This window comes from Pholis gunnellus (assembly GCF_910591455.1).
Source record: "Pholis gunnellus genome assembly, chromosome: 6".
In the NCBI taxonomy this organism is placed as follows: Eukaryota; Metazoa; Chordata; class Actinopteri; order Perciformes; family Pholidae; genus Pholis; species Pholis gunnellus.
In genome coordinates, this window is record NC_136532.1 from 24976023 (window position 1) to 25120201 (window position 144179).

General features: G+C 42.9%; 1 protein-coding gene across 1 annotated transcript; it reads right to left on the reverse strand.

Moving 5' to 3' along the window:
* Positions 1–36242: 36242 nt before the first annotated feature.
* On the reverse strand, positions 36243–111971 carry antxr2a (ANTXR cell adhesion molecule 2a). The gene is made up of 17 exons (XM_079162103.1): positions 111691–111971; positions 108287–108358; positions 104744–104815; positions 104030–104111; positions 103826–103930; positions 103380–103448; positions 101569–101649; positions 97954–98014; positions 97165–97260; positions 94701–94770; positions 85142–85220; positions 84178–84273; positions 78201–78251; positions 77124–77213; positions 74743–74913; positions 73847–73927; positions 36243–38979 (listed from the first exon to the last, which is right to left on the reverse strand). Exons 1-17 carry the CDS (start codon positions 111861–111863, stop codon positions 38941–38943), a joined length of 1488 nt encoding a protein of 495 aa, XP_079018229.1. The 5' UTR covers positions 111864–111971; the 3' UTR covers positions 36243–38940.
* Positions 111972–144179: the final 32208 nt, after the last annotated feature.

Consider the following 144179-nt stretch of genomic DNA (forward strand, 5'->3'; position numbering starts at 1 on the left):
CTGGGACTTCCTCTAGAATAAAAACAGTTCTGCAGATTTGAAAAAGGTCTAAGGGTTAAATATGTAAAGCAAGAGAATTGTGCAAAGGGAATTTGATTTTGCATTGGTAAATCAAAGTCTAAACACATATGATTAGATTAGATAGAGTCTTCATGCATGGGGCTTTTCTGTGAAAGGTGAGCTGATTTAATAGTTGGAACTAAAACAGTCTCATTAATTTACAAGCTGAACTTGTCACCATCTAAATGTGATGAAAATGTGCTGGGGTGAAAGTAAAAGCTCTTTGTTTGAGGTGATAAGGCGCTTTAGATAAAAGCCGATACCCCTCAGAGATGACGGGGTATCTGACTCTCACTTGTAGCAGCCCCCACTGTCATGCAGATTACGCTTTGTCCTACAACAGAAAGCTCTTTCTCTTACACTCCAACACATCATGGGGATTAGTATAAAAAAAGGTAGCCCACCTTCATTTCTGCTATTGTTCGTCGGGCAGCTGCATGTGGATTTAGCTCAACTTTAACTATGTGTGGATCAGATCTGCCTGATCCATTAGATGGATTATGATTATTGCCGCGTTCCAATATCACTTCAGTTGTCACACCCCAATACCTTGGGTTACATATGGATGCTTGATTTATGTAATGGGCAGACAGACTGATATAATGTGCAGGACAGATGTGGCCAGTTTAGGCATCCCGCACTTGTACTGCATTCTGCATTACTGACATAAAAATAGAGGGTCACTCCACTAATTCTACACATTAGGTTCAAGTTACTAAGTTACTAAGTCTGGTGTGGCTCTGGAGGGAGATTTATAAAGTCTGAAATAATAATAGTACCCCTAATGATGTCATCAGGGTTAACTTTGCTTGGATTTTCTAAGCAGGCGGCAAACTCCAGTTCAGAAAAGTTAAGTCAATGCTGAAGTATCTTAAAGCTGCATTCTCTCTAATGTCCACCAGGGGGCGACTCCTCTGGTCGTATAGAAGTCTATGAGAAAATGACTCTACTTCTCTCTTGATTTATTACCTCAGTAAACATTGTAAACATGAGTTTATGGTCTCAATCTCTAGTTTCAAGTCTTCTTCAATACAGCATGATGTTCATTTATTAAATGATGGTCCATTTAGAGTCACACAGACCATAAAGCAGGGGATGCTTTAGGGCGGGGCTTACTGTGATTGACAGGTCACTGCCAGAGCGTTGTCCGGTCCGGGAGTGGTGGTGCCCAGAGTTGAATCCAAATGTAGTGAAATGGTTTTCAGCTATTATGCTGCTCACTGCTTGGAACTAAAATATGCCCCAACTGTAGTCATTTTAAAAACTAAACTAAAAAACTAAACTAAAGATAGTTTTCTTCTCCACAGCTTTTAATTCGTCAGTTTCATGGGATTTTAATTCCTTTTATTCATTTAATTTTAAAATTCTCTGTACTATTGTTCATCTTATTTTTGCGTCTTTGCCTGTTGAGCACTTTGAATGACGTCTTTGTCTTAGCTCCACCCTCTCGTTTCACTTTTGGATCCAAACAAAACAAGATGGCGACGGCCAAAGTCTCAAACTGAAGGCTTCAAAACATCAGTCCACAAACCACTGGGTGACGTCACGGTGACTTCATCCACTGCTTATATACAGTCTGTGAAACAGTGAAAAATGCAGCAAATCAACAAAGGTCATGAAGTATCGAGATGGAGGAGCCATATTTTACTACTCTAGGTCAAATCAAACTCTTTAAAAAAAAAGATTTTAACACAACTTTAACTGAAAACAGAACGAGAGAATCTTTCTCCAACTATCAGTCCCCAAAAGTAGTTATTCAACAGAATATAGCCCTCAAATGATGGTTGGTTACCTTCTGTGGCACAACTCACATCCCCCCTGTAGTTAAAACCCCAAAGGCTGAGAGGCACGAATCAGAAAGACAAAAAGAAGCTCCCGTTGTTGTGAATGTGACACGGCTCCCTTCACAGGAAATGCTCTGCAGCTTCTGCCTCTCTGATCACTGGTCTGATTAATAGGAGGCTGAATTGGAAATTTAATTGGATGTGGTTACAATTACAAAGCCGTGCTCTCCCCGGAGCGTCGACTCTTGACTGTCGGACGGCGCCAACGTGGGGGGGGGACACAAGATATCAGCTGGGAACATTGTTCCAATAGAGAGGGACGTGAGGTGTGTCAGAATCAGTGTCGCCCACAGAGGAGCTGTTAAAACACACCGACTGCTCCCACGGTGGCAGCCGTTGACCTCTGCGATGGTCTCCTCCTGAACGCCCCAATTTATTTATTGGTGACCTTTTGTGGTGGAAATTTGCAGAAAAAACAAATAGTGCAGTTTAAACACATCACACCTGGGAGCTTCATAGTACAACATAGGAGTTTAATAGCGACGCAGCCGAGCGGTTACGTCGCTGTGCTCACCGGTGACCAATATGCTAAGCGGGGCTTGTGCATGTTCTCTCCCTCTCTGCATCATTTTTCTCTCCCTCAACACTATATTTGATCCATCCACTCAAATTTTCCGACCGATAAACCCTCTCAGAAAATCACCCTCTCACATGCTCCCTCTCTCTGCGGTTGCAACCCCCCCCCCCCCCTCCCTTAAGGCCTCCAGAGGTTGAGAGAGCCCTCTTTTGGTGGGAGTCAGTATTACACCACCACAGTCAAACCTCATCAGTGAAGAATGGAGAGGGCTCGGTCACAACCCAGGAATCATTCCACGCCACAACGCGTGCTGTTAGTCCAGCGTACGTAATAATCACTGAGATATCTCAGATCCATGTCACGCTTTTTATTCTCCACAAGCTAAAACAACTTAAAAAAGATCAATTTGAAGCTTCCCGTGCCTATGAGATGCGTTTAGGAGTCTGCAGCAGCCACTGACAAATGAAAATGGAGCAATTATTGTGCTCCATTGTCCATGTTGGGGTGGATTTGCAATACACTCTAGAATACAGAAAATAGATCAAAGTTGTTGTTATGACAAATTCTTAATCCTGAGAATGATCTTCTGTAATCCAGGATGTTATTTAAAGAGATTCTTATCTTAACAATTAACCCTTTTTGTTTTGATAAGAAACTTATTTTCAAAGTGTAAAGTAAGAAAGATCGAAAGGGTAAAACAGCTTAAGCTCTTTGGTGGTTGCAAATATATCAACTTTTTTTTTTAGTACTCAATAAATTGTTTAGTATCTGTGAATAACAACTAATAACTTTTTTTGTCTGTAGAATAATTAAAGAAACCAATCTATAACCTTGAATATCAGTCATCACAACATGAGGCTGAAGCAACAGTGTGACTGCTGCACATTTGTGCACAGTGAGCGTGCACGTGCATCATCAAGTGGCTTTTCTGACCGGGCCCCTGTCTAGTTAAATATGTGTGTTGATCCCCCCACTCCCTCTCTCTCTACATCCCCCTCTGTACTCTCTCTCCTCTGTCCTAAATGAACGTCTCTGTCTCACCCCCCCCCCCCCCCCCCCCCCCCCCGACTCTCTCTTGACATGCAAAGCTTCATTCAGTGTTCCATTTCATGCCCCGGCGTCGGCGGCCATGACTGCTCTGCATGAGCGGGTCGTTTTGCTCAGAGCGCCACGACAAGTGAGGAAGATCCTCGAAGCAGCCGGAGCTGCAACGTTTAAAATGAAGAAACAAATAGGCCGAATACCAAACAAAAGGGAGAGGGAGAGAGACAGATAGAGAGAGAGAGAGAGACAGGGAGAGCAGGAACCAGACATATGTGCGCGTTGGAAAGTCATGTCCTATTTAAGTGACTATTATTAGAGTGGGGTCACCATCTGCAAGTCTAGATAAAGCAAAGGGGGATGGGGGGGGGGGGGGGGGGGGGGGGGGGGGGGGTTTGGTGACTGCAGACGATTATGCTCCAAAACAAACAAACAAACATATTAGCACATGCTAATGCTAGCATGTTAGCAGACAAGCAGAAACCCAACACATGTCCAATACAATGGCCTCTCAGAGGGGCTCTTTTGTGCATTTGTATCGCGTATATTCACGACTGTAGATATTTTTCTTGGATATTAAGCTTTTATTGAGTTGTTTGGTATCCCTCAGATTTGAATTGTAATCCATTTGGTGTTCTCTCTCTGCTTGGTAAACTTCCACGACTCTCAAACTTTTAGCTTTTTTAAAAAAAAAACGTTAACTCTGTGCTTCTATGACTGGATCAGTGGAGCAAAAGCTTTATTATATGATATCATTTTGCCGTCTATGTCCGCTCTAACATGTTCATGGAGGCAGCTCTATGCTGCTTCTATGCTATTCCCTAAAGATATTAATATAATTGAGTAAATGTTCGTCTGTCTGTCTATTTTCCATTCCAGAGTATTGAAGACAACATTTACTTTTTACTGTTGGGCGGCAGCCCAGAATATTATGGCATGGATTTAAAATGTAGCAGATTTGTGAGCGAAACATTCATTCTGTGAACTCTACTCCAGCATAAAATGACAAAAATAGGGTTTAAAGATTGCTATTTTTGTAAAAATAAAATAGACAGAGACAGAGTTTTGCCTATTTTTAGGCGGCAGGAGCGAAAACAACACATGGTTCACAGAACAAAATAGGTAATAACTATCATATTTTTCCCAAAGGGTGTACAGATTTAATCATTCTACTATCAAACAGTGCATATAGCTGAAAAATGAATCCCCTGTGTGAGTAGGCCCCCGGACCCTCCAGGTTTTGGGCTGAGCCCCGAATGTTTCCAACGTGTATAAAACAGTGAACTGGTACTTTAAAGCATCCAGCGAAGAGGGAAACAAGAGGGAAAATGTTAACGTTAAAGTGCCAATAAACATAGTTTTTGCTTTAACTTATCATTATGAAGTAAAAGCTGATTGCACAATGTAAACGCTACAGATTAATGACACCATCTGTGTTTACACGGGTTCCCTATGAGCTTCGCCTTCTCTATTCCACTGGTTAGGAAGAAGGCAGCGCTTCAGTTGCTCCTACAACATGAAGGTAGTGTGATAACAACACAGAGGCTCCTCCCTCTGAACCAAGAACTGTGTAAGGAAAAGTTCAGGATTTTTTCTTATTGAGCTTTAGATCGGAATCAATACAAAACAAATGAGTCTGACTTCTGATACGAGAATGACTTAATTCCTGAATATTTTGCAAAACGCATCAAGAAAACTCAAATCCTCAAACAGCATCTCTGATGGCGTCAGAGTGCAGCAGCAGGCGGAGCAACGCTGCATCCGAGAGTCAGACCTCTGCAGTCGCTCCAGTGTTCAGCTGATCGGCGTGGCTGTGTTGTTCTCAGAGCTAATGTCACCTTGCTACGAAGGCACATATTGCGCAGTGTGAGAGCAACTGCTTTTCAGCCCACACAAACAAAACAGATGTTGCGGGTGTCAGGGGTCGCTGTGCAAGCTGCACGGGCCTTAATCAACTATTTAAACAGCTGAGAGCTAATGACGTCATTACAAACACAGATTTACAGGCACTTCCAGCTCCCTCTGGTGCGACCGGACACATTTTCATTTTAATTCATCTCATTATTTTTTTGTATTGTGCCCACAGTGTGTTTACTTGTTCTAGTGGCCAGTGTATGTTTATGTCGTTGTCAAAGCTGCTGTGTGAGTCTTTGTTATAATATCTTTGTTCATATTCACATTCCAGAATTACTAAAACATAAAAACAGAATAGCAAGCTAAAGTAACATAACGGCAAGAAAACAATCAAGTTGTGGGGTGCCTTGAATAATGCATCCATTAAGTTACTGCCAGAACTTTTAACTGGTTATGAACCAGTCTCAGTTTAGTCCTGATCCTCTATCAGACCTCCATCAGTAAAGAGACCATCAGAGAGAAGATGGTCTGTTTCTATAGAGTTATTCTTAATGCTCGTCATCGGAGCCACCGGGTCGGATTCTGGTGAAATCAGATGACGTCATGCAGGTTCACCAGAAACTCCTTCAGCTCAGACTCCAGCAGAGACCGGTCCACCGTGGATAGACCCAGATCCGGCTTCACCTGCAGCCTTGGACCTGCAGTCGGAGCTCCGGATGGAGGAGGAGAGCTCAGCTCGCGGCAGCAGCAGCAGCATCAGCAGCGTCTCCTCCTCCTCCAGCAGCAGCGTCTCCTCCTCTTCCTTTCTGGCCTTTTGAACCAAAAAGACCAGAAAGCCAAAACAACGAGCTAAAAGATGCTAGAACACTCGGGGGTCAGTTTGTTGGACACTCCGAAGTTACAGCCATCCTGGTGGGTCTTTACGAAGCAAATGTGATTGAATTTGAAGTGGATCCAGAGAGACAGGCTCTGTTAAAACTCATCACTCTCAGGATGCTCGTAACCCCGGCGATCTGTATGCTGCTCCTCCTCCTCCTCCTCCTCCTCCTCCTGCCTACAACTCTTACTGTAATTGCGCCCTCTTCTCCTTTAAAGTGCTCAGATCCAGACTGATAAGTGCTTAAACAGCACCCATGTACACTGAGCAGGTTGTGTTTCCCCAAGAATCCTTCAACCTCAAGACAATTAAAGAACAGATCGAGGAGACGGACGGACAGACAGACACACAGCCTCTTATTGGCCGCTGCTACAACAGCGATGGCGGCGGCTTCCCGTCTCATTAAATGACAGAACAGCGGGGCGTCGGCGGAGGAGATATCGGAGACGGACAGATAGAGAGGGAGGGAAAAAGAGCCTGGGGGGGTGTTGCAGTCAGTTTGTCAGAGAAACTTAACGGCCACCAGAGCTCCAACCTGCGTCACTTTGAATTCCTGGTCTCGCCACATGATATCTCACCCCCCCCCCCCCCCACCCACCCACCCCCACCCCCCAATCTACCAAACCGTCCTGTCGGCCTGGAGATGGAAGATGCATGCCCTGGCTGCATAGTAAGGCCGGCTGTAACAACATGCAGGCAGCGACAAATGATTGATTCCCTCCTAATTCTCTCAAATAGGATGTATGAGGATGAGGAGGGGAATGGGGGGGGGGGGGCCGAGGACACTTGAGCGGTGGTGGATTGGATGGGCGAGGTTGCAGAAGAAGAAAAAGGGGGACGAGAGGCAATAAGTAGGCCACCCTGTGTCAGGTAAACTTTGGGTGTCGGCTAACCGGAGGTGTCAGGGCGGCTAAATGTTGAGCTGTCTCCGTGAAACAATGGGGTTAAAGATGTGGCCTAAAAATCTTATGTTAGCGCCACATAGAGAGAGACATGAGGAGGGAGGGGGAGACGGGGGTGTGGGTGTGTGTGTGTGTGGGTGTGGGGGGGGGGGGGGGATCGGGGACAATCTAGAGTCATGTACAGAATTCATATGCACGGGTTATTGGTTTTTTTAACCTACTTTTTAAACATTAAAAAAATGTCAATATCCACTGAAGAGGGATCCTGAAAATCGGACTGATTTTGTTTCCACGTCATCATTTACTTTCACTTTGTGTTCAAAGTCTTTTCCTGCGGGGGGAAACGTAGCATGTTGTTGAGAGTAGCTAACAAAAATGTTTCTCTTGTTGATTGTAGAAACATGTTCATTCAGCAGTTGCTGTTTCTGTAACTCTATACCTACAATATGAACCCTTTAAAGTCTGTGTGGGACGCAGCAGGGGGAAGAATGCTGCTGTCTGTGTCCCATGATAAACCAAGTCAATGTTGACTTATTGTACTGTAGTAAAAACTAAATGTCATAAGCCTAACCAAGTAGTTTTGTCATTTAAGTAAACTTAAAAACTAAGTAAACCTATTGGAGTTTATTTTGAATTTTCTTTTGTTTTTCAATGCGGAATCGCAGTAATGACAACAAATTAGACAATTCACATGCAGTTTAGTGAGACCCCACAGTAGAATAAAATCCGATCGATATCAACAGACCAAGTGCTGAAAGTGTTAGGTGTGTCTCATCCAACAGCTCGATCAATCCTGCATACAAAGCTCTGATTGGCTGAGCACAACCACTGAGGGAACCTGGGGTGTGGGCAGCGATTCAGGCTACACGGGAAATAATGGACTCCTGAGAAAACTACTAAAGTGTTGGAATCATAAAATTAATTCAAAAGGAAATATAAAAAAGAGATTATTCTGAAAACAGCTGGCAAACAGCTTTGTTAGCTACATAACAGACCTGCATGATAATGTAGCTCAAACAGCACACACATGGTCTCACGTGGCTGCAGCATATAGATCATCAACAAAGGTGACCACATGACTTTCTTATCCTACTGTTGTTCTCCAGAGGTGCATTATCTATTTTCAATTCAATTAGATTCAATGAGGCCTTAATTGGCATGAAAGTTTGGAAAAACAATGTTGCCAAAGCATCAATATATATATATATATATATATATATATATAAATATATATATATAACTACACAATAATATTAATATGAATATTAACAAAACATTAACGTACCATTCTGACTGTTGTATAATAGTATATATACAGTAATGCAATTATAACAACAGTGTGTGTGTGTGTGTGTGTGTGTGTGTGTGTGTGTGTGTGTGTGTGTGTGTGTGTGTGTGTGTGTGTGTGTGTGTGTCTGGGTCATTCAGGTTGGATCATGTTGATACATATTTGGCAGCAGGATCGGCCTCGTCTTCTTCTCCTTGGAGTATTTGTTTTTGTACTTTCAGAGAGCTCATTAGGATCTTTGTAATCTGAGATTACAGAGTTTAATTTGTCAAAATAAGCGTTCCTTATTTCACTGAATGTTTTATATTTTAATTTCACCGATCAACGTGGAACCACCGAGGGATAAAAACAAGAAGAGCCGACCTACTGCAAAGAAATGCTGTTTTCTTTAAGAATTCAGTCGATACAATTTGGAATTTGTGAAATATTCTCATAGGAAATGATTCAAAGTACACGGATACAAAACAGAGAAAAATCTGCAAATCCTTTTATGTGAGAGGTGGTAATCTTTGACATTTTTTATTAATAAATGATTTACAGAATAATCTATAAATCGCTTCTTTTAAATCCTTTGACTAGGACGATGTTTCTCTGTTCCTCTTCCTTGCAGTCAGCGGTCCCTCGCTGCTCTAATAAGTCATGCAAACGTACGGGATAAACAACAGCGCTCCGGCGCTCCTCTACAGAGACCGGGCATCTGCCTTCGTTAATCAACGGCCCCCTCCCCCACCTCCCTGAGCAAGAATCGGAATAATGAGTCAATTAATGTGCTAAAACGTCAATGAGAGATAGCAGAGAGAGAGAGAGAGAGAGAGAGAGAGAGAGAGAGAGAGAGAGAGAGAGAGAGAGAGAGAAGGGAGGGGAACTGGAAAAGACTGACAAGAGAGAGAGAGGGTGAGACAGTAGAAGAAATAGTGTTGTGCCATTTCATTGATAATTGACTGTCTGTGTGTGTGTGTGTGTGTGTGTGTGTGTGTGTGTGTGTGTGTGTGTGTGTGTGTGTGTGTGTGTGTGTGTGTTTGTTTGTGTGTGTGGCAGCCAGCAGTTGTTTGCAGTGTATTTTTGGAGAAAGTCATCACATCCACAGAGCCACACCGCGGCGTCCGTGCATGACTGATGGTCTCGGCTGACACCCGCCTCCCCTGGACTGTCTGTCTTAAGTGAGGAACCCCCGGGTTTAATTGCAAAGGGCACATTGGAAATGAATCATCAGAGAAATGAGAAAGAGAGAGAGAGAGAGGAAGAGTGTGTGTGTGTGTGTGTGTGTGTGTGTGTGTGTGTGTGTGGTAGACAGAGAGGGTAAAGTGGTTTCACTTTCGGTTAAGCAGCTCTGCAGTGTTTATTCTGGCACATCCTGCAGAAACCTCTCTTTCTATGTGATTGTGGCGTCTCAAAAGACTCAAATGTTTATGTTTGATTGATGAATCTATCGTAAAAATGTGATTATTTTATTCTTAACGCATCAGACTGCATTAGCACTTCGTGGCCTTCGTTTGGATTTTGTCCTGCACCACTTCAGTCGGTTGAACAATGTCGGACTGGCGTTGCAGAGCTACGGTGGCCTTTAGGTAACGTAAAAACACGAGCGTCTCTCTAGAGCCGGTGTTTGTCTCGCTCTACTGCAGAAACATGATGGACTCTAGATATGAAGGGCTTTTTATAAGCTTACAAAAACACCACAACTCTTAGTTTAAAGGGGATTTTACACACATCAAAACATAGTTATGAATATTATATTACATTTCTGCAAATAAATCCCCCGGAAATGCTACAAACTGGACCTTGAATTCATCATTGTGCTACAGTACACACACACACACACACACACACACACACACACACACACACACACACACACACACACACACACATAAGTGGTGTATCTACAACCAAAATACTTCTGACTAGTAGTCACATTTCCCTGCAATCTCCATTAATCAGCTTCTCAGCAGTGACACCTTCTGAGGAGGCTCTCCTGATTCAGTTCATCGTTTGATGACACCACTGTGGCGAGAGGAAATGAGGTACTAATTGGTAATTTCTGACACATTTAAACAAGGTGACCGGTCAATATGGAAATATAACTGATGGGTCGAAGCAGGAAGTGGGGAGAAATTATCCGTTTCGCTTCAATACTCCTCACTTTGGTGCAAAGCGTCTCCTCCTTTCTGTGCCTCGCTCTGCGTCTTTCAAACCCATCACCGGCAGTTTGAAACAAAGCCTTCCTGTTAATGATGATGACATCATCGGTGATATTTTGTCAGACGTGACTAATCTAGAGCTCCTCGTGATGAGTAAACCTTGAGGTGTGACGGCCTTTACACACCGAGGGTTTGACAAATAAACGATACAAAAATGCAAAATATCAGCTTTTGAATATTATACAGTATATCTAGGGCTTTTATTGTGAAAGGTAAGGTTGAAAGGATAAATAAAGTGTATCGCCTTGGGTCGAGCTATGGGTTCTCCGTATTGTTTTATTAATACAGGAGCAACTCAACCCCGGCCCAAACGACGTGAATGGTTGATGTCTTTATTTGCGGTGCAAAGAAAAACAAAAATCCAAGTTTTTTATCACTGCTCAATATTCTTGTTCCGTGTACAAATATTTATCATCCAACAGAAAACAACAGTTAAAAAAAATGTGTTGACCTGTGAACTAATAGCACAAAAATGAAGACTTTAGACATAAGGACAGGAGGGAGATAACGAGGGGCAGGTGACAGCAGGTGGACAGGTGAGACGAAGGCAGAAGTAAAACAAGATACAAAGAGAAGATTTTCAAACTAAAACAGGAAACACACTATAACAAAAGACCACGACAGTAAAGGTATCGAGAGTGTAGAAAGCAGAGCAATAACAAAACCAATAGTATTAGAAATGTAACAACCACTCTGGAAAACAACTGCTTCCATCAAAGTTAAACCCACCAACGTGTTAACTTATTCACATTTACACTATTTACACACAGAAACTGCTCAGTTAAACTACATTATCCTGCTGTTAACCATTGCATGGCTGTTAATCTGTATTTCCTCAGTGCAGAGTCATCACCGCGGCTCCTTTCAACCTGGAAATAAAATAATCTATTGAGGCCGTGATACACGTCGTGCATTAAGAAACGCTGGTATTACAAATTGGCTGTAAGTGTAATTACCCCTGTTGCTAATTGTCCCCCGTGAACGTGGCACTGCCCAGGCCATCACAATCTGCAGACACTTCAACCTTCGCTGATCCATTATTTCCACTCTTGAATAATTAATAACTGCTTAATTGTCCACGTTGCTGGCAAAGAGTCAGGGCCCTTCATTTACATCGTCTGTGGCTGCGGCTCTGCAGGAGGATTCTTTATTCATGTTCTTGTTGAGCACCATGTTTCTGTGAGAGACGTTGTTTCGCTTTACAGATAAACACACACAGGCGGAGATCGGAGAGAGTGTTCACATGCTTTATAATCCACAGCCGCGGTGACCCGACCGATCAATTATTCAAAGCCACTTGCCTTTGAATCAGTCTCTGACACACCGCACCGACGACAGGAGCTTGAACGGATACTAGGAGAACACCGGGGGGGGGTCCGGGGGGCCCCCCAGCGGAGCTTCGGGTTCAGTCGCATGCACACTTACTCTCAACCTGTCACTAGGAGTCACCGACGACCTTTAATGCCCCCGCCCCTCCCGAAGCTAAAGTAAATTAGCATGCGTCCCCGAGGAGCTCCTTTACAAGGCGAGGGTCTTTTAGGAGACAGCGTGTCGCACCGACGTGTGATTGTAAAATGGAAGCAGAGTCGCTGTAGCGTTCAGAGTGGAACAGGAAGAACAGGCGGGCGAGAGGCGATAGCATTCAAAGCAATGCATGGGGGGGGGGGGGGGGGGGGGGGGGGGGGGGCTGTGTTTAGGAAGTAGTTGTCATGACGCCTTTTAGTTTGTTGTTTTAGCCATCGCCATCTTGTTTTCTTTGCAACCAGTATTGACAGAAGAGAGAAGAGCTGAGTACAACAAAACGATGAGCTGACAGAAAAGTTATAATTAACTTTCATGAAGTGAAAAAATGCCCTAAAGCATCCCCTGCTTTATGGTCTGTTTGACTCTAAATGGACCATCATTTACTAAATGAACATCATGCTGTATTGAAGAAGACTTGAAACTAGAGATTGAGATCATAAACTCATTTTTACAATGTTTACTGAGGTAATAAATCAAGAGAGAAGTAGAGTCATTTTCTCATAGACTTCTATACAACCAGAGGAGTCGCCCCCTGGTGGTCAGCAGAGAGAACAATGAACCAGGAAGTATAAAGACAGCAAAAAGGTCACACTGGACAGGAAGGAGGGGAGGTGGATGGATCAAACACACGCCGGTATCTGTTATGTATCTTCCGTTCTTCAGCAACGCCACATTCGTAGTTATTTTAACCCAAACCAAGATCTTTTCCTAAACTTAACAAACTAGTTATGTTTTCTAAACCTAACTAAGTTATTTCCCGTGAAGGCGAATGTTTGTTTTGAAAGGACTGTATGCATATAAAGAGAGGAAATTGACACGTGTTGCTGCACAAAGAATGAAGAATAACTTTTGGTGAGCACCACAAGTCGAGTAACATCTAGTTCTGTTATATTGGAGAGAAGACACACATCTCTACGCCAATATCTCCAACACTCAGCAACTCACACCAAAACAATCTACATTGACATACAGCACAGATAGGAGGACAAATATGTATTTTTGATTTCCTTTAAGTAACAACAGTTATGCAACAAGAACAGTTATTTTCCAGTCACAAACCTACTTATTTTAACCCCAACCACAATGTTTTCCTATGCCTTTCCTGTATGACTTTTAGAAGTCGTAGAATACATTTATTACTGATTGGGTTCTTTTAAATTGGATTTGTTAATAAAATAACAGCAAACAGTATATTTTTGCCTCTTTTCTTCCCACTAGTTTACTGTTTAAACGTTCAGCACACAACACATCACTGTCCGGACCCTTTCTGCCTTTATTTGCGCCTTAAATAACGCTTTATGTGTCATTTCCTTGATTGCATTCAAACACACACACACACACACAAACTACCAAACAGCGAGACAGAGAGGCCTTGAAAGCACTTTTCCTTCGTCCAGATGTTGGTGACATCTCCCAGCCCGTTCCCGCCTCACACAGACACGCTAAGTCGCCCAGAGACGGCGGTCCAAAGGGAAATTACATGAGGAATAAGAGCCAGTTTGTGTGCTTTTTTCTTTTCCATGCAGGCTTGAGGGAACAGTGGGGCGGGCGCTTTAATAGACAGTGCGAGAGGTGGTGCGATGGCACTGGATCCATGGCAGCTGTTTCCTTCAATGTTTCATGCTCATAGCCACAGCTGCTCTCCAAATGAGAGTTAATATTGCAGGGGGGCCGTCCACCCTGGGTCGAGCCTTGTCGCATGGTCTGAATGTCAAACTCCGCCCAGCAGGGTGACACCGGCTCAAAGGACACGCTGTGTGTGTTTTTCCCCCTCTCTCTCTCTCTCTCTCTCTCTCTCTCTCTCTATCCTCACTGTTGACGTGTCTTTCTGCCTCATTGGATCTTTTTCCCCCCGAAGTAGACAAGGGTGAAATCTGTATTTTTCATGGGCACACCAATGTGGTGGCTTCAGCTTTAAATGAAAAATAAATGAGGAAATAAAAGATGGTTGTCTGGTTGTAGCCGGGGTGTTGGCGTTGGGATTCGACTGGTGTGCGTCTGTGAAGGCCATCACACACATACTGATAGAGAAGCCAAAATACTAAGTTTTATTGATCTTATGCAAAGATTCAGTGTTTTATAGATACACTTGGGCAACTGGGAAAAATCTTACGTTAACTGCTTTACAGTGACAAAGGACTTTCACTACGGTGAATAAACGCTGACTTCACACTTGTTACTTAACGTCACTTAAGGAAGTCAGCTACGGGCAGTTCTTATTTATTTGGTTACATCGTTATAGTTGTTACATTGTAGTTTTAACAGAAACCATGATGTTTTTTATTAACCTTAACCAACTAGTTTGTTGCCTAAACCCGAGCTAATCATTTCCCAATGTTAGCCGTACAGCAAAGTGTTGATGGGAGAATACCGGTCTTCGGAAGGGATGCTAATATACACCTACGCTCAAAGAGAAACTCACATTACTACTGTAAATTATAATAACGCAATTTAGGTATTTTGTCGATTGATGCTCTGGAAAATGTAAACTATCTCTGTCATGGTTTTCCTTTTTTTTTTTTTATAATAAATGATATGCTTACTCTAAATAAACTGTAAAAACTGAATATTCTATAGATAGGCGGCTGGGGCTGAGAAGTAAAGAGGGTCGTCATGAGCAGATGTGCGATGATGATAACCGGGTAATATGTAAGTTGATGTTGTCCAGTGTTTTTAATCGATATGCTGATGATGATGATGATGATGATGATGATCACTTGGGAGTGAAATAATATCTTGTACAGGTTGTAAAGCCTTCTGAGCTAAATTTGTAATATTGAACTGTATTAATAAAACTTAATTGAATCGAATGAAAAGTGAATAATAGCGTAACGACCTCACTACACTGACAAAATGTATTTGTGCAACATATTGTGTCGACATTCAACATATCCCGTGGTTTGCAAAAATGCCAAAAAGAAATTCTGGAGACTTGCGTTGGCAAGCGAATATAAATAATCTTTAAACTGAAAGTAAACCAAAGGAGAGAAAATAACATCTTTTCAACAGGTTATGACATGTTTTATCCCACATGTCTGTCGGAATGGGCCAAATTATTCCCACTGAGGTGGTTTCATGAGGCGGTTTTGATGCGACGTAGCTTCTATTCCAGATACATTTGGAATAAAAGCATCCATGTCCACACAGCCAGTGCCCACGCTCTCCCGACACACATAGCGGACCCGTGTTTTCCTCTGTGCTGATAATATATCCGAGGTGATAGATGTAGGGTGCCCCTCGACTCTCTGTTGTGTCTCACTGCAAACGTCGGGCACCAGATCCCTTTGGACTGCCACGCACACGCACCGTGGTGGCCGCGATGAGCATGATTTGAAGTGTCCTGTCTGCGGCGGTGCAGCTGCATAAAGGAAACAGCTGCTGAAATATCACAGGCTGGGCCCCCCCCTCGTGTCTCCTGGTATCCATCACACACACACAGTGGCCAGCTCAGCCCAGAGAGAGAGAGAGACAGGACACAACAAAGACATCTGCAAGATGGCCTCGGACACACACAGCCACGACTGATGTGTGTGCACCGCTGTGATGTCGTCTTCGCTGGGTGGATGACAACCAGCCGCTGTGATGTGCTCTTCTCCGGGCTTCGTTCCACTCCTGCTGCTTTCTATTTGTGTTGCGTGTTGAAGGGCTGACACGCAAACAGAGAACAAACGATGTTCAGAGTCTTTGTTTGTGGCACGAGGAGCGATTTCTGATGCTGCGTCTTTGTTCCGGTTGACGGATCGTCCGGGCCTTTCGACGTTCTCTCTGATTCCTGATTGTCACCTCTGATCGTTCTACAGACCTCCTGATGTCACTGCAGCTCATGCTTGTTTTCGTCTCAAGTCTAAATGAAACCTTGTAAAAATCCTTGCTGCTAATCTGTACCGTATGGTGTACAGCAAAAAAGCAGATGGTCAAGTTGTGAGACAAATGGCGTCCACCTCATACAGAAAGGGAACACAGGAGTAATTGATATGAAATCAATTCAGAGTGTTCCTCAAAAATAGGAAACTGTGTGTCGAATCCAGGCGCCAACAATCTGGTTCTAAAGAGTGGAGCCGATGCGGAAGTGTCTTCAAGCTGCATTCTCTCTAGTGTCCACCAGGGGGCGACTCCTCTGGTTGTATAGAAGTCTATGAGAAAATGACTCTACTTCTCTCTTGATTTATTACCTCAGTAAACATTGTAAACATGAGTTTATGGTCTCAATCTCTAGTTTCAAGTCTTCTTCAATACAGCATGATGTTCATTTAGTAAATGATGGTCTATTTAGAGTCAACATTTCTGAAGTTTAAGCTGAATTAAAGTGCCAGGAAACAGGAGTGACCTCAGTGCTCTTCCTGTTGACTACTTTGAGAAGGGTCAACACAATATGTCAAAGACATTCAGCGTGACATATATTAGTTAGCTGTAGGGTGTTGGCGAACGTTTGTCGAGGTCATCTTACACTTTTTACTCAGCACAATATGTAGAATTCAAATACTTTGCACTAAGATGTCAAGATTAGGAGCTGAATCCATCGACAACATCACTAAATAGCCACATTAACACAGCTGAAAAAACAGTGGTTTGAGGGTTTAGTTATTCTGTAATGATACTCTGCTTATATCTGGTTGATTGATTTATGACCCCTAGAGGGATGACAATGAAAAACAACAATATATCACCAAACATCTGGTTCCTGTCAGTTCATCATTCATGTCCCATCACACTGTATCACAGACCAGATGTAATAACGGTTATGTTTCTCATCAGCTGTTTAATTCTCAGGGGGAGTTTTAGGTTCCTGGAGTCTTTCAGCTTTCACAATACCATCTCATCACACTTTGAAGGGAAACAGAAAGCTCCGCCAAGTTATTTCCCATACTCGCCCCCACACCTGTTGCGTTACAGCTCCTTGGGGGATGTGCCACACTGCTGACGGTGAAAAAAAAAGGAAAGTCAATGGCATATGGATCCCATTCGAGCAGCTCTGGTGGAGTTGAGCTCGACCAGATGTTTTGGCAATCCCACATGCTGAAAGGTGGAGTGTGTTGTTTGACAGATGACCCCCACGGTCCATTCAAGCCAGCGACTTGTTAATGTTTCACTCACTTCTAGCAGGAGCTGTAGCTTTTCCTACAGGTCTGTTCATGCTGCCATCCATGCATTTACATCAAAGCCTCTGTTAAGCATTTAAAAAAGGGTTCTTTACTTTAACAGACCTCATTTCAAATCTCGAATGTATCAAACGTACAATACCAGAAGCAAAGGTGCTGCACATTTGAGTCCTCTCTAGGGTTTAAAGAGTTTCTTCACTCGGTAAAAGCGTCTCCAGCTCCATGAGCTCAATTACTCTTTCTCTGGCAGCCGCATTAATGGAGGTCTCAGGTCCGTGGCAACATGGCTGTGCTTTGTCCAAACGTAGTGCTCAATGGAAACACTCCTTAAGGTGCAACACGCTACAAGGTAAGGAAGCTAGCAAGGTAAGGAAGCTAGCAAGGTTTGCAAACCCGCATCCTCCTTAAAATCAATGTCTTGAAAAGCATATATATTTATATATACATATATATATACACAGGTCGCCACCAGAGACGTATACGGCGTCTCTAAGTTACTCCTCCTCAGTCGAAAATATGGTCACTTCATGTTCACTGATTGCAAAAAAGCCAAGATAGCGACGGCCGTAATCCAAGATGGCGACGGCCAAAACGCCTTTGTTCTGATCCGACTGCAAAACTTCCTGGAAGGTTTTAAAACAAATATTTTGACACCATATCAATCCATGTGTGTTCATTGTGTGTATAATGTGCTTGTGCAGTAACCTATAAAGTGCCCAGGATATCAGAGATCAATGAGACCCGTGTGTCCGTGTCCCAGAGGCCCATTCGTCTCCCGTCTGGTAATCTCGCCGTGCTGCCTCTCACATACGGCCTTCTTCTAAGAACCAGATCTCCGTTGGAGCCGTTTTTTCTCATCTGGCAAAGTCACACCGGGCCTCTCAGAGCAGAGCTCGCAAGGGTGACGCTGAGCTACATCAACAGTGACAAAAGTCTATTGAATAATTATCTTTGGAATTAATACATTAGCCCGAACTTAAGTAAATGTCAGCGGATCGGGATATCGGCGAATGAGAGGGCGAGCGGAGGAGGAATGTGAGGGACGCTGCGCTTCATTAATCCCGTCCTCCAAGTAATGTAGGCAGATGAAATGATTCTTACAGAGAGCTGTCATTACAATCACACTGCGACGGCGAATTAGATATCTGAAATGACCAATCTTCTTAACTAGATGGGGGGGCAGACAATTAACTCATTCAGTGCCGATTACCTCCGGGAAGGATTTCTATCCTGTTGACACGCAGGCATACGAGGAATCTCACTCTCTGTACAGAAATAGACAGAACAGCTAAGAAGAAGGATATCAAAGCTGGACAATTAAAGCTTGAAGATAGGTATATGTATGAATATTATACATCAGTCACTTTAATAGGAACACCTTGCTCGTACCAGGCTTTAAGTGCAAATGACTGAACAAAGGCACACGATCCGTCTCGATGATTCTCAACCGTGAAAACGCTTCACGCGCTGCTTCTTCGTTCAGCCATCGCATCTTGGTCGGACACATAAGTCGACGCTTTTCGGTTGTTTCAATGCACGCAACACGACAACAGCGTTGAGAAGAGTACAACAGTTCTACTCTTTGATGAAATACAAATGTGTGTAGAAGAGAGAGACTGACGCTGGAATCGATCTTCAAAATGAGACGTGGGGAATTTTGTAGTATTGATGTTTTCCAATCGATCAACCCGCCTTCCTTTTGGCCAAACAGGATCTATCTATCAATCCTCTATCACCTGGCTACATCCACCTATCTATCTAACTAGTTCAATATCTACGCAGCATCTGGATACATCACGGCTGCCAGAGCAACTCGTTCTCACTCCCAACTCGTCAAATACCGTCGCACGAGGAAACCTTTATGGTCCTTCACCCAATGTGAGTCCATCCGCGCCATTATTAGACTGTCAGAACAATTGAGGACGTATAAAGAGGGAGAAAGTCCACATAGGGAGGGTGGTAGCAGAGGAAGGATGGGTCAAACAAACACAGGACTTTCACCCAGGAGACCGTTGGTCCTGTCCCACGTAATACCAAGTTGAGTTATTTTACCGTAGTAGTCAGAACAATTGAGAACGTATAAAGAGGGAGAAAGTCAGGGTGGTAGCAGATGATGGACGGTGAGAAGATTTAACTTGAATAGCTAAAAAGGGAATTGTCTGCATCGGTACAATCACGCAGAGTAAACCCCACAGTGCAACGTGATTGATATTCCCTGTGACACGAACATCAGCTTGTCGTGAGCTGAACTGAGTCGCACACACATCCAGAACCAGACCCTGAAAAAAAAAAGTGTGTTTACATTATTCACTGGGATGAATAAATCAAACTCCCAACTCCTGATTGTGCAGCATATGTGAGGCCTAAGTTGTGTTCATCTGCCATTCCAAACATCTGTTTAGCCACGGCCTCAGCAGTGACCGAGCCTGAGCTGCTGGGACTCGAGGATGAAATATAGATGACAAGTATGGAAAAGAAAAACACAGAAGTGAGTTCAGGGCGGTGGGTTATTGATGATCCCCCATCCGGTCTCTGGAGCTGCTCTCCCTCTTACTTTGTTTCACAGAACTTCTTCATATTACATGACGGTTACAAGGTCAGAGGCGCTGTCTTACGTCTCTCATTAGACTTTAGCATTAGTTGCACGCAATGCTGCTAATTTATAATATAGGTTCTTATTGTTGAATGCATTGTACATGATGCTGAATACAAACTCTTTGTAAAACAAAGATTATCTTAAATGTCACTAAAAACTACAGAAACATGGATCTACATGAAGATGCTCTATAACAAAAGATGACGATGAAACGGCATACACTTCCTGTCTTCTAGAGTTTAGTTTGTACTCGGCGTAGTGAAGCCGGGGTGAGGCCAGCGGGCAATAAAAAGTAACTTGATGCCACGCGATCACGTGACTCATAAATATCTAATCTTTTCTAATCTTTTGCAGCCATGTCAAAGAGTTTACAGGGTATTCAACCTTTGTTTCTGCACAATGCACGTAATACTTGAATTGTTTCTTTACAGGGTTTGTACAGAGGCAACAAAGTAGTCAAATAATATGAGATATAAGTTTACAAACGATGATGACGTATACGGCAAAGTGCAACAGCTTATCAAGCTATGAAGAACATGAACTTTCAAAGATGGAGAATTCAACTTAAACGCATATGACTCTCCAGATGTGTGTGCTGTCAGCGAGTAGAAGACATCAGCTAGTGGTCCAGTATTCAGAGTCCAGATATAAACATGCATCTGTGTAACGTTCCACCAGAGAGACATTAGCAGCTACAAGTCACGAGATGATCAACTCTGTTCTCTGAGTTCATGAATAGAACGTCAGACACATGAAGACACTCAGAGGTTTCACTTGGTTCAGGTTTAAGCCATAGACGCTGCTGGTGTTGCAGTTTAAAGGGTGACCGTGTTAACTGGTGACTCAGCAGAATGAGTCGTGGTTACTCGCAGTGTTGAAAACAATCAACATAATACATACTCATCTGTGTTTATTATCTATTCTACGCTAACCATTTACGTGACGAGCAACCACGGACGCATTCGGGCTGAGAGTCACCAGTTAAAACGGTCACATATTAAACTGAAACACCTGTTGCTCTGAAGAGTTCTGATCCGGTCTGAATCCTGTAGAACTTGAGTCCGTTGTTGGAATATCGACTCTGACAACCGAACATGAAACAAGCAGACATTCTGATGCCGTTAACTGTTTTAATTTATTGTTTAAAGCTCGATAACTCGTCTGGATGACTGGAGCAAAACGACACGTGCAGGTATATTTATGATGATGTCGGCTGTAAAAGGGTCTGTAGACTCAGGACCTGCCGCTAGTCTCCTTAAGGGGCTTTGTGGATCGTCTCTGGCCGAACCAGTTGTTGCAATAGAGAAGAAGATGGTTCATTTTGGTAATCCTCATTATTTCAATCCCCCCCCAAAAATACCATTTAAAACCCATTGAAATGATCCAAAGGCCAAAAGGCCGCTGAAAAAAATATGTTATGCAGAATTACCCTTGACTAACATAAAGGACAAAAATAAACAAAACCCTCTATTCTTCTAGAATGTTCCAGGAGGGGCAAGAAACAACGTGGACCCGATCCCGTAAAATGAAACTCACATGAGAGGAGGGAGACGTCCTCCCGGCTCAGCCTGCAGCGTTAATCTATCTAGATTAAGTTGTCTTGATCCTGTTCAAAGTGTGACCCTCCTCCATGCAGCAGCAGGTGCTGAGGCGAGTGAAATGGCCCCGGATGATTGATGCCTTTTCAATTAGTCACAATGTGAGACCTTCACATGTCACTCTCCCTTCCTTATTAATGACATGCCGCGTTAATACTGGGTGTGTTATGAGCCCTCTGAGTGAGGTTTCTAATTAATGTGCACGGCCTTAAAGACATAAGACGACTGAGGAGCGACTGATAGGAGCGTGAGGTGTTTCATTTTTACATGTACTTCATTACCTACATGTGCTGGCCTCATACATGCACGCGGCACACGCACAAAGATTTCTGTTTCCACAGAAGCCATCGTTGCCATGTTCTTCTCATAATTTATTAATTATATTAGTTTAAATGAAATGAACCCTCTCAGTTGTGACATTTGATTAAAGGAGAAAAAGTTCAATTTGATCTCTCCCTGAGGCGTCATGTAATTGTGAGACATTTCTCTGATGCACCAACATTAAGACTTGATTTTAATGCCCATTACTTTATCACATGTTTAAGCCAGCAGCATTAATATAATATATATTCTCTGTAATTTGATTTTGTGTCATAATTAAAGGATACATTGTTGCTATGTCCATCAATGAACGTATCTGCTAACGTGTATTGTGTGTGTGACATAAAGATGAACTATTAAAAACACATCACTGTTCCTTCATTATGAACATGGTCATCAGTGCTTGAAGTGGAACAAAAATAAATGCCGGTTCTCCCCTTATTCACATGTTGGCGTGTAAAAGCAGGCCGTTCTCAGTGTGTGTTGCTACACAAAGCAACGCACTGGAAGTCGTAGATATTCCAGGAAAGCAAATTGAATGTAATCCACGTGATCGTTAACGATGTAGCATAAAGTCTGCAGAACGAACAGAAGAGTGAGGGCAGGAAGTGAGGTAGATGGGTCAAACAAACACTTTCTGCTGTTCGTGCACAATGTGAAGCAAGAAGTCAACGGTGAGTTATTTGTCACGTAACGTCCGTTCTATACTTAACGGTGCTTTGGTAGTTATTTGAATCCAAACCACGATCTTTTCCTAAACTTAACTAAGTTGTTTCCCGGGAAAACGGAAGTTTATTTTGAAAAGATTGAGTGCATGCAAGGAGGGGGAAGATGACACATATTGCTGGACTTTCGTAGGTAAACTTTGTTACATAACATGTTTTATAAGAATACGTTGAACTAATGCAGCCTAACACAACAGCCCCGCAATAAAGTATACTTTCATAAAGTTATAACCAGTTTTGTGTTTAAATTGTGTTAGAAAGCAGTGATTCAACTTCATTTTAGAGGCTGAAGTTTGTGGTGCTGTTGAATTGTATTAAATTATACCAACACGTATTTCTACTTATTAATATAAACTATGATGTAGTTAATATACGTAATCATATAAGAACTAAAAAAACAAATAAATTGGCATCCGTCTATTAACAGAAGCAGCAGGACGAGTCGCTCTTCTCCGGTTCCGTGTAGAACGTTCTGCTTATTTTAATCTCGTCAGATTTCCGATACAAGAAGACATTTCATGTATGTTTTCTGTGCATTACAGTATTAAGAATACACGAGCGACCGGATGAGCTGCAGAGTCGCCCTCGCGGGACTTCCGATCGCCTCTCGCTGCCGTCACAACTAAAGCTGTGCGGCAGATTTTCATTTGACCTGATAGCCACCGATCCTCCAGTGTGAGTTTGGAGGTCACGTTAAGTTTGGTCACGCTATCGGAGATTAGAACAACATCTTTAGACAAGTAAAACACAGAGGATTATAAAGCACATACACTACAAATGAGAATGCATATGTGTTCTCAGTGCACAACACATGCTGCTGTTAGATAAAACCCACAGAGACACTTCTGACCTCTCTGCAGCACCGGATGAACCCTCTGAGGGAGCAGACTACGTAATGCAATCAAGACCTCAATATTTGCATTGATCCCATTGGCTTTAAATCCTCTCAGGCAGAATGTGTGTGTTACTCATAAATTCAGTAAACACGGAACCAAACATGTTATATACATGACAAGGGTAGGGATGCCCTCCGAAGCCTGGTTATTCACAGGAACCGGTGCTGAATATATTGATGCGGTCCGGAGTTAACGGTTCTTTAGAAGTTCTGGAGTGAGACGTCCTCATCTCAAACGTCCTCTCTCTCTCTCTCTCTCTCTCTCTCTCTCGCTCTCTCTCTCTCTCTGTCTCTTTGTCTCTCTGTCTCTTTGTCTCCTCTCAGTACAGCGTGAGACTCACATCATGATCAGAGAGAAGAACACCTTGTAGAACTCTGGTCGTCTCAAACACAATAAAACCCTCACAGGTAAGTTCATCACAACATGTGACCAACAAGCAGAACAGAACGTCTGTTTGTGGAGCAGCCGTCAGGTAACGGTAGTGATGTCATACGGTAGTGATGTCATGCGGAGGCGCAACTTTACCCGTTCTGCACAATGTGATTGGTTGATGCCTTTATTTTCGGGACAATAGCTCCAAAGAAATCAGCATTTTTCCAAAAAATAATGACATCACTTTTGCGCCAAGTTCTGTGCAATAGTATGCATGAAAAAAAATAACAGTTACAAAAAATTCATTGGCGTGCGAATTAATGGCATGAAAAAAAACAATGGGAAAAATGCGGTCCAGGAATACCCAAAATCTGCTAGTTGTCATGCAAATTTTTGCAAATGTTTTGCATGACAACTATTATGTACAATGGGTCCGGTGCAAATTATCCGCATTGCGCATTTCCATTTTCGTGAAACGTAACAGCGGTTTGATATTCCTCTGTTCAGAGCCTGGCGAGCTGTTCACCTGTTTAGTCTACGGGCTAAGCTAGCTCATCAGCTGTTAAAATGATCCAGAATGAGGTTCAATGGGTTTCTTCCTAAATAGAGTACATGTCCACTTCACACAACAAAAATCTATCCAATACAAGAAAACCAAAGCAGACCATTACATTAGAGGACTCTGAGTCTTATCTCATAATAAATAATTAAATGTTATTTTCCTGGTGCAAAGGGGCTTAACAACTAATCCAAATGTTTGGGCAACTGAGTAAATTGTTGCATGTTTGAGCTGGATTCAGAAGCACCGGTACGTCAGTGATGTCTTGAAAATGAGCTCCAGTAAGACATCCAGTGTTGATGTCTTTATTCTTTTATTCAGCCATGTTAGAGGCATGATTCTAGATCGCTATTCTGACCAGCAGCACGGTTGTGATCAGAGCAGTGGAGCTGTAATTAATACAGTTTGTCATGATTTTACAGTTCTGAGACGTAACGCAACGAAGCAGTTGTACAATAAATACACACGGTATAAAATGCAGAATAGAGGATCGACTGTATGGTGATGGTCCTAGTTTATGAGGATTTTTGAAATGTTTCACATGGCACCTGATAACGCTAAACAAGTGCCATTTCTACCGGACGTCTGGCTGCTTGTGGGTTGCAAACAAAGAGGAAACATTCAGTCGTGATGTGATGTAGCGAAGGCTTCATATCAGTGACTGTGTTTCTCTGCAGCAGAGACGAGGGACTGAAGGTCTGTTCGGGGAGCGAGTGGCGAACGGAGGGTCGTGTGCATGAGGTCAACCTGCAACCTGAGACGACGTCTAGGGGATGTAGAGCAGGAGACTTTGCCTTCGTGTCATTCTCTGTCATCCGTCCGAGCAGGTGAGATGATTGAGGTCTGTCCCGGCCAATTGTCCAAAAAGGATTTGATAGAAAGGCGAGTCAATGAGGAGGAGAGATGTACTGTAATATACACGCAGAGGAAGATATTCTCTGGGGTTGTGACAGTCGGATGGTAGCTGGTTGTAGACTAGAGGTATAGCTGTTGCCTATTGACACAGTAAAATGACGAGATACCTGTTGATTGTTTCTAATCTTGCTTCTCAACAAAACCTCAAAATGTAGAAAGCTCCTTGTATATTAAAGTAATAGTTCAACATTTTAGGAAATACAATTATGACTTTTCTTTTTCAGAGTGAGATGAACATTTTGTTTGGTGCGTTAAAGGTGCAGTGTGTAGGATTCAGCGACATCTAGTGGTGAAGTTTCAGATTGCAACCAACTGAAACTTGGTGCGCTCCTCCTTGTGTACCAAGCGTGTCGGAGAACTCGTTGTATGAGGATACGTTGTCAGGTGGTCACAGTGTGATGTCTTCAGTGTGATGTTCAGGAAGAGAAGAGGGGAGGAAGTAGGACAGGTGGGGCCATGTGGGTGGATGAATTACATCCCTGGGGAACAGAGCGTCTTCATTGTTTTGTCTATATTTGTATTTTAGTCATCTGATAAATGTCTGCTTGTGTCGCTCTGTTGAAAAAACATGGTTTTGGTATTTATTTTAGATCATAAGTGGTGTCCAAAAGCTGAATTCTCTGAAAAATCCCCTTTTTTTAACATATTCACCTATGTTTACAGCCATAACTAAGTCCTCTGTAACTATTTCCTCATAATCTGCTGGTCTGCAGAGCTCGTCTGCAAAACAGGATAATCGAGAGGATAATCTCAATTATTAATAGGATGGTACGAATATGATTCACTGACCGATTGTTTGGACACACGACAGAGCTGGAGCAAAACAAAGGCAGGCCGGCAGCGGGGTTAGAGAGGGACTCATCTCGTATGTGTTGTACATGATCAATCTGGGATCAACTGTGTAATTTGTTTTGGGCATTTCTTGGCTCCGGAAACACGCGCTCGCTCTATTGGCCGATTGTTATTGTTGTTGATCTGGAAATTTTGACCTTGTTTGATTTCAAGGAGGATTTAAAGGATCAGCAAAATGTTGATTTAAAATGTGAAATTGAATTGATCCTTCCTAAACACATACTGCAGAACAGCATCGGCACCCTTCACCACACACTTCAGATGGTGGCACCCGACATCCTGCCAGCCTCATGAATAAATTACTCCACTTCCTCGCTGCCAAACTGCGCTACAATGGGCTAGACTGTATTTTTGCCATTTAAATTTCTGAGCCCATTTTCATGCAAATGGGAAATTTATTGTCACAAACCATGTAACGCTGGCAGTAACACCTTATCTTAATGAATATCAAGTGCGGCTGTATCTCCCTGCTGCAATAGCTCACTAATCAACTTTCAGTTGGAATGTGATTCATAAAGAGACGATTCACGGCCTCTCGACTTGCACTCAAGTATCCGCCGCCTAAAAGACTGCGTTATAAGGATTGATGAAGTCGTACATCAGATTGATCGCCAGCATTCTACCAAATGAAAATGATTATCGAATTACTGCGGCCGAGCCGTTAAAGGACCCCACCGACTCGTAAAACTCTGAAGTTAGAGCTTCTCTGAACCCACTCAATTAAAAAGTACGAGGTAATCGCTTATACATGCTGTTAGTCTGAGTTATGGTGGTTAGCACAGTCTCTCCTCAGCGGTGCTCCCGAGTCTATTGTGCAATTACTTAAGAAATTATACATTAAACCTTTAAAAAGTATCAGCGGTTTAAGTTCAGGTGACCTTTAGAAAGTGCAGTAAAGTTAAATAAAAAGTTGGACCGTGGGGTTTTTTTCTATTAAAACGGCTGAGCTGCTGATGTGAAACATAATCCTTAAGCCTCCCTCCGCTGTCACAAGCGTGACATGAATTCTTAGTCCATAAGCCAAATATTGATATTAATCAAAATGAATTAAGCCTCTTTACTTGTTTATCGATATTTGTTTTTGCCCTTTCACACCGGGATGAGTATCCAGAGTTAACAGTGGGCATATTGTTTCCTACTGGCCTCCTCGAGATCTGCACTTAATGTAAATACTGAATATATGAATGTTCACTTTTTCATATTGTGAGAGGAATTGCGTCCCCGCGGCTATCATACATGTCGGCGGGCTAGCAGCTAACAGCGCAAGGAGTGCAAATAACGGCAACCGCGCTGACAGAGCTAACGTGTTTACCTGATGGGGAACCCGGAGGGTGGGCGCTATACGCTTCCCCCGACGCCACCGTAGGTGAAGAACGCCGTATGAGAGCAGTGCAGAGTGGCGGCGATTAGCTAGCTAGCGGGGCAAGCTAACATGTCAACAAAGCACAGAGAAGCTCGGATAAAAACAAACACGGTGGAGAGTGACTTCATTCTCTGCTCAGATCGACATCACATTAGCTGTTTGATATCACTCATATATCACTTTGCCACTCACAGCACAGTTTGACATCACATTAGCTGTTATATATCATGCTAACAGCATTAATATCATGCTGTTAGCATGATATTAATGCTCTGAATGTTGTATTGTAGTACTTTAAAGCCAGAGAAAGATTGTTTCTAAGGTACAAAATGAAACTATATGAGTAAAGAATATCCACCAGCCCGACCTCCACACTTACTCTATACTTTAAGGAAATGTAAGACTCAAATAACAACTCAACCTGTCGTAACTCCAGAATTGGTTGACAGGCCTGCTAACAGACACGCTAACACTAAGACAATAACAAAAACTACATTTTTTACATTTTCAAATGCTGTGAAAGGTTTTGCTTTTCATCATTAAAGTTTGCTAACGCAGCAGTAAAACATATTTCTTTCCCCCAACAACCTGCTCAGTATATTCACGTATGAAGTACAAACGCAAACCTAGATTTTCAACTAAACCATTCAAAGTTTGAGTCTTTATAAATCACCATACTTTAAACAGGAAATCTGGTGTTTTGGTTCAGTTTTGGTGGTAATTTGGATTTGTTGGTTAAAATGATTAAAACAATAAGTTGAAACAATACAACTTGTTGGTTCCATCTTGTTTAGGTCAACACATACAGCACGTAACAGAAAAATACACATTTTCAAGCCTTGAGTTTGGCATTCGAAGTTACAAGAAATCAAGTATCACCGAGATTAGAATACAACAACTCATTTTCTATATTATAAAAGCCTTCAATCATAACAAATACTATCGCAGTATAAAGGAACCACCACAAGTTGAATGCAGATACCTTTGAGAAAGATTTCAGGTATTGTGTGATGAAAGAAAAACATTCACTCTCACTAATGCAAACTAAGCTCTTAATTCCTGTTTTTTGGTTAACAATCAAAAACCTGCATCGAGGCGTTCCTCACCTCAATAAACACGCTGCTCTATCTGAAATAAGAGCTTTGGCGCCAACACGCATGTAATGCTCTCGATTTCAGAGAGGAGAACGACAACAACAGTAATTCCCTGAGGGGCTTTTGTCCCTTTTTGTTTTTGACAGCTACTTCAATTACCACCATACGACGCCGGGGACAAGGTGACAAACATGTTGTCGTCTTTGTGCGCGCAGGAATTGTTTGTTTGCTTTCACGAAGCAGCAGGTTGAGCTAATACCTCGCAGGCCTGGGTGGATTTGGGAGGTGTCAATCAGCAGCCTACCTTTCCCCACAACCGCTGACCCGTCGACCAATAGGAAAGCGGAGGAGAGGGCATCGCCCTATGACTCTCTCCCCCCACTTTCACTCTCTGCCTGCCCTTCACTCCCTTCATTCACTGAGGATCAAGCCTCCATAATCCCAGGATTTTATATCCTCCAAAACAGCTTGGGCCCATCAGCAAATTGCGATGGCATATGGTATAGGTTTATGATTCATCTGGCACATGCATAGCAATGAGAGCCTCATCATCCGTGGGCAAACACCGGCAAAATATTGTAATGTTAAACGATGCCAGCCACGGAGAGAGAGAAGTGGCATCGGCCGTGTGGGAGGGCTGTGTTTTGTTTCGCCCCAGCGAGCGCAGCAGCTGAGGTTGTATACAGGCCTTTTTTTTCCTTTCTTTTTTTTCGGGGATCTGCGGTTCCGGGCTGGATCAGGGGGACCGACCGGGAACTGTGGCCGCTCCACAAAGAGTCTCCAGAGGGAGGAGACGATGGAGAGACAGGCAGGGCAACAGGCCTGAAATATGCTTCAAACATAAAATCCATAACACACCAGTGTGAACGGAATGTGAACATTTTAGCTAAATTAACCTCAAAACTAATTCAAAATTAAATGGAACTGGGGTTAATAGAGTCGTTGATTGCCTTGAGTTCATCATTCTGGCCGTCGAACAGAAGTGACCATATTTAGACGACGGAGGAGTGACGTTTAAACTCCATACGTCTCTGGTACACACCTGCCAATCACTGTGTAGCCCCGCCCCTAAAGCATCCCCTGCTTTATGGTCTGTTTGACTCTAAATGGACCATCATTTACTAAATGAACATCATGCTGTATTGAAGAAGACTTGAAACTAGAGATTGAGACCATAAACTCATGTTTACAATGTTTACTGAGGTAATAAATCAAGAGAGAAGTAGAGTCATTTTCTCATAGACTTCTATACAACCAGAGGAGTCGCCCCCTGGTGGACACTAGAGAGAATGCAGGTCCACTTGGCAGAACCGGAGGAGACGACTCAAACGTGAGGCTTCATACTCACTACACACTTTGTAAGTACATGAACTACTGGATAATGCAAACCGAAATTAGCACCATTAGTATAATTTTATGGCGCTCACGATGCGAGCTGTAGCGTTAGCATGTTAGCTTGTAGCGTACTGCAGTGTGGACCAACAGTACACATAAACATGTGTGAAACACATAAAACACATGTTTCATAAAACATGTGTTTTATGTATTTCATGTTAAAGGCACATTTCAGCCAGAAATAACTCGTTGAGTTCCTCGCCGCGCGTTCACCCACAGACTCGTTCCCACAGCGTTAGCACCATTTCCAAACATCTGCTGGAGAAGTCAGAAGCGATCTGCCGACCTCCTCTCGCAAAAAAAATGTGACATGATTTCACACAAAACACCTCCAGCCAAAGTTTCCCTCTGCCTTCATTAAAGCGCGACGCAGAGCGCTGCTGGCAAGGTGACTCGACCCCCGGCTCTGCCAGGGCTCCCCCACCCCCAAACCTGGGACGGCGCTGGTTTCACACAGCCCCACGCCATTGGCTCAGAGGGCCTTCAGTCGATCTGCCGCCTCGGAGAAAAAAAGGCCCCCGCCGTGAGCTGACAGTCAGTATGTTGGAGGGTTTATCATTAGCGGGCTCCAGACGGCCCCCGACGACCCCTCCGGCCGGACAGGTGATCTCGCTCGGCCCGTCTGACTCAACATATGCCCCCGCGGAGCTTCGGCACACATATTGTGCCATCATTATTTCATACCTAGCAGGAGCACGGATTCAGGTGCAAAAGCAGGTTGCTGTGAGAGGAATTATTTATTTGTTTGTGTAGGTGGGAGAGGGAGAATGTAATCTGCAACCTTTTGCATTTGCTGACCATCTGTTTTCGTTCGAGAACGCGTTCACTTAATATTTGTATTTTAAATTTAAGGAGATTATTTTTATATATTTACTTGCTGGCTTTGCTCCGCAGAGCCTCTCTGACCTGCTTATAAAATATGCTCATGATATGAAACATGACTTCGCTCAGACGGCCAAATCTAAATCTGTTGCTGGAATACTGCACCAGACTGCATTCAGAGAATATTTGTTCTTCTCTTGCACATTGGATGTTTCTCTTGTGTTTGTGTTGGATGCATGTGTATCAGCACTAAAGCGCTCTACTCTTAAGTGTACAGTATAGATTTAAAGTAGCAATACCACAATGTACAATAATTGTACAGTATGTTTGGTAAAGTATTATCAGCATAATGTACTTAAATTACAAGTATATTGTATATTGTTTATATTATTTAATATTTATTACACATTTTTGTGTGTACCGAAATATTGTTGTTAATTCTTCATTCTTTATTTTATATGTAAAATACAGAGTGTGTAGTTCTTCATTTTCTGTTCTTCTTTATCCCTTAAAGGGACAGTGTGTATGATTTGGTCTCTAACTCCTCCTCTCACTTCTCCCTTTACTGTTATTTTCCGTTCTCCGTTTATGTGAATGAGAGCCGGTTAAAGATCTGGGGAATTTTATCTGGATTTTAAGACACAGCGATGAAAACATAGACTGTATGTAATAAGTGGACGTAGTGATCGTGACGTCACCCATTGGTATTCGGACTGACCTCGAGTTTGGCAATTTCGCCGTCGCCATCTTGGATTACGGCCGTATAGCCATGTTGTTTTTTTCAACCAATGAACAGAAGTGACCATATTTGTAATGCGGAGGATTGACGTAGCCCCGCCCTAAAGCATCCCCTGCTTTATGGTCTGTTTGACTCTAAATGGACCATCATTTACTAAATGAACATCATGCTGTATTGAAGACTTGAAACTAGAGATTGAGACCATAAACTCATGTTTACAATGTTTACTGAGGTAATAAATCAAGAGAGAAGTAGAGTCATTTTCTCATAGACTTCTATACAACCAGAGGAGTCGCCCCCTGGTGGACATGAGAGAGAATGCAGCTTTAAGACACTTCCGCATCGGCTTTATTTTGGCAGAACTGGAGGTTGCCGCCTGGAACAAGTACAATATTTGAGTAATAGCACTTAGTTGACTTAAGTAGTTTTAAAGCTTTATGTTTCATGGTTCATTATGATTACGTTTTCTTTTCCAACCGCCCCAATCTCGTGTAATACGACTGGACTTATAGCACACATACATAAGTGGGGTTTCCGCTTTCCTTTGCTGCTCCGTTGAAATAACTGTTCAACCATCACATGGCATACAGTCTAATCATCTTACAGGAGTCCTAAATCTTTATCAGCACATATAGTATATTGGGCTTTAAAATTCACAGGGAGCTCACGGAGAAAAGAGCATCAAGATAAAGCTCCGAAATCCCGAACCGCCAAGCTCTCCTAACCCCCCCCCCCCCACCCCCACAACCACCACCTGCATTTTGCACAGCCGTCGCTGTCGGCTTCTCAGCCCTCTGTATTGCCTGAGAAGGGGATTTAGTTTGTAAAGCTCTCAGAAACACAATGCATTAAAATCAAGTGTCAACTCTAACAAGCTGTTCTTAGAGCGGATGTGCTGCCCTCTGGATGGGACGGGGGTCCGGGCTCAGGCTTTGAGAGGCTGGAGAGAGTACTTGAGTACTTGATCCCCTACAGTTACCCACATCTCAGAGACAACTGTGCAAATGGGGATAACCTGGGAAGCCAGACGGGGGTTTCGGGGGGTGGGAGGGGGGGGGCAACAGCTGCTTAAGTCCGTCCGCTGCCTGCCAGAGAAAACTTTTATCAGGGGAAGTGGAGGTTGAAATTTTACGGCGGCTAAGCCCCCCTCCATCAAATTGCGAAAACAGAACCTTGTGGCACAGCTCAGGGTGGATTTAAGAGTTTGCTCGGTGTTTTCTTGGCTGCGAGTCGCTAATATAAAAATAGAAGAATGCAAAGACGCTTTCATTCCAATCTACGGATCAAACAGATACAAAAGTGAATTATCTTTCTTCTCAAAGTCACTGAAACTCCCGTTTCAACCCATGAAGTGCTGCTCTGATGCGCGACGGGATGTGAATTTAATCAACTTTACTCATAAAAACCTCCAAAATTAATTTTCTTTTCTACAAAATGATCACCATGTATCTCTTCTGTTTCATATTCGTGATTTGAGAATATTTGCAGCGTCTGAGCTTCTTTAAACACACGACATCTTTTGGTTAATTCAGCTGCTTTATTTATATTTTCAGATGTCTTTTTCATCTCCAAACTATTGTTTGTTTTAGCGTGGCGGTGTGTTACTGAGCACTGAGCCCGTTTACATTACACACCATGTATAAGCTTGAATGGCAGCATGGTATATATGAGCAGCCTCCAGTGAGACAGAATGGCGCTTCATTAAAAAGAACTAAATAAAAAGATGTCACTGTGTTTGGAGACTCGGGGGGGAAAAATTACATTTTGGTTATTTGCATTGAAAGTTTGTGAACATTTTAAGGTTTAGGAGTTATTCTTTGATGATGATCTTTGAGGAGGATTGGGTCGATTCCTTTTGACTTATTTGTAGTTTTTAACCTTCTTTTAGTTGTTACGTTGTTGTGCAACAAAATTCATCTTTTGTGTGTCAGATATTATTTTTCTATAGGTAGGTAGGGGCGACAAGTGATCTACGACTGCCTCAGATTGACTCTTGTTTCCACTACAGATTGTGTATTGTTCCTCTTTTGATTTTTCTTTAGACAAATACATGTATTCCTATGAATGAGTGTATGTATGTGTGCTATCGCTAACTATAAGCTTAGCCAATGCCAAACTGCACCGAGCGCGTCTTCTTATGTGGTCAGGATGTTGATCTAGTTAGCCGTTAGCAGCCCGCTGGGCAGCAGAGTCCTGTGGTGCGTTTGGCTAACGGGCCAATGGGGGCTAATACGGCTACCAGAGCTAACGGCTAACGGAACTAAACACACAGCAGGACTGTTACGCAGTGAACTGCAGTTTAGCTGTGCTATTTAATAAAAAATGAGAGAGGGGAAATCGTGGTTTGTATTTATTGAATCTATCATTACAGCAGTGGTCTTTGCAGACGCACCTGGTGGAGATCTGCTCTCCACTGAGTGCACTTTTCTAGTTAACGTATTTATTCATTTGTTTAACTGAAATATTTGAACGCTTCAGAGAAAAGTCATCACTTGGACGTTAAAGTATTCAGTGTTCAGGGAATAAATGTGTGCAGTGTTACGGCCAAAATCATAGAGATGAACTTCTACCATTCACAAACTTAAAACTAATCGTGTTGAGAGTAACATACAAAGAGAACAATCAAACTGTGGAGGGAAAGTAAACAGTAAACACACTAGATCCGCAGATGTTTTAATGACGCAGTTTATAAAACTCTGATTTTTAAACATTTAAAGTGTTGGTGTTGTGCAGGCTGTGTGAACGGGTCAGCTGAGAGCAGTGATCGGCTTTATGGGGATGATTTCGTTATGGAGTCATACAGACGATGTATTTAGTCCACTTCATACGGAATCAGCAGACAAAAGCTTTGAGGAAGTAAAAAGAATGACTCACTGGGTTTAAAAAGGTTGTTTTTGTTGGTTCCATGCAGCTGTTTTTCAGTGAAATGTTCGTAATCAAGACTTGAGAGAAGTAACAGACAGGAAACAATGAGCTGATGACTCGTTAATTGTCATCAGTACAGCTGGTATATTAGTGTCCGTAGTAAAGCTGCAACAATGCTTTTATTTATAATCGTTTAATATACGTTTGTAGTGTTTTCATTCTTTGATTGTTTAGTCTATGAAATGACAGAAAATAATGACGGATGACTATTAAAAGTTTGCAGAAGTCACTTGTTTCGTCTGAACACCTGTGTGTCTCTGCAGGGGATCGATCGCGTTTATCTTATTTTAAAAACTCAACAGGATTCTGTTTATGACGGTCGATAGAAATCCTCATTTATGAGAGGCAGGAACTAAATAAATTTGAACATTTTAAGTTTATTTGAAAATGTACAATAATGTATTTGAGACGTTATTTTGTCAAATGATAAAATGTGTGAACAGATGAACATCAGATCAATATTAGAGGTGTGACAGATTAAGGAAAGATTATTTTGATGTATTAGTATTGTGGATGTGAATAAATACATTAATAAGGAACTCATCTACATTTGAACAAATGAAGAATCAATTTCACTTCCTCAAATGATATTAAATTCTTATTTTTGTGAAATTAGACGTTATTACTAGTTTTCTTTAACTCTGCACTGATGATGACCAGGCGTGGAATACAACGAAGTACATTTAGTTACAAAAGGTACTTGTACTTCACTTGAGTATTCCTATTTCATGCATCTTCTTACTTTTACTATTTGACTGACTTCTACAGTTTCTAGTTACAAAGCTCATAAACATAAACATTTATTATAAATTAAACTACGGTGCCGTATTTAAAGTAGTTACATATTTACATCTTAATGCATCAAGAATAACGACCCAATAATATCATATTTAGAATATAACACACTTTGCATCATGAGAACACCACAATATTAAGTTGCTTCAACCTAATTAAGCTTTTAGAAGTCAAAGCTAATTCTGTTGGTTGAACTAAACTTATTGAGTTTGTCGGATTATAAAAGTGCTGGATGAAGTTAGAGGTGGAACTTCTTAAAAAGATGCATATTATAACCTTCATGTTTCTAAAGATAAGCCAGTGTATGAAGAGTGACTCATACTCTTGATATTATAACGACTTTATTTTAAAACATAATTGTGTTTCTGGACAACAGAAGATGATTTCTTGCAACTTTTAGTGTCAGAAAGTAGATCAGGACCTACATTTTGTGAAACGACCTCCATGAGAGGAGAGTTAACGCTACGACAAAGTGAGATTTTTATGACCTCGAACAAGGAGACATCCCTCTCTCACTTCCAACATGGAGGAGGGGTTATAGCATGAACACACACACACACACACACACACACACACACACACACACACACACACACACACACACACACACACACACACACACACACACACACACACACACACAAACACGCATCTCAGCTGGCATCTTGTCACAGCATGCAAACGTGGATAAAGCAGAAGGTGTACGAGCGCATATTTTTACTAAATGCAAGACCTCATTTTTGGGGCGTTGAAGACCTTGGAGGGATTTTGAATGTGTGCGTGTGTGTGTGTGTCTGTGTGTGTGTGTGTGTGTGGTGCCTCCGGTGACTGACTTCACAGGGGGAGAGGCTGCACACTGTCCACTCTTCTGTCCACACAAACACAAACACACACACACACACACACACACACACACACACTGTATAATCACGTTCCCTGTCGGGCCCTATAAATCTGTAAGGGCCCAATTAAAGATGGCCTTTAGCATGTCCACCCCTACCAGCACACACGTGTTAAAAAGAAAGGAAAAGAAAAGACAAGAAAACAACGTTCGCTTTTCATCGAATGTATATTTGACACAACAGACTGCAGTGTAAAACAAGAACAAAATAAAAAACAGTGTAAAACTCGTAAAAAAAAAAAAAAAGAAGCTTTGTGAACAAGACGTCTTTGGTTTTTCTCTCACACACGAATGTGCAGCTCGTGTGAGTTGAACCTGGACTTAAAGGTGCTACGCGAGTATAAAAAAAGCAGCATGAAAGACAAAAACTGTACAATTTTAAAGATAATACAATGATAATTTACAATTTTTGCACCTTAAATGATAATAATAATAATAATAATAATGTACAAAGCAGAAAGAAGTGCATGCAAATCAAATTCAATCCAAAATGTGAAAGAAACACAAATTAAAAATGAAGACACATATCAACAATTGTGACTTTTTTTAGTTGAAGTTACATTGATAAACTTGGCAGATGTGAATAAATTGTTCAAAAACAAAAACAACAAAAATTATGTGTTTAAATGAAATTAAAACGATCTCATTTAACAAGTGCAGAAATACAAGAAATACTTTTTTTTCTCATCAAAGGCATCAGTTAAAAAAAAAATAAAAAGGCACAAAGACATTCAACAAAGATCTTTTAATAAATCTGCAACAATAGGAGCTGAAATGAGCGCGATGTACTGACGTGAGGACGCGGAGCTTCATGTGACGTGTTATTAGCAGGGCGACTCCTGTTGTGACTGCTATGTTAATATCTCATTAGCTCGGGTTAATAACATTCCTGTGCTCGTGGTTGTAACATAAAAAAAAAAAGACAAGCTCTGAAGTGCTTAAAATGTTTCCTCGTGCAGCGTCCAGAAAGAGGCTGATGAGCCTATTAAATGTCAGCCCGCCCAAATGATGCAAGAGGCTAAACGCGTTTATACGTCGCACACGCAAACACCGGCCCACCCCGAGGATTTACATTTTGGTTTTATTTATGTCGCTGCGATCGGGACGAAGAGGAAACAAAGGAATAATTAGACCGGTCGACGTCGCCCAATGTGAGCCGCTCACCCGTTTTCTCCCCCCTCAAACTTGACGGTTGTTGAACTTATTTTTAGTGTCATTTGATAAGCTCCCCTGCTTGCACAGAGACATCCCACTGACCCAGCCACTGGTCATTGTCTATACCGCTTCCCGTCAAAGCCGGCGCGCTTTGTCAGGTCTCGACTCGAATATCCATTTCGCATCTGAAGTACGGTATCCGAAGTGACTGGATCATTCGAGCCTTTTTCTTCAGCTGCTGCCCCCTTTTTTCCTCCCCCACAGTGGTTTTTATTCCGCCCGCACTGACATCATTTGGGATTGGCGTCATGACAGCGCGCTTGAGAAATCCACAATATATATATATATGTATACACCCTGCTTATTTTGGGGGGGGGGGGGGGGGGGGGGGGGAGGGAGTGGGGGGGTGGAGGAGGGTGGACATAATTTCTGGAAATGAACAATACTTATCCGTCCATCGCATCCGTTACTTTGGGTTTGCGTTTTGGACGTTGGCGCACCGTCAACGTGGCACCGTGTCCTCCTTTTTTTTTTTTTTTTTTGTGTGAATAACGCAATAATAGGTCATTCAATGTCAAAAAGGCATAAAAAAAAGCGACAGACAAGTCTTCACAGGCTGCTGCTTGCTGTTGCCTTTAATTATTTTAATTAAACTTTGATATTGGGCGGCGCCGAGTGAACTAGTGAGTTGTGACGCGGGCCGGTGGGAGAACAAAAAAAAAGCCCCTCGGAGGGATTGAGACGGCGTCGAGGGCAGCAGCTGTATCTGTATCTTAAAAAAAGTCTTAACTGATGGGCCTGTTTATGGGCGGTGATGTGCTACGCCTTGCTGAGCAGAGAGCAGACTGCGCTGGAAACAAAAAAAAAACACCAAGCGCCATGTCAAGGTCTTGCAGGCATCAATCCCTCAAACCTAGCTGGAGCTCGTCCTGGTCCTGCGGTCGAATAACGCTCTATTAATTTTCTCGTCCCGGGCGCGTAATGAAAGGAAGGTGTCTTAGGAGAAAACAACGGAAAAACTACAGGGCAAAGTCTTTCCGATACCTCGGGGGCGTTCCTGTCTACAATTTGTCAAGCGTGTGCACTTCTCAGTGTTAAAATGACAAGATGAGCCGGTCAAAGGGGGCCGGCCCGCCGGGCAATCCAGCGCCGCTGAAGTCGGGAGAGGATCCGTGATGAGACAATCGCCAAAAGGCGACGGACTTCTGCACTTGTGAGGCCCCACTGGGATTATTCAGACTTCCACGCCAAAGGCTAAACAGCCCCCTTTCCCTCCAGTTTGTTTTTGTCTTTCTTTCTTTAGATAGCTTCCGTCTGTGTCCATGAAATTAGGCTTTTTTTTCCCCCCACAGAAGGCACAATATGGTCAGAATATGTTAGAGCCTTTGGTGCGCACGAGAAAGCTAACCGAGTCGGAGCGCTGAGTTCTGGGGCGTTCTGCTCCACTTTTCAACATTTCTTTTAAAATGTATTTGGGATAAAGAAATGTCTTTGTAAAAAAACTTAATGAATGAGAGTTAATACCAGCGTTTCACCCGGTGGTGCTGCTGAGAGCAGGAAGCCAGAAGAGGAAACGTTGTGCACAGAGTGGAGCGGATAGGCGAACACATAGTGGTTTGAACTGCAGGACTGAAACTACAAACAACCTGAAATCCTTCTGTTGATCACAGCGATCAGCACGTGTTGCTCTTCAGCACAGCGGGCCGTCTGCTACTGATGCTGCACACGGTTGAAGTTAATACAGCGACCCTGAAAGCACACAGAGAGAGAAAGTATTCACTTTTAGAATCAACAAACTGCCTCATACATTAAAAAAACGTGTTTATGTGTGCTAATATTGCCTAATTAGCATATCTAAATATTTTCCAATAAATTAAATTTACATAAAAAGTTTAGTCATCATGATTTCATAGTCGACTCTTTATTTCTACTAAAATAATCAAAATAAAATGATGCAACAATAAGAAAATATAAAAATAAATATTGATGTGTATGTATTACATGTGTTTAGTGAATATATATATATACACACACACACACACACACACACACATATATACACAGATACCAGATTAATGACTTCATAATTTCAGGAGAAATAAAGTAAAACAATCAGCAGAAATCATATTTAAATCAAATCAAATGAAGCATCGACTGGTGAACAAACACCTCACTTCTTTTCTAAGAATACTGGCGTCTCACTTTCGTCTCCCTGTGCACAGTCTCACGCAACGTGTGTGTGTGTGTGTGTGTGTGTGTGTATGTGTGTGTGTGTAGGCAGCTGTCTGAGCCTCTCGGTGCAGCAGTCTGCTCACCAACAGTAGGCCGACTGGCACCAAGAGGGAGCTCTCACACAGCGAATCCATACCAGCCAGCAGGCCTCCAACACACACACACACACACACACACACACACACACACACACACACACACACACACAACTCTTCACCACTCTGCGTCTCTGTCAGTGTGTTTACATGTGCTCACTGTAACCTGGTCACAACATCACAGAGGTAAACGTGTCCTCGTGCGTCCTCTGACGAGCTGTAAATATGTTGGAGGCCGTGAGCAGCATCATATCTGAGGACGGCGGTATATTCATGGAGGATAAATTCACCCAAACCAAGAAGTCACATCTATCCAAGCAGGCGAGCAATGCAGTAAGTGATGATGGGATTTTGTTCTGAAAAATGACTGAACAGCAACATGAATGAAAGAAGTTCCTGAACAGTTTAAAATCCGAAGTGATGAGTGAGATGGTGTTTTCTAGTAATTCTAGTAGGAAAGCTACACCATCATGGGCACAAACGCCAAAATAAAAGCCCCCGAGTGGCTTTGAACTCAGGTAAAAGCATCGGGGACGGCAGGGTCACTGAGCCACATGCTGCTGGTTGTCTTGGTCCATGCAGACACAGAAGTGAATCTCCACTCGTGATGGGAATCAGGAACAGCTTCCAAATTGTCTGATCCATTTGATTTGTACGCCTCAGAGATTATCGATGCTCTTTATCAATGCTGGCACGTTTTTCTGACGCATTGCAAAAACTCTGCATCACAACTTCAAACTCTGTCTCACGACACAAACTTTGCGTCACAATGTCGAACATTAAACAATCAAAAACATCCCTTTTTTCCCCCTCTCTGTTTAACAAATCATATCTGCAGGTGCATGACTCCCGTTGAGGGACATTTGCTCCGGAGCTGCAGAGTGAACGCAGGAGTCAAGCAGCCGGTTCGGCGTCTTACAGTATCTGCACTACAGTCTGGCTCGGGAGCAGAAGTGTGCGCGGACCGACTGTGACGAGGGCTTTAGACAAGCTGGAGAATCTTCCATTCCTCATTATTTGGCAGGGGCTGGTGGGTGTTTGACGGAGGAGGGGGGGTGGGGGCTTCGCTCCATCTCTGCATGGTAAGCCCCTCGACGTGTACCCTCTGCAGCTAATCTCGCACAGTCAACAAATAAGGCACATCAGATGCTGTTTTGGCCACGGCCGTCAGAGCGGCTAAGTTCAGTGGATTTTATGGGGTTTTGCGGCGCACGGGGGGAAGGGGGGGGGGGAAGGGGCGCTCTCTGCGGCGGCAGGATGGCAGGCGAAGCGAGGGGGGGGGGGGGATCTGATTGCGAGGGCGAAGCAGGTGCGGCGCAATACGGTCAAACCCATTCCAGCCCCCCCCCACCCTCGGATGAGCGGGGCCCTGACTTGGCAGCGAGCGCCGCCTTTGTAACTGGGCCATGTTGGAGAGAGACGGAGGCCCACCTGTGCCACCCGGAGCGGCAGAACAATAGTCTGAACGTGTCAGCAGGGAGTGTCAGAGAGATCTCATCAGACGGACGGGAGCGTGACTGCAGAGAGAGACGGGTGGATGAGTCAGGTGGAGAGACGGAGAGGTGAAGAGACAAGAGGAGGAGGGGGGGGGGGGGGGGGGGGGGGGGGGGGGGGGGGCGTCCAAATGAGGACTGTGATTAATAAGGTTCATTACAGACACTCCACTGGCTTTTGTATTAAAACAAATGGAAATATATTGAACCTTGATGTCAAACTCAACTGATTAGAACGACTAGAATTGTCCCAACACAAAAAAAAAGCAGAGAGTTTGCTGCAGAGGTGCTAAAATCATTACATTGTGTCCCCGTAATCTTCATTATCCATCAATATATTATTGTTTAGTCTGAAAATGGCAGAAAATAGTAATATTCACTGTAAAACAAATATGATACGAGGAGGACAAAAAGCTGCAAATGATCACACTAAAGATGCCGGAGCATACTGTAGAAATTGGTGAATTACTACAATAATATTCCTTTTAAGAGCATTTTTAAAAAGAACTCAACACAGCCGGGAGCTAAAACAACGGCTGGACTCTTGCACTGATTGATCCGTGTCCTGTGAAAGTGTTACATCTTGTGTAGTTAATAACCTCAGCGTTTGAAGCGACGCCCGTCCCGACTCATGCACATGTTGTGGAATACTTCCCCATCACTACGCTGAGGGCTCGTTGGCGGGGCCCCCTCGCTGCAGAGAGGCCCTCGTTGTGCCCCGGTCCCCTTGTAACCGGAGGCGGAGCTCCAGGAGTGAAGAGGAGATCCGTGTGTACCGTGTTTTGATTTTCATTCTCATCTCTCGCCAGCGTTCGCCCCGAGCAGCTCGAGTCCCGTAGAGCTGCGACTCTCTGAGGACAGACGGCTCAGACCCAACGCTGGGCCACTTCATCCAGATATTAAATATCGTTGTTTGGGAAAGCATCGCGACGTCACGGAGGAATATCTTTTCTTTCTAGTCGTTGAAGATTTGGGTCAATCACGCATTCTAGTCGAACTACAAAAAATTGGTTGCCACACGTTCCGTCACGTCATTACAGAGTTTTTATTTTCTTACATTCTGCGTTACATTTTTGGCAAAATGACAATGTTGGGCATGATTTATCATTAAATCCACGATAGCATTTCCTGACCGCAACGTTGGATTAGAGTCCATCAAAGGCTGTTGTGTCAAATTGTGCCGTTTAAAAGTTCATATCGTATCACATGTACAGACGGGGAACATTAGTGCCAATAAAACAAGCATATTGTTTCCATGTCTCCCGCCCACGTTAATAGAAACTCTGATGTAACCGTGTCACACAGCAACACGTTCATTATTTATAAGATGAGGAACTTAGACCGCTACGATGAAATGTCTCGAGTCATTACGACGATTCCGTTCTTCATCTTCTAAAAACGTTTAAGATCAATTACTTAACAAAGTATAAAAGCTGTCAAGCTGAGATCAAACGCTATTAGAATAGTGTTTCATTTTCAAGAGGTTTTAACAAGATTCTAATTGAATGTGTTTCAGTTTATCACGAGGAAACAGGTCAAAGGTTTAGAATAAAAATAGTTCTTCTGGGATCTAAGAGTACAAACGGCAGCGAGCACGTTTGATCTGTGTTGGGGTTACGAGGGGCTCAACAGACGCCAGACAACAACAGGAAGTGCTGGCTAGCTTCATGGTTGTCATGTTGTGTGTGTGTGTGTGTGTGTGTGTACGCTACAGTCACGTCCAAACTACCCTGCGTCTCAGTGATCCAAGCCATTCTCTAAAGGGACCCAATGTCTCCCTTAGTGACGTGGAAACAGTTGTAGATGAAACTTAAAAAAAGAGTTTGAAGAGTTTGTTCTGACGGTTTTCAGAGCGCATGAGGAGCTTTTAGTGAGCGGGGCTCAGCTCGTCCTCCAACTCACCAACGGAATAGAAAGCGAACATCGGTCATGTTTATAATCACCGTTGAATGATGGCAGAAAACCTTAAAACCACAACACACTTTAAAAACGTGTCGGTCGTTTTGTAGTTTAGTTGGATTCAATCCAGATGTCAGCGGACATTTTTCTCAACTTTCCTCCTAGAATAAAATAATAATCTAGAAATCCTCCACAATCTATGAGTTCAACAACACTGCAGCTGAAAAATGAAGTCATGTGTTCGTCTCCTCGTTTGAAAGAAGTCTCCACATCCATGTTTTCGGGAGACGATTAAAAAGGAAACGGAACACAGCTGATGGAGTTAGCGCGCTTCCAAGTGTTTGTGTTGGCTTGTCTCGTATTAATTGACTGTATAGTTTGTCACATTTACAATATAAAACAAGAAGAAGATGCAGGAAAGAAGGCATCCATTTAGGTTACAGAACGAATCTCCCATCTGGACTGGAGTGTGAAAACACTTGCAAGCATGAGAGTTGTAATCCAGTTGCAAGATGCTTATTTTGCAGTGATAAGCTGCAGGCTTTGAAAGATTTTATTACCAGAACAGAGATTCTTTCTCTCCCCCCCCCCCCCCCCACATTAGAGCTTTGCAGCCTATACAGTATCTTAGTTAATCTAGGGCTTACTTAATCCAACAGCAACAGGACGACGGCAACTCTCGTCACACTATTCCAACACGTGTTTGTTGTTCTGACAAAATGTTAATGAGCTGAACAACAAATCCAAACTGCATCATGTAGCCGTTGTAAAGTTTCCTTCCTGCATGAACTACCGACAGTACGGACTGCTGCTGCACTCCCCCCGACACAGGCTGGAATCACAAGGAATCATTGCGCCGTGTGTGCGGTAACACTAGCCACGTCACGTCTTCACCAGGTGGAGACGCTGGAGATGTTTTTAGGTCTGTAAACAAAGACCAAGAAGCGATCAGACTGGTAACCAAAGCGCCTCGTGCATCACTAGATCTGTTAGAGTGTCACGGGTTTGCATTAAATAAAGTACAAATGAACATTAAAGGGAATCATAAAAGCCGATTCACACCAAACACAGATTTCGTGAACGCTTACACACTCAACCGGATTTCCACCTGCAGAAATATCTGCCTGACCGGTTATAATCCAGCCGGTGTCATACCTGCAAGTACAGCTGCAGGTAACGTGCTGCTAAATGTGGGAAACATCTTATTAATTTAGGTTCTCAACACTTAATAATGTCATAAAAACATTAACAAGCAAATAAAGGACCAATATCTGGCTTGAGATCGGCCAGTAGCTGAGATACCATGAAGATGGTAAAGTAGCTGATAAGCACCTGTTATAATGAATCCCACTGCATAGCTATTTGAGGCAGAGACGATTGGTTGAGTTTAGATATTGACCTCATAGGGTCAGGGGAGCCTACTGGTCATATTGGGAGAGGACTCCACCAATCAGGTTACCGGTACCTCAGCGAGCACGGACGCCTTGGCCAATCCGAGCGTTAGAATGCTGCACAAGAAGAGCAGTGGGATCACGGGACGGGGCTAGCCATAGCAGCTAGCGTTAGCATCACATTTGGGGTATGATTAAGTTCATGCATTGTGTAGCTAATGATAGCCCATAAAACATCCACTGTCTGGAGTGTTTTGAGTTGTGTGGAGTGGAGAAGGACAACAGTTATTTACTTTATTGAGGAAAATGAAAGTTTAAAGGTGAGCATATTTGGATTTTCCGTAGTTTTGCAGCACATTTCCACATCAAACTGATGAGAAACTGTTTTAAGAAAGGTACTCGACTTCCCCAAGGTAAAGCAGGAATCCAAAACAAGTGTGAACTGTCCCTTTATGGCATTCACAGCAGCAGACTTCTACAAGTTACAGTATTAGCTCCGCTCAGTGTCGTCCTCGCGGCCCGTCGAGAGCCTCGGCCACCAGACATGTGTTCTCTTTTACTCCGTGTCCTCTGCCACATATTGAACAAATTAAAAAGTTCAAGTTGGAGGGAGAAGCACAGCTGCACGGAGGACAGAGCAGAGAGCCAGGGTGTGAGCAATCCTCCCTCCACGAGGCTGCTGGCCCTCTTCTCACAGCCCCTCGTCCACACACACACACACACACACACACACACACACACACACACACACACACACACACACACACACACAGACACACACACGCTGCCCACACAGCGCTGCCATCTGGCCTGCTGGGAAATCAGAGCCACCTGAGACTCGGCCAAATACATGATGCTCGCTGACAACTCGGGCAGTTTCCTCCTCATTGTAAAGAGATGAATAAAGATTATACAAGCACATAAGGTACATGGGAGGACAACATTTTTTTTTCACTACTGTGAAGTTTAGCAGATCTGTTGGAAGACATTTTTTTTTCTTCTTCTTCTTCCTGCTCCAAAACAGGAAACAGTCTCTGCTTAGTATGCATGTTATAAATGCCTCCGTGTTTAAATGTAGTGCTGCAGGAACCGGTATGTACTATGTAGACTCCTAAACAATACACACATACGTGATCCTGTTCTTCCAAAATAATGTCCGTCAACATGCTGCTGCAACAGCCTCCACTCTTCTGGTTTCAAGCTTTTCACCGTGTTTTATAACCTGGCTGCAGAAATTGGCTCCCAATCAGCCGAAAATGCATCAGTGAGGTCGACTACGTTTACATGCAGCAAATATTCATTGTTTTTGCCCTTATCTGGATAATTATTTTGAATGAGATGTTTTTATATGAAAATGAATAATCCACAAATATTCCCGTCAACGCCATTCTCCGCTGCGTTTTGATGGGTCGATGTCCTAACACGTCGTTCATTGAGGGAGCCGCTTGTGCCGTTTTGCGTCAAAATATATTTATTTTTTCAAAGTTATCCACCGGGGTTGGACTGGTTGACCCGTGTGAACACATCCTCTCCTGTTCATTCCTTTAACCACCTTCTTGAAAAGGTCCGGCGTGGAGATATTTGCAGCATATCCAAAAAACCTGTTGATATGCAAATCCTTTACAATGTTTAAAAGTAGGTGTGTTTCTCCTTCTGACCGGAAATGTGGGCTTTTCTTTTGGGCACGCATCTCTACAGTTTTGCAGACTATTGGTTAGTTAGTTTGTTTTCAACCAGGCGGCAACTTCCTGTTCTGCAGAGTGAAGCCAACGAAGGCGTGTCTTAAAACCTGCATTCTCTCTAATGACCATCAGGGGGCGACTCCTCTGGTTGTAGAGAAAATGACTCTCTCTCGATTTATACTGTGTGTTTATCGGAAACAAAAAAAAAAGAGGTTTAATTATGAATATCCAAACAAAATAAGATGTTCCGACGATGTTCCCAAAGGATGCTGGATGGGGTCGAGGGTCAAGACTCAGTACAGACCAGTCAAGTTCTTCCACCACAAACAAACTGGGGGCAACCATTCCTTTATGGAGCCGGGTTTTGGAACAGGACAGAGAGAAACTTGATCACAATAGATCAGAGTTCCAGTTTCAAACCTCTTGACATCATATTTACGTCTCAGGCCTTCGTAAACACCAACACTGCCTCCAATAGGGAGCCTCGGTGTGAATGAATCCGGCTCTGGTGGCTACTTCACTGACCCAGGGAGCAGAGAGGGAGTGAGTGACAGCTTGCAGTAAAAAAAAAAAAGTTATGCTAGCAGGCAGCAGCATATGGTCCGCAGACTGTCGGAGCATCGCTGGCTCCCGTTTCCTGCAGACAGGAGAATGTTTTACTGAGTGGAGAGAAGAAGAGACGCTGATGGCGAGGTCGGGTTCTTTGGTCCGAACCATCATGTGAACCGTGTTAGTTTTTCTGTTTGTTGAGGTTTCCACTGCCGTGATTAGATGATTAGATGAACTGTATGGTGCAGTTTGGTTAGAAGTTGGCGCTGTAGGCTACACATGACTGTAATCTGCCAGTAATCAGAGAAGAAGAAGAAGAAGTAGAAGTAGAGGTCGTTAAAGCGGATACAAAACAAGTCGCCTTGGCCGTCTAAGACGTCTTCAGGAATTGAATTGTTCAAGTTGTACGTCAGCTTGTATTGGCCATGTTTCATGCTGTCCGGAGGTGAAGACAATAGAAATATACCGTATATTCCTCAGAATTCATTGGGCGAAGGCTAGAACCACCAAAAAATTATTTGCACAATTGGTGAAAATTCTATGAGATTTTGCCGTTTTCATACAGCTTTCCTAAAAGGCAATAGTTTGAAATGTGCATAAAAAGATGTGAGTGGAAACACGGTTCACCACTTTGAGACGCCCAATACTTCCTGCAGAACAGCATCAGCTGAAAGTCTAAAATCAAATCCCCCCCCGAAAATATGTAAAAGCTGATCTGATCGTCCAGCCTGTTTCCCAATTGTTGCCGGAGGAGAGGAGGAACCTGTTAAAGGGTTAACCTCACGGCCGAGTCACAATGGCGGCGTATTGTTGTTGACGTCACGTCGTCTGCTGGTGGAAGATTAGGCTGCTCGCTTGATTTCAGAGCAGAACCGTTTACACCCCCCCGATGCATTGCAGGTTTTATTCTATTTCCTGTTTCCCGCTGTTCCCTCCATGCGGTCATCATCGTGCATTAATGTCTAAAATGACACAGCTCCTGACTCTTGTACCAGCCGTCTGTTGTTGCAGGGATAAGTGGAACCTCCTGAAGCCTGAACGTGGACGCTGCAGTACTGTAGGTGCAGCTGTTTCCTGCAGGGCCCTCCTGCTTTCTCCCCTCAACCCACACCCCCTCTCTGGGTTTTTTTTTTCAGAGTAAGTGCACATCATTGGCAGCTAAAAGCTCTGGGCACCGTCCCTCTGGTTGTTCCAGAGAAATGCCAATCGTTTTGGCGTCGACGGGGGCCTCACAGACGGCGCAGGAAGGCACAGATGGCACTAATGGACGAGCAGAATCCAACCGAGGGACCGGGACAGAGCCACACCGGAGCGCCGTCCAAATAACTGTAGTGTGAATGTACTGTATGGCCAAGCGCCGCCCGCTCTGCTCTAGCGGGGAGAAGCGGTGCCACGGCGATGCGGCATGAAGTATTTAAAATGATGAAATAATCATAAGAGAGGGAGATGGTGGGAGGATCGGCGTGGAGCCGTGCCAGGTGGGATCAGACAGAGGAGAGATTGTTCTTTGGGATGATACGTGCTGAAGCGAGCTCGTCAGCCCGATGCAGACAGACAGCTCCAGCTAATGGACCCTGTCTGTCAATGAAGAGCCAGTTCATAGACCGCACCGTCTCCCGATACAATGCTTCTTTTGTGCTAACGCGTGAGCCGGGCCTGGGTTTTTTTTAATTTTTTTTTAATACGACCTGTGACGGCGATAGACTTGCATCTCGCATAAATCTTCTCCCTTCGTTTCCCACGTTGATGCCCACATGCTGCACATTTGAACATTTGCTGTGCAAAGCATTCACAAAAAAAACAAAACATCCCTGTGTTTTAGCTAGTAGTGCTGAGCAGATGCTTGTAGGAAGAACTAGTCACAGCTTTCGATGGTGCTAAGTGGCCACCGAGAAAAGAAGAAAAAAAAGTCCAGTCTGGAGCTCCGTGTTCTTTTTATAAAAAGTTGAAATACTTCTGAAGGGTCACGATACCTTAAGTTTGAGCCGTTTTCAGCCTTCTGCGTGATTCTTCTAAAAATGCAAGCGGGCTCTCGGAGCCGAGAGGAGAAAGCGGTTAGGTGGGCAGGTTTGGCCTTTTAAAACTCTGCAGAACAACACAGTACGCAGAAAAAGTTTCTCGGGTGCTAGTTGACAATAGAAAGATGACATAAGTGAGACACTTAAGTTGCAGCGTGCTTTGGATGAAACATGCAAACTGCAGCAACACCCGAATTCCACCCCAAACCCCCCCCACGAAAAACCAGAAGCCAGTTGTTGGTTTGGACCCGCAGCTGTTCGGTGTCCCAGAAGCTCAGCTCTGCAGTGCAACATGCTCAGACAACATGTGCGAGCCTTCTGAACGGGGACGCCAAAAACACAAACCCAAAATAAAGAGGTGGTGGGGGAGCATTTGTTAATTTTTTTTCTCTTCCGGGTGCCACAGTGTATCAGCGTCCACGCGGAGCCACTGGGCTCATCTGTACTTTTAAATCACGCCACATCTGTCCTCCCAGAGCGGGCCAGCAGAGACTAAACACTCACAACTGCACTGAAAACATAAGCTCGCGTCCCGTCAACCAAACGGCTCTCGTGTTCGGTTGGATTAAAAGTACATTTGCCCGTTTTTATTTTTTTTACGCTAAATGGAGCGAACCTCCATCGCTGTTTGCTTCAACCTCGGGGTTTTTTACAGATGCTCACAAACACCACTGATGATGAAATATGTATTTACAGCAGCAATGATTCCCTAAAGCAAAGTCTGTCTGCAGACAAAGAGGTGCAGATGAAGATGGAGCCCAACGTCCTGTTTTCTGATCACGTGCACGTTCTCCACGTCTTAGACTGACATGCAGTGAAGACGTTTCTCTGTGACTCCCTGAGTTTTTAGATATGTTCTAAATGTTCTAAATAAATATATGAACATACTGTTGCACACTGACAATAAAGTAGCACCTTTTTTTTTATTCCTAAAGTCTAACTAAACAGCAACAAAGGACATATTAGAGGAGAAAATATGTCAAATAAATGTATATTTCTAAATATGTGACACAGCGATCAAACGCTGGTACGGATCTAAAAGTTGGATTCTTTACAAATGATGTTTATATAATTCCCTCACAGTAGTCCGGTAGTGTTCATCATATACATGATAAACATCTGGGGAAATTGTACTATATATATATATATATTTGTTTACTTTACTCTCATGATACTGTGCCAACCTGCAGCCAGCTGGAGGCCTGAGAAGAAGAAGATCGACTCTGAATGAAAGCTGAGCACCAAGCCGACGAGCTGCAGCAGAGGAACCTGGTGAGAAACCGTCACGGCTGCTGGTGATGGAGACTAAAGCACCACCTGTGTTTTAAAACAGTCAATACAATTCAGTCTATGGCGAAGATGTTCGTTTTATTACTTTGTATTCATGTAATAAATATAGAAAAGGTCAACGAGACAGAAATATGTATCAGAAATGAAGAAACGGTTTCCACTGTATCAGGAAGTGTTGTTGGTGCTTCCATGTGACGGAATAAGTGTTGAAGTATTATTCATTTATTATAACATATAATATATATAATATATATGATATATGGCTGCTGTGTTGGTACTTTGGTTGTGCAGAGTAGCGTTGGGTTGTAGTTATTTGTGAGTTTGTATTTACGTTAGTGCGCAGTCCTTTTTCATATTTATTACTTGATTATATTGTTCATTAAAAATTCTATACGAGGATTTTACTGTTCATTTTATTCATTTTGTGTTTTTATTTGTTAAATGTACGAAATAATTAAATACAATATAGTAAAATAATGTATCGTTATAATATTAAAACTCCAGCGTTGTTTCATTGACTTTAATTCATTTAACTGCCTTCTAATTACTGTAAATGTGTTTTAATAAATAACCATCAACAGCAGCATCTTCAACGAGCCTTTAATATCAACCACTAAAAAAATAACTGTTTCTCTCCAAAAATAAATACGCTGAATATCGGTTTGGTCTAAACTTTGCTGCTCTAAAGTCATCTGTCAATATTTAAAAACTAGAAACACAGATGATTCCCTCTTTAAATAAAAAGCCTGTCTGAGTAACCAAAGGTTTTAGGACGACTCATGAGCAGCGACGTGCTTCACTTTGATGCCGGTCCTGCTTCTCTTTGTCGGACTGAAGCAGACACACGTTCAAGTGATCGGCCTCAATTAGTTTTTTGCTTCCTATTCGATGTGTGTAAATGTACGTGTGTGTGTGTGTGTGTGTGTGTTACTATACTCTGGTTCCCCCTCTTGCTCCCCCCCCCTCCTCCACCAGCGGCATGCTGGACGGGGTCACATGTGATCTGCTCTTAGCGGAGATGCAGGCCATGCGACAGCGAGGGCCAGTAATTGGGAGTGAGCTGTCAAGACGGGGCGGTGTGTGTGTGTGTGTGTGTGTGTGTGTGTGTGTGTTGTGCACGTGCCAGGGAGGCTGCCCTCCTACAGGGTGGCACACATTAAGGTCCCTGATGAGACTAATGCAGGAGGAAACGGGTCTGGCGTGGCGCCCGGTCGAGAGGTGAAAAGGGAAGGCCGGTCTGGGTCGAACCCTGACCTGAAGTGAATCTGGAGCAAGTGCAGGAAAAAAAAGAAAAAGGGTTGATTTGTATGTTTTCTCTCTCTCGTGTGTGTAAATAGTTTTTTTAATTTATTCCTCTGGATTTTAATTGAAAATGAATATTCATATTTTTTCCCCCCAAGTGATTCTTTAAAAATGTTTCCCAAATCTAAAGAAAGCAGCGTCTCATCTTTGAGTCGTTACTGAACCGTCGCTCCGTCACAGCTTCTCTCTCAAGAGTCAATCAACGAATGAAAGACGCAGATTTAGACGCTAACGACGCGCTAAAAACGCTTTCCTGCAGTTGACATGATTAACTGCAATTACAGGAAGAAGAAAAAAAAGAAGGTGAAAACAAAAAAGACTGAATGTGAAATTGTGTCTAATCAAAGACACAAATGGAGATAATTGCGTTCCGGGTTGATGAATTAATTATTATTAGTTTTGGTTTATTTGATGTTTGCCAGAACATGAACATCTGTAGCTGCCTCGTTAGTGTTCGACAGAGAAGGGACTTCTTTTTCTGATTGTTAAATCAACAGTATCAGTGTATATACGGTTTCCTTTACATCATTTTGTCTTTTGATAATTATGATAATTATGATTTTTCTTCGCAGACGTGTGGATGTGAAGAGCGGCGTTAACAAATACTCGATTTCAATCCTCTTTTAGTATCAGTTAAAGTTGATATTATCTGAGATTAAATTACCCAAAAATGAGATTTACATCATTTTAAAATGATGAATGAATAAAAGTTAAAGAAGCACAAAGTTCAAAGCCAAACACACCTAATATACATTTAACAGATCTTTTTTTTTTTTATGGCATTTTGAATATTAACTCCGTGTTGTCGTGCTGCAGATCCCCAAAGGTGTTCTGCTTATTTAGCAGAGCTCGTAGTTGATTTACACTAAAGGGTTCTGGGTTCATAACTCACAACCAAAATATGTCTCCATGTTCAAAGTTAAATCTGATTTTACAGCAAAAAAACAACTCCAGCTTTAAATCTCAACAGGAGAAAAGTTGTTATTTACGAGGCAGTAAACTATAAAGAGGTGGAAATACGAGCGGCGGCGGCGTCCTGCTACGGCGGCTGGAGAAGCTCGGTGATAAAGCATCTTGTTAGCTCTACTGAGGAAAATATGCTTATCAAGCCGCATGTTAATACAAGCAGTAAATAATGTGATCATCGGCCAGCGATGCTGGAAATATAACAGCGTGAAGGAGCCTGAAGCCACGCTGACAACAGGGAGGTGTTGTGTGTGTGTGTGTGTGTGTGTTTTAAAACATGGGCTACAAACTGTGAGAACTGGGTTAATGTGACCTGAGCAGTGAAGACATGAGCAGCAACACACACACGCTCACAAACCCTCCAACAAACCGAGTAACGGCATCGTTAAAAAATCTGTGTAACGTGATGAATCGACGCACAACACAGAGTAGAAACCGGGGGTTAAATCTGGAGTTTCAGGGAAGAAGTTGAAGATGCAAAGCGAGCAAAAGATCGATAAACTAATGTGCACATTGGTGAATTCTCAAACTGAATTATCTTCAAGCAATTAGTGTATGTGGTTAAAGCATAATGTTGGTGTTGTGTGTTTCTTTCTTTTTCTCCTGTGCATTCAGTCAGAGCAACGTAGTACGAGCGGCGTGTCGTAGTATATAGAGCAACCGATATTAAAAGTTACAAAAAAAATCTGGCAACTGGGAAGTGAAAATGCCTGCAAACCTCACATGTAAAAGAAAGTGTTTTTGACCTTGTCATTTGACCTTTTTTGGTCTTTTGTTCCTGATCTTTATGGTTATTCTGGTGCTGAAGTTGCAAAAATAATGTGCAAAACAGTCTCCAGCGGCTGCTTAACTCTGAGTTTGGTTCTTGGGGCTCATGAAAAAAGGGCCCACGACGCTCCCTGATGTTGTATTTATTGAATAGTGACCCAATAGTCTCTCCACATCCCAGCTCACCGTTGATGCTGTAATGAGTTATGCTCTGTGAGAAGAGTGCATCTCTTAAGAAGGCCCCACACTTAGCGGAGGTCTTGGAGCGTTCTACATCTAAATCAAATAAAAACAACACATCTGCTTTTCTTCTCTTAAGCCGCTCTGCGTTCTCACGACTGTCCTTCGTCAGCAGCTCTTGACTGTGAACTTGAGTCAACTCGGGTTGACCTGGGAGTTGGTGGAAGAAGGAGGTTGTGTGTGTGTGTGTGTGTGTGTGTGTGTGTGTGTGAGTGTGTGTGAGTGTGTGGGTGGGGGGGGGGGGGGGGGGCTTGATTTGCAGGATGATGAACTGTCGCCCGGCGCGCTCAAACCTTCCCCGAGGCCCGAGCGGTGAAACTAACTAGTTTGGCAGGCCGACGCCACCTCTCTCAGGCCGGGGCAGCGCCGGCGTTGCTCGGCGCTGCCTCTTTGTCTCAGCGGAGACGGATCTTGGGCGGACTTGTTTGTTTGGGGAAAGGGGGTGTGAACGAGGCGCACGAGTCCATCAAATCAATTAGAGTCTTGCGCGGAGACGGCCTGGCTTGGCCGGGGCTGAAGGAGCTCGGGCCAGATCTTTTGTGAGGGGGTTATGTGAGTCAGAGTGTTGGCCACGGCCAACAGTCATGACTCGTGTACTCACAACACCAGTATCAGTGCAGGGGAGGAGGGGTGAAAAGCTTGCATATGGCCAGAGCCAGTGTGTCACATTTGGGCTACAGTTCACATTGGGCTCAGACGCTCACACCAATGAACTCGTGAGGATTGTCGGGGGGGGAGGCGGTCGTGTTTGAGGGTGAGATTTAACCAGCTTAGAGGCGACGGGTAGAAAACCGTACTGCATGTACGCCGACATCCAACTGGCAAGTCCGCCTGCACGAAGCCTCTCCTTCACTACTTCCTGCGGTCGAACCTCACGTTGTGAAGAAGGAAAATGAAACACCTTGTGAAGAGGCTGTTCAGCAGAACTGGAACAAATACTATCGTGAAGTATTTTATGCAGGATGATTGTGAGTAAATACGTTGTCTTGAGTGCATTTCAAGAGAATCAACATGGTTTTAAGGGGAGCAGAGGAAGGAATGGAGCGAGCTGCGGACGTGACAGCATCTGCAAAATGATCCGAGGTTTAGATTTTGTGTGTGCAGAAAAAACAAAGAAGAATAACTGGGATGAAGATCTTTGAGTGGTTCTAATGTCACATTTATGTGTGAACCTGCTCCATGGAGAGGGTTTTGTGGCACTAATAATAATAATACTACTGGTCCAGCTATCTAGATCACACAGCTACTAGATCTGAGTCCGGTAGAGAGACTGGACACCAGAGAAAAATATGAGTCAACGCAACTTTTGTTCTGCCAACAATCGTCCAACACGGAAACATCTATAAAAGCCAACATCTGTCTGATAAATCAGCTGGTCAGCGACTCACAACCTCTGAATGTCGACTTCCACGCAGGAAAGAAGGGAGTTTCCGTCGCTGCTCTTTTCCTGCTTTAAAGCCCCGCAGTCACACTGATTGCACTGTTTAATTAAGCAGGTTTTTCCAGCTCTGCAGTGGGTCAACACTCGTCTCAACTTCTGCTGCCGCCATGAGCACGAATCAAGAGTGCGATCTGCGATTATGTTAATTTATTTGCATATGTTGGGGGAAACTACAGACATTCACAGTTGCCTGGAGCCTCATCTGAAAACGCTCAGCATTAAGTGTAATTATTCGACTTGTGTGGAGCGGCTCCGTTCTCCGGCGCGCAGCATTAAAAAGGCTAATAGAACTGCTGCTTTCCTAATGGCGAGGTTGGCGGCCATGTAATTCATGACAATGTGCACAAAGTCCGGGAGGAAGTTTTCTTCCCCTCACATACGACGTTACACTCACTGCCCCCCGAGAGCGGCTCGTTTGCAAGTTTCCAAGTTTTTTTTCGGGGAGTCAAGCTGTACTGTTAGTGGCGACATGCATGCTAATCAGCAACGCCTCATCCTCCCGTCCTTTATTATGCGCCGTGTCAAGATTATTTGGTTTGAAGGAGAAGAAAAAAAACAAAAAACGCCAGCTGTCATGTTTTATGCATTCGCTTTTCAGCTCAATTTTCTCGTTCGCGTTCGCTGTTGGAAAGATGCAGCTTGACTTGTGCTTCGGCTTTTCGTGTTTTACGGCATAAAAAGGATTCGTACATCGGCGGCAGATGTTTAGGCCTCGATCGGATGTGTGGACCCCAAACAGCAGCGATGGGACGGGACACCGACGCAACTTGGAAAAGATAATTCACAGATTTTCCAGGTGTGTCTTTCTGCCTGAACACCAGATACTCATCACTCATCAGATCTATAGATATTATTGTAATGAAACTCCTGCAGAGCTTCAGGACGGATGATACAAATCTTTACAAGTGATATTGAGAAAAACACCGATGAAGAGCGCTGGGTAATTAATATTAAAATCAATATAAAGTGACAATACAACACCTGCATGTCAGTGCCGATAGCAACTCTCTTTCTAACTGTTTTCTAAGGCTGGAAGCTAAATACAATAAAATATTGAAGCATGATGCAGCGTGAGCTGTCGCCATGTTTTCTCAGGTCTTCTGTATACAAGTGTTGATTCTTGTTTCAGTGCTTGTGTAGAAAAAGACAAGAGTTATAAGAAGATGAAGATCGTCTTTGAGTGGTCTCTAAAGAGAAGGTTTTGTGGCACTAATAGCTCTCTTCACAATCAGACTGTTTCTCAATACACTGTTCGTCACAATATGTACACAGATGATAATTAAGTGTTTGGACATGAAGGCTGTTTGTGGCCCAGAGGGACGTTTCTGCATCGCCTCGTTCTCCTGAACCGTCTCACACGAGGAGGCCCAAAGAAATGATGCTTTATTTAAAACTTGAGAAGATTAAGTTTACATTTAGAGGGGTTAAGGAGTTTGAGAGAACATGGAAGCCTTTTCTTAAACACGAAGATCGAGTAAAACAAAGCTCACAGCGTGTCACCTGGTTTTAACAGTTTTTTTACTTCAAAATTGTCTTTTTAAACTGTTTGTAAAATCCCAACAAATACAAATAAGCTCTCCACATACACACTCTGGTGTTCTTTGACAAATCCACTTGGAATCATGAATCCACTGAAAGTCTACGATTGTTAACATGAATATTGTAGAACATGAATGAACCGTCAGCCGTGAGGATGATGTAACCTCATAAGAGCAGTCGACAGCACGCTGATGAGGAAGCCGACTTTAATCGGTCTCAGTGCAGAGCGGCGACCCTCACGTACTCGATCTGTCTAATTGACTCAAATATCCTGCCCTGAAATCCCAGAAGGCCTCTGGAGCAAATCCTGCACGCACACGCACACACACACACACACACACACACACACACACACACACACACACACACACACACACACACACACACACACACACACACACACACACACACACACACACACACACACACACACACACACAGAGAGGCCCCCCCTGTCCCCCTTCGCTTCCTCCTCCACGGCCCCGGCTTCATTAGCGGCGGTTTGCATCATCCCCGGTGAAAACGTCACATGTCATCAGCGACTCCATTCTTTATCACTTCCTGCGGTACAGACAGTGTAACCTTCAGAAACCTGCTGCCCGCAGTTTTACGTCTTAATTAGGGAGCGGTGTCAGCGCCGTCCCGCGCGCCCGCTCGTTTCCCCCCGATGCGAGCGGACAGAGAGGGACGGGGACGCGTGGACAAAGTCAGACGCCAAGGCGGCAGACAAAGGAGAGGAGGAGGAGGAGGAGGAGGAGGAAGAAGGAGGAGGAAGAGGAAGAGGAGGAGGGTGAGGAGACTGGAAGTTGTGACAGTGGGCAATAAAAGGAGACGAGAGAGAGTTTTGTGTGAAGCCAAGTTTCATCACGCAAAACAAATGATAAAGCTCAGGATGCTGTGATTAAAAGAGCATCTTGTGATGCAGAAAGAAAGTCTTAAATAAAACATATTATATATATATATATATATATATATATATATATATATTGTGACATCTAAACATTAACAAAAAGAAATAGCTTCAAATGCAGTTCAGGACCCTTAAAGTGCTCTTTCATTTTGTTAAAGTGGGCGATGAAACTATTATTGTTCTGGCACAGAGAGCCTGGAAGACCAGAAGTAACATTAAAATGAGAAACAAAGCATCACATCTGGAGCTCCTTTAGTCAGAGAGAGAGAGAGAGAGAGAGAGAGAGAGAGAGAGAGAGAGAGAGACAGAAAGAGAGAGAGAAACAGAGAGAGAGAGAGAGACAGAGAGACAGAAAGAGAGAGAGAAACAGAGAGAGAGAGACAGACAGAGAGACAGAAAGAGAGACAGACAGAGCCAGACAGAGACAGACAGAGAGAGAGAGAGAGAGAGAGAGAGAGAGAGAGAGAGAGAGAGAAAAGGAGGAGGAGGAGGAAGCTGGAAGAAGAAGTCATGTTGGCTTCTCGCTCGGCGAGAAAAGAGTGAAAATCCGGCTTAGCGGTGAAAGAGAAGCAGCACTGGAGAGTGTCCTGGTGGTATTGGGGGACAGCTGACGGGTTAACACTATTAAGACTGCGGAGAACGCGGGACTGAACGTGCATCTGTGCTCCAAACAGTGGGATTGAACGGGCGCTTTGGAGGCATTCGCTCAGACACGAATAAACAGACAGACGGGCAGAGAAGAAGAAGAAGAGGAAGAGGAAGAGGAAGAGACGACTCGGGAACACAGATACTTTTTGTTACCACACTTCCACTGCACCCCGTCTGAGCAGCAGCACCACTGATGCTCTGCTTTCATTCCACTAATCTAAAGAGACGCCACAATGTTTAACTAATGGATCTCACCGTGAAACAGACATTAAGATATTAGTTTAGTGCAGTACACGTTTTCTGGATGTGTTTATTTGAATATGCAAATGAGGCATTATGTTATAAAATACAACAGAAATGTGAACATAAAGCCTGGCTGTTTCATTTTGTTCACATATTAGAGTCAAATGTTTTTCCAGAGGCCATTTTGGATCTCTCTTTGTACCATTGCATGAATCAGAATTTAAAAGATAATAACTTTTGCTATGTTTTTAGTAAATACATGTTGTATAAATCAGGCTTTAGAGTTTGGTGTATGTAAGAGCTACGGATCAGAGTCTAATAGACTCACAGATATCACCATGAAACGTTCCCTCTTAACTAAATACTTTAAGATTCATACATTTATATTACAATTTTTCTGAAATGTTATGCAAATGAGGCATTATCTAATGGCATCTTTTGGTGAATTTAGATGAAATCCACAGACACGGCAGTAAAATAAACCCCTAAATGTGTATTTTGAATGCTTCTTTTCCCACTACTCTGATATAAGACGCGTTATAGAAGCTAAATGGACCGAAATGTTGTGAATTGACCAGAGCATGAAGAGCAATGACGGGTGAATATCTGCTCCCGTGGTCCAAACAAACAAACCCTTTGAGCGGCTGCACCGGTGAGCTGCCGTACGGACGTGAAGTAAGAGAAGCCGTGGCAGCACTTAAGCATTAATTAAATCTGCATCACCATCGCTCAGGATAATTGGAGGTGAGGCAACCTATCAATTGTAAAAGATCACACTGTCATTAAGGTTAATAAGCTGTTTTATAAACTATCATCATTACCACGGGATACATCTATTATGATGATAAATGACATATTGGTAAAATAGGCGTCTTCTTCAAAGACGTGAGACAAATGAGACGAGCGAGTCAAAGTCTCACCGAGATGAATTCTGCACTTAAAACCTAAAAACGCAACAACGGGACGTTTCACGAGGTGGGACACGAACGACAACTACATCTGGAAGCTCTTCAACAATGTTTTCCATTTGCCGCCGGGACGGCTTGCCAGCGATTGTCACATCTGCATCTTTTCTCTCAATCAATTATGAAACACTGTCACTTATTCATGCCACACTCGGGCTCCGGTCTGTGAGAGAATGTGGGAAGGATTCGACCGCCCGGCTTCCAGCAGCATGTGTTTACATCACCAAGACCCCGATCCTTTCCAAGTGAATAAAACCTCCGTTAACCTTCTGCAAAAGACGTGTTTTTGTGGTTGAGAGAAAATAGTTCCTCCAGGAATCTGCTTTCATCTTGAAAAGACATTGCATTGCAGACATATAGTTCCATTATGTTGGAGGTGAAGGCAGACATCTCTACAGCCAATATCTCCTAAACTAAATAGCAAGTAAGAGGAACAATATGTACTTTTGATTTTTGAGTGAAATGTCCCTTTAAAGGCTGTTTTTTCTCAGACTCTGATCCAGAAATCAACACTTCAGCAGCTCTTACATCCACCAAACCTTCCACGTTCCTTCCTCTCTGTACTCTGAAGGTTTCTACAGAGAGGTGTGTTTTATATATCATTCATAGCCTGATTTACACAACATGTTATTACTACGAACATGGAGAAAACGTATTCATTTACGGCTGTCGGCAGTGTAAGAAAACTTGTAATACAAAAAAGAATCGTCTTAAAGTAGGTAATCAACCGGGGACGTTTCCTGATGAGATCTATGAGTTAACGGGACATCTGAAGAGAATAAGTCGCTGCTTTTTTTTTATTCCTTTTGTACAACATGCATATAACTGGAAAGGCCTTTTTCTTCTCAGCTGAGGTCACTTAACACACAATTAATCAGTGTCAAACAGGAACTAAAACGTCTTTAAATAGCTGTTGAGCCTACAGTTTAGGATGAAAGAGCTTGGTCCATTTGCATGCTGAAGTTCATTAGCATAATTAAGCTCATGTAAAAAAAAAAAAAAAAAGAAATGACAAAAGGCCCGGCGTTGAAGGAGTTAACGAGGTGGAGCCGGTAATTGGACGAGGAGTGACCCTCTCCGAGCCGCTGACGGGGACGCCGCTAATTCACTTAAATGGTCACTGGAGGCCGATACCAACCCGTCCGACGGGACTCTCAGGGGGAGGAAATAAAGAAGTACAAAATAATTAACCACGAAAAATATGTCAACTCAGCGTCATCGAGACAGATGTCAAAAAAACGTCTTTTTGTTTGCTCGTCTGAACCGTGACGAGTCATTTCTGGTTACGTGAGTCCAACAACTGTAGAAATAGAACTCAAGAACAAAAGGTCTCTAAAATGTGACTTCTCAAAGTCAAAAGGTTTAAAGATTGTAAAGGTTACAGACGAACAAATGTCATAAAACGACGCTTTGAAGAACAAAAGAGTGAGAGACATAAAGATCAGTTCAAAACTAGCATCAATATTCAACTTATTCTCTGCTGATTGTGTGTCTTGTACCAAATGTAACTCTAAAGGGAAAAGCTTTTAAGGATTCCCAAACTGTAACATCATCACATTTGAGTTGATCTCAGATACTTTGGAAACTGTATTGCTTAGTAGTGACTTAGAACATGACGCTGTGTTTCCCACCGTGTCTTATAACATAGTCGGACTCCACCGGCATCACGTAAACTAACAAAATATCATGAAGAAGAAGGAGAAAGGAGCATAAGGCGCTTATTTAATGCTGCAGATAAATAAGTAATGGTCGTGGTTATTGTTTAGACCGTTATCTACCAACTAAATGGATCACAAGACGAGATGCATAAAGATCACATCATGATCAGAGAGAAGAACACTTTTTACGTGGTTACACGCAAATGTACTCTTCATTATTCGAAGATTCCCCCGGTGGAGAAAAACAGTTTGTTTAATTAGTTTAGTTTAATTAGTTTAACAAGTTTAATTAATTCAGGACGCATTTTTCACAGAATCGTTGGAAAGAAGACTCATGAGTTTGAATAAAGTGTGTTTTTAGAACGACTCGGCCTCTCTAATACATCTATCAGCTAAAACAACTTATTTTATAACTTAACCGTTCCAAAACTTCCAAAATCATTAAAGACACTAAAGAAAAATGATGTACGGGTGAACTCGGCCTGGGTGATGTTGGATATGGCTCTGTGGGGATCATCCTACCTCTTTGTATTTTGCATATTGTGTATTTAGTGCATAACTTGTGGAGACCTGCAGCACTGATTGCATTACTTTGATTATTGTCTGTTTCATTTGGTTTTCATTTGCAGCACAGTGACGTCTCAATATGGGCTGAAAGTATCCAAACTGTATTGTGATACAGAGAGTCAGACACGTCGACCAGAGTGACCTGTAGGAGTTTGATCCTTTAGAGGAGCAACAGGACGACAGCAGAGAGCGAAGAGGAGGAGGAGGAGGAGGAGGAGGAGGAGGAGGAGGAGGAGGAGGAGGAGGAGGAGGAGGAGGAGGAGGAGGGGGCTCAGGCCTGCAAAAATCAGTGAATAGAGGCACATTAGAGACACTTCACTGCTCTATTCAGGACGGAGGAGAGAGGCTCTGCGGGGGGGGGGGGGGGGGGGCATCGAGGGTGTTTTCTGACCAAAACAATGATATTCATAATGAGCCTGCATGACGAGTGAAGAGACAAAGAGAACTAAAGAGACTTATTGACAAGTTCATGCGTTATCGGATGAAAGTAGAGAAAAGTAGACTGTATGTTGTGCGTTCAGCGCGAGCCTCTCTGACATGTTGACATGTTTATTCATGGCGTCTGGTATCAAACATACGAGAGCGGATCGGATTACATGGAGCTGCGTGCGAGGGCCCTTCACTACGTATTAGCCGCCGCCGCTACATTTATGTATACAAAAGAGGAGCGGGCTAATTGAATATTCACTGTGAACATATTCCCTGCATAACAGGACTCCCCGCTTCCATCTTTTTAAAAATTCAAATCGATGGGAGGAGATGGAAGGTGGGGGGGGGGGGGGGGGGGCTTTAGAATACATTACTGCATGTATGTGTGACCCCCCCCCCCTCTTCCTCCTCCTGTCAGGAGGTGAGGAGGAGGAGGAGGAGGAGGAGGAGGAGGAGGGCAAAGTGCACGCGACAGAGCCGGCCTCGGCAAAGCTGACGTTAACAATAATGTAATTTAATTAAAGCCAAGATTCCCAGCGGTCCTCACGCAAACGACGGGGCTTTGATTTTAATAGGTGATGAAGAAAAGGCTCGGCACACGGCGACGCCCGCCCGCCCAGTCTGAGGGGTTCTGGGAAAAAAGGCACCGGCAGGACATCAGTTCAGATCGTATCAGGGCAGAGAGGGGAGGTGCAGGTACCAGCCCCGGCCACCCAGATACAACAACACCGATCAGCTAATGGAGAGGAAGAGGAGAGGCCTCCAACAAGGGGGGGGCTCCACAAAACAACACCAGAAGATACTCTATAGAATCGCAAAACACTTCTGAAGCGGCGTGTAATTCGCCGTGTTCAGAGCGGATTTCACCGCAGAACGAGATTTAGAAGGAAGAGAAAAAACAACGAGCTAATCCAGAAAAGTGAGCCGGAGATCAGAGTCAAGAGTCGTCACATGCGGATAAATCTAATTAAAGCTCGAAGGATATTAAAATATATGCAACAAACAGATTTTTTTCTTTTCTTCATTTTATTGGGGTGACATGTTGCTTGAGAAAATTTGTTGTTGCATTAAATCCAATTCTGTAATAAAAATAGGAATAAAAACAACAGTGTTGTCTTGTTTGTCTCCATTTAATGACCTGACAAACTCTTACATGTGTGTGTGTGTGTGTGTGTGTGTGTGTGTGTGTTAAAAACACAAATGTTGCCACAGCAAAAAGATAGAAAAGTACACAATAATACTTCTATGAATAAAGTATTATTCAACGTATATATATATATATATATATATATATACATAAAGGAATGAATTACACACGTTTGACAAATGTTACAATGAGCTTTTGTTAGTAAAGATCCGGCTGCTTTTTAAAAACAATTATAACCACAATGAAGTGTTCATATTTAAAGTTACATTCACTTGAATGCATCCTGAAATTTGTGTCTGTTAAATGATTTCTTTTTACGTGACTTCTGAGGACGTTGTGAAGAAACTGGAGGGGATTCGGTCCTGATGTCTCACTGATCTTTTTCTCATTAAAGCTCTTTTTCCCACATTAGCGTACTTTTCACTTTACTCCTCCAACCAACAACAATTAGCTTCCTGGTCTCACACACACACACACACACACACACACACACACACACACACACACACACACACACACACACACACACACACACACACACACACACACACACACACACACACACACACACACACACACACACACACACACACACACACGCACACGCACGCACACGCACACAGAGGGTCCCCTCGCTGGTAATCCTGTTACCAGCCAGGTCCCAGTCTGGACTTGCCGTGGGAGGGGGGGGGGGGGGGCATGGATGAGGAAGAGGAGGAGGGGGGGGGGGATTAACATGGTGGTCATTATCAAATTTACAACCAGTCATACAGACATCTGGCCTACTTTTCCTCGGTTAATGTAAAAAGAACTAATCTGGTTAAGAGAGCGCCGGGCGCGGCTCGTAAATCGTGGGCGCTCTGCGTCCGGAGTTGAAGCTGTCACTTCTCTTGTGGGGGAGCGGCGGCTGAATGGAGCTGTCAGCCGGCTACTTGTTCGGGCTAACAAGGCCGTCCACCGATAGCACTAATGAGGCCCAGGGCTCGCTGCCGCACCACCACACCACCGCACCACCACACCACCACCACACCACCACACCACCACCGCACCGCCGCCGCTTTATGTGCTACACGATGTATGAAGAGCGGCAAAGGTGCGAGAAAGACAAGCACATCAATCGTTATTATTATTAATATTAGTCTCATGTTGAAGGTATAAAAAAATAAAAATAAAAAACATAAAGCAGATCGCTGCACTTCATGCTGCATCATCGGTTTAAATAAAAAAAGGTTGATAATCTGGTTATGAGTTAGGACAATTAATGTTGCTGCAGTGCACAATTTATATTTCATAATTACACATTAAAATGTGCTTCAAAGTCCTGAAATGGCACAAAAACATTCCGGAATCTCTTGACCTCCTATTGCTGTAAAGAAACATGTTTTTAGTGAAAACATTCTTCAATGAGGTGATCATAAATCATAAGAATGAAAAAAGGAGCACAATTGATAATTCCGGTATTTTTTTAGCCAGACAGCTTTTTCAAAGTCACTCATGAGGATTTTCATCGTTATTCAAATGGTGGAAATGTAACACTTGTGATGCACAATAAACACGACTTTAAACAGCTTTCTTGAGCACTAAATACTCTGATTTGCAATGAAAAGTTGCTGATTTACCAGTTTTTCATATTGTTGTAGCCTGGGTAGAGGTTCAATTTAGGAATTTTCTTCTTTTTCTTGAAAAGAAAATCTGTTTTATTTCACATTTCTACACCGAAGTGATCTGAAAATGCCTCAACGTGGAAGGTTTTACAGCATATTATTGGTTCTAAATACCCAGAATTGATGAATGTTATTAGCAGGTTTGGGATTTGTTTGGAGAGATAGAAGAACCGTAATGTTTGAATATTTAACTGAAAAGGATCACTCTCTGCTAAAGACAGACCCTTATTGTTAGATTTGTACCGCGGCGGTCAGCTATTAACCCAAACAACACACATCCGTAGAGCCGCAAAGAAGCAGCAAACAAGAAAAACATGAAATAAATTCCTCCCCCCTTCAGCACGGAGAGATACATGTGACCACGGTGGTCGGGGGGGGGGGTTAGATGTCAAGCATGAGTAACGTCTGATTGTTATTTTGAGCTTTATTTCTTCAGAGTCGACTCTCTCCTCTCCCAACGCTTCATTATTAGCGACGCTCTGGTTTAATTCCAATTACCCCCGTTAATTAGCAAATCTCACGCTCTCTGATCTAGAGCTTCGTTTCAACTTAACGTCGTTTGCCGGGTTGTTTACTCTCCATTAAAAGCCTTTTATATTGAAATGAAGTGTTAACGTTTGTTCCAGCGAGGTATCAATGCGTGTGACGGTAAACACCCTGACTGATGTCAACACGCAGACGTCCTCCCGCAGCGTGTTTACTCTGCATTAGTGCCGCTGTCGACTCTTTCTTTAGTGCCACTGTAGCATATTGTCTTATCAGACGTTTAGGTACCAAATTATTCCTCTCAACGGCTGCGGCGAGAGCAAAACGTGGGCCCTTCTTTCAGCGACAACCTTCAAAGATGTGTCATCTTTTGGCTCTTTTTTTTTAATTCTAACACCGAACAATACAGTTTTGACGGCTTTTATTAGTTTCAAGAAAGATGTTCTCACCATATTCAGCGTGGCATTGTGATGCGACGAGATAAAAGCAACAAACGGGGAAGCGTGAAAGGATGAGTCTGTGTGCATCTGTTTGGTTGTTGTTTTTTTTTACAATACCGAGCAAATGTTTGCCCCGCTTTACATACTCAGATCAAGTGACAAAAGATGCAAAGAAAGAAGCTGCTAAATACATCCTTTATGTATGAGACTGAATAAACAGTCTGCTGAATGGATCTCACTGCTGAGCACAGTGCACATGTTCATCCACTCCCACCGTCTATACACCACATTTAGAACCGCTAGATGTCGACGCTTCACAACCAAAACTTGCGACGCGGTACGTACACCAGGCGAACAAGCGGGTGATGCACGTTGTGCTCAGTATTTTAGTGGCATTAGTAACGTGTTTGCTCGGTGAGGAGCCATTTCTTTTCGATCCGTCAACCTAAATCCATGTGACGTAATCATTAGCTTGCTAGCTACCCTGCTAACGCTAGCTACTTAAAACATTGATTTTGCCGTCGCCATCTTGGATTACGGCCGTCGCCATGTTGTTTTTTTCAACCGATGAACAGGAAGTTACCATATTTAGAATGTGGAGGAGTGACGTAGAGACGCCGTATACGTCTCTGGTAGAGACCTGTCAATCACTGTGTAGCCCCGCCCTAAAGCATCCCCTGCTTTATGGTCTGTTTGACTCTAAATGGACCATCATTTACTAAATGAACATCATGCTGTATTGAAGAAGACTTGAAACTAGAGATTGAGACCATAAACTCATGTTTACAATGTTTACTGAGGTAATAAATCAAGAGAGAAGTAGAGTCATTTTCTCATAGACTTCTATACAATCAGAGGAGTCGCCCCCTGGTGGACATTAGAGAGAATGCAGCTTTAAGACACTTCCACATTGGCTTCACTCGGCAGAACCGAACGTTGCCACCTGTGTAAATCTCAACAAATGCCCATTTAGGCCGCCCGTAATCCCCTGCGTTTTGGTTCACTGTCCTAACAGGGTTAGACGATGTTCTCACTGCTATCGATCCTCTAAAGGGTTTTCGCTTGAACCGGTTGTTTTCGGTCTGCACCAGAGTACGATTACTGCGTTTACAATCGCGCCAGCGTGATTAAAATGAACTAAATGTTAGCTCGTGAAAGCACCCTTAAGACGTCCAGTACATTTCTTTTAAAGAACCTTCAGCTGAATGCTTCAAACTGCACTTGTACAATGCCGTGAGGGAGGTCACTCTCTATTCAATGAAGAGCAAACAGTTTGAAAAGGAAGAGGACTGACATGCACTAACATGCACACAAGGCCGGCTCTATACCACCAGAACAAAGACGAGAGAAGCTCGGATTATAACACAAACAGAAGAATGAGCGACTGAGTTCTCTGCTCAGGATGCCAATACTAAACTACATAGCAAATAGCTGGTTGCTGCTGTATTGATGTTCAAAATCTCATAGAACGCAACTTTAAGATTCCATCACAGCTACTTCCCCTCTCGTACCATCTAAATGGGTCATTGTGTATCTCAATAAGCAGCAGCCATTTCCTCTCTTGGACGGTTTCCATGTGACCAGCCTGCTCACACCGACACACCAGTGCAGCCAGTTTACTGCTGATCCTATAGCGTGGCTGTGGTCCAATGTTTAAGTCGGGTTTAACTAGTTTACTTCTGGTGATATTAGTCATCCCTTATGTTTGTGCAGTATGTGTACAGACCAGCGACACTTTGCTCTTCAAATGGCGACGACATGTTGCCTTCATACAACCCAGAAATTGAGGAGTTCATATCATCTTTTTTTAGTATTTTACATGGCTTCTGTAGTTCTTTGTGTGATTCTGTCACTACATGGCAGATGACACGATGTTCATCGTGTTCCAAGTAACTATTCAGTGCATTCATTGAAACAATTACTACAGATTGTGTACTTTACATTACTACGTATGATCTTCAAAAGCATACCTTCCATTTCGTACTAACCTCCTATCTTTAACTTTTGTCACTGATTTTAGTTAAAGGGATAGTCTGGATGTATCTGAAGAGGAGTTGCATGAGGTTCTCATCCAGTAAATGGCGGTCTGCAGGCCGGAGTACCAGCACTGAAGACGTTATCGATGCTCTCTTCCACGCAACCAGACTTCTTTGACAAAAACGGTGATTTTACCAGAACACCGGAGTTTGTGGTCTACCGCTGCCTCCGTCAGTTTTTAATTACATTTTTGATTTGTCATGTTTGCTTTAAACCGTTTTGCTGCTGGTTGGTGTTCACACAGATGTTGGAACATCAAACTTTTTCCGATTAGCTCCCATAAAAAGCTGCTGAAATGTAAACCAAAAAGACCGATGATAATCGACTATCACGGCCGTAGTGGACACTGTAAATGTTCGGCGGATGACTCTGAAATCTAAGTTGTCTGATTGTACTTGAACACATCACAGGAAGAAGAATTTCAAAACGGTCTGATGTTGCAGAAATCTCCTCGTGTAGAGAAACCCATGAAAGCAACGTTTTGTTTCGTGAATCCTCCTGTAGATATTTAACATATAGGAGTTTATTACTCAAAACGTATGTGGTAATTACTGATGTCAAAAAGCTACACGCAAGCACCTTCATACCAGTCAAATATTTAAACTGGAAACGCAAATATATGCTTCGTGTTTCTTTTGGCTCTACTTCAGTGTAAACGATCACCTCGCAGCATCCTAATTGAGCCCTGAGCTGCTGAGGAGAGAAGAGACCCAAAGCATGTATCGCTGTGACCTCCAAGGACGGCTCGGCCGCGGCGTGCCAGCAAAGCAGACTGTCACCTCTACCCTCGGCTTATGCCGGCCTTGTCTTTTTCCCCTCTTTAACATCCACCCTTCCTCTCTCTCTCCTCCCTTCCTCCATCCGACGGGAGTCCTCCAGAGTCCCTCCGCTCACAGTCACTTCATTAAACGCTCCCACAGCACCGTCGACGACGTGACCGACGGCTGTTAAATTAAGACGCCGTCGCGGCCTCAAAGGGGTCACCGAGCACATGGCCGGGTGAAGGGAAGAAGAAAACCAGCTGAGGAGGAAGAGGAGGAGGAAGGAGAGACACGGAGAGGTGGGGAGCTCTTTTACTTCACGTGTTCTTCTTGTACAGGTTGTTAGAGGCTCGTAGATTTCCTCCTGCTTCCCTAACTCTGGCTTTAAAAACATTAAGTTCTTCCCGTCATTCCCCACCTCTCACTTCCTGTTCTACAACTTATATAATACTTGTATTGACGGGGTAATACTTTGTCGGCTCTAATGTTAGAGTAAAGGCCTTTTCACAACAAGGTGAAGAATAAAAAAGGTCAAGAAAATGCGGAATACTCGCCTGCAAATATTTTGCATCAGACGTATTCATACGGGCAGCGATGTCGTTTTGAATAGATTCACACAGGCAGAGGACAAACTACCGGGATCCTATCGTCAGCCTGTGTGAGGTTAACTGTTGCGTCGCCTTTAAGCTACTGTAAGATCATTTATTGAGTCTCCTTTAAGGGAAAAGCTCCGAGAGAATTTGAGTTCCTTCTGGTAAAACAGTTACGCAATGAATCGGTGCAGAGCTTTTATTGTGAAAGGTAAGAATGAACGGAGTAATAAAGTTTGATTTCTTGGTTCAGACGACGGAGCCTCTGTGTCGTTGTTCACTATAGTGCACGTTTTGAATTAGCTCAGAGAAATCTCCGTCCGTATTAATATTTAAGTTCTTTGTGAGTCGTAGTCATAACAAAAACAATAGTTCAAAAAAATACTAATGTTCAAATTATTCGTACAAAAACAGAAATGCCCCGAGTGTGTCAGTGTGTAAGTGGATTATTGTCGTTGTTGATTGAGTTCTTGTTTTGAGCGACTCCTCACATTTGTGAAGCTGCAAACAAGAACGACTCTAAAGATTATCAAGTATAAAAATACATTTTTCAATTGATCCACTAATCAATAAATCCACTGCATTATTCCAGCTCTATATAATAATAATAATAATATTAAGAGTGCTGCAGCTTTAAATCTCTCCTGCTGGTTGTAGGATTTACATTCTTTGTGCTGCTGCGCTCACTCGTGAGTTTACACGAGAGGATTATGAACATGTAAATATGCTCTCCATGAATGTCAAACATTTTTTCCAGTTAGTTGACTCTAACAAATACCATGATGTCACATGTTTATCTGCATTTAAGACTGCATAAATAACGCACAAAGCAAGAAACTATTTACTTCCTGGCAACATGAAAAAAGCATGTTCCCAGACAGAGAGGAGGTCATCACCTTAAGAGCAACATTTCATCTAAAAACAATGTAGTTGCAGCACAATGAGCGAGTGTTTATTCAAGACTTTTACTTCTGCCTACTTTCCTTTTTCTCAAAATGTATTCATGTATTTAGTTTATACGTGGACGTAAATGCTTATTGTTCATTTTATTGCGTATTCTTATCATGTTTTCTTATCATTTATTACATATTTGAAATAAGTCTATTGACTCTAATCTAAAAAACAAGTGACCGAGAGCGACCGGGACGTGAGGAGCGGTCGAACGCCTGCAGAGGTCGTACGAAGACGCCGTTTTGAGATCTTGAGCATCATCCAAGATGCTTCTTTTAACCCCGAAGGATCAGAAACTATCACCTCATTAGTGCTTTAAAGATACACCAAGGAACAGCCCCCCCACATGGAAACAAAAAGCCTTTTAGAAACTCTCCCAAACACATGAAGGTCCGTCAGATAATAGTATTAACCTCCACACGCAGCAGCGTTCTCAGCCCACACGGCTCCCCGGTGAGGAACAGATGAGAGCCAAGAGGAACAAATGGAAACCCACACGGACCCACGAAGACGCCGGCTTTTCTTTTTGGCTTCGCCCGCTATTCTGTCTCCTTCTGTAGGAGGGCTTAATGTATGCGGGTGCATCATGCATCGCACACCTTGTTTGGACAGCTGCTTTTAGAAAACAATACCTTGAGTATGAAGGTGGGGAGAGATACAAAACGCTCATGCATGCACAACGCCGCTTCAAAAAAAAAGAGCCTGATTGAGCACCAGAATAAGGCCAACCTCTCTCTCTCTCCCCCTCCCTCCCTCCCTCCCTCCCTCCCTCTCTGCCACCTTCCTCTACCTGCTGTCCCCAGTCGATCCCCGGCAAAACTTGGCGGCAGATGTTGCCGTGCGAAGTCGGCTCTGAAGTGCCTCCCTGGCTCCCCCGGTCTCACCGACAACACAGTCAAACCGCATTAGATCTCTTTATTTGTGCCTGGGGGCGAGTTCGGCACTGCAGCTGTGTCCACCCCCGCTCTACCTTTGGTGTTGGAGGCCCTCGGGCGCTAAAATGTGAGACCAGAAAAAAAAAAGAAAAAGAAATTGTCTCTCTTCTGCATCTGCTGACAATCCAGCAGTCTGGCTCCGGGCAGCAGCACTGAGGGAGGGAAGAGGGGTGAGGATGGTTGCTTGGCAAGGAGAAGGGGGAGGGCTGGGGTGTGTGTGTGTGTGGGGGGGGGGGTAGCATGGACACCCGGGTCCCCGTGCTGAACAGATGTCTGTGACAACCTGCTTCCTTACACCTGTACGAGTCCTTGTAACCCCTCGGATGCGGCTCGCTGAAAAATTCATGACCCTGGAGGTTTCCTGTCCGCCATCAAAGACCGCTGCCCTCCCTCCCTTCCTCCCTCGCTCCCTCTACTCTACTCTCCCTTCTCCGCGTCGCCGCTGCCCGCTCTGACATCTACACCTAACCTCCCACCGGACCGCTCAGACTCCTCTCTCGCTTTGATCAAGTCCAAGTTTAGCTGCTCAGTTCAACACCGCACGCGTGCCTCGTCCCGACCCGGTGTGGAAGTTACCGACTCAACGTCAACGGTTCGTGAAGAATGATGACGTACGAAGGTGTGCTCACGCATTCTGGCAACGGAAGTAGGAACGGAGTGCAACAGCCTGTCAAGCTATGAAAGAACGTTAACCACCAAAGATGGTGAAGGTAACCAAACCAAAGTGACTCTCCAGATCGGTGTGCGTAGAAATCATCAGCTAGTGGAGCAGTATTTAGATATTAACATGTATCTGGTGGAGTAACGTTCCACCGCAGAGACATTACGAGCCACACATCACATCAGGATCAGTGTTCATGTTCAGAACGTCAAACACCGTGTCCACACTATTACTTTCTGTCATTATAAGATGACGCAGACACCGCGTTCACTACTTCTACTTCTTAGAAGTCCCGACGTGTCCCTGCCCGGTTCGTCACGCCCCGATCACGTGACCACCGATCGACTACGGGGTTCATTTAACACGGACAGCTGATCACAGAGGTTGCCGACCTCGTGGTCTTTAACAGCAGCTGTTGTGCAGTTAAATTCTGCATTTTATAATTCTACTACTGCCGACATGCGGAGGAAGCAGCTGTTACTGGAGCGATTAGCGAGCGGCGTTATCAGCCGTACGGAGCGGACGTTTGAGGCTTTGAGGAGGACGATGGACACAAAACAGAAGACTTTCCGTTTCTTATTGGTGCTTATTTATCTAACTACCGTAAAGTCCACACAGAAACTGTCAAGGAACAAGCGTATCAGTGTGGATGTACTGTACTCACTTTTAAAATGGACGCTACGAACAGTCCAGCGGTAGTCGACACATTTAATAGCTTGCAGCCGTCGACGGCGCCGGTGTTTCGGTTTAACCAGCGACCGTGTTAACTGGTGACTCTCAGCCGTATGCGTGAGGCCAGCTGTTGAAAACACCAACAGAGCACGTACACGTCCTCGTAAGAGCCTTCAATCGGTTCTAAATACAAACTCATCTGTGATTATTATCATAAACAACATTTACGTGACGAGATTCACGAGATAACACGGTCACGTGTAAAACGGTTAAATTCTGTAACCTGCTGTTGTAATATTGATTCTGACAACCGAGCGTGAAACAACCAGACATTCTGATGCTGCTAACAGTTTTAAATCAATGTTTAATACTCGATAACTCTAGCTGGGGCCACACAATGCTTATTTTTTGATGACATTGGCCGTAAAAGGGTGTAAAGAACGGAGGATGCAACAGGAGGCGGGAAAATGTCAGTAACTTAACAGAACGTTGGAACAGTGGGACACGAATGTTGTAAATCCATTAAATAAAAAGTCCAGTGAGAAACTGGTTCCAAGGAGCGAGAGCAGTGAACCGTGACCAACGAGAGTCTAATATCAGGTGTATGACATCATGAGAAGATGGAAACTGTGTGAAAAGCCTTCAGCCACGACACAAGAATCAGTCTCATGAGGCGACGACACGTCATCGGACGGATCTGATTCATAAAGAACGTTTGGACAGAGGAACTACAGATCTGCGTCAGTCGTCTCGGTTTGATTACTGACGCCAAGTTTCCATCTTCACTTTGATCGAGACGGATTTAAATCGGATGTAAAAGTCATCAGTTAATGTTGAATTAAAAATGTACAACTAGGTAAATACATTAATGTCGATAAAAAGTTACTATTACAACCAAATCTGTGTTTACCGTGATATCTGAGCATCTTTTTAACTATAAATGACAGGTCAAGAGATGACGATGTTTATTTTTTATGATGCCTCCTTCTGGTATTCTGTTATCCTAAAGAGCACCCAAACTCCCTGAGCAGTGACTGGCAGGCTCACAAGCTGGCCCACCGGTTCATTTGCAGTCCGACACTAAAGAAAACTCTTCTGGCTCCTGTTCTCAGAGCTCTGCTGAGTGGAAGACGATCAGAAGGGACCACCACACAAACTAAATGCGTGTTCAGATGACTCACTATTTCCTGCACAGCTTCAGCAATACTTCACATTATATCACCGTGCAATGGTTGGAAGAAGAGGAGGCCAAAGACAATCTGTTTCTGGGCCTCAAGAAATAAAACCTGTGGTTTGTTGGATAAACCGCTGCATTAGAAAGCTCACGACATATCAAAACATCTGGTTTACGGCGTGGTGTCGGGTTTCAGTGCAGCCGATATTCTTCCTCTCCTCTGACGGAGGTTGAGGAAAGTCACGGTTTGACCGTATGAAGTCGTCCCTCAGCGAGCCGCTCACATCGGCCCAGTTAGGTAACAAGACGACACGATGCTAAACTGCAGCCAGCAGCTTCCTCCGCTGACAGATCACTGTAACCTCCACAGCTGTAACTCAACACTGCAATAAAATAACCAGCTCTGAACTGTAACTGTGGGTGACTCAAAAGATTTGGAAGGATTAAAAATAAATACCATCATACTGAGGACGAGGGCTTTTATAGAAGAGTTACAACAACGATAAATAGTTCCAAAACAAGAACGCTGAAATGTCTTCTTTATGTCCGTGAATGCAACAAGCTGCCCTGATGAGACTTTGACTCGCTCCCTTCAGGCTGCAGATCCCACACACACTACAGTAAAACACACACACACACACACACACGCACACACACACACACACACACACACGTCCCTGTTTATTCAATCCTGCGTGCCTCTGCATAGTTTGTGTGGCTTGTGTTTCAGGCCTCCCTGCAGATAAATCGTTCCACTTCTTTTTGTGACTTACCTGGTCTGCGTCTGAGGGTCTCATGAGGGAAACCCGGTCGTACTGCCGCCCCAGCAGAGCCCACACAGCGTCAAGACGACCCTGACGGGAACCAAACAAGAGGATTTCAGTTCAGCAAAGTTAGAACGTGAAACTTTGACGACTTAAGGTCATTTTTAACCTTTGTAACTAAATAATAAAAGCTGGAAGGACCACTTACTAACTTTTGGTTGCTTTTTTTCTTAGAAAAGTCACCAACAATACACCGTTTATCATTTCCAGAAGAAACAGACATTACCATCGGATTTCCAACTTTACGACGATCCTTGAACACATCATGTGTGATGAACACCGCCGTCAGAAAAAGCAGCCAAATCAAAGCTCTGCAATTGTTATATTTCGTCAACAACACTTTATTCTACATGCCTCATTTAAAATATGGCCCAAAATAAACCGTTTGAACCAACCAGATCCTGTGAAAGAAATGAAACGCTGTGCTCCATGAATGACTCTGCTGCGACCGACGCGCATTCAACAAGAACATCTGTGAAGATTCAACTGAACTTCAATCTGTTTACATGGAAACTGTTTTCCAATTTTTGTAAAAGAAATTGTAAAAGAAATGCAACTCTTTTTTAAAACAAATCCAAAAAATAAAACAAATGAAATTGAACAAATGAAATATTATTAAAAAAACTAAAAACCTAAAAAACCTTTAGATGAAAAAAAGAGCTTTCCGTGTCTCCCATCGAAAATGAAAGTTAAATGAAATGAAACTATTCTACTCGTGAGCAGGACTGTGTAGAAACGTTACAGAGTCTGTTAAAAGCTTTAAAGAGCATCATTTAGTAACATAATAAATTAAAAGACATTCTTCATTAAAGAGAACTGACAAGGACAAAACAAACGTGGCTCACCTTGATGGGGGTGTACCACTTGTTCTGGGTCTGATGGTAGGTGGGGGCGGGCTTGGGGGTGGGACGTCTGATCATGGGCTCCTCACAGTCCTCCGGTAGGGACACCACGGCGTTCTTGGCTTTCTCCAGCCGGGCCCCCTCCTCCGTAGAGCCCTTCTCGCCCCAGCGCACCTGGACCAGTAGAACCACACACACACACACAGCAAACGTTTGAGAGAAGAGCTCATTCTGCTCCTGTTACATTCATTAATTGCAGAATATGAACATTACATCAGTGCTGAACTTATTAGTGGAGAAATGTGAGTAGTTAATTGTAGGGCTGGGCAGATAATCGTCAAGAAAAAAAGAGAGTCAAAAACAATTTATCAAGAACAAATTGCAGGTTGTGATTTGCTGTTTTGCTGCTTTTCTCTGTTTGATAAGAGTGGAAACATGATTCCTGTTTTGGACGGCTGAATGGTGCATCCAGTGTTTCCTATGCTAAAGGAGCTAATAAAGGAAGCAGTGGAGCACCTTTCCTTAGCATTTAGTTATTAATATCATATTTCTGCTACTGGATCCATCTAAACACAACACGCTGGCCCTTTAAGAAGGGAACCAAACTGCTTTTATCACTACATTATCCATAAGAATATGAAATGGCCTTGAAAACCTGTTTTTGCTTTTACTAATAAGCTCATTTACATGTGGTACAATGTGTCATTGTGTGAGCGTGTGAATGCAGGCCTGTGTGTTCGTTAAGCTGTCCTGCTTTTTAATTGAATCCATCACATCTGTTGCAAAGAAACACACAACACCGTCACATGAACGGGGAAGAGGTGATTAATTAGCGACACAGTTTTCAAGCTGTAGGTTAAGCCGTGACAATATAGAACAGCTTTCCAGACTCATCTCTGGGACGCGTTCTCCGGTCCGCAGCATCCAGTAAAGAGGAGGCCGCCATGAATAAAAGATACGTCGTCGCAACAGCCGGCTCGATGCACGTTTGAAATATTGGCAGCGGCAAAGCGGTGGAGGTGGAGGTGGCGTTCGCAGCATGGCGTCTTACAAAGTGGATGCAAGAGGGGGGAGAGGGGGGGGGGGGGCGAGCACCTCGCTCTCCATCCGCAGGAGAGGTGGGGGGGAGGCTTCAGAAGTGGAGACGGGGCCTGTCGACAGGAATCAACCTGCTGCAGGAAAGAAGAGAGCGACGGGATCGCTGCAACACTCGTGGGGGAAAACAAACGTAAAGAGAGCTCCCCGAGGATGCTGGGAAAGCCCTGCAACGCCACCGACTTCCTCGGGGCTGAGAAGAGGTAGGGGGGGGGAAACAGCGAGGGGGGCGAGGAGGGAGGAGGAGGAGGAGGAGGGGAGCTCGCCTTTTAAACCTGGACTCCCTTCGGAGGAGGCGCATTACAAAGAGGCTGCCAAGGTTTGGGAGTTGAGATGGGGGGGGGCGGATACGTCAAGCTGACAGCGGCACTCAATCCTTCATCCGCGGCAACGACTTGATCCAATCAGGATCGGACGGCCAAGGACGAGATGGCAGCGCCTGTCATGTCGGAGGCATCGGTGGACTGACGAGGACAAGCGGGCCGGCCGGTCTGTCGGTCAGCCGGTCCCTCCTCCTCCTCCTCCTCCTCCTCCTCCTCGACTGCGTGACTCCGCAAACTTGTAGCTTCAGAGAGAGGACTGACTTGTCAGCAGTTTCCATGATAACAGGGTCACTTCCTGTTGTCTGGGATCTGATCTTTGTAGGATTTCTGTTTGTTTCTTTGCTGGTTGGATTTGATACGAAAAGATGCCAGAATGTTTGTATTTGAAAGGCATGTTTTCTTTCCTTTTTTAAACATTTATTACAGCCAGAAACCGTAAAAAGAGGACTTATCATTGGATTTTCAAGTTTCCTGCGTTCCTTGAATGGATCATGTGTGTATTAGTAACACTTGTGTCTAATTGGAAAAATATTGTATATAAAGATTCTAATGTTTTCCCATTTTTGTAAAATGAATTATCAAAGAAATTCAGCCTGTGTTTTTTCTTTTCTTCTGATTTACGGCATCATAACTGCTATTCTGCACAAAAGACACATTTGAGTTCTCTCTACTTTTAGCCATGATTGTGCCGTTTCCATAGACGTGCAGGACTTTTGTTTTGTAGTGAAAAAACGATTAAAATGTGACATCAGCAAAACCTAAAACATCTTGGGGCTCAGAGGGTTAAAATCATTTCACACAGAGACCTCTTCAAAGAGACTCGTGAGTCAAACGTGACGTTAGAGACGTGACGTTAGAGACGTGACGTTAGAGACGTGACGTTAGAGACGCGACTCTGTGACTGCGATGAAAGTGTTTGATGCTCCTGAAAGTAATATGTCGGGGGGACGAGGTTTAGGCTCTGACCTCCATGCGGCTGATCCCTCCGGCTCCTCTTCCTCCGTAGTAGGACGCGTCCACGGTCGGCCACTTCATCTTGTTCAGCGGCTCCGGCTCCTTCAAAAGAAAAGAAAGGCAAGTCGGTCACTCGTGCACAGAACCACATGCAAACCGTACATAATCAACTCTACCACGTGGACAAACGTGGAGGCGGTGCAGGACTGCGCTTGCTATTGTTCTATTTTCTTTCAATCCCATTTATCAATATCTGAATGCACTTCCTCTCAACAGGAAATACATTGATGTCATTTCCTCAGGAAGGAAGAGACACTCACGCCCTTCGTGTCCTCAATTCTTACTTCGTGGTCCGAGGATGTCATCACCTACGTAATTAGTTTACTCAAAGTATTTCCCTCAGTATCTGTAATCCAGTCTGTCAGATCGAGTGCTTATTAGAGACCAAAACCTGAGATATGAGTCAGATGTTTATCATAACATTATATATTTTTCCTTGAAGGACAAATGGCTTATTCAACTTAAACTAGGTGATAAAAACAACATACAGCTGAATATCTCAGTTTAATGCCAACTGAAACTTTTTAAAGAACACTCTTTAAAGAAACAGTTGAACATTTTGGCTCTTTTCTTCTTCACTTTCTTTCAGAGATTGATAAGAAAAGATCTCCAACACTGTCAGGTCTGTGCATTATGTTCAGAGCCCGGGCCCGTAGGGGATTAGCCTAGCTTAGCATAAGGACAGAAAGCACAAGAAACATCTAACCTGTCTCTGTCCAAAGTATAAAAAAAAAAATCCTCCTGCCAGTACATGTAACACTCACTAATTAACACATGAAATATTGTTTATTTAATCTGTACACAAATGTAAAAGTGACACATTGTGAGTCAGTCTTTATGCTAAGCTAGGCTAATCTCTTCCTGGCTATAGCTACATGCATCATAAACACAAAAACACAAGAGTGGGACCAATCTTCTGACAAAGAAATATTCCTTTTTATCTTGTTCTATCTATTATTTTCAATGTGGTATAATGAAGTGCAGTATTTGTTTTCATCAATTGTGGCAACACCGTAGCGTGGTACTCACAGGTGGTGGAGGACGGGAAGGTGGAGGAGGCGGCGGCGGGTCTTTGATGACCTGGATAAACAGAAAGGGAAAAAAAAAGCAAAAGAGCGTCAGCACAATGTCCATCAGGGGACGTGTATACACACACACACACACACACACACACACACACACACACACACACACACACACACACACACACACACACACACACACACACACACACACACACACACACACACACACACACACACACACACACACACACACACACTTGTCAGGGCGAGCCCAGACGAGGCTGACGGAGGTGATTCGTGACAGGTGACTGAGTCAAACAGAGACGTCCCTGAGCTCGTCACACGGTCGGAGACGCTGCTGCTGCTGCTCTGCAACAGCAACCGCTGACTACTGATTACAAGAGGCTCTGCTTGTAAACCAACATCACCCCCCCCAAGTGCAAAATAAAGAAAAGCTGAAAACCAACTTGTTGACAAGAGGGGGTTGTGTGTGTGTGTGTGTGGGGGGGGGGGGGGGCAGGGGGGGGGTCTTTGGGGCGAGCGCCGCGCCGCCCGCTTAGCTCTTAATTAATTGGACGGGGTTCAGCGCTCCCGAGCAATTCCCCCCAATCATAAAGTCCTAAGGAGTTAATTAGCTCCGATGAGATGCAGAGGAGGAGGCCCGGGCTCCGCTCCAAGCCCCCCCCCCCCCCCCCCCCCTCCCCCCCTCCCCCCTGCATGGAGAGATGAGTGAAAACACACACACACAGGAGGGTAAAGAACCAATAGAATACATAAGTGCACACCTCTTCAGCAGAGTGAGCAGCCCAGCGGCGCATTGTTGGTGACACCGGCGGATGACACGGCACCTGAGGAGCAGGTTGTCCACAATGTGATTCCACTCAAGGACAAGATGCCTCCACCGGGTCTGTACAGATGTGCACCGCGAAGCAAAGAGCAGCCCGACGGCGACACTTGTCAGGTGTCAGTCAAGACGCTTCACATACTGATGTCCAACTTTATTTTTTTATTTATTTCACTGGGCCGGGATTGCTGAGAGGGATCGTCTGTGAGAGGGATCGCGATGGGAGGACAAAAAAAAGAATAAAATAAAGATGGAGTCTCTTCTTCTGTGGTGTTTTCAGGTCACTTACAGAGAGCAGAGGTGCCGTCAATGATACAAAACAATGCAGATGATCAAGTAATCATCAACAAAAAAAATTCTGTATTTTCGTATATTAATTAAGTTTTTTATACACCAGAATTGTTTCTATTATCATCAACTTGCATTTATTACTTATATTATATAAGTAATAAGTAAAATATAATTATTATATATATTATATTGTTCTTTTTTTAATGTTTTAACGCCTTGTGTGCCGTTTTTATTAACGGAGTTATTGATTTGTTTCTGTTGTGAAGCACTTTGAGCTGCACTTGGAAGTATAAAAGCTGCTACATTAATAACGTTTATTACAGGATAATTTTTATTATCTGGTTCTGACTCCATGACTGTGAGGTTTTGCTCCTTCGTTCCCCGTTTGATCACGTTTTAAACTAAGTGTCTTTGGGTTGTGAACTCTTTTTGGACAATGGAAACTGAGTAGATACTAGAAACTGAAGAAAAAGAGTTTCCTGTTTCCCGGTGTTGCTCTTGTTCCCCTCTTACAGGTCACACTAGCCGGCCTATAAATATAAATACATGCTGCACGTAGTATAATTACAGCGAGGACATTTCTTTTTCAACTTGAAGGCAGAGCCTTCGTCCGTTAGTCACCAAAGACAGACGCTCCGCCGTCGTCTCCGCTGGTTGCATTTGCTAAATTGGTTTTGGAGGAAAGAAAGGAGCGCTGTAATAACGGGCATATCATAGATCCTAACAGCTGTTTCACTCCCTGTGAAAGCGCCGGCGATACCATCACACTGTTGTCATTAGAATAATGAAAAATAATCAATTAGGGTTAATTAATCGCTCTCTGACACAAAACTGGCTGTAAGCAAATCCAGCGAAGGTCCACCGGTCGCCTCTCCATACGCTGATTAACGTGGTTCCAGCCACACCTTACGCTGACGGGATTAGCTCTTTTTATTTAGTAATTATGCAGCAGATTTCCGGGACATATTGTGGGATAAATGAAGCATTATACAAATGACTGACGGGGCTGTGCTGCTCTCTACTGCAGGCTACCTGATGGACAGATGTGAGGAGGGGCGGGCGAAGTTAAAAACTGAACCGCGGGACACTTAGCCGTCTGACACCGGAGGCCGGCGGCTCGCCACCGCTGTCACGGTGGGGGTGGGGGGGGGGGGGGGGGGGGAGGACCAATCAGAGGCGCTGGTGGGCGTCGCCCCCATATGGCCGTCTCTGAAAAACTGGACTTGATAATCCGTTCGGTCCCAACCTCCAGCACGTCAAGCTGTTTCAGGAGGATTACTGTGACGGATCAGTGGCAGGTAGCATATTTGGAAAATTAACAAATTAACAAATTTATCCGTTGTAGAAAATCATTTTAGTTTCTATTAGGCACTGGTGTTCTTACACGCTTTAGATTTTGTATTCAATCTTCGACTTTTTCTTTTGAAGTTGAATTTTTGACTTTATTTATTTACTCTTGTTGCTATTCTGTTTTATTGTGCAACAGTGTCAGCATTGCTTCTTTTACACCTAATAATTGTTATTCTATTGTTCATATAAGTTTGTATTCTATTGTTTTTCGTTATTATTCTGTCGTAATCTTTGACCAAATTTCCTTCAGGATTAATAAACTTTTATTTTATCTCATAAATACGACAGCAACAGAAAGAAAAGAAGATAAAAGGTTCAGCGTCGGAGAGCCACGCTAACAACGTCAAACATGAAACAACATGAAGCAATCAGAGATTATCAACATATTAAGCACCGACTGAGTTCATAATGTGTCCCAAAGTGCATCCAATTTAGCAGCGATTGCGGGTTTTTTTTTTTTTTTGCGATTTGGATGATCGACTCAAAAAACCTCGTGAATCGAGGCGACGACGTTCCGAGTTTAATTTCCTAAAACAAATCATAAACAAAGAAATTACCACTCCACAGCTTGCGTGACCTCTCTCTTGGCTTCGCTCCATGTGGGGAGAGAGAGAGAGACACACAGCGAGAGAGAGGGATTGTGGGAAAGAGGTTGGGCATGTGCGTGTGTGTGTGTGTGTGTGTGTGCGGCCTCATCCCGACTGCAGAAACCTGGCAGACTGGGGGTTTAAATATTAACAAGCCACACATGGCCCTCCTCTTCTGCCGCGTCCCTCGATGGAAGACAACAGCAGCTCCCTCCACCAAGACAAACACGTCCGCGGCCAGACATGCTGCAGGGGGTTTACATTTTAATGCCTTTGTTGGTTTTCCAAAATATGCTTCCATCTCATCCTGGAAGGGCTCCCTTCAGGTCCACAAAGCCAGGTGACGTCTATCATTTAAGGGGCGGTGGTGGCGGATGGGGGGGGGGGGGGTGAGTCTGCCTTTATCAGATCCCAGAAGATAAAATAAAAAAGAGGCACAGAAACAGACCAGGGTGCACCATCTGTAGCCCCTCTCTCATAGCCCCAAACGGTAATCTGCTGTGGATCTCTGTAAACGGTTAAGTGGGTGAGGCTGGGGATGATGAGAGCGGTTCTCATGAATACCCAAAGAAAAAAAAACAACGGATTGAAGAAAGAAAAATACCTTCCATCGAGTTGTTGAAAGGGGACGCGATGAAGGTTCGAGGTTCGGTAGTTCCACACCTGTTCATGTGGAATGAATGAATAACCTTCTGACCTCCACATTCAGACAACACATTTGTACCGACTAATGAATTTCCCTTTCATCACCACAGCTCTGAACTTGAGTCAATATTCTGTTCTTTCTTCATTTATTTGTACTCAATATGAACAACCGTTAGATCTGTCACGAGCAGGGACGGGCACCGCTAAGACTTCATCAACACCGGTTCATGTATTCATTCTGCTCTGCAGAGCGTTGTCCACTAGAACCACCGGTAATAGAATGTAAACTATGCAACGTATACTCGTGCAACGGTTCATATGATATCTTGTTAAAAATGACTCCTCATTTTTCCTACGAAAGTCAGTTTCTTTTCAAAATAAACTTCCGTCGTCACAGGAAACTCAGTTAGGTTTAGGAAAAGATTGTGTTTTTTTTGGTTGAAATAACCGTGACTACATCACGCAAGTTACGTGACAAATGAATCGAAGTTGGCTTCTCGTTTCACAGCGGCCTCCTGGGTAAAACGATCGCAAACGTTGCTAACATATAAAATGTTTTCGTTGGGATATCTACGAAATAATAAACGACGCATTGTTTTTCGTAGGTATCGCTACGAATGCTGGACGAGACCAGCCTGAACCGTGACATGGTCACGTGTCACTAATTAGTGCATCGTTAGCGGGATGCAAAGAATACAGAAAAGAAAACGTGCAAACTGAGAATGTTGTTGGTTTACTGATGGCAGCTCTGACTGTCCGGTCTGTCATCGTTATTAAAGTTCAGAGTAATTCAAAACTGGTCACTTTAAAACACCAAGTCTGTACTTCAATTACGTTTACACTGCAAAACTTTCGTCCGTCATTAAACTTTTTCAGAATAGGTTAAATTTTCTATTTTTCTCAAAAGGTTTTTAGAGTTGTTTGACCACTCAGAGCCACCGTACGTGCGTCACGACACGTCATCATCCACGAATCAGCTTCTTATGAAAACTGCCAAAGTTATAAACAGCTGACGTGAGATGTTTTGCTCCGTGCTTCTCTCACTGGGTTTGAAGTTCGCAGGAAAAACACGATGTCACGTCCCTGCGTGCAGCAATCTGGGTTTCATTCTATACTGTAAATGTTATGACGGCCGGTTGGTTGTTTGCTTATGTTTCCGGCACCAAGAATGTGATCAAACCCACACGGTCCTGAAGCGATGATGCAGCATTTGTGGTCAGGAATACTTCAGCTTAAAGAGATCTTTAACTACGTTTATTCATCGTTTCTGTCACTTTGGCTGGTTGGTGTAGTTTAAAGCAACATAATAATTAGAATATTTATCTGGCAATATACGTCCTTATTGTAATAGAAAGAGCTTTGTTGACAGTTGGAATATATATTCGGTGCCAGAGCTGCTTCAAAAGGACTGAAACGTCAATCAGAGCTTTGTTGAAATATTTTGCCCGCTCTACTTTTGTTCGACCCTGATTTAGCAAAATCAAAAACACACATTCTGCTTTTTCCCTCTCCAGATGTTAGACACTGCCTCCATTCCTGATGAACAGAGGAAGTTTGTAATCGCCAAAGAAAAATAATAACAATAGAAACAAAACACAGCTCTGGATTAGTAAAGAAAAAAGAATTCTGTGTTTACCAAAACAGAGGAAGCATTTTAAGCTGGAGCGTCGTCATGAAAGAATGTGACTAAACCGTAAATAATCTCTGTGATTATTATTAATCACTTCGGTCCCCAGGTAGGTCCACCGTTAGTCTGAGCAAACATCAGACGCTGTTTAACGTTCACGCAATCTGCCAATCTGTCACATTCCTCTCCCGTCGTTTTTAAACTCAGCCTGTGGCTGCATCTCTTCTCTGAACGCACACTGATGTGCAGGATGTGGGTTCCCTCACTTCCTGTTTTGAGTGGTTTCTTCCTCTGTGGTTGTTGCTAAGCCACCGTGGAGGTTCGACACCACTTCCCCTCAGCTGCACAGCGCCGAGCCCTCTGCGGTACCACTGGTTTATGGGTGCAGCTTTGGGCTTTCTCGGTGGGCATAACCGGCACACCCAACTACAGTTTCATTTCATAAATCAGTTTTCAGTTGAAACGATTTCATATGACGAGCTGCGTTTGCAGCAAAAGGATGTTCGTCCTCATCATAGCTAGAGAAGGTAGCAGTGAGGATTTCTATTTTTCTTTTGCAGGCCAAAATAAAGAGGGTAACGTCAGAGTTGTTACCAGCTCTGGTTGAATGTGTAATGAGCAGAGTTGCGACGCTCACCAGTGTGCAGCAAAGAGGCCAGAACCACCACATGAGGGCCAGAGCCACGAGGAGCAGCAGCACCAGGAAGACGATGGCCACCACCAGACCGTCCGACTGCAAAGAGGAAACAGAGGTCAGCGGTTCACTTCATCCTGAAGATGAACTTTGTGGTCTTATATCCAAGAACAACATGGTGAAATGAGTCACTAGTTTCTGGCCAGTAAACAAAAAGCAGATGAAGACGGACGTTTACGAGCTTTTATTAAAAGAACTAAACCCACAATCGTTTGGTTTTACACGACTGGTTCAGACACATAAAGACAACGAAATGGCAAGAAGGTTATTATATTCACAAGGTTTAATTATTATCATGTTATATAGAAATAATGATTTAGACACTTTCACATAAACAGACCTTGCGTGGTTGACTGTCGCCCCTGTTTATGCTGAAGTGTTATATAATATATAATAGATAATAGATAAGTAGGTTTCAGCGCAGCAGCAAGTACACAACGACGTGGATCACACTTCACTGAGCTGTGTGAGTTTGTGAAACAGATGTTTTGATATAGTTGCTGTTAGACGCGGATCCTAAGACTTTTTCTGCTTTGAGGTAAACTCATTTTGTGGGTGAAGTATTCCTTTAAGGAGTGAATTCAACATATATTGTATTATTTCACCTTTTTATTAACAATTTCATTTTGTTCAATTCAAAGAAAAAGGTTTCAATGCTTCCGTTTTGTTTGCATGACGATACAAAAACAAAGTAAGATACTCTGACGTCTTGATAAACACGGAGGAGTTCTGCTCATAGAGAACAGTAACCGTCACAAACTCAAACCACAATATGAGCAACATGAATTAAGGATGTGACAGATTATGAAGAGATAGCTGTGATAGCGGGTATACAACACGTACAGGTGAGTCAGAGAGATCAGAATCTTTCATCTGGTTTCAGATGTTCAGGCTAACTCAGACTCACACATGTGGAGGCGGTGATGGTGAAGGCGCTGGAGATGAAGGACTTGCCGTGGTTCAGGCTGATGAGAACGTCCATCGACCTGCAAAGAAGAACAACGTGTTAAATGAACGACATGTGATACTGACGAGGTGAACTAAAGGGACGATGGTTGTTAAAGTCTCCGAACTGAACACAAAACATTGGCTGTTTATACCAGCAGGTGTAGAAAGAACAGAAATGTTTATTCTGTGCTGCATTTTTACGTGTTTTTGAGGCAATTTTGCAAAATAAAGGGACGACTGAGTGAAAAAGGAAGAGCTCCTCCCGTCCACGGATCAATGCGGTCGTTTCACATTTAAGATAGTTTGCTGTATTTAATCTACATTAACTATTTGTGATGATTTCATTTCCAGCTGACTGTGTTTGAATGTCCGGTCATAGTTTTGCCGTCTTACTCTGATGGTATTGTTAACGTTTAACTGTAAATATCGTGCATCAGTTGATGTCGTACATTTTGGTTCCATCGGTGGACGCAGAGGTAGAGACAACAGTGATTAAAACAACTTTAGTCTGTTATGTCTTCATGGATTAAAAGAAAAGGTCATTTGTAAGGAGCACAGACAGTCAGTAGATATATTTGTTACAACTTTTTAAGAACTGAAATTTGAGGGATAATTAATATCAACACTAACTTCTGAACCAGACATCAGCTTGTTGCCGTTTTTAGTAACCTTATCGTCATTGTGAGCAATAAAAAGATACTTCGCCTCCTCAGACTTTTTTCCTTTTTGTTCATTTGGTTCTTTGTCCGTTAAATCGATTTGCACACTCGTTCGTTTCAGTCAAACAACTAAATTTGCTTCGGCATCGTCTCTTAAACGGACGCCTGTGCGCTTGTAAGTAAATGCAACAAATATGAAAAATAAATATTTCTTTTGGAGTGCCAATTTAGCTGTTCAACAAAGTGCTTTCCACTGGTGCAAACCAAAGCAGAGAAGTGTTCCCCGCCTGAGGCCTGAAAACTGCAAGTGTTGAAGTAAATAAGGAACATCGGCTTACGTATCATCATGTGTTACATTGACTTTTTTTCCAATATCAGTAATTTCTCAAAGCTCAAACATCCGTGGGTGTTCTACCAAACATCTCTTATGACTTCCTGCGACAGAATAAAAGAGCTGAATTGTATTATTTCACGAGTGAATCCAGTTGAAAGATGATTAAGAAGCCGCGGCGCTCAGTAAAGAAACACAACGGGGTTCAAGCTCCGACGGGAGGAAGTCCGCTCATTATCACAGCCGTCAGCCTGTGGATGAAGCAACCTGACCGGCGGTATAACGAGGCATCGTGAACCTCCCATGACTTATTTAGATGGGAGGAAAAAAAAATGGGGACGCCAAAAAACGGGCACAATTAAGAAACCCTAATGATGAACGGCACCGCAATTTCCATATGTCCATTACGCCCGATCCAATTACCGCGGGTTTAATGAGAAGTCAGGATATGGAACGGCTAAAAATCTAACAGAGAAAAGAGGAGAGAAAAGGAGTACGCGAGCTGGTATTCTGTGTGTGTGTGTGTGTGTGTGTGTGTGTGTGTGTGTGTGTGTGTGTGTGTGTGTGTGTGTGTGTGTGTGTGTGTGTGTAAGAAGGGCCAGCAGCTGTGAGTGTGTGCGGTGGCGTTCAGGGGAGGCCAGCATGAAAAACCCGGTGCTGCGGAATAATAACAAGAGAGCTCTTTTGCTTTGCTCTGGATTCGGCCCGAGGCAGCGCCTTGGGCCACAGAACTCTCCTGTGGTTCAGAACAGATGAGCAGCCTGGACCGCGTGTCCATTACTATGCAGCGGAGGCTCAATATTCTCCTTTTGCACCTTTTCTGCTTATTTTTTATTATTTACCCAACGATAAATATTTAAAATACAGTTCATGGAACTTTTAAAAAACGGGATCAACTTTGACACTCAACTTGTCGATGTCTGCACTTATCGTTTCCCTCTTTTTCTATTTGTTCATTCAATTATGCCGTCATCACTTTACACACCGGGCAGGACAACATTTCACATCTACACTGTTCATACAACAGCGACCGGCAGTCTGTCCGAGCTAGATTAAGGTCGGACTGTAAAGACTGTCGTAAACAGAACTCCTCGTCTTCAACTGAACTTATCAGCAGTTCCTCGTCCATTACGGCGCTTTCAAAGCGAGAGACAAAAAACAAAAGGTTCCCCTTAAATAGGCATGCAATGAAACCGATGTTGAAAACTCTTAATCTTTTGTGTGAGAACCAGTTTGCTTCCATCACCCCTTTGTGTCCGACGTGGATCCAACTGATGTTTGTCCAGTTAGGACACCGTGTCGGGTGACGAAAACACACCAGTTCCTATTTTCAGGAGATTATACACTAAAGAAAACATACATATTAATATTATATTCCACTATTTCCAATGGATCGCTCTAAATGCTGAACACTAAATAAAAGAGTGCAAATCTATTTGGCCAAACAATTGGAATAAAGTGGGCTTTTCCCCGGTCCTGGTAGTGTCCCAGGTCAGGGTTATACGTCCCGGCCTTAGACTCTGGTCTTCAATCGTGGATCCGTAGAACAGCAACCAAACAGATTTCGTCGCTAAACCTCGCTAGGGTCGCGTCCAGGTAGGACTAATCTATTTGGCGACCCTAATAAAAGCTCCTGGGTCCCACCTGCGGTCTGCGACCCGGTCTTTGGCAACGACGGCGGCTCTAAAAGATTCTGTTTGTCAAAATCCAGACCAAACATCCTTTTTTGTGGATCCGTGAAAACGCTGCACGCCTCTGCAGCCTCGGCGAAAGCCGTTCCCGGTCCTCTGCATGTTAACTAAGTGCTTTGTGCTGAATGGGTGAGGGGAGAGGCTAATTTAGCTGACACCCTCAATCCGTGATAATGGTGGGCAGGTTGTTAATCAAGCTGGAGGTGTGGACCTCGGCGTGTGAAGGAGGAAGGCTCCCAAGCGAGTTACACTGACGAACGCCCGACCCCCCCCCCCCCCACACACACACACACACACACACACACACACACTCGTCTGACACGGCTGGACATCTTTAACGCACCGCAACCCAACCGGAGCTTCTTTTTCCCTCCTCCCCGAGACACCCGACTGCTAATTTAGCGAGTTACTGTTGAGTAGGCAGAATGTGCTCCAGCACAGAGGCATACGTCATATATGCTCTTCTCTTTCCCCGCTTACATCTCCAGGAAGATTAACAGAAGAACGATTAGTAGTCTATGTAACGGTGCTTATTCTGTGCGGCTGTGTGTCCGTCGCTCGACGAGGCATTTTGTTAAATCACCAAATTGTTGAAATAATTTGTCAAGAAAATAAATGACAAAAATTCAATGTTTCCAGCTTCTCAGATGTGAATATTTGCTGATTTTCTCTGTTTTATGTCGCCGTAAATTAAAAAAAATAGATTTTGGACTGTTATATATATATTTCATGGACAAAATGACTTCTTGCTTAATTAGAAATAAACCTTTCAGACCACTTAAAAGCGTTTTACACAACATGTCATCATTCACTCACACTCGTACACCAATGGAAGAGACTTCAGGTGCAATTTGGACACATTGACATGCGGACCGATGGAGCCGGGGATCGAACCGCCGATCTGCCGACCGGAATACGACCGACTCCACCTCTGAGATCAATGATAATGTTCTTTAGAAGTTAACAGAGAGACGTCATTTGAGAACTCTGGTCGTCTCAAACACAATAAAACCCTCAGGTGATGTCATACGGTAGTGATGTCATACGGTAGTGAAGTCATACGGTAGTGATGTCATACGGTAGTGAAGTCATACGGTAGTGATGTCATACGGTAGTGATGTCATACGGTAGTGAAGTCATACGGTAGTGATGTCATACGGTAGTGAAGTCATACGGTAGTGAAGTCATACGGTAGTGAAGTCATACGGTAGTGATGTCATACGGTAGTGATGTCATACGGTAGTGATGTCATACGGTAGTGAAGTCATACGGTAGTGATGTCATACGGTAGTGATGTCATACGGTAGTGAAGTCATACGGCAGTGATGTCATACGGAGTTTGATCAGAACAATAAGCTTATAAATGTTTTGAAATCACTTTAAGTGAGAATGTATTTTAAAGATTTTGGAACTTCTTGTATTTTCTGCCGAACTGACAATTTGTTTAACATACAAGAATAATAAAGAAATTCTTTTCTTGAGTTTCTTTCTCACAAAATACTCAATAATAACCGATAAGAGTAACAATACCCATTCCTACTGAATGCATAGAAACAATCCTGTGCATATCTGACGGTCCACCAAAAATATTTATGCTCCAAATTCAGCTTTTGTTTTTGCAAAAACCACAGAGAAGGCCATTACTGAGCACAACCAGGAAATAAAGAAGACGCTAAAACAAAGAAATAAAGCAACAGAGAGACGTTAAAACAATGAAATAAAGCAACAGAGAGACGTTAAAACAATGAAATAAAGCAACAGAGAGACGTTAAAACAAAGCCGGATGAATAATTTACACCAGCGCTCGCTGTCGTTGAACTCAGAGAGTGAGTGACGGTGAGGAGAGAGCGCTGCAGCTGCTTGGTGGGTCGCTGGTCTATGTTTGAATAAATGGGAGATGAGAGGGCGGATTGTCACGGGGGGGCCGAGGGGATCAGTCAAACTTTGGGGTAGAAAAGCGAACGCGGGCTCCCAGGGACACCGGTTGAACGTCTGGCTCTGGCGTCGGAGCTCTACTTCGTCCCCGGGCTCGCTATAATCTGTCACAAAGTTGCCCCCCCCCCCCCCCCCCCCGCGACGCTAAGCCTGGGTGATGCGATACAGCTGGAGCCGGCTGACGACGCCGGCGCTAATGGCTTTCAAAACTTCCCTTAAAAGATGAGAAGATTGAGGAGGCTGAATAATTGACGGGCGGAGCATATGCGAGGGCCTGTCGCTCGGCATCCGGGAGTCATCACTCTGTGGTCAGAAGTTCTGACGGAGGGCCCCGGAGAAGCCTGGGGGAGAGCCGGAGCCGAGGAGTTCCAGAGTGAGACGTCCGCCACTTGGGAAGAGTGACAAGCACTGGAACAGACGGACTGATTAAAAATACAGAGACGTGTTTCTGGTGCGGCAGCTGGAAACTTAAAGGACAATACCAGCGCGGTTTGCACGATGCAACTCCTGAACCACAAATCTTTTCCAACAGTTTTTATTTCCTTCGTCTATTTTTCTTACAAATCCAGCTCTCCATTAGTTCCTTTTCAATTATCTGTCAAATACTAAGTCTTAATTATCTTTGTCAATGTAAGCTATTCTGTGATCATTCTGTCAGAAGCAGATTGATCTGAAAAGCCTGTTCTGGATCAACTTCAATCCATAATGTTATGACAGAAATTGCTGAAGATACATTTTCAGATCGTACCGAAATGAATAAAAACACAGCTGCGTGATTTCCAGACTGATTATCTGTGATGTGAAGGTTTGTTTCAAAAGGTCTTAAGATGAAACACAAAATAATTAAACGAGGTGAGAAAGAGAAAACTAAATCCTGCTGATTTTTCAGACTTACCGGGTACTTTGAGGCCTTTAAAACCCTTCAAAATAAAAGACTTTTATCTTCTCTAGAGGGATAAACTGTCTGATTAGGATACTCTTCAATTCAAATGGATTCTTAGAATAACTTCTTCAGTTGATCTCCAGAAAACGTTGAATTTCCTGAAGGAAACGTCGCTATATTTGCCAAAATCGTTTAAAACACTTCCGCTACAACCGTCACCTACTTGAGCAGACTGTGTTTTAAATGGAACATGTTAGTGAAGTAGTGAGCATAAGAGACGTGGATTGTACTGCAGGAGTTGTGTGAGAGTTTATAAAGGGACGTGTTGGTATAGTTTTACTGTTATTGAGTAATTGATGTATAGATGATACATTTTGTGGGTGAAGTATTCCTTTAGGAAAGTTCGTCATGTATGTTCACGAAGTGCAAGTTGCACATTTTCTGTAGAATTCAGTTCATTGCTTGTTTTCGTTTTGCAGCACCAAAAGCAGCTCGAATCATCGGATATTTGAGATCTTCAATCAAAGATCGCTGGTTCCAATTTCACCGCCGTGGCAATCAATGCACATCCAACATGTCTGTCCCACAACACGGAGGACGATTTAAAACAACAGGACGTCTTCATTCCCCCACCGGAGCAGATGCGGGGCGACGCCTCCGCTAGCAGCAGTTTAATCATTGACGAGCATTAGCGTTAGCTACTGTACCTGCGTTGTAAAGCAGGTGTCGACTAACCCCCCCCCTTCAGTTATTTATTTTGCCCTCCACCGTTATTGTGAAAACACCAGGTGAGGACATGCTGCTGTGAGAGCGCAGCCACTTAACCTCTCCATCGGAGCCCCAGCAGGGGATTCTGGGTTCTCCTAATGGGGGTACACAGAGGGGATGGGGGGGGGGGGGGGGGGGGGGAGGAAGGAAGGGCGTCAGCAGATGCCAGTGTTTTCAGGCCTGATGCCGCAGCTGTCAGCGCAGATGATGCCTCCGCCGTGAGTGCTCGTACACGGCTCGATGGCCGACGGAGGACGCTGCGATTCCAGGACATGGAGTCTGAATGTGGAGCCCCGCTGGGACAGGAAGCTGCAGCTGAGCGCCGCATCCGGAATATGTTCCCCGGCAAAAAAACAAAAAAACAACCCATGTTGACGAGGTCGAGACTCGAGCAGCACCGAGGAGAAGGCCTCTTGCGTGCAACAAAACACGGGTTGTAAAAACAAATTTAAATACAGGAGGGGAAGGAATGTGAGGCGCAAAAAAAGCCGATTCTTCTCCGGCTGAGTAGAGCCGTGTTAACGCCGGCGCCCTGTGCGCTCGCCGGTCGCGGCGATGGGAGCAGAGGCAGACAGATGGACGGAGACGGGACGTTTTCCGGGGCTCCGCTGTTCCATGCAGGTGGTCCCGGGCGCGGGGATTGTCAGAGCGCGGTGAATTATTTAAATGGCGAGCGTGGAAAAAAGGGAACGGCTGCATCTGTCGCACATCCTTTTAGAGCCCCTCCAGCAGATGTGTTTACTCACCGCCCCGTACCAGCTAACTACTTAATGGGTCACCGTCGGCAGCCAAGAGTTAATTAAGCGGGGCCTTCTTTTTTTTTCTTTTTTCAAAATGGCGGGGCACGTAGCGCCAGCACCAGCTCAGGTCGTAGCGGGCGCTGTAGGCCCGTGGTTTACAGATGCAACTTTTATGTTTTTATCTCTTTTTTTATTCGTTTTGCTCTAATGATTTCTGGAAAAAAAAAAAGCAGGAAGTAGCTGCCACTGTAACACCAAAGTTAAAATGTCTCCGCGTCGATAAGTGAGGAGAATCAGGTGATTGCAATCCCACCGCCAGCTGGAGAAAGTGTCAAACATAGTATCGCTAGCAGCTGCAGGAAGAGAAGCAGCGAGCTGCTGTGAGAAAAGAAAAGAACGTGTTATTTCACGAGCAGGAAAATTATTAGAAGCGACCGACAATTATAGGAAACGTGTAAGTTCCTTTTTGTGTGTGTGTGCAGTATTTTATAAGATAATCGCAAAATTGCAAGTCTGAGCAGACAGTTGTACACATTTAGAGCGGCAGACAACCATTATTTTCATTCTCGAATAATTTGTCGATTGATCGATTCGTTTTTTTTTGGTCGTTAAAACGGCAGAAAATGGTGAAAAGAAAAATGACGACGTCCTTTAAACGTCTGCTTTTGTCCGCAACTCAAAGACGTGAAGTTTACTGTCACAGCGAAGGAGACAAACCAGAAACATTCACATTTAAGAAGCTGGAATCAGAGACTTTTGACTTCTTTTCTTAAAGGAATGACTCAAACCAATTATTCAAATATCAAAAAGATTTATGGATTAATCGATGTATTGCTCAGGGCTCTGCGTCAGTGTCGAGTCTGACAAGATTTTCAAATTTAGTTTAAATTTTAGTGACTAACTGAAAGTTGTAGCTGGTTTAAAGTCACATTTTAGTCGTTTTAGTCAGTCGAACTCTTAATTTTGGTCATTTTCTCAGACAGTTGTGTTGTGTGTACGTACACGTATACGTCTTTGTGCATGAAGGGGATCAGTGCAAAACTTAATCAGCGTTCAAACGTTTGCTGAAAACACGTCGGACTTCACGTTTTATATCCCTTTAAAAAAAAACTCCGTCGGTCAGCATCTGGCAGGAAAACATGTTGTGAGCAGTTTGGACGTTGGAAGTGAGAGGATTATCTGAGGTGAGGTTCAAGTTGATTTGGAGCCGTTTCAGCTCCGCCGCCGTCATACGATACATAATCTGTTTTAGAGCTGAAGGACCTCCAGGAGCCAGCGGCACTCATAATCATACATTTTTGATTGGATTGGAGTCAGCGAGGACATTAAAATCTGTTGTTCCGCCTAGAACGCCTTAGCGATCATCTGTTATGGTTTGGGATTATAAGAGATGACGTTAAAAATCAAACAATAGCTGTGCAGCCAGGAATAAATGCATATTTGCACTTAAATCTTTGTGGGTTTGTATGTATGGTTTTTTTCTTCTTCTTTTTTTTTCGACAATGTTTACTGCGTCTTTACGCTACAGCACACTCCTCATCCCCGCGTCTACTGTTTTAACATACAGCTAATCTATAGATTTAGGAGTTGTTTGTCTGCACAACAGAAAAAACTGTGCATGTAAGAACAAGAAGGAAGCAAACGGATCGAAGCGTCTTATCTAAATATCAGAGACGCGCCGGAATTAAACAAGCTAACGACTCGAAGGCTGAACGCAAAAGGAGAGCAGCACAAAGACGACAACATGCCTGAAGAACAGGGAAATAAGTGTGTGTGTGTGTGTGTGTGTGTGTGTGTGTGTGTGTGTGTGTGTGTGTGTGTGTGTGTGTGTGTGTGTGTGTGTGTGTGTGTGAGTGTGTGTGTGTGTGTGAGTGTGTGTGGTTTTACAGAAGAAGAAAGACGTGATGATGAGATTCTTGATTTCTCGATGCAGTTGAAAAAACAAACACCAAATCCAGACATTTCACACGTTACTCATTTTCTATTCTTCACTCATCTTTCACAACATAACACTAAATAGGAGAACATACTATTGTGATTTGTGTCATTTATCGGATGTATGAAATAAACTTGACAGGTCACCATTTTTAAAAGAGGCTTCGTCTCTATTGGTTTTGTCTGGTTAAAAATAATATGAATATATTCAATCTATTTTATGGTCCCGTCGTTAACATTTCACACGTTTCCTGTTGTCCACGAGCCAAGATTTAAACTTAAATACATCTACAGAAACACCATCACATAACCTGCATATCAGCTATTCATGAGAATATTGCTATATGTTCCTCATGTACTTTGCATATTTCCAGCCGTAAATCTGAAATCTGAAAAACAACTAAAATTGCATTTTATTTTGAGTTTTTTTTCTTTTCTGTATCTGTAGTTATGAACAAACGTGCACCACATCAGCAGCTGGTCACAAGAATGTCTTGACAGTCACAAACTAATATTAAATGAAACATAAACATGCTCAGCACTTCCCCTCCAACAGGAATCCCACCGGCTACTTACTGTCCCACTTCATAGAGCTTCGGAGCCGGACACAGCAGGTAATCCTCACGCACAACAGTCGGCTTACGAGCTGTAAAAACCACAAAAGAAGACAGTGTTTCATAATACTTCATACTGCTGGTCACTCACTGACATTTGTCTTTGCATGGATCATAAAGTGTTATAATTCCCATAGTTTGAGTACATTATAATCCTTTCATAATGCATCGTGTCATTGTTTGTGTACATGTTTGTGTGTGTGTGTGTGTGTTCATCAGCACAGGGTGACTGAGGCCCGAATCATCTCCAGCCACGCAGGTCGCTCAGATTATTGATATATGTGTTCTTATTCTGCTCGTCTTGCTTCAGGAGCTCCGACCGGTTTCAGTGATGGAGAAGCATGAAGCATCTGCTCCACATATGCGGCTTGTGTTCCATAGTCGCCATGATGCCTGTCCATAATTATAAGGTGCCCCACTGTTAGAAAGGTCTGGGCTGAACACATGCAGAAGCCAGTAAGGGAATAAATAGCCCCAAGTGGGCGAATGTGAGACGGACTAAACTGAGAAAAGGACTAACAGGAAGACATCTGCTAACGTTCACTTCCTGATTGAGTTCTTTTTTTTTATACTAGTATAAAAAAAAATAAAAAAAATATGCTAGAGTGATTTTTAGTCAAGTTGAAATGTTTAAAAATCAAAAAATAACTTGTCTAGGAGGGAAGTGTGTTGTCATTGGCAGACGTCGATCCCACGGATCCCACGGCCAAATGAGAGCTTGAAGAGATCGGCTCTCGGTGCCAAATCTAGTTCTGCTTCCTGAAAAGAGGATTTTCTCGACAGAACAGACTGCGAGCTCAAAATAAGGAGCACGGTGACCTACATAGGCATAGCCCCCCCCCCCCCCCCCCCTTTATTCTGCTCTGATCATATAGATAAGGAGCCGCTCAGAGACAACAGACATGTCGGGACGGGGGTCCGCTCAGCCTCATCCTTCCCTGTGGACACCATCGAACTCACACCACAGCAAGTTCACTAAGAAGAGAGACGGACTTGTGATCTTGTTTTCATGTAGTACCGGGGAACGAGAGAGCCAGAGCACTCGTAGGAGATGTCGGTTAACACCCAAAACCCCACAGTAATACTTCCACAAGCAGCAAGAACCCGTTTAGCTGTTAGCTTTAGCCGTTAGCCGAGCGGCGTCATCAACGCCGAGGCACTCGGTTCATTCACTGACACAGCACGAACACATGACTGTGATGTAATTGCTGTAAACGGATAAAAAGAATGACGAAATAACAACATAACGATGCGTGTTTGTAAAAAGTCTGAATTCGTGCTTCGTCAGGTCGAACTGCGAGTTTGGATCGATCAATGCTAGGCTATGCTAACTATGTAGCTAATGTAAAGGCTTTGAAGATTGATGAAGTTTTTCGATGTCCACTGAACAGCTGTGCTCCCGTTATAGCACAAACAGAACTAAAGTACTAAATGTAATGTTTTATGAATACATCTGTGTCATATAGTCTCTATAGTTTCTCTGCTTTCACGTGTTTTTATGTAGCAGCTGAAATCCTTCACGTTTCTGTATACATTTCCGGCTTTCACGATTCCACCGGTAACCCCGTGTTTGACGTCACACGGCTATGAATTGTGGGTAATTCCGTCAAGCAAAGTCTGAAGAAAAGCAGACTCATGGAAAGTGTTGAGAAAGGGCTTCAAAATGGAGTGTGGAGATCGGGTTTGGGCCTTTAGCTCTGAACCCTCGGGCGCTTTAACTGACATCACACGACCAGCATAGCTGAGCCAGAAAGGATGCAGTGGCTCCAAATACATTTTCATCTCTATTTCTAACATGTAATGCTGGTAATCCCCTTCAGTTGTGACAAACAAATCCTTCCTCTTCAGTTACTGTAGACGCGACGGCTGCAGGAGGACCGTTGGGCTCTGTGTGACGATCAGCTGTGTGGCTAACGTGAGTCCTTATTGGTGAAAAAAGATGAAGCTTTATGGACACAAAACATCTTCTGAAGAGTTTAACTTCAGGCCTGAATTCAGCTCAAACTCTCATCTCGAACTGACTTCAGTGTTCAACAGAGATTTTGTATTAAATACATATTATTGTTTTAACAAACCTCCTGCTCTTTCACAAACACGTTGGGTTCATTTTATCTCCATAAATACCAAGAAGTTGGCTTTTATTCTTTCTTTGCTTTACTGGCTTGTTGTCCTCCGTGCTCACGCTAACCTAACCTGATGCAAGATTTAGGATTCAGTTATTGTCAAAACTACACCCACAATTTCCAGTCTGACTATTCTAATTCGTGCTTTGAGAAACCGATATACAGAGCGAGTGAGGGCCACACAGGAATCGCTCTGCAGCTCTACATGTGCCGTTCACAGCGATGAGAGAATACGAGAGGCCGATCTCAGAGACTGAATGCAGCGTGTGCTTCGGTCACTTCTAGTGGTTTCCCAACACTTACTGAAGGTTTCCTGGTCGACGATGAAGCTGCAGACGACGGCTTCGTTGCTGCGGCCGGAAGGGAATCCGTTCCCTCTGAGGACGATGTCGAAGGACTCTGAGGACGATGTCAACAAAGAGAGGAGACTGTGAGGACGAACATACGAGTACAGTGAAGAGTCTTTATCTGGCATCTTCTGCTGATATGATGGCCCTGATCACATTCACTCAGTTACACACATTCACACCAGGAAGCTGTCCAGTGAAACCAGTGAGCAGCTCCACTGGAGCAGTTGGGGTTCAGGGTACCTCACTGGTGTGTAAGGAGGGAAGCTGCTTCTTTACCTTTCCCACCCACATTTATCCTGCCAGGACCGGGGATTGAACCTACGACCTCCCGGTCAAAAGCTCGCTTTCTCAAACCTTTGGGCCACCGCTGCTTTAGAAGTTATAAATGAAACCGTCTGAGAAGGACAACATGCTTTGAGCGTGTAATAAAGTGTAATAAAGGGTCAAAAGTAGACGTTGCTTCATTTAGGAGCCAAAAGTGTTGATTCAGGTGGATGACTGTGCTTTAAAAAGGGCTAAAAAGCGGCTAAATGTGACTAATTAATATTGTCTGAGAGTCCTTTGATGCCCCTAAGTGATTGATTCACTCCTCGTCTCCAAGCAGACTCGCTCCCTCACCCACTGCTTGAAACTGGCACATTTTCCCCCCAAAGATGTCATGAGCTCAGTGAGCGAGCAGCCCTGCAGAGAGGGATCTGTGCGGAGCTCCAGGGAAGCGGCTGTAGCAGCAGGATGCACTCACCGTTCACGCACACACTGGAGGGCTCCACACTCAGGATCACTGTGCACGATCGCTTTAATATCTGCAGGACGACAAGGAGAAAAAAAAGAAATGAAATGGGTACATTATAGCTGGAGGGCCAAGAATAAATACATCAAGTCCTGGCCCGTTATCGGCTCTGTCAAGTTTAGAAAACAGATTAGAGTGCAACACCTGAGAAATGTCTCACTCCTGATCGCGGCCTGGCGGCTAAAAGGAAAGGGCGCCGAATATCAGCGGCGAGGAGGACAGAGAGGGGAGGAAACGGCAGCTGTGTCAGCCTTTATGGGAAAATTATGCAAGACTATTACATTCCTCAGTTCTATTAAAAAACCTCCGGGATCGGGCATTATCATATAAAGAGGCCCGCGTGAGCCCACTGTCATGGAGCGCCGCTATCCGCCGCCATTCAATAAATCAACAAAAGGACAAACTATGCAAATCCCAGAACACAGTCGGTAAAAAGGAGCATATTAACTGCGATACAGGACACTTGAACCTTTCATTCGATGTTGGGTGAAACTTTAATCTGAGGAGAGGAGTGTTTACAGCGGCCTTATTAAATGTGATGGTTTGATATGGAATCGTTAAAAGGGGGGAAGAGGGTTGCAGATGACAGCTGGGAGGAAAAAGGATCTGCTGCTGTTCCTCTGTGCCACTATTTTCCCCGTCTAATTACTTCCTTGGCAGTGCTTTGAAAAGAAAAAAAAGATAAATTGACTGTTTGCCTGCCTAAGCTTGAGAAGATGGGAGGACAATGACATTGTTTTCCCATTAAGTGTAAAAGTTCTGCTCCAAAACGAGAAATTTTGTCATTTGAAAAAAAAACAAGTACCTCACTTTTAAATATAACAAAATTCATCAGGACTGGAAGTCTGGAGGTATTGAAATATAAGCTTTGAATGCTGAGATTAGAGGCCTCAGTTTGGCTGAACTCAAACAGCAGCTATTCATTTCAATGGGATCTAGTGGCAAACATTATTTACAGGCTGCAGGGAGGGAAAAGAAAAAAGGGGAGGCAGTAGTCCAAATACCTAAAGTCATCGGAATATCTCAGCCGGCGTTGTAACTGGTGGGCTTTCTGGAAGGATGAGGCTGGTTTACTCATTTTGTGGATATAATTGGGGCGGAAAGGTTCATTCTGTCGTGCATTATTTAAAAAGGAATGCGTCACGACATCCGGCGAGACCGTTCACTACAGGTGGCTACGCTCAGCTCAACGATAATGACGTGGCTACTTTGCAATTTGGGGGTTTTCCCCAAAAGGCCCGAAGCTCAGACAACAAAAGTCCAGTGTGGCACAGATTGGAACAATAGAAAGGCCTAATGGGGACGCAGAAACACAACTTTGCAGAGCTTTTTTTTTCCTTCTGCGAGTTTTGTCGGGGTGGATCCTGCAGAGAAAAGGCTGCACAGATGATCTCAAATCAGAGGAGCGAGGAGGCCAACTGGTCTGGAATCCAGTATTACTAATCAGAGAGGAATGCTTTCGGATGCTGTGCTCAGAGCCTCTTCTTCTTGTGGTCAGCGTGTTCTTGTTTGCAGGCTATAAAACATTTAGCAAGAATAAGAAAATGATAAAATGACTTTAACGGGACGGACCGCCTGGTGACGAAGACCGTGAGCGCATGCTTTTAAAATGAAAATAAATAAATGAAAGATGGTCTTAGCTCAGCACAAGCATATTTTCTTCTAATTATAAATAATCAAATCCACCTTTTTAGAGGCTTTAAACACATTTTATGATCATTATTACAAGCTGGATTCTCAAGCTCCTTAGAGATGACGATATCGTAGGTTAGAAATAGTGTGGCATTGTTTTCCTGTTGCCTTTTTTACTGTCATGGTTACTCAATATTTATGAATTAACTGTTGCACCGGTTTTTAAATCATTTTGCTGAAAAATGTATGAAAGATGTATCTTTTAGACTCACTTAAGAGCCCCCTAGATGACATGCAAATGTTGGCATTTTACAAAATATATACACATTTGACATAATCATATAATATATATCATATCATTTGTTAAAAATCCTGCGAGGAGAGGAGATTTGAAGCGCATATTCTGCACCCGGCCAGCGTCGGGACGACAGAGCCTCTTTCTCTCGACGGTCGTGTGAGAAGCAACACAATCAATCATAGTTGTTGTACTTTGGATCTCACAACAGAACGGAGATCCCGCCCTTTGGCTCCGCGTCGCTCCAGCTGCATGGCTGACAGCTTCGTGGAGCTCTGCTCTCTTCTTTCCCAAAACACTGCCGGCCTTGTCGGCTCCGACACAGATGCAGGTCCAGCCCGGGTCAGCGTTCTCCGCAGGGCTCCGGGCTCAGATTCATGTAGAAAAACGTTGCCATACAAGCCCCCGCCTTGGCCGACAGCGTCAAGGCTAAAAGCTGCAGCAAATGGAAAGTATCACTAATTGGCTGGCAGCAGGACGAGGAGGCCGCACCGGGAAACTTCATATAAACACGGTTTAAGGGACTCTGACAGCTTCTCACTGATCACAGAGCGACACGGACAAGATGATGGAGGACGGAACAGAGGAAGGCCGGCGGTACCGGTGACCCAACCACCACCACCAAATTGGGATTTTTTTTTACCACCAAATGTTGAATAACATGAACCGAGACGAGCCTCGCGTTCACGATGCCATTTTGTTTGCAACCCGGCAGGATCCTGGTGCAACGCAGGTTAGCTAGCATAGCTAGCGCGCTAGCTTAGCTACGTTGAATGACAGCTCATAGTAGTGAAGCAGAAATGAATTCACTTTTTAAAAGAGAGGAATTTAATAATAATAACACAAAAATTACACAAAAAAATGTATTTAAAATAAATAAAATCTATTTAAAAACGTAATAAATAAAGGGAAAATTAAATAGAAGAGTAGACAATAGAATAATAAATAAATGGGAAAATTAAATACTGAAGCTAATTATATGTTAATATATAGTCATATTTAAAGCCTACATTCATTCTAAATCTGATTTTTGGTACATGTAATGTCAATCAATTATTTCTTCAGGTCATTTATTTATTTCATTTACTTTGACAGGTTCTGTCCTCCATACGAGATGTGTTTGATGCATTTATTCTGAATTTTTTAATGAAAAGCATTTAATTGTATCGCCGCTGCTGCTGCTTCACTGAGCGTTCTGACACTCGAACACAATAAAAACACTGTGAACAGGACGTCATACAGACAGTGACTAACTGTCAAGCTGCTCACAGTCCAGCGTCTTCGTTTGCTACGGAGTGGTGAGGACATTCACTTCTCCCGTCCACAAACACGGGACACAGCGAGCAGTTATTTCCATGCAGCTCAGCAGGAAGTTCACTGAGGTCTTTGCTTTAATTTGTGACAAACTTCAATTTATTTCCCCATCCAACCTGAAGCAGCAATCTGCTGTTTCTACCTTCAGTTATTTCTAAAATAAAGGAAAAGAACTTTAAAAATTACCAGTTTTGTGCATGTTTTAAACTCTCATACATCAACCACAAACCTGAGCTGACACACACTCACACTCACACACACACACACACACACACACACACACACACACACACACACACACACCAACAGAAAGTAGGCGAACTTACAGAATTGATGATGCCTTTGAGCGCGTGGAAGCCATCTTTGACAGGAAACACTTGGTCCTTGTTGTCCGCAATTTCGGCGAGCTGTGTGTGCGATCAAAGAGAGGAGTAAACGGAGAAGTTCTGCGGATTTAAACGCCGCTTTCTGTTTCTTTTTCCTCTTTATGACTGAGCACCGTCTTTGCTTTCATATCATGGGCAGGAGGAGACGTAGCAGATGGCATGACTGTGGCAAACACTTTGCTCAACCATAAAAAAAAAAAAATTATCACAGCAACACAAACTGGGAGCAATATTGCCTTTTGTTTTTGACTTAATACGAGCTCATCACAGGATGGTTACCAATGGTTACAAGGGACAGGCCACCATGTTGGAAGAGAGACAGAGAAACTACGGACATCAGAGACACTAAAGGAAAGACTCGGACTCTGGTCCAGCTGACGACAAATGATATTAGATTAAATGAGTTGATTCCTAAACAGTGAGAACAGACTGACGGGACAATAAGTGACACAAATAATGTCTTTAATCCACAGTTTCTTCTTCTACCCAACAAAGAAACTACACTCTCAATAGTGTGACTTCACCAAGAAACATCTGATTCAAGGCATGTTCACACTTTAAACAATAATACTTAAAGTCTTGCTGAGAACGTTGTTGGCCCGTCACCGTCTTTACAGAGCTTCCACAAAGCAGAGCGCAACTAGAAGAGCGAAGCCACGAACCAAGGCCACGTCTAGAAGTGGAAGATAATGCGCCCGGTGATTCAGATGCAAAACGCAACGGGTTCTCTCTTGGCCAATGCTTCACCCGTCCACCAAACGTCATGAGAATGGAGCCAGTAGTGATATAAAAAAAACAATTCACACCAGAAACATGGCCTCCGTGGAGGAGGCAAAATATTTATTTTCGTTTATTTTTTGTTCAGTTTATGAGACTTGTTATTTGTTACTTATTGTGTGTTGGAACAATCACTGGTTATCATTTGTTTTTAAGCTTATTGATGCAATTTCGTACTTTAGTCTTCCATCTATTATTGTCTCATGAGCTGATCCTTTTTCTTTTTCACGGTGTGGAAGATTAGCAAACGGTGACAGCGCTCTGAACTATCAATCCGATCTATGGAGTGCTGCAGGGATGATGGTTTCCAGTTGAACACCACTTTTATGATTTTTTTGTAAGCGTGAATACAATCCAGAGAAATAAAAAGCTAACGCTAGGCTATAGAGGAGCTCCACCACGGTCACGTGACCTCACGTCTCCACCACTAAGCTGAAGGAGGACTCGTGTTGTCGTCTCACTTACATTCCTCTCAGCACATTATTTTAAAGTCACGTAAAAAGGTTCAAAATTCACAAGTGAGAAGCTGAATCATTTCCAGGTTTTAGGACTCATTCCTGCAGCACTTAACCAATAAAAAAGGGCAAAACAAATATAAAAACTAAACAAATAAAAGCAACTTCTGATCACTTTAGCTAATAAACAAACTAAAACTTAGATTTGATCCTAAAGTACACAGACACTGCTGTCCTGGGAGCTCCGGATCTCCGCTTCTTTCGGCGAAGCGAAGACTATTTGTATCAAACTGAGACGTGCCGATGAACATCTGAGAAGTGGATCATGCTGCTTTAGTGACATCACTTTAAGACGCGGATCTTCCACACAGGTAATGGCGCTCACATTACACGTGTTTACCTTTCTTGACACTCTTCCAACACAGCAAACGCGTCTCTCACGCTGTCAAACGTAATCGCTCGGCACACACTGAGCGACAGACTTCCCCTGCTGCAGATTTAAGACGGCAGCTTTCTTACCTGCTGCTCATCGAAGTCCTTGATCCCCACGCAGTAAACACGGCCGCCGAAGTTCCTCGCCTCTTCGGCCTGCAGATCAAACAAACGTGTGGATGATGTGCAACACGTCAGGTGTAAAGAACGTTTTAATGAAGAAAACTGGAGACACGCAGGATGTCTACGCACCAAAAAAAGATCATTAATATGTCATTAATCAAATAAATAAAAGTAAGAAACAAATAGGATATTTTTTCCTGCTATGCTCTCAAAATGAATGAACTGAAATAAAATAATTTTAAAAGCTGAGAAATAATTGAATTTGTATTTGCAGTTAAATTGAAGTCAAATAAAGCGTCAAGTCACAAGTGCGACCTCAGCTTTGTGGGGACATCATTTCTGTTGCGACACTATTTTCGACACTTTGAACGCGATAACTTGTGCAACTGTTTGTGCGATCTGAATCTCACCTCTTTCACTGCGAGCTGGTGAATATAAGCGCCGAGCTTCCCGTCTGTCAGACCCAGGATGATGCTGGAGGACTTGGTGGTCTGCGCCTTTATCTGAGTCAAGGCCTGCAGGTTCAAACCACACCACACAGCTCAAGCCTTTATGCATATTTGTAAAGAGCCACTGAGCTGTAAATTGTGATTTATTTACGAGTGTAAACTGACCGCTTTTAGTCCCTCGTGCATGAATGTTTCTCCAGCTGGTTTTACTTGCTGTAAAAGCTTCAGACCCTCCTCGATCTCGGATCTTAAACACACACACACAATAAATGTTGACATGTTGGCCCACGAGTTAAGACGGTTGTTCCTCCCTGTGGGTGGAGCGCTCTGTATCATTTGTACTGAGGCTGCATGATGTGGTGAAGACCTGTGGTTATGGTCACGCTGGAAAGGAGACTTCAACAAGTTGTTCTAGTAATTAAAGATGGAAGCTGTTTATCCAGTTTGATATTTAGAGGCCCAGCGGGATTTGAACCTCTAACCTCAACCTAATGTCACTACGCAAACATTTCACTGTGGTGGCCTGCAAGAAGAGGCCGAGGTCAGCAAATCAACAAAACACTTCCTCAGAATGTTAAACACAGAAGTTACAATATGAATACAATCACAAATAGTCTAATAATAATAATAATAATAATACATGGTTATATTATGACAGCTTTGGAAAGTGTTAGTTTCATAGAAGCCCTTTCTGTGACGCCAATGTCTGTGAAAACAGCATGAAACAGCACTGAACATTACTACAGCATCGTGAAGTCATTCATCAGTTCATCAGTTCATCAGTTCATCAGTTCAGTAGTTCAGTAGTTCATTAGTTAGTTCAGGAGTTCAGTAGTTCATCAGTTCATCAGTTCATTAGTTCATTAGTTAGTTCAGTACCTGTCTCCAGTCAGCGGCAGCAGCACTTTGGCTTGAGACGAGAATACGATGATGGAGACTCTCATCCTGGGGCTGAAGAGGAAAACAAAAATGTAAAAGTCAGAATCCTAAAAGCGGTCTTTGATTTTATTGTAGTTGTAATTGTAGAGTTGAACTTGTTTGATTTCCATTCTTCTTTACTCATTTGCTTCTCTCTCACCAAATCTCTTTATTTATATGCAACATTTTATAATATATATATATATATATATATATATATATATATACACACGCACACACACACACACACACACATATACATAAATATTATTTTTTTCATCAGAGTCAAAAAAGAAGTGTTAAAAGTGTTTTTCTTTGCTTTTAGTTTTCGATGTGCAGGCGGTGAGGAAATGGCGGCAGCCGCTAAATATCTTCGTTCAGCAGTATCTTAGTCCCGTACAGTAAAGCATCATCAGTGTGTGTTTGTATACCGGGGCTCCACACTAACTCTGGATGATGAAACTGAACACATAGTTGCCATTTGTAGTCCCCACAGATGCCTGTGTGCACGCCAGTAAACGCACCAGAGCACATGCAGCGCTATCTGGACTTTAACAGCAATAATTAAAAATCACTAATGCAAATGTACGTGCAGGTCTTTTTATGTCATTTTTCATGTTAAAAAGAAGATGCCACCTATTTCTCACAATGGTTGCCAATGGCCCATTCCTTCCATCCCAGAGTTAGTATTCCTTCATGTCGACATGACCTCTGACCACCAACTTGTAATCTTGTGTCAGGTTGATGCTCAGACGGACAGAACATGGTGACCGCTCGTTAGATTATTTATTCTAAACACCACGGTCTCTTCAGTTTCTTTGCATTCAACACGGATAACACAATGCACCATAACGTTGTGGTATTTATTCATATAAATCATCACTTCCGTCCTCTTCATCCTCCCGCCCACACAACAGCGCAACATGAAACGTGCTCCGGGTGGCTGTTAACCGTCAGCGTGACTGACGCTTCTTATAAAAAGCTGGTTCTCGGGTTGAGTTCAGGAGAACGAGGGAGAGAATGGAGGATCAAGCAAACAGACGGGGCTCCTTGAATGTCAACTAATATTAGCGTTTGACTTCAAGCAGCTTCTGTGGAACTCAAGGAAGTGATTAATCAAGTCACAGACAGGAAACATGTTGAGCGGATGAGTCACACATAAACACACACACACACACACACACACACACACACATAAACTTTGTACCTGTGACTGTTTCAGGGTGTGAACGGATGTGACAACGGTTTACATTCGTGTCACCATAAAACGTTCTATGTCCAGCTATCGAGATGAAGTTCAATGTTCAACTCGCGCTGCACAGATGTGCTAAACTGCACCAGCTTGTGTTGAGATATTGTGCAAAAGTAAAAAATACTCCAATACTAGGTCATGGTGATAAAAGTTAACAGTCAGTGTGCTACAACAATTTAAATATCCCAAACTGGACATGATGATGGATGAAGTTTTTCATTTGAGTATCGCCCATAGTGAGCGGAGGCTGAACGGTGCCAACAGAATACATGACTTTATGTTATCAATATCAAAACAAGACTTTATCCCGGGGCCATATGGAGAAAATCAAATCTCACATTATTGATGCTTTTACTAAATATTTAAACGAGCCTTTGGTTTGAGAAAATACAAAAGTTCTTCTCAACAAAAGCATTTTTTAATATAACAAAACAAACTTCTCAGTTGTACCAAAACTGAAAACTGAAATAAGCAAAATGATAATTTAAATAAAGTTCAATACTTTGTGTTCGTGACACATTTCCATCTATACTCAGATCGTCACCCCGTTCCTCCATATTATAATTCTACACTTCATCTAATTCATTTGACTCATTTTAGCTTTTCGATGCACGTATGATGAACTGTTGGATTATATGATCCTCCACTAAACAACTTATCTCACACTGAATATACAATCAGGAGCTGGTGCTGGTATAGAGATATAATGGGTCCAGTATCACACCACTGTGAGCAATAATACACAGAAATACTTTTTATTAATCGCTGTAAGAAATGAAAAAGTAACGCTATTTAAAAACCCAATAAAGCAACAATATAATTAACATCTAACAAGCATAAAAAGACTGTTAGCTGCATAGTTAGTTTCATCTTCTACACAGCGTACGGACTTTAAATTTAAATAGAATTGGTACAAGGTGAGAAAAAGTAGCATCTTTATTTAAAATCTTAAACGTCAGCAGTAACTGCAGCTATTACATGAACGCCGGAGAGAAAAACATTACAATCTCCTCTAAACATATAGTGTAGAAAACGTAGCGCAGTCTCCCAAAACGGACCCACCTAAATAAAAACCAGAACAGCGAAGGTACCGAGTCAAACTTCAGCTAGTTCAGCGCACTAGAGTGTTTCTTTCTCCCTTCAGAGATCCGAAGCCGTCGTCGGAGCATAAGGAGAGGTGCTGATAATCCTCACCCACGTGACACATGGCCCAGTCGCCATTCCTCCCCCGCCAAACATCGCACAATCTTCAAAAAGCCACACGGCACAGACTTGGCCGGTCCGTGTACGTCCGCATATCCTGTCTGCGAGTTTCGGAGTCATATGTGGAGTAAGAGAACTAACCCGAGTCACAGATGAGAACGCGTGGGCGGTGACTTTTTTAACGGCGAACCAAGAGAGGGCTCCCGGCGGAGCTTGTGAGCTTGTGATTGTATACGATGCTGCTGAACTAGTATAGGAAGACGGCGGCGATGCCAAGGACATATCGGAGGGTGGTGGTGGTGGGATTTCTTTCTCTTTGGGAGGGGGGGGGGGGGGGGTGATGGAGGAGTCCAGTTCGCTCCACATGGCGCGACAGAAGAGCTCTTGGTGAGCGAGCATTGTTTAGCAGATTGTCCTCGTCTCCTTCCAGTGTTCTTTTGCTTTACTGTACATTGCCCCCCCCCCCCCCTCCTGTCAGCAAGGGATGGAGTGTGGAAGCCGGACCCCCCCTACACACCCCCCCGGTGCAAATGGCCATTCTCACAGCCCAGAAGACTGCTCCTCTCTGCCACCCACTCCCACCTGGTGCCTTTGCTATTTTCCCTTCAAACCGAACCACTTCGTTCTGGCTCTGGGTCGCCGCCGTCTGTACTGTGCTGGCAGGCGCCGCTTTTTCACTCCAACGTTATGCAAGCTGAACGTTTCAAGACGGAGGGGTTTTTTTTTAACGAATTATGTGCAACAAAAAAAACGTCATGGATTTTTGCTATTTGATAGTTTGTAAAAAAAAAAAGCAGGTGTGGGCTGCGTGTCGTAGGATCTTTAATTATAGACGTTTGTCGGATAAAGAAACCAAAACTGACTATTTTGCTCCTTCAACCAATCAGCTCATTTCACTTGACCCGTCATATTTAAGAGATGCATGCAGATGAATATCCTTTCTTATCATTTCTGTTTGAATCAGTGCTCGACTTCGCTGCAGGTCTTATTTCAAAACGTGAGAATGATGAAACCCTGAAAACGTTTGTTTTTGGCCACTCTGGACTCACCTCACAAATCTGTCGGTGAGGTTCCTCACAAACGAGTAAATCTCGACCCAGTTATCGGAGACGCTCCCGGACCTGCAACGATAAAACACAACAAGAAGAAGTCAGTTAGCAGCTCGTCGGTTAGCAGCAGATTGTGTGTGCCGGGGAGTCGGATACTGTACAGTTTGTGCTTCGTACCGCGGCCGCAGTTGATATTAACACCAGCCACATGCTGGATGATTGTGCCGATGAGTCTGTGTTCTATGGCAGCTGGTAGAACACGGGCGCTTTGCCTTTCTGAAGATCTACTTGGCTGGTAGAGTTAGACTTTATTTCCCAAAAACAAAAAGGTAGAAAAATCACCAAAGTCTCGGCCGACATTAGCAATGAGGCCCAACTCTTAACGCTTACGTACCACAAGACTGTGAAAAGACTAATGTCTGACACTCTCGCACGTCTTAAAGGCAATGGAGCTCATGCACGAAGTACGAACAGGTTTGTTCTTAAGTCACATGTACGAGCGCTTTTAGGGTTTTAAGGTTCTGAGCTCCAGGAAAAGAGGATTATAAAGACCAACAGGAAATGTGCAACATAAAAACACACAGGTGCAATACATCAGATTGAAATATGTCCGCCACTAATGTGCTGAATCTAAAGTCTATGTAGCGTGATTCCAACGGGGTAAGTCCAGTAGAATGGATTCAATAAGTGCTGCCATTGTGAGATTTATTTAGAGAAATGAAAAAATGATTGCATGTCTTTCCTGGTTTCATTTCTGCTCTTCCCTTTGACCCTTATTCTGAAACTTTTTCCTCCTTCCTTCTATGTGCTCTTCCATCCATCCTTCTTTCCTTCCTTTCCTTCCTCAGCTCGTATGAAATAATGAAAACTGGAAACAGGAGGTTTTCCTTTAAGGTATCTCTATTTGAGTCTTTTGTCTCATTAAGACTAATTAAGACCAACCAAGTTCAACCCCGTGTCAGCTGAACCGCTCACCTCGATAAGTCCATCTGACCACGAATCATGTGCCCTCGATGTGACGACAACGAGGGAATTAACGCAATAATTACAACGCAATGTATGCTGGGAGGACGTGAAACAGAAGTTAGGAGGCTCGTCTTTTCATGCCACCTCTCGTTCCTCCCCGACACCCAAAGACGAGGGCAACACAGAGACGACAGTGAGGGCATTTGTTTTAACATTTCACATGACAAGACAGAAGCTTTTATTGTGACGTTATTATCCCTGGACTGGCAGGATAAATCTGTGTGTAAAAAAGTGCAAGAGCAGCGCTCTCCGTTCCCTCATTGCCGTCTCTGAGGGGCCTTTGAGCAGCTCAGTCACCAGCAGCACATCGGACTGGGACTCAACTGGTCCGCTTACAGGTGCGACTGAAGAAAGGGAGCTTGGCTCTCAGTAACACTTCCCTGAATAAGTCAAGTTCACCTCACAGGACGTTTTTCCTTGGAAAGAAAAAAAAGCAACCAAACAGTGAAGCTTTCATGAACCGGCCTAACGCTGAAGTAACGCTGCAGATTTCTACAAATCCTGCAGCACAACTTGCTGACATTAGGATGTTAGTCTTATCAGAACCATCAGGAAGTCTGAGAGTGGAGATACGTTATCCTGCAGGCACAAAGTAAAGCTTCAAAGAGACGAGCTGCTCTTCCACACTGACGGAGCTTCTTCTGCAGAATAGGTTTTTTTACATCACAAACATAAACATGCATTGCATTTGTAAATCAAACGGATCCCGAATTCACAAACGTATGCATGCTCTCGGGTCTAACTTGAGCCAATAATCTCGGTCATCATCCGGCAATTTAGCAATTTAGACGAGGGTGGGGTCGTTTTTTAACAAAATGGGTCAGAGGAGCAGCGCTTCAACTCAACGACCCGGAGCAACGGCAGGGCTCCAGAACCGGGGGAGGACAGGATTAGAAACAGTCGCTGTCAAGGCTGAAACGCCTCCTAATATATTAGGACGCTTTTTTTTTTATTTTGCATGACACTACTGCAAAGTGTTGCTGAACTGGCTGAATGCGGCTCTGCAGTGTGTGTGTGTGTGTGTGTGTGTGTGTGTGTGTGATGCCTTCAGCAGACACAGGAAGTTTACAGACGGTGATGCAACTCTTTCTTGCTAGTTTGCATGATTAACAAACCAACGTTGGAGGACTTCTCGGTGCGTTTAAGGTCTGACTTGTGTTGATATTGAAGGACTCAGATGGCCGTGTGTTAAGGTAGAAATAATGTTATTTTATGGGACAGAGAAGATTAAAAGAGTGGGGTGCAACTTCTCTTTAAATTGACAAAGAATAGACATTTTTATAACTCTTTAAATGATGCAACCTTAACAAAACATGGGTGAAGTATTTTCAAGTAGTACTCTTTGTTATGGTGAGGAAGGAAGACGTGACAAACACTTCTCGATATCGTCAGTATGGTTACGTGTCGGTTAACACGTGGATGAAGCTCGTTGGTTAGTGTGAGGGAGAGGTGGTGGTCACGGTTAGACCCGTGTGCCTCCATGAGGTTACTCAGAGTCCTCTCTTCCTCCCATGTGGCCGCTGAGCATCACACGACTCCAGCCAATCAGGGACAAGCATCACTTATCCATTAGATCTGATCAGGACGACGTCCATTGATGGTAGGATAAGTGACAAATGTTAGGTCGTGTCTATAGAGTGTTAGATGAGGGTGAGGTCAGGACTCCACTTCTTCCACACCAACTGTAGTGTACTAACTTTCCTATCTACGAGGATGTACTCTTTAGTAAAATGACTTCCATTTATGTTGACTTATTTTGGCTAAAACTTGAGCTGTGCTTCAGAAAATAAACTATTTTTAGCAGATTTTATTTGCCAGGCCTGGGAGGGAAGGCAGGCTATTTTAGTTTAAGACCAAGCGGTGAAGTAACCTGTAATTTAGTGATTAAAATAAACATAATGAAATGCGTGTCCGCTGCAGCTGTGTTTTGGTGTCTTATAGACCAATGATTGTTGGGCACATGGATTACATGCATGACACAGTAATAAAGATATAATCGATCCATCTATGGATGTGGCTGTGAGCAGTTGGATGTTGTCATGATGAAACAGGAAGGGGCCTTTCTCAAACCATTGCCATCTGTGATTTTGGCATATTGTACCATTCAGACTTCCCCTTTTATTAGATATATGTTGACACTCTTGTCCGCATGGTTTCCTTGTGAGAGGAGTGTCCACATCATTGTGACACTCAACACTAGCACTATGGTGTTGAACCCAATCTGGGTTTAAAAACAAGCAAAAGAAGAGTATGTATCCCTAATCAGGTCACAAAATATAACGGGTCACAGAAAGCAGCACCACATCTGGTCACAACTTTTCCAACACAAATACCAGCTTTTTACAAAGGCAGACACACCGTCTCTCTCTCTTACTTACTTGTCTAAAACAAAGTAGAGGTCGTAGGCTCCGTGACAGGACGCTTCTTCCGCCCAGCAAGACGAGGCAAACAGCCCCAGGAGGAGCACAGCGACCGCCGCCGAAGTCCACCGACTCTTTCCGGAAAAAAGTTCCCCCTCCGTGAGGGAATAACGTGACAACTTTTCCAACATTGTTGTTGTTTTTTTTGCCACAGGAATTGCAGTAAAAAGTCTCGAGTTCAAGAAAAGTAAAGAATAAATAAAAAGAATAAATAGCCTTTCGTAGAGAGTTTCACAGCGTGCGCATCCCGCAGTGAGGCGAGCTACATTGTCTAAGTTCCTCCAAAAAACAACCGAGTTAGACCGATTTGCAAACCTGCGAAATAAAGGAAACCACCGCTCTGACGTCACCAACCGTGAGGTTTCTTCATCTTCCTGACTCACCGTTCACTCAACATCCCCAATAAACACAAACCAGGTCTGCTGAGCTCACGTGGACCCTCGTTTGAGAGGATAAATCACTGCTGAGCGAGGACAAACTTCCCCGAGCTGCTACAAAGTACAAACTCAGGAGGAAGAAAAGTTAGGCCGCCTTCAAGTGCTGCTTTCAAAGCTCGGGTTTCTGAGTGCTGCAGGAGGGACTTTATTTAACACAGTTGGAAATGATTAAAAGTAATGCTGTAATATGAGTCAAACTACAAAATACAGCCACGAAACTTCCTCAAATTATGACTTTTTTGAAAACAAAATATTTTTGCAATAAGTTTTCTGGAATTCAATGTTTAAATATGCAAATGAGCATTCATCTTGTTAAATATGTGCTCATTTGCATACATTTCCAGAACAGAAATATGAGCATTGGATAAAGCATGATTCAAAAACATAAAATACTGTCAACACCCTAAACATGTTGTATGAATCAGGCTATGAATGATATATGAACAAACCCCTCTTTAAAAAATATAAGAAATGTATAACATGGCATTGAAGACACTACAGGTGTATAGGGTAAAACGTTATCTAATGCTAACTTTTGGTGAATTTGGGATAAATCTACAGGTGCGAATGTGTATTTTGAATGTTTTCTTTCCATCATCCTGAAAGAAAACAAGTAATGGAAGCAACATCTAAACTTCAGAATGTCAGATTACTGATGCATTCATGTTAAATCAGCATTTTATTTGTGTTATGGTTTATTCTAACTACTGGATTTCATGAAAAGGTAAAAACAGTGACACAGTGATCACAGATTGTTTGGTTCTTCATGCTCGCCCGGGTGTCGAGGCAATCTTTCCAACGGCACTTCAAGGCCTCGTCAGTTTCCAGCTTAGTGCGCATGCGCGAGATGTAACCAGCTGTTGGACTTCTGCAGAGCCGGAGGTCCCAGTGCACACGCCCAATAACATCTGTATCATCTTCTGTACAAAGCTACTTAATAATGTTGCATTAACAACATTCACACAGGTCAGAGCTCAGGCCAGTCAGGAGTTTTTATTTTATTTATATTCAGACTATTAATGAGCAAGGCACTGCCATTGCAGGAGGTTGAGGGTTTGATTCCCAACAGACCCATATATGAATGTTGCAATCTGTTCACTGTAGCATGCTTTTATTTCATTGTATATTATGGTTTTGTTTTCACTTATAGTTCTTTTATTGTTTATTTTATATATATATATTTATTTATCTGTATATTTATATAGATAAATACATATATATATATATTTATATGTCTCTATACCTTTATTTATATGTATCTATATAAATATATAGATAAATAAATAAATATAGAGACACATATTTGTGTCACTCCAGTGGTAACTAAAGACCTGCTCCTTCATTTGTGTTGATTAAAACCACATTTTCTCGTAGATTTTTGGCCGGTAAAGTACTAAATCTCTTGTTGTACGGTTGTAATTAACACAGAGAGGGGACCTATCAAACTCTAAAAGGTGATTTACATTTCTCATTTTCAAGCTATTACGATTGATTACATTTTGAAAGAACCACGCAATCTGCTCAGGCATGGGAATGTGTGTCTTCTCCTTTATATTCTTTGACATCCAGGTTGAGAGCCTCTCATTGAAGCTCAGATATCAGCTTGAACAGTATGAACACGTGGCGAACAAAGCAGGCATCCAAAACTCATCTCCCAATAAAGAGAAAACAGTCACTCGAAAGGAAACAGAAAAATACTTTGGCTCAGTGACACCAGGAAGAGGTTCCAGATGTGAAGTCTGCCATGTGAGAAATCAAAGATGTTTCACAAAGAAGGACAAATTATGCAATTTAGCATAAATGTTATATATTAGTTTGTTATATAAACGTAATAAAACTGTTGAAATCATTGATGGTATATAAGACATATTTGGAATGCGGAAGAGTGACGTAGAGACGCCGTATAGGTCTCTGGTAGAGACCTGTCAACTAAAGCATCCCCTGCTTTATGGTCTGTTTGACTCTAAATGGACCATCATTTACTAAATGAACATCATGCTGTATTGAAGAAGACTTGAAACTAGAGATTGAGACCATAAACTCATGTTTACAATGTTTACTGAGGTAATAAATCAAGAGAGAAGTAGAGTCATTTTCTCATAGACTTCTATACAACCAGAGGAGTCGCCCCCTGGTGGACATTAGAGAGAATGCAGCTTTAAGACATGAAGCATTGACTTCTCTCGGCAGAGCCGGAGGTTGAAATGTTACTTTACATTGCAATGATTTGGAGCCGTTGATCAGTCGTGTCTTGATGTATATTTTCAATGCTTCTATGAAATCAGAAACACGTATTTTCACTTTTCCATGGCAACACAACATACCTCATTGACAGCGTTGAGCATCACAGATATGCAACAGAACAGGAGCATGGGGGACTTTTCTGTTTAACATTTAATTAAAGTTGCCTTTATACTCAAGGCACATTATGGAAGCTGCAGGTGCCTCCACCCTCGGCATGGATGGCTCATTGTGCCATTTTTAAATCCCCCCCCAGTCCCTTGGCAGACTCGGTGCATTTCTCTACTCATTGATCTGCACCGAGCTGAACCTCTAAACCTTGGCAGTGCAGCTCGGAGCTGCATGAACCGGAGCCTTCCCCATCCATTTAACCGAACGCAACATGAACATGTGGCCAAGTGGCATTTAAAAAAAAAAAATAAAAGTCTTCCAGAAGGATGATGCAAACGTTCTGACAGTCGTCACACAGTTATTGACTCAAGGTGAGTAATTATGTTTCGTAACTCCCGCACATCTGACTACCTTTCTACCCCCTCAGGTTACAATAAACACTCATGACACCTTTCCTCATGTTGTGTTGCTTTCAGGACATGCAGGAAATTCCAGGTGCCTCTTGTTTGAACAAGGTGTGTGTAGCTGGTGGAGGAAGTGACTTCAGGCTATGGAATTATGTAAAATCACCGACAAGCACAGCTGCTGTTGAGCTCTATCTGTTTCACCTGCTCGTGCTGCGACGAATGTTCTCAGTAAAAAAGGGTTTTAGGTATTTATTGTGATTTCTGTAATACATGTAGGTATATTTGTTTTGCTGGTTTTACAAGGTATGTTTATTATTATGGATGGCACCAGCATTGAAATCTATGCAAATCTAAAAACGTATCCTCTTACGTCTGTTGTCTTATGAATAAGTGATTCCTCCTTTTTCATGAGTTTTCGTGCAAAAGTCCAGCAACACGTGTCCATTTCCACTCGTTACGTACATGCGGTCTTTTCAAAATAATGTTCCATCTTCACTGGAAACAACTTAGTTGGATTTAGGCAACAAAACTACTTGGTTAGGTTCAGGAAAAGATCGTCGTTTAGGTTAAAACAACCACAGAAGTGGCGTTACTTAAGTGGAGAAGTTTCGTGACAAATCAATGCCGACGTCTCGTTTCACACGTGACATGAACAGCGGTCTCCTGGGTGAAAGACCGGTGTTTGTTTGACCCACCCGCCTCGACCATAACTACCCTGTTTGGGTTTTTGCGTTCATGATTACATAAATTATATACAAATGGATTTCTTGGGATATAGCTACAAGCTTCAAAGTCAAACCAGTCGGCAGGAAAAATGTCGACAATGTAGTTTTCTGCAAACCAGGGGATACGTTGAATGTCGATGTTTCTGAATCAAAAATACATTTCATATCAGCCACAATGTCTTTGTTAATGTTGTGAAACACTTGGTTAAAGTAAGAAAAAAGATCGTGGTTTGTGTAACAATGATAACGTAACAACATAACAAGCATTAATAAATAACCTCTCTAACAGGCTAATGTTCGGTTATTGCACTAATAATAAATATATAACATCTGCCAGACTGAAGTCAGTCGACATGGTCAAGTTTCTGTCACCACAATTTAATATATTCATTTTGTTGAGTTATTTTTTGCCTTGATCCAATGGATTCATATTTTGTATGCTTTTAAACTTCATATATGATTAATATGTGTTTCACTGGAGAGCTTCATTGTGCAGTGCTGTTGTAGAGACACGGACTGTGAGGGACATACTTGCATGTTTTTGCCATGAAAACCAATAAATGTATAAAATATTTAGACTGGCCACAGGCAAGGCTATTAGAACTGCAATTTCTCTAAAAAACTTTCAAGAAGTTCTCTTACTCAAACCATTGAAACACGTAACACACAAAGGAACTGCATTTTCTTTTGTTTTGCCTCCGTGTGGAAACTGCGCTGTCACACAACTCCATATCAGCGAGGTAATTACCACTAACACACCTCATCAAATCTGAATAGTCCAGAGAACAGCGACACACGAGTATAATTATCTGGCAAATCAAAGTATAATTAGATTTTAATTAGAATGTTAATTCTTTTGCACGCTGTTTGGTTTCAGTATATGCTACCTAACTCGGTGTATCCTGAGCAGGGCTCCATAAAACGAAGGGAACGGGGAAAAAACAAGCACGTTTTTGACTGTTGTGTTGGGAAATCCATCGGCCTGAGAAAATAGTTGCAGTGCATTGATTTGTCATGGGGCTTTAGAGCTGGAGGTGAAATCAAGAGTGACAGTTAAAACAACAACTCTAATTCATGGACGCAGCGAAGTGTTGAAGCTCATTACGAGATGAAGCCATGACTAAAACGCAAAAGTGCAACAACAAACACATATTTGTATTTGTCGAGAAAGAGAAAAGTTTCCGTCGACAGTCTATCCTCAAACACAATGGATTCAGAGATATCCATAGAAAACCTATAAACCTTTGACCTCTTTCTTTGAAATAATTACTTTCTCATTTATTTAAGTGAGGAGAAATGGCTCATTTAAATTGTATTTATGAGATAAAAAAAGGTTGAGAGACTTTTTTTCCCTCCAAATGAGCAAGTCCCTTTAGCCTAGCTTAGCACAAAGACTGAAATCAGGGGGAAACGGCTAGCCTGTTTTCCAACAATTTAACAGATATCTTGCACATCTGTGAAGAAGACTTTGTGTTTTGATGACCAGTTAGCTTGCGCCCTTCAACAAGTTCAGCAGCAAGGCCTACTGACAAGATGGCGAATCTCAGAATTCCTGCCTTCATTTTTAAGTTTGCTCACTTTCTTAAAGGTGCAAGGATGTTTGACGATAATTTCTTTCTTCACAGCTGCTTTATTTGACTGGTGTTTCGTGAAGTAGGAGGATAAATGAGCAGCTGTTTGGAGCTCCACTTTCAGAGTTGTATTTGTTTTTTCATCTCCGTTTGTCCTCCGTCTCCTCACTTTATCCTTCCTCAAAATCAAAGTGGGGTGTTGCTCATAGTGATGATGGACTGCTCAGGCTCCACTCTTTCAAGTACATTTCAAGGAACTTCTATCCTCATTCAAATCAGGGACAGTGGAGTAGATGTTTTCTTTACTGTAACAACTTGTGAAAGAATTGAGACCACTGAACCAGCTTCCTGCTCTCTGTGACTCAGTGTATTTAAGTCTACAGTGAATATTTATTTACTGTTCTACGTCTTGTAGACTGTTCTCCTTCGTCCTCTAAAAAGTCCTTGAAGTTAAAAACTGCTGCATGTTGATGATGCTTCATCAAGAAGGAAAAAAAACCTCGTTATCGATAATTGGAGAGGCGTCAGAAAATCAGAGTACCTCAAGAAAACCAACGAAAGAAATATTAGTCACAATAAGCCCTAATGGCGTCTATAACTCATGATTACCTTAATAACTGTTATTTTAGCTTGTTTTTCCTCCTTTGAGAAAGCATTGTTTGTCACTAATGGCATCTTAAGTTGAAATTGAGTGCCTTGCCCACAAGTAAACAGCATCTATCAATCATGACTTGAGGCCAAGTGTCAAAGCACACAAAAGCCAAAAGTGTGTGTATAATGAGTGTAGTGTGTGTGTGTGTGTGTGTGTGTGTGTGGGACTTAGACATGTGTAAATGGTGATTTTGCACACAGTGACTATCTTTTCTTGTTTTCAACAAGCCGACATGTAAACAAACAGTTACTGGTGTTACAGAAGATGAGCCGCCATCTTGGAACATCTCAACTAAAATGTTTTTTAAATCTGTATAAATATGCGTCGTCTTTTAGGACAATGCACCAAATGAGGCTCACGCGACTGCAATTTTATTGTGCTTGCAAAATGACAATAAAGTTCTTGATTTATTGATTAAGTATATAGCGAGCAAAATTAATCCCAACACCGTTATTAAGTAACACATGCTGAACAAATATATGTTATATTTTCAAAAGCGAACGGTACGTACGTATATTGACGTTGTTGTGTAATAACATAATATCGTATGTAACTTAAAGGAGCAGTGTGTAGAATAGTGGTGAGGTTGTAGATTGCATCCAATTTAATACCCCTCCGCTCACTTTCCCTTTTTAGACTTATCAGAGAACTACGGTGGCCCCTCAGGTAATGCAAAAATATAAAAAAGCTTCTCGCTAGAGAAAGTGTGGTTTGTCCTTTCTGGGCTACTGTAGAAACATGGCGATGCAACATTGCGTAATCCATGAAGAGCACCTGCCCCCTCTGAAGATATGAAGGGCTAATTCTAAGAAAACAAAAAACGCAATTTACAGTTTCAGATTATTATACAATCATTTCTGACGATAATCTTCTGAAATCCAACACATTGTTCCTTTAACATTTTGAGTTTTATTTTCACACAGGACATGAACAGCGGTCTCTTGGGTGAAAGTAATCCGACTTGACCTCCCGACACTGACTTTGTTGCACCTTATACAATCATCAACCTCCGGTTCTGCCGAGTGAAACCGATGCTGAAGTACATTACAACTTGCATTCTCTCTAATGTCCACCAGGGGGCGACTCCTCTGGTTGTATAGAAGTCTATGAGAAAATGACTCTACTTCTCTCTTGATTTATTACCTCAGTAAACATTGTAAACATGAGTTTATGGTCTCAATCTCTAGTTTCAAGTCTTCTACAATACAGCATGATTTTCATTTAGTAAATGATGGTCCATTTAGAGTCAAACAGACCATAAAGCAGGGGATGCTTTAGGGCGGGGCTACTGTGATTGACAGGTCTCTACCAGAGACGTATACGGCGTCTCTACGTCACTCCTCCGCATTCCAAATATGGTAACTTCTGTTCACCGGTTGTAAAAGGTCTAGATGACGACAGCGGAATTGCCGAACTCAAGGCTTCATCAGTCCACAGATCAATGGGTGACGTCACGATGACTAAGTCCACTTCTTATATACAGTCTATGGCTTAATAATACGTTGCCTGACTTCCTCCTTTGCTCCCATTGTAATTACTACACAAATATAATACGTAATACCTATACAGTTGTTTTGTCGTTGAGGGTTGGATATACTGTATCTTTAAACAGATAACAGTTAACAACATTTGGAGAACTATAGTTGTCAAAGTATAAATTGGCATTATAAAGATGTGTGTGAGGTCGCCCTGCACTACGTCGCTCAGCTAAAGCACATGTCCTCGCCGACTCCTCGGAGAAAGACGTTAGCATTCAGAGACGGACAGGCAGCCAGGCATCGTCCAGATAATGAAATGAATCCACGTTTGATCCTCCCAGCATCTCCCGGTAATTGTTCTTGATTCCCCCTTTGTGTTTCACGCTTGACTCCCCACTCATATCAGGGCCCGCATATGAAGACGTGCTCGTTCCCCCTATCAGTGACAGCAGAGTTCAGTGATTAACAAATTAAGGATCTTCTTTGCCTTAATCTGTCTCGAGGCTTTTATTCAGCTGGCTCCTACAGAAACATGTTTGGCAGTGACAGCACCTCTGCTCCCACGTTTAATTGGATTAGAGGGAAATCGGGATAAATACACTCTCAGACGGGGCGTTGGGGAGGGCTGGATGAGGGGAAAACAGGTGATGAAGTCGTTTCAGAATTACCTTTTCAACTTCTTTCACTGCGCCGTTGAGACGTCGAGGATTTCTTTGGCGTGGAGTATCATGGGAGGAGGTGAACGCCTGTGTGAGGACGTATGGATTAATTCCGGGAAACATTAGGCTGAACAGATTAACGTCAAAGTAGAAACTCACAGTGGTTTCCTGATGTAGAGCAGTGGGGATGGGGCAGTGCAAGGTTATATTAAAGTTGAATTACGTCAAAGATGGAACATGATGGGATAGTTTGCGCTGTCGTTTAAAATCTTTTAAATTGGACTATTTTCATTTTTGCTAAGTGATGAGCGATCTGTTGAGCAGTCCATCACTTTAGTCAAGTCTCAGCTAACTTTTAATCAATTAACTCTGAGGTAAGCCCCGCCCCCAAGTGTCAGAGCTACACTACCATGGAGCCCACCCTGTCACTAACTGCACTCTGAAGAAATACTATCTAATTTTAGATAAATTAAAAAGTCATTACATAGAGAAGCAGATCGAAGGGTCTACAATATGTGTTTGAAGGATGTCAAACTGAATCAGCAGCAAAAACAGGTTAAAAAGACAAAGATAGAAGATAAAGCTACAGATCACACAGTGTGAACGTAAACCACCACATCACCTGGAGATCGAGACAGTTAGCTAGCGTAGCATAGAAGTGCTAACGTTACTTGTATGGTGGGCTGATTAGGAAGGAAGGAGATGAACGTTTCCATGTAAAAACCTGTGGAGCTAACATTAGCAGAGTACATTAGCACATCTTTATTAACTAACGTTAGCACTTGTACGCTAAGCTAGCTACTGAAGGTATACTGAATGTATTTTAATGATTGTAACAGAGAATAAGGAGGAACAGTGTTCTTTCATTTCTTTGTCTTCTGTCTCGATCTCCAGGTGATGTGGTGGTTTATCGCGTCGTGCGATTATATACAATGTCAATGCAAAGATGCAAGTCGTGCCTGATCCCTCGATTGAGTAATTAGCTTGACGCTCTTTCTCTCAGTGTTTAGGTTCTCCTGTCATCACTGATGTCCTGACTAAAGTAAGATATCGTACCAACCGTTGGTTGAAAACATTGGTCTAAACCATAGAGTCTAAGGTTTATACAACATAGATTCAACGTGTCACGTGGTTTGCAGAAAACAATCAATCAAAGTGACAAATGAAAGCTTCACATTCAGAACTATTTTAAAAACACAGTAAAATGTGGTCGCTGCTTGAATGCATTATACTGTTAATCCAATAACAAGTACAGCTCCCGTCCTCTGTTAAGATTGTACTTAATCGTAGCACTTTAAATTGTATCTTTTTTCATTTTAATAATGTTATCCTCAAAAAGTCTGAAATACAGTGAATACCTCTCGGTTCACACACCGCAGCTATGGTCTGTAAACACACAACGATCAGTTTGCATCCATGTCTCTCCTCTGTCTCACACTCCCCACCGGCCTCCCCCCCCCCTCCCCCTCTCTGTGTTTTATTTACTTGGCTGACATGCAGCCTTCGCGCTGGCAGCCTTGTCCATCAAAAGGCACCTGCTCCTGGTGATTGTTTGCTCACCTTCCTGTCCAGAGCATCTGCAGATGAGTGTAAGCGATGTTCCGTTCTCACCAGCATTTCTTCTTTTTTTTTCTTCTTCCTCCACTCTGATGAAATGTCCTCCAGGCTGACGCGGCCCTCTGTGCAAAACATCAGGTCAGCGCGGCGTCCTGAGGCAGACTCGTCTCTGTAGAAGTTGCTGAATTTCAACACATTGTATTACGTTAAAAACATTTTTCGGAGGAGTATTTTGTTGAGTCTCCCCGCATGAGTGTGTAAGTTGGGAGTTCAGAGTATTGCTCAAGGAGGTTTCATAATGCATGACTGTTGATTGACACACCGCTGATGATCACACAGCTGATCCTGTGAACTTCCAGGTACAAGACATCCTCTGATATCAGACCTCTCTACTCAACATATTGGTCCTGCAAAAGATAACCAGAGGGCAAAGAAATACTTTATTCATTGTGGGTAGCATGCCAACTCTGAAGATTCGCGCATGGTTAACGTTGTGAAAAGGTTGGAACACGTGGTTAACATAAAATGGTCGTTAGTGTTGTGAAACAGTTGGAAATCGTGGTTAACTTTTAACTTTGTGAAACTGTTGTGAGACGGCCGCAGTTCATTCGAACACGTGGTTAACGTCGTTAAATGGTTGTGGTTAACATTGGAACGATCGGTTAACATTGTAAAATGTTGCGATTAACGGTGGAACACATGGTTAACGTGAAACGGTCGCGGTTAATGTTGTGAAACGTTTGGAATGATAGGTAAACGTTAAAAAGTTGGAAGGCTAGGTTAACGTTGTGAAACAGTTGTGGTTAACATTGGAACGATTGGTTAACGTAAAATGTTGCGGTTAACGTTCGAAAATATGTGGTTAGCGTAAAATGTTCGTGGTTAACGTTGTGAAACGGTTGGGTTTAACATTGGAACATGTGGTTAATGTTGTGAGAAGGCCACCGTTAACTTTCAAACACGTGGTTAACGTTAACGGAAATGACTAACGTGAAATGGTTGTCGTCACAGAACGAGTGGTTAACGTTGTGAAAAAGTTGGTTAACATTGTAACGATTGGTTAACATTGTAAAATGTTGCGGTTAACATTTAAAAACGCGTGGTTAACATAAAACGGTCATGGTTAGCTTTGTGGAAGCCTTTAATGGCTTCTAGGTTAACGTTGGAACACGTGGTGCTGGGCTTTCAACTAACTCCAATGTGAAACCCATTATTGGACGCTCAGAGGAACGGCTGAACTAAAGAGCGAGGATATCCGAGTAGGGAGGTTGGACGGCTCAAACAAACAGGACTTTAATCCAGGAGACCGCTGGTCGTGTCTCGAGTAAAACCAAGTCAACGTTGAATTTTTCTACCTTAGAATATTATATAACTTCTGTACTTAACGCCAGTTACGTAACAATCAAACTCATTTTACCTTATAGACGTACTTCTTTTAGCCCAAAACCACTATCTTTTCCTCGGCCTAACCAAGTATGTTTGTTGCTTAATTAAACCTAAAAAACGAAGTTAACCTTTGTCGGAAGTTTATAATGAAAAGAGATGATTGTAACAAGAAGGAAACTGACACGAAGTCCCTGACACATTTTAAAACTGACGCTAGAGGGGAACCTAGAGCGTCATAGTTTGAAACACTGACCAAGCTGTGATATTTGACACGTTGGGAGTGAAAATGTGTTGCAAAAACACAAAGTTTCATAAAACACTTCTCCCTCTTGTACGACGCGAGATGCGGTGGGGAAAAAAACACACACATAAGATACACTAAAGCAGAATTTATAGTTCCTCAGTTTTGTGGTTTTTGAACGTTTAAGTTCCTCTTTCTCCAGGATCTTTTCACAGACACACTCTGGTCCTACGTAGATGGGGACTGTGTGTTTCAAATGATGAGAAACAACAGGACAATGAGTTACAACTACATTGAGTAATGCACAACCTTTATCAACCTCTGTTGGCAAACAGTTGCCATTGCAACAACCAGAGAGACTTGATTTGCTCTGAGAAAAGTCTTCTCACGCCTCCTTTGGCAGGATCTTCCAAAAGAGAGTACAGGCTGGAAAATCACTACTAAAAGCTTGTATATATAATCACCTGGTGAACAAAATAGTCCCCGTGCAGGTATGCAAATGTATTTTTGTTGCTACAAGACAGCAAATATGTTGCTAGCGTGCCTCTTTAGGTTTAGATTCAACGGCAAAGAAATGTTAGAAAATTTGCTGCGTAGAGTTTTTAAAAAAAGTAGACGATGGAAAATTAAGGTTAACTTCACAAATATCAAAAGTATGTATGTGTGTGTGTGTGTGTTTGACTGAATGAGTACATAAGAGGCAGGGAAGCAGCTGAGCGGAACAAAGAGAGCGAAACAGCAAGAGCGCGGGTTGCTGATGTGAAACCAAAGCGGACGAGGCTCTGCAGTAGCTGTTGCTTCACATGTCAGGCTGCGGCGCTGCTGAACACTGACGGGGGCTGATTGGTGAGCGCCGTCCCCCCTTTTTTACAGCTTAATGACTGTCCCACAGCACCCTGTCCCCTCGGGGGGGAAAAACACTTTTTTTTTTAAAAGAAGAAGGAAGTGCATGAGCCTTGCTGTCGCTTAAGTTGGCAGCAAATAATCCGTCCAAGCCTCGTCACCTCCAGTGTAACCCACAATCCCCCCCCCTTCCCTTCTCCTCGTTCCACCAGCCCCGGTTCAAAACTGCCCCCGGGCGCTCGGAGCAAGATAGCGAAGAAGAACAATTGCCGTGTTCACAGTTCATCTTGCCGATGTTTTTTCCAGCCTGTCACGGGGAAGTCTTTGCACTTTTTCCAGCGTTAGATGAAAACTTGCTGGCACATTGTTGTTGTTCTCGTGGCTCAGGAGAGGGTTTGACCTCGCATGACCTCACAGGGGGGGGCATCGCAGCACAACATGACGTGTGAGTGGTTTGCTTCAAACTTTAAATGCATGCACAGTAAAGGCCTATAAACACTTCTTTCAAACTGTGTGTTGTCTTGAGTACTTTAACACAAACGTAAAGCAATAAAGCGACATACTTTATTTCTGAGTGAGATATTTTATTTTTAGCTTTCCCACCGCAAATAAAAGGCATCAACCAAATTGCGCCAATATTTAAGAAACATCAACACATAGTCCAAATCAAGACAGCAAACCATACTCCTTTCAACCTTGACAAAGACCAGATCTTACCTTTCACAATAAAAGCCCTAGACATATAATATTCACAGGGGAGTATTTTGCTTTTTTTGTGTTGTTTATTTGTTAATCCCTCGGTGTGTAGAGGCCTTAAGTATCACATATATGACTGAGGTTTATGCTGGAGGCCTTTTGATCATGCATCACCTTTCAGTGACTGTACACTTCCTGTTTCAACACCTGTGGGCTGATATTTATGGTCACCACTGTGGTTCTCCTGCTGGTTTTTCGTTTCTTTTTTTTTGTGCGATTTTGTATCTAAAGACCACAATTCTCTGTCTTTGAATAGCTTGAATGGTTGCTAAATTAGTATTGTAAAAGGATCGCCCATTTTCCCCTCTTTGCAAAGAGATCTATTTACTTAATATTTTACTGACTTTTAGTGCTGGTCCAGGAGTTTACCAAAGATTTTTATAATGTGTGGAGAATTTAAGAATTAAAAGCATTATTTAGTAGAATTTATAGCACCCCTAGTGGTGAATAAAATTGTCACAATGATGAGAATGTAAATTATGTTAAGAGTCACAATATATTTACTTATGGAATGTAATATAGGTTTACAGGATGTTTACTTATAGAAGATATTATATGTTTGCAATAAGTTTACTTGTAGGAGTCTTTTAACATAATCATTGGAAGTGTTGAACCAAAGTACAGTCACATCGTTATGGGGGTTCTGAGCCATGAGGCAGAGACATCAAAGGGGACACAGAGGTGCTGGACAAATGGCCAAGGAAGGAGGAGGAGAACCGGAGACAACTGAAGGGAAGCAGACGGCCATAAAACAGAGAGCACTCCTGGGTAACACCATGCGGTCCCAGGTCAGAGGTGATGTCAGAGGTGATGTCACAAGGGGTCTAGCCATTGAGATGAGCAGTGGATCGATGAAGGAGGCGTCAGAGCGATTGGAAGCCAATCACTGCCCCCAGAAGACGGCCTTTGTGTTTTACGACAGATTTCGGACACTTTACGACCATCAAAGGACATAAAAGGACTGTTTGCGAGGACGTGCGCCAGGCCATGGTAGTTCGCTTTGCAGGATCCGACTTGGTCGGGCCTGTGAGGGGAGTTGCACGTGGTCTCTGCTCTCGAGATGCATACTATCGATAGTGTATTATAGATTATAATTGTCATCATCAGTTTACAGTCGTCATTGTTTAATTAAATACTGTTTTGAATTTGGACCGGATCGAGTTACTTTATGATGCGCCTGCGCAGAAAGAAGTAAACACAGCAGCGGCCTTGCGCTTCCTCCACCAGTTTCAGCCTCAACAATTGCCTACATGTATCCTATTGTTTTCAATCACTCAACTCAAGTCCTTTAATCTCTGCTTGGAATGTTGCAGAAAAGTAAAAGGTTTACATTTAGTGGGGGAATTTTATTTACCCTATTTCAAATATGTCTTAAGCAGCTCTAAGAGTCCTCAGAAAGATGCGAATTTCCACTTCATCTGCTGATAAAGAAGGTGTGATATGATCGAAAGTTTCAGAAAAGCAACGAAACTGAATTTCTTGCATGGACTTCACAACATTTCAAGATTTTTGAGCATTCCTGCTTTTTTTCACATGCACAGATTTTTTTATAAATAATCCAGCAGATTATTTAAATTTGTTATATTACTGAGTTTGCATTGTTGTCGAGCTAGAAATATAGAATCATATTCCTATTTCGTAGCGTCCAACATTGCAACAGTTTCATGATGTTGCTTTAAGATCGTATCACAGATTCAAACCAGTCATCCACCCACTTCCTCAAAATCCACCTCAAGTTTTAGGAGTTTTATTTCACTGTATTCTTGACATAGATGCAACATGATGTTAAATGTGATGAGATGTTCACTTCACCTGCTCCCCTGGCTTTGGCTGAATAGATGAAGAAATCCCCCCCCCCCCCCCCCCCCCCCCCCCTCGTTCTCAGCGCTTTAATGGATTTACCTAAGCAGTCACACTTGAGTTCACGCACGGACATACCTCCTCACTCAACTTGACAAGCTTGCCGCTCCGCATTTACTCTGACGACCCGGAGTATCTAACGCATGTGACAAAGTCCTCAGACAGACCGGGGCGGTGGTTGGTGATGGTGAGGGAGTGGGGGTCACATCTCTTGACAGCTGCCATTTTCAGTACCGTGCTTCGCCCCCCCCCCCCCCCCCCATCGTAGCCAGCCGACCGCCAAGTCCCCATCAACTTTTTTTTACTGCTCAGGTTTTCCAGAGCGCGGACCGGAGACAGCGGAGGCAGTTGCAGCGGTGTCGCCGGAGATTAGCAACTCGGCCTTGAGGGCCAGCAGGCCTCCACGCGAGCCCGAGTGATAGCTGGAGAAAAAAAAGTGTAAATCAAAAATACCCGAACTTTGTGCAGAGTCAGAGATGAGGGTGAGGTGGAGAGGATGTTTCTGCCTGATGGCTGCCAAAAGTTCAAAATGTAGTGTGACGGCAGAACCGAAATGTAACAGACACACAATGTGCGTCTTGTCAAATCTAAACCTTATATTATTGCAAGATTTTTAATTAATTTAGTTCATTTGAATCTTTATCATCCTGTATTACATGTATGTACCTTTTTGCCAGAAGGTATGATAATATTAAACTTCTTCAAGGTATCCCTCCTCAAGTTCAAACCGATGAGGCTTTTTAATTGAGCTTGAAAAGACAGAATCCCTTCAAAGTTACAAGATCAGTTGCAGATGTGTTTTTGGATCTCTGCTTTCATAAGTGGACCTTAGGCTCAATCACCATTGTGTTGCCTCACAAGACGATAGATAGTGACTTAACAGACATTTATTTCAAATAAATTCTTAGAGATTCTTACTTTAACACATTCAGAGTGAAGAATGGAAGGTGTATTTACTCCAATGTATGTATTTCAAGAAAAGGAACTAGAGTAAACTCTCACTTTTCTGTCTTCCAATGGAGACAAACATCTGTGGGTTTTTGACAAATCTCCCTAAGAGGTTCATTTAGTAGCTCGTCTGGAGCTTTAAATTATATCACACAATCTTCTTCAGTAGATAGAGTTTGCTCAGCTGTCATGGAGTTATAATTTCCAATTGCCTTGGCACTTTGAAGGTGAGTTCAGACAGAAAGTGAAGAGCAAATTTAACAGCTGGACCATTTGTGTTTATTTGCCCCAAACAGCCAATGTATGAACTAGACGTTAGCTGAAATTTGCATCCAACCAAATCATTCCATTGACTTTACATTTTTCTTCGTGCTCTGTCTGAAAAGGACTTCACATCTTAATTTGTCCCATACTTGGCTATTGACCAAATAGCCTAGCTGAAAAATGACATTCCCATCAAGGGAATAATTATTAATTAGCAAATGTTAGCATGCTAACATTCTAAACTAATATGTTGAACATGGAAAACATTATATCATAGACTGTATATAAGAAGTGGACGTAGTCATCGTGACGTCACTCATGGATTGCCGATTTGAAGCCCTGAGTTCTGCGATTTGGCCGTCGCCATCTTGGACTTTTGCAACCAGTGAATGGAAGTGACCATATTTGGACTGCGAAGAAGTAACGTAGAGACGGCGTATACGACTCTGGTAGCGTATACGACACTGTGTAGCCCCGCCCTAAAGCATCCCCTGCTTTATGGTCTGTTTGACTCTAAATGGACCATCATTTACTAAATGAACATCATGCTGTATTGAAGAAGACTTGAAACTAGAGATTGAGACCATAAACTCATGTTTACAATGTTTACTGAGGTAATAAATCAAGAGAGAAGTAGAGTCATTTTCTCATAGACTTCTATACAACCAGAGGAGTCGCCCCCTGGTGGACATTAGAGAGAATTCAAGTTTAAGAAACTTCCACATTGGCTTCACTTGGCAGAACAGGACGTTGCCACCTGCTTTGCCTAAGTTCTGCCTAAGTAGCTTCACAGAGCCGCTAGCATGACTGAAGTCTCTAGTCTTGTTTAATAACGTAGGCTAGAGTAACACAAGGAAACTAGATGGGCTTTTGAGGAGTGCAGACCTCCACGGAGGCCGTTTCCATCCAAGTGAAAAATATTGTGTGTATCTGGGCTTTGATTCGGATCTGCTTCAATATATAAGGGGTTCTTCTTTCATCCATGCTACACCCTTCCGCAAGGTTTCATGAAAATCTTGCCTGTAGTTTTTGCGTTATCCTGCTGGCAAACAGACAACAACCGAAAAAAAAACATAACCTCCTTGATGGAGGTAATATGTGGATCAATAACGGAGAACACAGAAATTGTGTGTTGAAATTGTTGAATTGAAACCTCGCGTGGTATTCAAAGAGCTTCATGGTATGGATGAACTACAGATGGATGGATGTGCTGGAAACGTTCAGTTTTGAAAGGAAATATCTATTTGTCCCTCTGTTTTCATTTCCTGAGGCTCTAAAGTAAAAGACCAAGCCAATAATTGAAATACATTTTTGGACAAAATTTGACAGAAAATTCCCACCCGCTGTGACAAACTGACAGTGTTGATGAGGAGGAGTCACTCCTCATATGAGCTAAGACACTCTGGCTGAGACACAAGTGAATCTCTGCTCCCCACAGATCTCAGAAGTGTAATCAATAACCTCAGCGCGTTCCCTCTCCGCCAAGCCCGAGTGAGAGAAAACACATGTTGTAGAAGTATCAGAGCATTCATGAATAATCATGCCAGACTAAAAACCGCAGAAGTTAATTCATTTTTTTTTGGAGGACATGAAACACAAATATTCATCTAACGTCAACTCTTGTAACCCAGAAAGCAGCAAAACAAACAGAAAATAACAATGAGAAACTGTAGTTTAGCAGGAGGCAACATGACGGACATCATCCTGTTTGTTTCTTCTGGGAACGTTTAGCTTTTACTTCAGCTACAATTGCATTATATTGTTTTTCCTCCCTGGTATTTGCCTCAGGTTCTCATTGTCTTCATCTCTTCATCGAGCTCCTCTTGTACAAGATGTTCTAGCTGTTGTACAAGTTATTTTTCATTTGTCTTTGATCAATGCGTACAGTGTTACAAAGTCTAAAGGTATTTCAATTAGACCGCAGCTAGGAAGCCACAAAACACGTTGTGGTTACTCCTCTGGGGACCATGAATATCCAAAACATCTGAATTTCATGGTAACAGTTTTGAATGTGTCTTCCCTTTGACTGAACTGATGGTCAAGTTGAACGTTTGACCTGACAGTGGGACCATATGGAAGGTCAGAGGTCAACAAGATCATGAGAAAACATCCTGCGTGGATGGTTTCCCAGAGGATGCCTCCTGCGACAACAAGGAAATACTGCGTCCAGTTGTTGTTTGCTCATAAATAGTTAAAGGACTTAACTCCAAGACATTGTTGCTTTTACATTTCTGCTTCTGCACCAATTAACCAAACGAGAGAAGAAGGCTAACTACCTACATTCCTTGTGTTAAGCTTAGTCTAAAGGTCATAGTACAGTGTGTCGAAAATAATGTAAAAAAATGTCACATCTTATCAGAGACCTGGTGAAAAAGCTCTGGCTGCACACAACTGCGAGGGAATGAGTCCATTTGAAAACCATTAAATCTTCAAAAAAACGGGCAATGCAGTAGAACTTGAAACTTAAACTTAAATGTTTAAGTGGAGTGGAGAAACTTTGGCCACTTCATGTGTCTTCTTGGAAGATTGTCACGATTAAATGTGTCCCAGAACAAGTTAGGACGTAAACATAGTTCCTATGGCGTGTTAATCCAAATCAATATTCATGAAAACAAGTTTTACAATTAATATGTAAACAAGCATATATCAAATAATGACATAAATAATAATGATGGGAGTTAAACTTCATGCTCAGTACAGTTGAAAAGAGCAGATTTGATGAGTGAAAATAAAGTAAATCCAGAGATAGTTCTTTTTTTTTATCATAATCATTTTAGGTTATTTAGTTTAGAATTTATATTTCATTTGTATGAACTGAGGTAAAAAAAAAAAACATTTGTAAGAAATTTCTTAGAAAGTGAAACCTATTTTCAAAGTTTGAGGCTGTCAGAAAGGTTTTCAGTTCAGCGTGTCTTCTGTTAAAGCCGCCTCAGTGTCTTTACGTCACCCTGCGAGCCTCCATGGGACCATCAGCTATAACAAGCTCCATCTCAGCCCGGAGTCATGTCCCGGTAACGTACACCAGAGAGCCGCATCGTGTCCCTTCACATGGGATCCCTTTGAGGACAGCACACACAGTTTTTTCTTCTCCATCTCGGACTACTGTGTGTGAACTTTTAATGCGATTACCGGCCACATAGGATGACATGAGTCCAGGCCACGGCGTCCGTTTTTTTCCCCCAAAAGCGAACATAAGAGGTTTGGATGGATGATGGGCGAATAACCCCTGCACATCCCTCCTGGCAATCACTCCAGCCTCTTTCTCTGGTCATCCTCTAATTTCCAAAGGGTCACTAATCTAATATTAAAGGGCTGTGACAGTAATGAGCGCTGCGGATGTGTGCGGTCCGAGGCGGCGGGATTAAATGAGCGCACTTACAATACCAGTAAAACTCGGGGGCCAATCTCAGCAATATTTAGCCGGACGTTGAGCTGCAGTGCCTGAGCCTCAAGTCACGTTAGCTTAACACCAAACGCCACTCAAGAACAAGGGGGTAGGGGAGGTGTGTGTGTGTGTTTGTGTGTGTATCGCTCCGTTAGAAGCTCGAACCGAGGCCTAACGTTTCAACGGGTCACGTTCTCGGCTAAGCGGTGAAACATTTGCTGCTTCCCCTCGAAATCTTTCGCTCCAAACTTCCCCCGGGGCGGTTTTCAGCGGAAACACCTTCGGTTTCTTTTTGCAAACAGTGAGGTTGAATAACAGCAGATTGCTTCATTTGCACATGAAATTAGGAGGCCTCTCACATCGCAACTACTCACATTTTTGCTTTATCTGATATTCTGTTTTATTCTAAACTCTTTTATGCAGACCAAGTTTTGCTTAAAAAAAACAATTTAGAGTTGAGTTTTTTTGCCACAACCGTTCCACACTCTGATGCCTTTTTTTTTTTTTTTTTTTTAATCCTTCGCACACTCTCTTTCAATCTCCCCACACATGAGGCCAAGAATATGAGACCAATTAAAACTCGGTCCCGCATACAGCCGTCCTCTCTGCTGGCAGGCGTCCTGCTAACACGTTGCACATTCTTTGCTCCAGAAAGCCTTGCGCTCAGCGCCCCCATTCCCCCCCACCCCCCCAAAAGAACCCACCCCACATAAGACAAACAGGGACTGGTGGTTCAGGGATGCGTGCCAGCCTCAGACAACAACAAAGACAAAGGAGATCACAGTGGGAATTAGGGGATTCCCCAGAGAGCAGAGGGGAGGATGTTGGTGGTTATGAGGTAAATCTGCTGTGAAATCTCCCCCCCCCCCTCGATGTAGAAAGTGTGGAGGACGACGCCCGTCTGCTCGGCCCACTGACGTGACAGAGAATGAGGTCGACGAGCCACGGGTGCGTGACCCCGGAGTGAGTCCGGGGAATAAGGTGCCCGGAGGGGGGGTTTGGGGGTCGATGCGGCGCTTCGTTAAAAACCAGGGGTCAGTCATTAAGGGCAGGGTCCTTTCCTCGGCTTAAACGTCTTGAAGGAGAGGGGGGCTTCAGAGCGATTATGGTCAGACATGGTTATCCATGTCAACCAGGGTCAAGAGTTAAAGGATCCCTGGTGACTGCCGGCATGTCCCGGGATGGTGACCCGGCCCCACCGCCCCCCACCAACCTCAGCCCCTTTAGCTCCCTGCGAGGCATCACAGGAAGTCCAGAGGGATTTATTTTTCTTATTAATTAATGCCACCACTCAAATCCTGCAAGCCATATGGTACTGAAACAATTTCTGAGAAAGGAGCGAGTTGGGTTTTTATTCCGACTCTCATCCGGATTTATAGGACCCCCTCAAAATGATGTATTAGACATGGAACAATGCTGTATATTTGTATATAATAATATAATATAATATATATTATATTACTGTGTAATACTAAAAGCCTTCTCATTGAGTCATAAAATGTATTTTGCTGCTTTTAAGGCTTCGAAGCCAGAGAGAAAAAGAAAAATCACCATCATGTCAAAGTTTTTGCAGCTGCAGCAGGGAAACACAAAGCAATTTTATTTGAGGATTGTTAGCGTGAAAATTGTAAATAACTATTAGACAACTTTTACAGTTTGTTAGTATCAGAAATATGGCAGAGTGCAACAGCTTGTGAAGCTGTGTAAGAACTTCGACCACCAAAGATGGTGAATGCAACCTAAACAAAGTGACTCCAGATCTGTGAGTGGATAACCAAGTGGCCTAATATATTCCAGATATAAACATGCATCTGTGTAACGTTCCACCAGAGAGACATTAGCAGCTACAAGTCACGAGATGATCAACTCTGTTCTCTGAGTTCATGAACAGAACGTCAGACACATGAAGACACTCAGAGGTTTCACTTGGTTCAGGTTTAGGACACAGTCCAGTGGTAGTCCGTGTTAACTGGTGACTCTCAGTGGAATGAGTCGTGGTTGCTCGTAGTGAGGTCAGCTGTTGAAAACACCAACAGAACATGTAGGTGTCCTCGTAAAAGTCTTCAACCAGTTTTAAATATGTGTGTTTGTTATCTACCAGCCATTTACTTGACGAGCAACCACGGACGCATTCGTTTGAAAGTCACTAGATAACACGTCACTAGTTAAACACCTGTTGCTCTGAACAGTTCTGATCCTGAATCTGAATTCTGTAGAACTTGAGTCCGTTGTTGGAATATCGACTCTGACAACCGAACATGAAACAAGCCGACATTCTGATGCCGTTAACTGTTTTAATTCAATGTTTAAAGCTCGATAACTCGTCTGGATCTCTGGGGGGGAAACAACACTTACACCGGCTGTAAAAGGGTCTATAGGTAAATAAGAAGGAACTCCATTTCATCCTTCATTCATCCTACATTACAACTGAACAGAATTCATGCTCTTTTGATATTCGCAGTAAATCAGATGAATTCCTGCGTGAGTTCCTGTTAGGACCCGAGCCAGAGCGGCAATGTGGCGAAAACGTGTCACTTCTGTCACATCTGCATCCGTGCTGCACATCTCTGTGTCTGCCACGTGCAACTTTTAGCACTTCAAGGAACGTCCACGATGGAGGTCCTCTTCCTCCTCCTCCTCCTCTTCCTCCTCCTCCTCCTCACTGAGGCCTTCATGTCGCTGTCAAAGCAGCTCGTTAGCTCAGAAACAGGCACTTTTTAAATCGGTCTTTTTGAATATTTCTCACCGGACAGGTTCGGGGGAAATAAACTTTCGGCACTGAACGACTGTCTTCAGAGTCTGCATCGCTTTCAATTTTTTGTTTTTCATATTCTGTTTTTTTTTGTCTGTCAACCAGCCTTTTACCCCCCTGAATCCTCATCCTCTGTTCTCTCTATCTCTGTTTTTATTTTGTGTCTCTTTGAGATGAAACTTTGATGCCAAACTGAGCTCCCCGTGCAGGGAGAGTGAGATGCCCCCCCCCCCCCCCCCCCCAAACACAGACTTCCAATGCCCTCCACTCAGCAGCTGTGTCCCACTCTTTGCTTTAAACACAAACACACACACACGCCCTGCTCCGGCTGCGTGTTTGCTGCTGACGGGGGTCTTTGATTTGCTGTTTTGTGCGGCGGTCCTGCAGCCGGCCCGGCCCACTGCAGGTTCTGAGGGGTGTTTGGGGGGGGGGGGGGGCTGGTGCTGCTGACAGACCCTCCTCAAGGCATTCCACATCATTTGTCATCTTCATCTCGCAAAAAGAAATGTTGTGTGTGCGTTGCTCTCGGCTGCATCAGAACAGTCCCCCGTCCCCCCCGAAACGATTTCAAACAGAAGTTTAGCATTAAAATTGGTGACGTGAGCTTTTACTCACACAGGACTATTAGTATGATGTTCATGCGTTACCCTACTGAGTTCAACGACGCCTGTGCACAGAGTAGTGACGCTCACTGGCTGTGTGGGCCATGTGATAAAACACTGTGAGGTTACAATCACCGGTTTGGGTTTTTTTAGTGTTGTTTCTAACCATCACAACAGGAGCACAACATAATATGTGTGAGTCATATTGTTTTATTTATCTTACTTATATTCATAGTTTTAGTTGGTATGACTTATATTTTGTGTTTTAAGTGTTTTTTTATGATACTGCTTGCTGTTATTTATATGCTTTTAGTTTGAAATCTATGTAAACTTCCTGCTGCTGGGCCTGTGATTATTGGCCCAATCCCAATGTCCCCCTTAAGGCCTTAAACCCTGAACCCTCAGGGACACCTGCTAAATGGTGGAGTGTGAGAGGCTGCGAGGGCCGGAAATGGTAGAAATACAAACATATCATCGAGATGTAGCTGCTGGAACCAGTGGTGTGGCTGAGGAGGAGGAGGAGGAGGAGACCCCCAAACAAGGAAATAAAGACCAAAGTAAAGGGATTGTATACCTCTTTTATCTGTTGGTGGTGGTTTGTGGTAACGTTATCGAGGCTTTCTTTTTGTTAAGTTCATTGTATTTGAACTATTTCTGTTCTTGTACACACACCGCTCTTTGTGTGCCTCAGCAGTGTGAGTACAAGGCAGTGCTGAGGCCACATTTAAAATATATTAGTTGGGAGTTTAATCTCTTATAATTCTGAGAATTAAGTCAGAATCATGAAATCTAAAGTCCACATAAAAAATCAAGCAAAGTCAGGAAGGTTTACCACATCAACATTAAACATTCTGTACATCAGAATATTTCAGGTTTTTGTTGTTATGGGCAAATAACATTCTTGAAACATCATATTATATACGAAAGAAAAGAAATTGTGACTTTCCACCTCTCCCAAATCAAACAGCTCACACAACCATCTTTGAAAGTGCCACCTTCAAAAACGGATTTCTGTTTGCACCACAATAATAAGGAAAATGGCGAATTTAAGAATTTAAAATGTAAATGTCATTATTACAATCAGTGGACACACGAGGAAACTATTTGTATTCCTAAGAAGAATTTGGGGCTGAGATCCAGTGTGTGGGTATCCTTTCTTTCTGTGCAGATCAATACATTCACAAGTTCCACTCTCTGCTGCACTTACTTTTCTGTTTGGATCCATTAATTACAATAATGTTTGTATTCACTCAGAGCAACATTTCCCCTTCATCACATCTGACAACCGTCACGTGACAGACTTACTAACAAACCTTTTTTTTGTTTTAAATTGGGGGAATTCAGTCTGTTTGAATCATCCCGCTTTCTGTGAGACACGGAGAGCAAAGACAAGTGGAGCATTTGAAGGGTTCGGAGGACGTTTTTCTTTTTTTTGCCCAGACAGAGGCAGACGTGCAGCTCTCTTCCCAAAGAGTGATTTTTTTTTTTTTTGTTGGGGTTGTGTACGGGAGGATGCCCCGAGGGCAGAGGAACCTGGAACATTAAGCCCTGCCATGGCGGCTCAGCGCAGCTCGGAGCCTTGAGCAGCTCTGGCAGCTTGCCCGGGGTGGAGGTGGCAGCGTGGGGTTGGGCACAGGTTTTTGGGAGAACCCAAAGCTCGCTCATCTTCACTCTTCTGGGACAACCCCCCGTCCCGGAATCACGTATACGCCACAGAAGGGGAAAAAGTTTATCCCCTTTGTTTGTTGTTTGGCTGTGTTGGTCCAGAGCAGAGAGCGAGCAATAATTAAAAAAACATTTTTGGAAGATGGATTGCAAATGACCGACAGAAAATGTGTCACCGTCTCCTTTGAAAACGTCCCAAAAATATATTGACCGATGGAGCAGACGCCAGGTTGTTTCTTAGGCTCCTGGGAATTTAGATGAAAAGCAACAAACAAGATTTACACGACTGAAAATCTGAGATCAGATTATTTGTAGCCTCATTATTTTATGTTTTTTTTTTTTATCCTTCCTTATTTATTAAATTCTTCTGTAGACGAATAATTATAAAAAATAAAAAAAACATCCAAAGAGCTTTTAGAAAAGGTGCCGAATAAAAGTTTTGCTTTTCCTGAATAAAAAAGAAATATTACGATTGTGAATTAATTATTTAAAAATGTTGACAGGTCCAAAATCTCTGTGGAAGATATCCGACATTTAGTTACTGCGATCAAGAGTCTCAGCCGCCAGTTTGTGTGGAAAAAACGGATCATTCTGTCTTTAATTTCTGCTTTCTTGATAATTATCTAGATCATTTCTGGTTCATTTCTGTGCCTTTTTTGTGTGCTTCTTGCTTGTTGATACAATTTTGTCGCATTTTTCTGAATTATGTATGTTTGCTTAGATTCATTTTCTTTTTGAATTTTACGCTACATAGGTTAGGTTTAGAAACAAAACGTCACGGTCGGGCTTAAAATAAGTATGTAAACTCAGAAAAACGTGGACAACGTAAGATAAGTACAGAAAACATGTCAAAAAACATCAACAACACTTTGGGACACGAACACCGGTCTCCTGGTTGAAAGTCCTGTGTTTAGATCTTACGAAGTCGTATGTGTCTGCACAATAAAATAAAATAAGAAAAACTAAATGGTGTGATTGTTATCATCCATATCTTTGGCCCAGGAACCAATTCATTATCTTGGGAAGTGTAACTGTGTTTTGACCAGAGGATGCAGGTTTAACCGTTTCCATTTCCTTTAATAAGCCACTAGAAGCATTGAGAAATATTAGTCTGTATTGTTTATAATACTGTTGGAGCACATAATATTTGTTAATTAGTCTCCGCACAGTCGTCAATTGAGGTTGGCATCAGAACATCCCGCCCATTCAGCTCAAGGTGTCACTACTCTCAGCGTCAGGGACCGGGGGCGGAGGTTTTCTCGTGATCCGCCAAAAAAACCACTCCGCTGTTCCCCGTCTCCACCTCTGCATGTCCCCCTCCACAAATGCAACCATTTAAAAAAACATAAATACAAAGAGCACTCTGTTATTGTTTCCTCACGTGTGACAATTTGCACCTCAAAACATCGCTGTCATATTTTTTGTTGTTTTGTTTTTAACCCATCATGCCTCATTTCTTCGCTGCTCTCCAAGGTGTGTGTGGTGAAACGCACTAGACGACATGCGAAACGGAGACTTCTGAGCTCCCTGATTTAGCTTTTTACAAGCTAACAATTGTACAATTGTGGCGGCTCGGCTGTCAATCACACACGTACACCAGCCGGGGCCCACAAAAAAAGAAGCAAGTGGCATTGTAATAACTTGACCAAACAAACCGAACAGAGGTAGAAAAATGTTACTTGATCTGTGAACACAGACAGTTTCTCTTTGTCTCTCTTTCTTCCCCCCTCTTCTGTCTCTTTCTCCCTCTGTCTCTTCTCTTTGTAGTTAGAGCACCAGAAGCTGTGGAGAGAAGAGTCCAAGCCAGCCAACAAAGCTATTGAAGCATTACTCCCCTCTCTCTCTCTCGCTCTCTCTCCCTCCCTCTCTCTCTCCCTCTCTCCCTCTGTTCAGGCCTTGCTGTGTTTTTGGCAGTTACTACTGACCATCATGAACGTCATTGCCAATTTTTGTGAAAACTGGCACATATGGCAGCTGAAGTGCCATATGCCATACAGAATATTTTTTGGCCGTTTCCCCCATTTGTATAATCGCTGGATCCGGTATAAAAGTGGCTCATTATTAATTCATTCCTTCCTAGTTTTTTTTAAATTCTTTTCAGTTCCCCTCTGTGGTTTTTTTTTTCTCCTCAATTTCCCTTCATTTTTTTCCAGATCCATTTGATGTCTATGAGGACAAGGAAGGACAAGTTAATTTAACGTGCAGTGTGGGGATTAGAGCGTTTGGTTAATTCAAAGCTAAATGTGTGGATTACTGCCAGTGCGGAAAGTCCACTTTCATGCATTAATGTTGTTTTGTGCACTACTGTCGCACAAATTAGGTTTTAATTGCTTTTAATCAGAACGAAATTGGTTTATTGTAACAACAAACCCAACTCTTGTGGCATTTGATGGCTGGAGAGGATGCATTTTGTGTTTCCTGAAGTAATTTACTTTGCTGGTTGAGTCGACATGCAGCATTTGTGAAAGGACAGTCCAAGTTCTACTGTATTTTTCTATTTTCAAGAAATCTCAATAAAGGCCAAAACCAACAATGTGTTAGTCTGTTTCTAAATACTCTGATTTCTCCACCTGTCTCCACCGGTCTGTGGCTCTCAGCTCAATGCCCATTGTTTCCTACTGATGACAGAAATCATTAACACCAGCTCACAAATATTTAGTTTCATTCTTAAAGTGGCAAAAGACAACTTTTTAACTTTTCCCTCGCTAGTGTTTCCAAGTTTATTGTTAATCACAAACACAACAGCACTGCTTATTTTAGAAACACCACCTTAACAGATCGTGTTCATTGATTAGATTATCAAAAAGATTAGATGTCTGTTTCTGCCTGCTATTGTTAGCGTTAGTTAGCGTTGTGTAGATTATCAAACGAACAATGAATCATCGATGTTTGTTTCTGGCTGCTAGTGTTAGCATTAGCACTAGCTAGCTTTGTTTAGATTATAAACCTTTTTGTTTCTGGCTGGTAGTGTTAGCATTAGCACTAGCTAGCTTTGTTTAGATTACGAAACCTTTTTGTTTCTGGCCGGTAGTGTTAGCATTAGCACTAGCTAGCTTTGTTTAGATTATAAACCTTTTTGTTTCTGGCTGGTAGTGTTAGCATTAGCACTAGCTAGCTTTGTTTAGATTACGAAACCTTTTTGTTTCTGGCTGGTAGTGTTAGCATTAGCACTAGCTAGCTTTGTTTAGATTATAAACCTTTTTGTTTCTGGCTGGTAGTGTTAGCATTAGCACTAGCTAGCTTTGTTTAGATTACGAAACCTTTTTGTTTCTGGCCGGTAGTGTTAGCATTAGCACTAGCTAGCTTTGTTTAGATTATAAACCTTTTTGTTTCTGGCTGGTAGTGTTAGTGTTAGCTAGCGTTAGTAACATAGCTATTGCTGGAAAGCCAGAAACAAAGGTTGCGCCAAGAAACTCATGAGTTTTTTCATCACTGCCCGACAACCTATCCTGACTCTAACCTCTCGCGAGAGTTTCACAACTTGTGGGTCACCTTCTGGACATGACCTCAAACAAACAAAGATTAATATTTGTGTCTTTTTTTTATAGAAACAAACAGAAATTTGTTTTGTGTTCTTCTTATAAACAAACATATTGTTACTGGTTGATCGTGGCTTCCTTGTTTCTCCTGGTTCATTTTCTGGCTGCTAGCAGTAGCTAGCGGCAGCGTTAGCAACATGGCTACCGTTAGCAGCCTTGCTGTTTTCCAAAGCAAGAAACAACCATAAGAATCCTAAGAACTACAAAACTCAAATCACAGAGCTTTGATAAAGGCAGAGTAAAAATAGTATAAAAATATATCCTTTATATTTACGGGAGACGGCTACCTGGTGGCAGACACAATGAAAACAAGGCTTATAGGTAACCAATCTAAACACATATCTTTATCCATTAGCCGACATTATGCAATCACCATGTACTTCATAATTACAAGTAAAAAACCTTGTCTAAAAAACTAAATAATTTCCTAAAACAGCTGGTAACTGTAGTTGTTTTTAGCAAAACTTAACTCAAATAGTTTGTTGGGGACTATTTCCAGCGGCGGATTAATAAAGACTTTGTTCTCTTTTTTCCGGCAGGAGGACAGCGTATGTGGGATTGAGTCAAAATAAACTAGGTGTTCATGGTGACAAAGGAGCATGTCACTCAGTGCACCAGTGAGGCTAATTGATGTGTTTTTAATAGTTTTTGAACAACAATGGAGCTCAATCGCTCAGAGGAAGAAGATATATCAGGCGTTGGCTCCTTTTTGTTGATAAAAATATAGTCCCCATGCATATTTATTATTAGCCGCGTACTTTAAAATACACCTTTATCAGACTCTTGCATTTTTTTTTTCCACCTGTCAGTAATACATTGTGAGCAGTACTTTACCATAAAGTAACTTTCTTGTTGAAAACTGTCATTTTACTTGTTTTTTTTGTCAGTTTGTCAGGCTCTTACCTAACCACCCAGTTCTCCTTGTTTATTCCACATGAGCCAAAAGACACATCACTTCCTGTGTGACAGAGGAGGATTTAAACAGCACATTTGAAGAGCTATCCTGAACTGGCTGAAGGTTGAGTCACTGTTGTGTTATATCATTGAGAGCGAGCGGCAGGACTGACATTCATTTTTATTTTTAAATGTGACTAAATGAGCCAAAAGCTCTTGGACACGGAGAGGCCTTTTTTTTCACCGCTGCCTGTTCTTCCTCCCCTGTCTCACATGAACAGCTTTCACATTCCTCTTCCACTATCACAGGAATTGTCTCCTCATGTGTGTACGTGTGTGTGTCTTTCTTTGACTCACACACACACACTCACAAACATCCCACACTTCCTCTTTGCTTTTTGCGTCTCTCTTCCCTCTCCTCTTCTGCCCTCCATTGGAAATACACTAGAAGGTCTTCACTGACTCCCACAGTCTCAGCGTTCCTCCATCATCATGTCTTTTTGTTCTCTTCTTATTCTGCATAACTCTTCTTCATTGCATCTGGGCTGCTTTTACAACATCTCCATTCGGAGTCAGGGTCTTTCTCGGTGATTCATACGATGATGAGTAGAGAAGATTCAGCCGCTGCGGTGCAGAATCGCTCCCTTGATCGCTCATTCCCTACATAACAAACATTAGTTTGCAGTGTAGTTTTTATTATCTTTGGTGTACGAGCTGTTAGATTCAAGTGATCCCTCGTCTTTTTTAGAGGCAAAACTTTACAAGGAAGCAAAGATTTGAGAAAAATCGGAACAAAATGAACACGATTTGTTTGTGAGCAGATTTGACTTCTTATTCTGTTCATCATCTTGCAACCTTTTGAGATGTTGCTCACTAGTATGAATGGTTTGGGTAAAAAACATTTTTTTTAAATTTCCAACATGATCCCAATACAACACAAAAGAAAGACACCAACCATGTGACACAAAACAACACAAATATTTACCATACATGTACATGAAGCTAAATGCATAAAGAAAACAATGGCTCAAGTAGGATTTCATAGACAACCTGTCAGCTGCTGCGCAGATAAACTTGTTTTTGACGACTTGATATTCAATGGACTCTTCAACAATGGGTTCAAAAGAGTTTCTGGCTACTTTATTGACTTGAGGCACTTTAGAGGAACACTACACAGCCACGAACATGAGTGTGAACCACGATCATCTGTGCACACAAGTATTAAAGAGCACCGATGAGCTGAATGAGGGCAGCAGCCTCATTTCAGTTATCAGAGGCAAAGCTTTGCATCAGCAGAAAGAAGATACACGCTGGACACTGAGAATCATAGACTTTACAATTAAGCTAATACATTTTAAATGAAATGCTGAAACATACAAGTAATACAGCAGGTGGCAAATAAGGAATGATTTCAAACACTAATTAACACTGTGATGTAACAATTTTGGAGGGTCAAGTAAAAACTATAAGTAAATTAAGCTTAAATTAATTTGGTCACAAATCATGAATGTTGGTGATTATAAAATATTTCTAAAGGTTTTAACACAGTGTAATTAGTGGCTTGTCTACATGTCCCCCAACTATTATCCTAATGCTTTACATGCATGAATCAGCTGGGGGTTAATTGCCTTGCTTAAAGGCACCTCAGTAAAGCAGGTCAGAACGTTTTCCACTTCCAGGTAGAAGAGAGAGTGTGGTGTGTTTCATAAAGGATCAAAGTGTCCCATCTTCCTATTTTATTCATGTGTCGGACCATTAAACAAAAACATATTCCGCTCCACGTATCAAAGTGGAGGGAGATTCATTAAACAGCTTTGTTGGAAACAATAACTGTCAACACGTCCACAGCGGAGGACTTTGACATCTGGGTGAATAACTGTGTTTTTTTTTCCTTCCTGTGATGTGTTTACCCATCACAGATCAATGCATTAGTCTCCAGAGCTGCTTTTTTTTTTCTTTCTCCGAAGCACAAAACACGCCTAATATTTGATGAGACGCGGTGACAGGAAGACAGTACGTCCGGGACGCGGCGCTGCCAGTGTCTGTCTGCTGAAACCCATTTGCAAAAAGCTTCTGTTGTCATTCTCGTGATATGTTGAATGAAAATGTGTGTGTGTGTGTGTGTGTGTGTGTGTGTGTGGAGATTAATTTATCATTTCCACAGAATTGTGCATCACAAGGAGAGGATCAGACACAAAGTTTAGAAGTTGCTCAGGTTTTTTTGAGGTAATATTCAAGAACTCCTGTTGCTCCGTGATAAAATAAATATGATCCTGTCAGAAGCTCTTTCTTTAATTGATGGCGGGGAATTTATAATCACAAAGATTGTTCCCACAAGATGTTGCATGATGAGGGGTGAATTAATGGCGGTGTGGGCATCGACCTGCTTTCCTCGCTCAGCGTTTACTCAACAGGTTATTTAACCTGATAGGAGCGTCCGCTGCACAGTGGATGCAGGAAAAGGTCAACGACTGTTCACAGTGTCAGTGTTCATTTCTGAGGTTTGGAGCTAATTTAAGTTGAGCTGTTGTTTCTGTATTTGACTTACAGCGCCCTGTGTAGCTTTGTCGATCTCGTCGTCAGTTACTGTTTGAAATCAGAGCGATGCAGAGGAGCGGAAATATTCTTTGCTTTGCTTCAAAAAGGAAACACTTTGCCAATACTTCCTGCAGGGGCGCTCAACGTTAGCACTGGATGCAACTTGAAGTACGGCATCGTCTAATATGAACATAAGCTAATTCTGGAAAGGTATGTCTGTGTTGATCGACTACCGCACTTTTCGCCATTTTCCTGGCAATTTTTCTGGCAATTTTTCTGTTGTTATTTTGTGGCTCTAGCGCAAATCCTAATTCCAAGTACGGCAGAATGCAGAACGCACTGTGAGCACCTGGATTGTTTAACGCTTGACACCCTTAAAGGTCGCCATCTTGGCTAAGTAGCAGAAGGAACACAATGAACACAACACAATACAAATGTAAGTCAAGTACCACGACACTGTTGGTGGATAGAAGCCATCGGTGTTGTTTATTCGGTTAATTTAGCAGCAAAGGATAACGCTATGGTAAACAGCACAGTTTTGTTTTATTAGCTAGATAGCTAGCGAACAGCACAGCCCTGATCATCATCACCGGTGAGTCTACAACAGCCATGTTTGACTTAAGACAACACTACTCTGAAATACACGCACTACGCAAGTCAGTACTGTACACAGTGTACTAAGTGTACTAACGGAAGTATTCACATTTAGACACAGCATATGTCAGACGGCGTAGAGCTGAGCATGACGTGTCCTAAAATGACCAACGTAAAGACAACAAACCCTTTGATTTAGATAACTATCAAACATTTCGTAACAGCAAGGTTTATTTCTCAATGTCGGTGCCAATTTCCACGACTTTTCACATTTTTAATACCGTCTCTTTCTTAATTATTTAGTTGTATTACTCCTGATCCAGCCCTCAGTCCCTCTCTCTT

Bases quoted from the DNA above. Each gene is read 5' to 3' on its own strand.
- antxr2a (XM_079162103.1), bottom strand. From the start codon at position 111,863: ATGTTGGAAAAGTTGTCACGTTATTCCCTCACGGAGGGGGAACTTTTT. The intron at 104,816-108,286 runs GTGAGTCCAGAG...TTTCCTCTTCAG, and splicing joins CTCACCGACAGATTTGTGAG to CCCCAGGATGAGAGTCTCCA. The intron at 77,214-78,200 runs GTGAGTACCACG...TTTCTTTTGAAG, and splicing joins CTTCCCGTCCTCCACCACCT to GAGCCGGAGCCGCTGAACAA.